Source organism: Anopheles coluzzii, chromosome 2, assembly GCF_943734685.1.
Source record: "Anopheles coluzzii chromosome 2, AcolN3, whole genome shotgun sequence".
NCBI classification, from domain to species: domain Eukaryota; kingdom Metazoa; phylum Arthropoda; class Insecta; order Diptera; family Culicidae; genus Anopheles; species Anopheles coluzzii.
The window spans coordinates 85101035-85245213 of NC_064670.1; the positions used below are offsets into that span (position 1 = coordinate 85101035).

At 41.7% G+C, this 144179-nt stretch overlaps 5 protein-coding genes and 1 long non-coding RNA gene across 6 annotated transcripts; 3 read left to right on the forward strand and 3 right to left on the reverse strand.

Moving 5' to 3' along the window:
* The first annotated feature begins 1268 nt into the window (after positions 1–1268).
* LOC125908407 (uncharacterized protein K02A2.6-like) lies at positions 1269–7339 on the forward strand. Its single transcript, XM_049611140.1, has 4 exons — positions 1269–3812; positions 3957–4093; positions 4139–5451; positions 7299–7339. Exons 1-4 carry the CDS (start codon positions 1269–1271, stop codon positions 7337–7339), a joined length of 4035 nt encoding a protein of 1344 aa, XP_049467097.1.
* Positions 7340–31301: 23962 nt separating this feature from the next.
* LOC125906596 (uncharacterized) lies at positions 31302–43230 on the forward strand. The gene is made up of 2 exons (XR_007451956.1): positions 31302–35533; positions 36002–43230. It is a non-coding gene; the product is annotated as an uncharacterized LOC125906596 (long non-coding RNA).
* LOC120948239 (putative phosphatidate phosphatase) lies at positions 42622–67891 on the reverse strand. Its single transcript, XM_040364368.2, has 6 exons — positions 66589–67891; positions 54574–54680; positions 54400–54444; positions 46585–46788; positions 43696–43875; positions 42622–43598 (listed from the first exon to the last, which is right to left on the reverse strand). Exons 1-6 carry the CDS (start codon positions 66929–66931, stop codon positions 43305–43307), a joined length of 1173 nt encoding a protein of 390 aa, XP_040220302.1. The 5' UTR covers positions 66932–67891; the 3' UTR covers positions 42622–43304.
* Positions 67892–68653: 762 nt separating this feature from the next.
* LOC120952490 (tRNA (adenine(37)-N6)-methyltransferase) lies at positions 68654–71076 on the reverse strand. The gene is made up of 5 exons (XM_040371846.2): positions 70932–71076; positions 70743–70869; positions 70295–70684; positions 69967–70230; positions 68654–69526 (listed from the first exon to the last, which is right to left on the reverse strand). The coding sequence occupies exons 1-5, from the start codon at positions 71000–71002 to the stop codon at positions 69320–69322; spliced, it is 1059 nt and encodes a 352-aa protein (XP_040227780.2). The 5' UTR covers positions 71003–71076; the 3' UTR covers positions 68654–69319.
* Positions 71077–74106: 3030 nt separating this feature from the next.
* LOC120950884 (uncharacterized) lies at positions 74107–81021 on the reverse strand. The gene is made up of 4 exons (XM_040369270.2): positions 80619–81021; positions 75223–75573; positions 74993–75112; positions 74107–74847 (listed from the first exon to the last, which is right to left on the reverse strand). The coding sequence occupies exons 1-4, from the start codon at positions 80637–80639 to the stop codon at positions 74773–74775; spliced, it is 567 nt and encodes a 188-aa protein (XP_040225204.1). The 5' UTR covers positions 80640–81021; the 3' UTR covers positions 74107–74772.
* An 18026-nt stretch (positions 81022–99047) lies between these two features.
* LOC120952752 (uncharacterized) lies at positions 99048–105890 on the forward strand. Its single transcript, XM_040372235.2, has 2 exons — positions 99048–102074; positions 104027–105890. Exons 1-2 carry the CDS (start codon positions 102054–102056, stop codon positions 105593–105595), a joined length of 1590 nt encoding a protein of 529 aa, XP_040228169.2. The 5' UTR covers positions 99048–102053; the 3' UTR covers positions 105596–105890.
* Positions 105891–144179: the final 38289 nt, after the last annotated feature.

Sequence of the window (144179 nt, forward strand, 5' to 3'; positions counted from 1 at the left end):
CAAACCCGAAGCCGAAGCAAAACCCGAACGGGGTTCGGCACGAACCTTCGTTTAATTAGCCCCCTCCCCCTTTTTTGCCAGGATTTCTTTCCAAAATGATACAGTGCGAACCATTATATCAACATGATTCGATTTATTGAATATTTTATATAACATAAATACACAAAAAAACACAACACATGCACAATTACCACTGCACTTAATTCTAAATTAACGCACATAATAAAAAAAACACTTTTTACACTCGCACAAAGAAAAATTAAAATCAGCACAGCACTTTCTGCTCCACATCGCTGTCGCGCCTAGTTCTTCTCGCTGCACTGTACGGGCCACCATCTCCAACACCACGACACTGCCACAGGTTTTGTTGTCTCCGTTCGCCGTGAAACACACATGAAATGGAAGAAAAATGATATTAATTAGAAGGGTGGATGTTGGTTGATAATTTTAATCACTTTTACTTACCTCAAATTAAACAAAACTCCATTTTTTACGGGGTTTATCCGCCAAGCGCTGAAACACCACACGAGCACCAACCTCACTGGACTGAAAGTAAAGCCTACTGCGTGATTGTGTGTATGCGCTTCTGCCAAGCCAACCGCGCTGTACTGCGTGTGTAGCCAAGTACGTGTGTGTGTGTATATTTGCACCACTGGACACAGAACACAAACCTCACCGCACAGCAGAGCGTGTGTCGCCAAGTGTATGCATGTGTGTATTTGCACCACTGAATTCTGAACGTCCGCCGCACCGCACCACACAGCGTGTATCGCCAAGTGCGTGGCTGTGTGTAGGATCACCGTGGTGTGGCCAAATGTGTGCATGTGTGTACTTGCTCCACTGAAAGCCGGTATCGCACCAGATTTCGGGTGTCGCCTTGTGCGTGCGTGTGTGTGTTATTGTCACAGCACACTCGTTCGTCATTTTTTTTACGTTTTTTTGCTTGAGCCACTCGATTTCGTTCTTCGCTGATTTTGGCAGCGCACGAAGGGGTTTCGGTTTCAACTTCCAACAACAACAACCACACGAGGAGGCTCGGGGACACTCATCAGGGGAAAATCGCTCAAATTAGAGCGAGAGACAGATAGAAAAAGTGAAAGGTCAATATAAAATCTTCGGCTTTTGACTGTTGGGTAAGCCCCGAAGAGACGCCGATCACCGAGGAGCAGAGACGGCTGTCGCAGAATGGTGTCCTGAACGCAGCATTCATACAGCATCCACCACCATCGCAGAATGCGCCATCGTTGCAAACAACATCGGACATCACAATGATACAGCAAATGCTGCACCTGTTACAGCAGCAAATGGCCCAACAGCAGCAGCAAATGACACAGCAGCAGCAACTATTTTCTCAGCTTATGCAGCAACGGGAACAGCAGCAACCTACACCAGCGACCCATTATAGTGAGCTTCAACCTTCCGGGAAACCCAGCAATCCGGAGCTCATCCTCGAGGCTCTTGCTGGCAACATTACCGAGTTTCATCATGATGCGGAAGCCAACATCACATTTGAGTCATGGTACGCGCGATACGATGATCTTTTCTCGCAAGATGCATCCCGTTTGGACGACGCAGCAAAAGTTCGACTCCTTGGACGAAAGTTAGGAGCAGGCGAGTATGCTCGTTTCACCAATTTCATTTTACCGCGTGCCCCCCGTGACCTTTCATTTTCAGAAATGGTGGAAAAGCTCACGGTGCTTTTTGGCAAAATGGAGTCGACCCTAAGCAAGCGGTATAAATGTTTGAGCATCACCAAATCGCGCTCCGAGGATCTTTTGTCATTCACCGGCCGAGTAAACCGCGCATGCGTCGATTTTGAATTTGCATCTATGACAGAAGAGCAATTCAAATGTCTCGTCCTGGTATGCGGATTGAAGGATGAATGTGATCGTGATATTCGTGTCAGGCTGCTTGCTAGCATGGAAGAGCGCACAGATGCAACCCTAGCGCAGCTAGCAGAAGATTGCCACCGGCTAGCACGAGTTAAAGCGGATAGTGCTATGATCGCGACCGATACGAGCGAACGTGTGCACGCGGTCCATGCGGGTGGAGATAAGCAGCGGTACCAGAGGAACGATGAGCGAAACTCCAAACCGTTTGACAGAAGCACTGGTTCCAAACCCCGTAATCCGTGTTGGCTTTGTGGTGCATTGCATTGGTCCAGGGAATGCACGTACAAGGCGCACAAGTGTCGTGATTGCGGTCGCATCGGTCATCGAGAGGGACATTGCGCTTCCTCACACCGCCGCACGAGGCATAAGAAATTTCACCAGCGACCATCCGTATCAACCAGAGTGGTACGAGTCAACGTCTGCAGTGTCCAGCAGCACAGAAAATTTGTAACCATCCAGATCGAGAATAAATCAGCAAGGTTACAATTGGATACCGGCTCGGATATCTCGGTTATCAGCCAGCGCATGTGGAAGCAGTTGGGTAAACCATATCTGACACCAGTAACGGTAAGAGCCAAAGCAGCATCCGGTGACGTCCTCAGACTGGAAGGTGAGTTCATAGCGAACGTGTCCATTGCAAACCGTACAAAGCGAGCTACCATAAGAGTGTCCAAAATGGAGTTGGCGTTGTTGGGAGCGGACATGGTTAATCTTTTCGCCCTAGGAACGATCCCGATGGATAATTTTTGCAACAACATTAAAGAAGCAGATCCACGGTCCTGGGAGGACAAATTTCCGTCGGTATTCCATGGCACGGGGATTTGTACCAAAGCCAGCGTTCATCTGCAGCTACGAAAAGATGTCCGTCCAGTGTTTCGTCCCAAGCGCCCCGTTGCGTATGCAATGGAAGAGATTGTCAACAAGGAGCTCGATCGGTTGGAAGGCTTGGGCATTATATCACCTGTCGATTACTCGGATTGGGCAGCACCAGTGGTAGTGGTCAGGAAGGCTAACGGACAGATACGACTATGCGGCGATTATTCGACCGGCCTGAATGCAGCTTTACACCCGCATGAGTATCCACTTCCGTTACCACAGGATATTTTTTCTAAACTGGCTAGATGCAAAATATTTACACAACTCGATCTTTCAGATGCGTTTCTCCAGGTGGAAATAGAGACAGGATGTCGGCCATTGCTCACGATTAACACACACCGAGGCCTTTACCACTACAATAGACTCCCCCCAGGCATCAAAGTAGCACCGGGAGCATTCCAGCAGATCATGGACAAGATGCTCGCCGGCATAAACGGAGTATCAGCCTATATGGATGACGTGATTATCGGTGGTAAAACGCAAGAAGAGCACGACATCGCCCTGGAGGAAACAATTAAACGCATACAAGACTATGGCTTTACAATACGATCAGAAAAGTGTGCGTTCAATAAGCCACAAATCCGCTATTTAGGGCATATTATAGACAGCCAAGGCCTCAGACCTGACCCGTTGAAGATCGAAGCCATTAAAAAACTGCCTCCACCGAAAGATATCTCAGGAGTACGATCATTCATCGGTGCGGTGAACTACTATGCAAAGTTCATCCCAAGTATTAGAGATCTGCGTTACCCAATGGACAAATTGCTGCAAAATAGTAACACATTTGAATGGACACCGGAATGCCAAAAAGTGTTCGAGCGTTTCAAAACCGTTCTTTCTTCAGACCTCCTGCTCACACATTATGACCCGAAGCTTGACATTGTGGTTTCGGCCGATGCTTCATCTATTGGACTTGGGGCAACGCTTAGTCACAAATTTCCTGATGGATCTCTTAAGGTGGTGCAACACGCATCTAGAGCGCTGAGTAAGGCTGAAGAGGGTTACAGCCAAATCGATCGAGAAGGTCTCGCCATCATATTTGCTGTAACGAAATTCCATCGGATGCTATACGGTCGACATTTTACGTTGCAAACCGACCACCGGCCATTAGTGCGAATTTTTGGAAGCAAAAAGGGGATTCCAACGTATACAGCTAATCGATTGCAGAGATTCGCATTAACACTTCAGCTTTACGACATGACCATCGAATACATCCCCACTGGTTCTTTTGGCAACGCCGACGTTCTTTCTCGCCTCATACAAAACCATGCGAAACCAGAGTCGGAATACATCGTAGCAAGCATCGAATTAGAGCAGGATCTCAGGTCAGTTGCCGTAAATGCCTTACTAACATTCCCTATTCGTTTCAGAGACATTGAGCTCTACACTCAGCAAGATCCGTCGCTCCAGAAGGTTTACAAGTACGTGCGAGATGGTTGGCCTCGCGATGTAGCTTACGGAACAGATCTTGCACGGCTCTACGATAGAAGGGAATCGCTGACCAACGTGGATGGCTGCATTCTTTTTGGAGAGAGAGTAGTCATCCCGGAGAAGCTGCGCAATCGCTGTTTAAATCAACTACACCGAGGACATCCGGGAATGCAGAGGATGAAAGCGGTTGCACGTAGCTACGTATATTGGCCTAAGTTGGATGACGACATAGCACGTTATGTGGCCTCCTGCGAGGCATGTGCAGCAGCGGCAAAATCACCACCAAGGGCAACATCAATGGCGTGGCCAAAACCTTCGGCAGTTTGGAACCGAGTTCACATCGATTACGCGGGTCCTTGGGAGGGCGTTTATTTCCTGGTTGTAGTCGACGCGTATTTCAAATGGCCGGAGATCGTCAAAACTACGAGCACCACCACAACAGCCACGATTACCATTCTAAGGAACTTGTTTGCTCGTTTCGGTATGCCTGCAACCTTAGTCAGCGACAATGGCACACAGTTCGTTAGCGGTCCGTTCAAGGAGTTTTGTCAGCACAACGGGATTGAGCATATTACTACGGCTCCCTTTCACCCACAGTCGAACGGACAGGCGGAGCGATTCGTCGATACTCTTAAACGTTCTTTGAGGAAGATCAGAACGGAGGAGAGTAAGCTAGATGAGGACTTGGAGCTTTTCCTGATGACGTATCGTTCTACACCAAATGCTCAACTCGAACAGCAGAGAAGTCCAGCGGAGGAAATGTTCGGTCGCCCGATAAGAACTGCATTGGAGCTATTGCGACCTCCTTCATCGCGTGAAGAATCTTCCCCATCATCATCAATTTCATCAGTTCGCAGATTTCATCGCAGCGACACAGTTTGGGCAAAGTATTTTAGCAACAACTCGTGGAAGTGGATCCCAGGGGAGATTGTCCGCAGCTGCGGGCGTGTAATGTTCGAGATCGTTGCCGAAGATGGACGATTGTTAAGGCGTCACGTGAATCAGCTGAGACGACGAGTTGGTAACGGTTCATCACCAGCAGCTCAGCTACCCCTTGACGTGCTGTTGGCGGAATGGAAGGCATCCAGTCAGCCCGAGAGTGGACATCATGTACCGGCAACCCATTCTACTGATCAGTCTGCATTTGAGACATCCCAACACACTGCGGCCTCCACACCACCACAACCGCAGCAGGCCCTGGAGACCGAACATCCTACAGAAGGTACGAACCCGCAGCAAATAGGCGTGCCACGTAGGTCTTCTCGCGTTAGAAGACTCCCCCGTCGGCTTCGAGCCTATCAGCTCAATTAACAGGGAGAGATGTTGTGCAAGCGCGGTCTTACGCTGGGCGCAGTACGCAGCCACAGGTACTCGGTGTTGTCTGGTAACCGACAGCATCCGACGTAGCCGAAGGGTTCGTCGGTACTTCGCGCGGCGGCAAAGCGAGAGAGATCGGCTCTCTTCCATTTCGGGTGCCGTCGTAGCAGGACGTGTTTTCTACCGCGTATCGTCTTTTTATACGTGTACAATTTTTAATGTGTTAGTTTACTAAAGTTATTTTGTTAAATAAAAGCACACAGTACCAAAACACAAAAATTACAGACATCATTGATGAACAAAGAAAACAGAAGTGGACTTAGCACACAACCCTGAGGGACACCTGACGTACAAAAAAACTCCTCAGATAAGTACGACCCGGTTTTAACCCTGCAAGATCGATTACTTAAGTATGAGGACAGCCAGCTAATAATGCTATCACCAAAACCAAGTTTAGATAGTTTAGCTAATAGTAAAGAGTGGGGCAAACTATCAAATGCAGCATGAAAGTCAGTGTATATTGCATCAAGTTGGGTACCTGCCTCAAAAGATCTGAAAATATTGGTAACAAAAGACATGAGATTAGTAGAAGTAGACCTACCAGGCATAAACCCATGCTGTTTAGGGCTAATAGCGGAACTACAACTATGAAGTATGGTTGGAAAGATACATAGCTCAAAAGTTTTGGCTGTGGCACATGTTTGAGTTATCCCCCGATAATTAGAGACCATGCTACGGCATCCCTTTTTGTGTACCGGAAAAAGCCAACAGGATTTCCAAAGAGCAGGAAAGACCCCGAGAGAAAGTGAAAGGTTGAAAATTTTAGCAAGGTGTGGAGCAAGAACGTCCTTACAGTTTATTAAAACTGAGGCAGGAATGCCATCTGGACCAGGAGTAAAAGAACGTTTCAACCCAAATAACACCTGTACAACTGTTTCAGAGCTAACCGAAATATCGGAGAGATTAATTAAGTTCTCTGGCGTGTAGAGTAGCCCACCCTCAATAAGGTAAGGGTTACTAACCGGTGGCTCAAACATTTGGGAAAAATGTGCAGTGAATAGCTCACAGATCTCAACAGGCGTAGAGGCAGTTCGAGAATCAAGTACCATTTCATTAGGTAACGTATTGCACCCTCTTCGAATCCTAACAAATTGCCAGAAGGATGCTGGATCAGAACGGAAACGCGATTGCAGTCTACTCGAATAGGCCTCAAAACGAGCCCTGTTGTATAGTCGATGCGCAGAGGCAGCGTACTTAAATAAACGAAAGTTGAAAGCAGATCGGTTCAGACGATACCTCCTAAGATATTTCATTCTATCCTTTTTCAGGTTGCGAAGAGTACGATTGGACCAGGGAGGATTAGGAGGGGAACGAAAAATAGGTGTACATGAAAGGAGTGCAGAGGTTAACAAAGCATTAAACGATTGGACAGCCTCGTTGACCGATGTACATTGATAAAAAAAAGACCAGTCGGCACGAGATAGAATAGAATTAAGTTTACGATAGTCTGTAAGACGAAAATTATAACGAACACTCAATGAATTAGGAGCAGAAGGCAATTCATTCCTAACCCTACTAGCCCTAAATAAAGAAGACGGTAACGCAATTTCCAGAGCAGGATGATGGCCATCCTGGGGCAGGAGCAGTGACGAAGCAGGATACACAGAAGAACAAGCAGCAGCAGCAGAGTTAGAGAGCACCAGGTCCAGATAATGATTTGAATGGTTATGCACCCCGTTCAGCTGATAGAGTTCATGCAAATTTAACACATCCAAAAAGCAGGAATGCGGCTGCAGGCGACCACCCTAACGCCGGTTGATTGAAGTCGCCAAGAAGGATAAGATGATCATTCGGTTTCATATGCTTGTATGCATCGCTGATGAAAGCAGAAAGGGATTCGAAATAGTTGCGGTCGCTGCTCAAATACGGTGGCACATAAACAATCCCCACATAAAGACGAAACTTAGGAAAAGAAACACGAATACATAAAGCTTCAAGCGTAGGTTGATTCATGTTAAGTGCCACAGACGGATAACGACTGGAACATGCAAGCAGCACACCACCCCCACGCGATCGTTCATTGTTTAACCTGCTGCGATCGCAACGGTATATATTGTAAGAATCACTATCCAGGACCATATTGGATGGAATCGATTCATTTAACCAGGTTTCAGTAAGGGCAAGCATTTCAAACCTTGATTCATTCGCAGAAAGGCGCAATTCATTATATTTGGTGCGAAGGCCTCGAACATTTTGGTAATAGATCACGAAGGGGTCTATTAATTGTGAGCTATCCGTTTGGCAAACGGGCTGATCTCTGGTGAGCGATTCGTGTTGCTGAGATTGTTCTGTGATTGAAGCCACACCCCCGGTGATAACTGAGGGGGTGTGGGAGGAAACTCCGGTTGGATAGCCTCTAGGATCTCGGTCATCTGGGATAGTGATTGATTCCCGCGCTGTGGGGATGGCGATCGATGATCCAAAAAATGATCCGGATGAGCGGTGCTTTTTGGCGCAGCTGAAGAGCAATTTGCACTGCTTGAACGATGCGAAGTAAGCGCAGAAGGGTCAAATCGGGCCCTTTCATGTATACGTTGCTTTGGTAGGCCACGATCAACAAACTCACGAACAGTAAGTGAAACTGACCAAATAGTAGATTGAAGCGCCAGATCCTTAAGTGATTTAGGAATACTCACATTAAACGATATAAAGGACATCAAATCAAGGTTTGCACCCTTTTTCGTGAGACGGTAAACATCTATGTTGTCGGTTGGCAGCACAGCTTTAAGCCACACACGCATATCATCAGCGGAGACATGCGATTTGATGTTCGTGAAGTATAACCATACTTTTTCTGTTATGCCAGTGTTCGTGGTATCATGGTTCAAAACAGGATCAGAAGATGATTTTGTATTTGTTCGGCAGTGCCCAGCACTAATATCACTAGTCACCTTAGTACGATGAGTGTAGTGGTTGCAGCTATCAGAAGCTTCCACAGTGTTGGTATCGTTCGCTGCTTGTTGGATATCTGCAGTGAGCTCCATTGAGTTGGTAAATGTACGGCGAGTGGATGCTGTTTTTGTTTATGTTGCGTTCATGTGATGGAAATGTATATTTACACTTGTTTTTGTGCAGTAATAGCAAAATTGGTCCTAAAAAGTGTTTGATTGTGTGGAAATGTTAGTAAACATTTTTTCATCTAATTGTCAAAAACCTCATATGAAAATGGTTGACCAAAATCGAGTTATGCATCGACCTCTGTATTACGCTCTGTTTTCGAGCCCAAATAAACTGTGTTAAGTTGTTTTTGAAAATTGTTCAACTATAAGTAAACATTTAACGTCTGACTGGAATACTGATGCCTTTCTGAATATTGTTGAATCGTAACTAAATAAGTGATACCCATAACAATATCCCTTTTCGGTATGGAGTTCAGACTTTTGTTAGTGACTTCATTTTCAAAAAACTGTGCCAGTGTTCGGTAGTGTACTTGTTTTCGGTAGTGTACTTGTTTTCGGCAGGATAACTAAAATCGTGCAATCACACAAAAACGCGTTGAAAATTGTCTCAACACATATTTTTCAAATAGAGATATGCTCATTTGTTATTCATATAGGAAGTTTCACATAATTTTCTTGCATATTTTTAAAATATCAAATAAAATGTGCAGAGTTCAACATGTTTCGACAGATTTGCTATCGCCAATAGTTCGGCAGGTTTCATTACTAAGAGAACCAGAGCACTAAAACAATGAAAGTGTGGTTTTTATGAAAGATTCTTTGGTTGCAAAATTTATTCTAGTCCGCCAGAAATTTTAAAATTACAAAAAACAAATAATTATTCACTTTAAATGCGGCGGAAAATAGGTACGCGGTGAATGTTGATTTTTGACAGATCAATGCTGTGGGCTCCTGTCGAAATATGAAACAATCAGCCGTACCGGCGAACTCGTTCGTTCCTGGGAACGTTCGCCGCGACGCTCATTTTCACTCATTTTATAGCCCTCTAGATCAAAAATTAGAAAACCGTATAGATTTTGTACTGGACAACCTAGCGGTACAACCCTGTCCACTCATGAGCGACGAATGTTTTTCGTCGAACGAGTTCGCCGGTATGGCTGAATAATACACTTTTTATTTTACTGAATATTGATTTATAATTCGATCAGAACACTACAATGCGTATGACGACACATAAAACGACATTACTTGTTTCAAATATCACCAATTTAACTGTAAATAATCAAATAACTTGAGAGAAAAATAATAATTTGTGAGCCAGTCGGAGCCGTACTCTGTAGACGTAATGGCTGGTATTCAGTCGTACCGGCGAACTCGTTCGTTCCTGGGAACGTTCGCCGCGACGCTCATTTTCACTCATTTCATAGCCCTCTAGATCAAAAATTAGAAAACCGTATAGATTTTTTACTGGTCAACCTGCCAGTACAACCCTGTCCACTCATGAGCGACGAATGTTTCTCGTGGACAGGGTTGTACCACTAGGTTGGCCAGTATAAAATCTATACGGTTTTCTAATTTTTCATCCACAGGGCTATGAAATGAGTGAAAATGAGCGTCGCGGCGAACGTTCCCAGGAACGAACGAGTTCGCCGGTACGGCTGAATGTCTCTTTTCTTCAATGCCTACTTTGTTTGTAACTCACGTCAAAAAGACAGTAAAAAATGCCAGCAAAATGACCAAAATGGGTAACATAAATTTACTAATTTAAGTGCTTTTCAACATCAATCTTTGGAATGCGAGAGTTTAAAACTGTTTTAAATATTTTTGTCTACCTATTGGCATTGATTAAAACATTTATCGACCCGTATTTGCGTTACCGAAAATAGGAGCACAGCCGGCCGAAAATAGGAACAAAAACAGTGTTTGCTTTTTCATGATAATCGTTAGAAAATGCATTTTTTTTGTTTTAATAACGTCACTTAAATAACGTAAATAACGTCACTTTCATGAAAAGTAATAAGAATTGTAAGTGTACAAGCAGTTTTTGTGAAACTAATGCACTAACCTGCCCAATACTGGTACATTTACCCTTGTAATAAAGTGTGAATCTAGAATCAGAAGAAATTTGTAGCATTGTTTATCTTTGATTTACAGTGAACAGTTTTGTGTATTGATAATAATCTGAAAGAAATTATTATGTGAGTATTTTTTTATAACTAAGGATGACAATTTATTTATTTTGTTTGTTATGTTCATAGAGTTCAATACAAAATGCCTCGCAGTAATTCGGAAATTTGGAATCATTTCACGGCCATTGATAAAAATGTCAAATCTAAAATTGCCATAAAATGATAAATAACTCTGTTCTATCAAACATGTGGCGGCATGATAAACATTCACATTTTGAAAACATCCCCCCAAAACACACGAACATTCCTCCTACCATCGAACAAGCTACATTAGATAATCCAGATCAATCTAGTTCAAATTTTAGTGCATCAACTCAGAGCCGAATCAATCAGTTTTCTTCAGTAAACAAACCTATTTCTGCCAGCGAAAAACAGAGTTTAGACCGATTTCTACTGATAACGATTTGCAAGGATTATTTTCCATTTTCGGTCGTTGAGGGAAAATCATTTCATTTGTTTTTGAAAAACTTAAACCCAAATTACACTTTACCAAGTAGAAAAACTCTTTCAAACAGTCTTCTTCCAAGCATATGTAACGAGACATTTTCTATGATTAAAAGTAAACTAGCATCTGTAAAGTATATCGCTGTAACTTCTGACGGATGGAATAATTTAGACAAAAAATCTTTTTACGCCTTAACTGCTCATTTCATCGACGAAGATTTTGAAATGAATTCATATATGCTGCAATGTGAAGAATTTAAGCAGACACATACAAGACAGCATATAGCAGAGTGGCTTAAAACAAAATCAAAGCAATTACAACTGATAATGCCTCAAACATGGTACTCCCTCAGTTGAAGTAATACTACCGACAAACCGACGTGAACAAAATTAGCTTCAAAAGTTGTCTCCTTATTTCAAATGAAAATACGTTAAACACTAGCGCCATCTCTATAATGATTCGCTTACTACACTGACACAGGGGAGAAACTGCTAAAACGCCTTTTTGTTTTTCTCCCCAACGCAGAACGAAGAATATTTTCTCCGCATCTCACATCATTTCTACTGATTTGGAAACCCATCAAATGATTTTTCTGGGTATTTTGTCCAATTATTTTCATAAAATCTTGCCTAACACTTCCTCCGCCATTTGTACTTGGAAAAGTTGTTTTCATCTAAGCAGCCGCGAACAGAGCTCATTTTGACAAAAGTAATCGCCTTCATTGCAAATGACAGTACTTTCTTGTGGGACAGTTTTGTAACGCAAGTGTCACATCGGTTTGTCGGTGGTAATACCCTCGTGGGTGAGCTTTGCACCGGATTAATTTGCACACACTGTAAGTTTTATTGCCGGCTACGGTGGTAATGAAGGCTTCTCCCTCGGTAAAAAAAACATGATACTTGCGACAAATTTGCTTAACATTTCACAATTTGGCTGCTTTGCTTATTCATTATATCTAGTAGTTCGAGACGCAATAGAAATAAGTATCGAATCTATAGTTGATTATATAAAACGCATAGTTATGCATTCCAAAAAAAGACCTCAAGCGACTGTAAATTTAGCCCAAGTCCAACAAAATTTGAAAATGAGTACATTTAAACTAAAGCAAGACATGCCAATGAACGTTGGAATTCAACATTCGATATGCTTCATCGGTTTTTTTTTTAAATAAGGCAGCTTTAGGAGTATGTATAAGAAATAGTTTGTAAAACTCCCACTGGAAAACCACAGAAGAAACAATAGAAATCCTTAAACCTTTTCACGAAGCAACTGTAACAATATCATCAGTAAAATCGGTTACACTCTCAAAAACTGGACTTTTAATTAAATTATTGAAAGATAAAATGACATCCCTTGATATTGAAGATTTAACAAACGAAGCGAAATTGGTAATGAGTGTGATTCAGCATAGTCTCGATAAAAAAATTAAACTCGCTACAATGACACAATTCAGGAAGCAATGTTGATAGATCCTCGAATAAAAAAACATACCATTGAAAAATGATGAAACAGATTACAGGATATTAAAAGAATCAATTACTAATGAAGTTGCAAAACTATATCGTGAAGAGAACATAAATGACGTAACAGATGTAGTACCCGTACAGGAACAGCCCAAAAATTCAATTTTTGCTGAATTTATACAAGAAGATAACGAATCTAGCACCACAATTAGTCCACAAAATTAAATTTGACCATTATATGAAATCTGCTCCATTGCAGTTTGATAAGAACCCACTGGAATGGTGGAAAAAAGAACAACAGAGGTTTCTCAAAATAGCAGAAATAGATAAGAAAAGATTAACAATTCCCGCAACTTCCGTTCCATGTGAACGTGTCTTTTCAAAGGCGGGACAAATATACAGAGAGGAGAAACAGACTAGAACCAAAGAAGCTAAACAAAATGTTATTTGTGAAGTATAATTTGAAATCGTCATAGTAACCGTCATAAACCGTTCGGCTAGGCAAAAACAACACATTTTTTTCCAAAATTGATCAAAATCACTGTGCCAAAATAAAGTGCCCACTTTATTCATTATATAGAAAATATTTTTCTGAACAGATATACAGTGCAGCACCGTTTATCCGGGCTTCTCGGGACTTGATCTCGACCGGATAAGCGAATAACACGGATAATGAGTCAAATAATATATTTTATCACCAATTTCTGATTATTTTTTTTTTAAATCCTATATGTTCATAAAAATAACCCAGTTTTTATTAACTTCATGTTTTTCCCATGAGAATATTTGAAATTTGCCATGAATCATAGTGTTTTTTGTTATGATAATGTGCTCTTTTAACCGCTACTTTAAATTTCCTCCTCATAACGCAATGTCACCTTTGTATTGAACTGTCATTTCTCAACAGCACGGATAAACGGAAAGCCGGATAAAAGGTACCCGGATAAACGGTGCTCCACTGTAACTTTAAACTCGTAATGTATGTGTGTTCGTCTTACATTCTTTACATGTTCGAGGATCTTTGACATAATTTATTTTGTTTTATTTTGCACATATTTGGGATTGGTTCTTCCTATGAGAGGTTCTTCCTATTCTTGGGACACAAGGAACCAGGTTCGTCTTTGCGTCCTAGTAAGGCTGCGTCATCCAAACATGGGCGGTCATCTGTGTCGTCCAAGCGCTCAGCCTTAGAACGCCTAGTGACAGAACAAGCCCTACAGGTGAAGTTGCTGATGGCTGAGAAGGAAAAAATGATGGCAGAGAAAGAAAAAACGATGGCGGAAGCGGTGTTGAAGTGCAAGTTTGCTGCCTTGGAACTGCAGCACGAGACGCAAAGGAATAACCTCGAAGAGGTCGATGGTGTTTCCGAATACTCTGCGAGCATTATTCAGGGGTTAGTGTTGAGTGGTCAAGACGAAAACGAACAAGAGTCCATCTTGAGATCAAAAACGGCGGAGTGGGTACAGGCCCAAACGAAGATTTTTTTTACCGCAAGCGTGTTCCAGCGTTGAACCTGTGCAACAAGAAGTTACACGCGATAAGGAAGTAGCTGCTTTGGATTGGAAACCCTCCGACCACATCGCAGGTATGGCCGAAAAAACTCCCTACCTTTTCAGGTAAGCCACGAGAGTGGCCAAAGTTCTACAACTGCTACGTCGAATCGACAAAAGCTTGCGGACTTTCTCCAACGGAAAACATGGCTGGAAGAATGCCTTACTGGACCCGCACGTGATGCCGTCGAAGGATGGCTCGATAGTCCGACGTCAGTAGAGATGGTCATGAAGACACTTCAGAGACTGTACAGACGGCCTTCGCTTGTGGTGAAGGATTTGCTCGAGAAAGTATGGCGAACCCCAGCACCAAGGCCGGAACACCTAGATGAGCTAATCACGTTTGGCCTAACAGTGTTACATCTGTGCAACCATCTAGCCAACGCGGATCTGGAACACTAACTTTCAAATCCTGAGCTACTTGAGGAGATGGTAGAGAAGCTGCCCGTAACAAGGAAGTTAGAGTGGGTACGATTTAGTGAAAGTTACCATCTGAACTCTGAAGGAACTGGTAACTCTGAAGGAATTTGGAGTCTTCATGGACAAACTGGTAGAGGAAGCCTGTGTTGTAACCAGATACACTCCACCCAAACCTCACACACATCGAACGGTACACCGCTCAAATGTACATAGCCTATCTCACGAGCCACCAACACCTGTCGTTGAGTCAAACACAACACCTTGCCGGATGTGTAAAAACACTAGCCACAAGTTGAGGCAATGTGAAGCATTTAGGCACATGTCCCCACCGGATCGCTTGGTAGCGGTTAATCAGATGAAGCTTTGTCGAAACTGCCTTGCTAACCACGGGACGAAACCCTGCAAATCGAGGTACTCCTGCGGCGTTCCGGGATGCGGTCAACGACACCATAGTTTACTGCACCAGCCGAGGGAAGGTGCAACCGCCCAGCCAGCACAGTAGCAGACACACCACCACGTGGCGAAAACAACACTGTTCCGTGTAGTACCTGTTACCATCCACAATGTAGATAAGCAAATCGATACCCACGCTTTCTTAGACGAGGGGTCATCGTTGACACCCCGCTGCGCAAAGCGATTGAAAACTTGTCAAAATCAAACTCCCAACCCGCAAAATCCGCCGTTGCTATAAAATCTACGACGTCGAGTAGACGTCGAGTGAACGTCGACAAGACGTCGAGTCTACGTCGAGTTAAATAGTTTACTCGACCAAGCGAATTTTTGAAATCCCGCTGTGCAAAGCAACGGAAGAAATCAAGGCGTTCTGAGAATTTTATCATGCCCTCTTTTTCTCTCCAACGGCAAATTTGTCGAGCAGCTCGTCGAGCTGCCCGTCCCTGGCTCCGCCTCATTCCACTCGCCTGAGCGCGCTGCCGAAGGTTTGGATGTGTTGGTGCGTCAGACGGCCAATCGCTGTCAGCCATCGTCCGTGCTCTTTCCCTCCCTAGCGCTATCTCATTCTCGCGTGTGGTCAATGCTCTCGAGCTGTTGTGGCGCCTAAAAATGCCCCCGCTGCGCAAATTCGAGCAGTTTCCAGCGCAGAAAATGCACCAAAATCTGCGCTGGCCAGCGCAGATTTGGCCTGGTCTCCCGCGCTGTTCTTCAGCGATTTCTGCGCTGGGTCGCGCAGTTCGGGCAGTTCGGACAGTTCGGACAGTTCGGACAGTTCGGGCGGCGGAGCAAAAAAAAACGGTCAAAAAAATTTAAAAAAATTGGCGCCCATTTTTTCGTCCGCTTCTTCTCCCTCCCTCGCCCTGCCTTGCCTTACTTGCGCTTCAGCCCGTGCCTTCCGCCGCCAGCTGATTGGGTGTTTGTGGTGTATGCGTTGATTCATATATGTGCATTGCGGTTGTGTATTGTTATTGGTGGGTGTTAGCATTTATTAATTAGTGTGTGACCTTGAGACGCTGTGGGAGAAGTTGGATTGGGATTCAGAGTGTTATCGGTGTATTGATGGTTTATTTTATTTCGTGCCGCTGCTGATGAGACCATTCGATGCCCCTGCCAGTTGAGGGTGAAGAAGCCTATTTAAAACAAGCGTAGGAGAACGTCTAACACTAATCTAATATTTTTTAATTTGAACTTTTTTGATTCTTCAACGACCTTCTAAACATCATGTAGCACAGTGTTTAGTGACAATATATTTTTTTTTTTAATGTGCCGAAATTTGTCACGAGTTTTTGGGTCTCGACACACACACGCACACAGCGCGGGGAAAGTGACCGTTCATTCTATCATGTCGTGATTCCCCACCCCGCCCGGCGCTAGGGATGAGGATTCTACAAGAAAGCTGAACCAACCGTTCTACCGATAAGGTAGCCGTAATCGATCATGCGTGGAGGGGGGGGTGGTCTAGTGGGGGGGGGGGGGGGAATGCGTGCTTGCGCGACTTCGGGGGTGCGTGCTCGCGAGCGCGCTTTCGTGGGTGCGTGCTGGCGTGCGCGCTTTCATGCTCGCGGGCGCGCGTACGTGCGTGTGTGTGCGTGCGTGCTGGCGTGCGCGTGTTTGTGTGTGTGCGTGCGTTTGGAAACCCCAAAACTATTTGATTCTGATGGGTACATTTTCATCCGCTGCGGCTACAAAATACCACGCATTTTCGATCTCGCTACCTGTGAGACAACACAACCATTGGCATTGGCATCTTTGCGATCGTCTCTGCTGTTGGGAGTATCAAAAAGACACACGATCGAAGCAAACGTGCGTGTGATATATTGCACATTTATTTCTAATTCAGCTAGCGGACGCAAGTGGAAACAACATTTTGAATTGAATCCATACAAAAGAGGATTCTGGATTTGTTTATTACGGTGCGCGTATGGTGCTGCACCTGTCCGTCCAGAATCTGGTGGCTTGTTGACTTGTCGGTATCGTGACGCCGATTGACCGGCAATGCCTTGGAATGGGTTCGGATCGGTAGATTCATGTTTCGGTCGAGTGCATTCCGTGCATTTGTCGCGCCACAGCAGTAGACCCGGCAGCACCAAAGTCAAAACAAAAACCTTCCCCGAGTGTGGACTGCTATGCTAAGTTCTTATTATTATTATTCTTATTATTATTGGCGTAATGGCCTACGCGATCATGCCGGCCTTTTCAGGACTTGAGTACCACGTAGCCAGATAGTCAGTTCTTGCTACGGCGAACGGTTCTTACGCGGTTAGAACCCACGACGGGCATGCAGATGTGCGGAATGATGGCGGTGCCGCGGGACCGCTCCTATCCAGCGTGCAACTTGCATACTGCCACACTGTCTCCTGCTCGATGCATACGCTGCAGGCAGGGGGAAGGATGCACATCCACAGTAAAAAAAAGACCCCGTCATGAACCAGCGGTGGATCTAACGGTAGGCGGACTAGGCGGTCACCGAAGATCTCTAGTCTGTAGTATGCCGTGTGTCTACAAGTGGACAGAGTGTTAGCGACAAGGGCCCCCGGAAAGATGGTCTTTAGGGCTCCGTGGCTGGAGAACCATTTGCACCTCCCCCCCCCCATGGCGACAACAATTTTAGGGCCTGTGACCGATGATCGTAGGGGTCCTATGGTCACACCTCCCCCCCTCCCCCGCCGGCAATATAAGTATACTGTTCTATTTCCCAACAGCTGTGTGCCAGTACCCCCTCCTCCCTGTCATCAGTTACCATTTAGAGGCGCCTCAACACGTCATTCCGCCTAGGGACCCCGATTCCCCTAATCCGCCACTATCATGCACACCTTCCTTTCTTTGACCGATGGATCATAACATTCCGGAAGAAATTACATTTGGCGACAGTTTTGCATACACACGCACACTCACAACCATGCGCAGGATGCTTAGCATATCTATGTAATCCACAACAAACGAAATCAACAGCTTAGTGTTATGCTTAATGCTTAGCACGTTCAGTTCGATGGCAGGCCCCAGGGACTGCCAGTGGACTTTCCAGTATGCCGGTTTCACAATCAGCTTCCGTTCTTGATGCTGGTGGAACGGAAAGTGCGAAAATCAGCGCCGGGCTGAACGTGTAAATGCGAATTAAGGTTCTGCGCGTTACACAGCAAACCCTCCAGCTTGAGCTAGCGTTTCCTTGGTCATTTTTACATTGCAGCAATTGAACTTATTGCGCTTTTTTGGTTTGATTTGTGAAAATGCAACTTCATCGCCGCGATGTTTGTTAACGGCATTTTTAGGCGCCACAACAGCTCGAGAGCATTGACCACACGCGAGAATGAGATAGCGCTAGGGAGGGAAAGAGCACGGACGATGGCTGACAGCGATTGGCCGTCTGACGCACCAACACATCCAAACCTTCGGCAGCGCGCTCAGGCGAGGGGAATGAGGCGGAGCCAGGGACGGGCAGCTCGACGAGCTGCTCGACAAATTTGCCGTTGGAGAGAAAAAGAGGGCATGATAAAATTCTCAGAACGCCTTGATTTCTTCCGTTGCTTTGCACAGCGGGTATTTATTAATTAGTGTGTGACCTTGAGACGCTGTGGGAGAAGTTGGATTGGGATTCAGAGTGTTATCGGTGTATTGATGGTTTATTTTATTTCGTGCCGCTGCTGATGAGACCATTCGATGCCCCTGCCAGTTGAGGGTGAAGAAGCCTATTTAAAACAAGCGTAGGAGAACGTCTAACACTAATCTAATATTTTTTAATTTGAACATGTTTGACGCTTCAACGACCTTCTAAGCATCATGAAGCACAGTGTATAGTTGCTATATATTTTTTTTTAATGTGCCGAAATCTGTCTCGAGTTTTTAGGTCGTCACACACACGCACACACACAGCACGGGGAAATTGACCGTCCTCTCTACCATGCCGCGATCCCCCTCCCCGCCCGGCGCTAAGGATGAGGATGCTACAAGAAAGCTGAACCAACCGTTCTACCGATAAGGTAGCCGTAATCGATCATGCGTGGAGGGGGGGGGGATGGTCTAGTGGGGGGGGGGGGGTAGTGCGTGCTTGCGCGACTTCGGGGGTGCGTGCTCGCGAGCGCGCTTTCGTGGGTGCGTGCTGGCGTGCGCGCTTTCATGCTCGCGGGGGCGCGTACGTGCGTACGTGCGTGTGTGTGTGCGTGCTGGCGTGCGCGCGTTCATGCATGTGTGCGCGCGCGCGCGCGTGTGTGTGTGTGTGTGAGTGTGTGTGTGTGTGTGTGTGTGTGCGAGATTGCGCGCGCGTATTTGTATGTGAGTTTGCGCGCGCGTATTTGTGTGTGAGTTTGCGCGCGCGTGTTTGTGTGTGAGTTTGCGCGCGTGTGTTTATGGGTGAGTTTGCGCGCGCGTGTTTGTGTGTTTGTGTGTTGAGCGTGCGTTTGGAAACCCCAAAACTATTTTATTCTGATGCGTACATTTTCATCCGCTGCGGCTACAAAGTCCATGCATTTTCGATCTCGCTACCTGAGAGACAACACAACCATTGGTATTGACATCTTTGCGATCGACTCTGCTGTTGGGGGTATTAAAAAGACACAAGATCTAAGCAAACGTGCGTGTGATATATTGTACATTTATTTCTAATTCAGCTAGCGGACGCAAGTGGAAACAACATTTTGAATTGAATCCCTACAAAAGAGGATTCTGGATTTGTTTATTACGGTGCGCGTATGGTGCTGCACCTGTCCGTACAGAATCTGGTGGCTTGTTGGTTTGGAGTAGTTATCATGACGCCGATTGACCGGCAATGCCTTGGAATGGGCTCGGATGGGTAGGTTCATGTTTTGGTCGAGTGCATTCCGTGCATTTGTCGCGCCACATCGGTAGACCCGGCAGCAACAAAGTCAAGACAAACTCTTACCCGTGTGTGGACTGCTATTCTAAGTTCTTCTTCTTATTATTATTCTTATTATTGGCGTAATAGCCTACGCGATCATGCCGGTCTTTTCAGGACTTGAGTACCACGTAGCCGGATAGTCAGCCCTTCCTACGGCGGACGATTCATACGCGATTAGAACCCACGACGGGCATACAGATGTCTGGAATGATGGGCCCGCTCCTATCCAGCGTGCAACTTGCATTCTGCCACACTGTCTCCTGCTCGATGCATACGCTGCAGGCAGGGGGAAGGATGCACCTCCACGATAAAAAAACACCGTCATGAACCAGCGGTGGACCTAACGGTAGGCGGACTAGGCGGTCGCCGAAGATTTCTAGTCTGTAGTATGCCGTATGTCTACAAGTGGACAGATTATTAGCGACAAGGGCCCCCGGAAAGATGGTCGTTAGGGCTCCATGGCTGGAGAACCATTTGCACCTCCCCTCCCCCCATGGCGACAACAATTTTAGGGCCTGTTACCGATGATCGTTGGGGTCCCATGGCCACCCCCCCCCATCCGCCGGCAATTTAAGTATACCGTTCAATCTTCCAACAGCTGTGTGTCAGTAGCCCCTCCTCAGGGGCCTCAATTCGTCTTTCCGCCTGTCATGAACACCTTGCTTTCTTTGACCGATGGATCATAACATTCCGGAAGAAATTACATTTGGCGACAGTTTTGCATACACACGCACACTCACAACCATGCGCAGGATGCTTAGCATATCTATTTAAACCACACATTTAATCGTGCGCTAGCGATTCCGTAGTCATTTTTACATTGCATCGATTAAACTCATTGCGCTTTTTTGGTTTGATTTGTAAAAATGCAACTTCATCGCCGCAATGTGTATAAAAGGTTTTTTAAGCGCCACAGCAACTCATAAGCATTGTCCACACGCGAGAAAGAGATAGCGCTATGGAGGGAAAAAGCACGGACGACGGCTGACAGCGATTGGCCGTCTGACGCACCAACACATCCAAACCTTCGACAGCGCGCTCAGGCGAGGGGTACGAGGCCGAGCCAGGGACGGGTAGCTCGACGAGCTGCTTGACAAATTTGCCGTTGGAGAGAAAAGGAAGGCATGATAAAATTCTCAGAACGCCATAACGCCTTCCGTCGCTTTGCGCAGCGGGACATAACGAATGGGACAAAATTGTCCCATATGTCAGTTTTCGTAAGGTTGAAAAGTCCGGCAGTTCTAGTGTTAAGAGGCTGGATCTGGGCTTTGCTGAGGTGTTGTGGTCTGTCGAAGTACCAGCAAGTACGTGAGTTTTATCGAAAAGCTGCCAGAGGGTGTCAGCACGCGGATATTCCCTCAGTGGAATATCCTGTGTCGGTTCGACCCTTCCGGTTAGAATGACAAAGAATGACCCCTGGACTCACCATGATAGTTGGGCTACCATCGGTCGATGTTCAGGGGTTGTTAGTGTCCCGGTGGAAGGTATGCGACGGCAGATTGGTGTCAAACCAGTTAGCTGGCTGGATGGCCTACTGTGAGAAAACCTCACGAATGTTCGTCTACGTGGTACAACTCGTTTTCTTTCCCGGTAATTAGAAAATTTGTGCTGGTTCAGGAAATAAATGCGACTCGTTCAAATGTGCGTTTGCTACTGTATATTCAATTGTCAAGAGTTCCCGAAAGACCGGAAATACGGTGATCGCCGTCTTCACCGCTACGTTCGGGATTCCATCTAACTCTGGCGCCTTGCAGTTTGCCATCTGGCTTGCAATGAGACATGACGACACGATATCCTGCCTCGAACGCATTCTATTCTGCAATGTCGATCGGCACCTGGAACATGTTTCGCTTGTCACCTGCTGCTGCTTGTTCCTGAGGCAAGGCAGGAGGGGAGACCACCAGAAGGTGTTGCGGGTCTTGATGCAAGTAGGTGACCCATTGCATCGTCTCGTCGCAGGCTTTGAGCATAGTCGCGATCATACCCGTCTGACTCGTAACGCTTTGAACGAAGTTCACGGCGAACAAGCGTCTCCAGGAATGCACGGCGCAGAAAACTGCTGCTGGTGTTGTCTCCCGAACGTCGCTGCTGCTACTCCCACGGTGTATATGAATTAACTATGTAGCGCATTAATCTCGTGCAGTCCTAGCGGCTTCACCATTCCGTGTATCTCGTTCCCACGGTCGCAAGGCCAGTAACTTCCCCACTTACCAAACCAAACCACTCACATCGCTGCGCCACACACGCTGAAACGGCAACTCACCGGTAGCTACTACCGCTACCGTTTAGCAGCTGCTCCTTCACCGACGGGGACGGTCACCCCAGCTCTATAGTACCAACAGGGGCGCCGACTAGCACCATCACGGAGTAACGCTGATATCGGGCAAGACGGGTCGGAGCAATAATGCAATACTCCAGCAGCCGAGTATCCACCACCAAATCCATTGACCAGAAGCAGCAGCAGCAGCGTCAACGAACCGTGACCAGCAAAACATGACGGATGATCGGCAATCACCGAGCGCGGGTAGATAAGGGTAGCGATCACGCCTTCTCGCCAAAGGAAGTACAGGGCTTACGTGGATCGGATCTTCTTTGACCATCAGCTTCTTCGACCGGAGAGTGTCACCACACCGATATATTCCCCCCAGTGGAATATCCCGAGTCGTTTCGACCTCTCCGGAAATATAAAGGAACCAGGGACCCCTGAACTGTCCATAGTTGGGTTACCATCGGTTGGGTATTTGCAGCCCGAGTGGGGCACTTCGTTTGTTGTTGGTGCCACGGTACACTTGTGCTCATAGCCTATGTCCGTGGTGCGTGCGTTGTTATGTTGCATTTGCAGGGAGATAAAAGCTGGAAGGTGCCAAGCTGATGCTTTGTGAATTACCCTTTCCCCTCTTCCTAGTTCTCGTTTTCAGTCCTCCGACTATCCTATCCCGATTTTTCCTACCACCCCTCTGAGAATTCCCACCTACCCGCGAAGAAATTTTCCCATCCCGTCTGCCTCTCTTTCAAACACCCCCCCCCCTCCCAACCAGTTTTTCCGTTGCTTCTTCTGAGCTATTCAACAAGACCTTAGCGCTAGCCACCTCAAGTGCTTCAATAGACGCACCCCTGTAGTACGATTTCTTTCTCGTTTTTAATTTAAAAAGATTATTTCGTCTTCAACAATTTAGGGTGAGTCGAATTCTTTAACGTTTATCGCGTCATTTATAACCTCAACCACTTAACGCTGTATTAATAGTGCAGCTCCTTCATCTCTGCTGTGGTAGCCGGTCGAGATTTCCATTCCATGTACCGTGGGACGGTCGAGGTCGCTACACCGTTTTGGACGAGCTGACCTCCACCACCGAGCTTTGCCCTCCGATAATTCCGCCTACCATGTCCTCCTATCCCCCCTTCCAACCATCCCTCAGTAATTCCTGCCACGATTCCTCCCTGTGGGAATTTTCTCCATTTCATTCTACTACCTCTCCGAGAAATTTCCCCGCCTGCTCCTACCAATCCTCTGAGAACTCCTTCCTATCCCCGAGGAATTTTCCCTACCCCGTCTGACTCCCCTCTCCAGAAAGATTTCCCTATCTCCTCAGACCCCCTCCCCCTTCACTCGTATATTTTCCATCTAGTTTTTCCGTTGCTTCTTATGAGATATTCAACGAGTCCTTAGCGCTAGCCACTTCAAGCGCTTCAATAGACGCGTCCCTTTAGTATGATTTATTTCTCGTTTTCAGTTAAAACTTTTTATTTCGTCTCCAACAGCTCCTCAATCTCTCTCTATCTCTCCGCTTTAGTAGCCGGTAGAAATTTCCGTTGCATGTACTGTGGGAAGGTCGAGGTCGCTACACTGTTTTATATCGCACGAGCTGAGCAGTTCAGCGTGAGCCGTCGATACGAGCTCCATCCGGCTGCGTTCGTTCGCGTCTAGACTGTAAGGTGAACGTTTTCGCGTAACCGTGAACGAGGCTCGGGAATTAGTGGAAAAGCGGATTCATGTGGGTTTGGTGGACGTTTTTATCACGTAGGTAGTGCAGCCTTCATCAGACCAGGTGCGGTGCTACCGCTGAATAGAGAGAGGCCACACATCGGGAAACTGATGGGGAATAGAACACTCTCACATGGGGAGTAGAACACATCTTAATTAGGCCATACGGCCCGTTGAAGATTAAATAAATAATAATAATAATAATACTCTCGATGCTGTTTCCAGTGCGGTGGCCAAGGGTCGCTACGCTTCGTGGAGACAGGCAGTGATAACGCCGTCTTAAGAGACTGGATCTGGGCTTTGCTGAGGTGTTGTGGTCTGCCGAAGTACCAACAAGTACGCGAGTTTTATCGAAAAGCTGCCAGAGGGTGTCAGCACGCGGATATTCTCTCAGTGGAATATCCCGTGTCGGTTCGACCCCTCCGGTTAAACAAAGAATGACCCCTGGACTCACCATGATAGTTGGGCTACCATCGGTCGATGTTCAGGGGTTGTTAGTGTCCGGGTGGAAGGTATGCGACGGCAGATTGGTGTCAAACCAGTTAGCTAGCTGGGTGGCCTACTTATCGAGGAAGCTACCCGCGGGCACAAGCGAATCCGCTCGCCGAATCGTACGTGTTGTGAACAGACGTGCCGAGTAGTGATAGGTAAAGTTGGCAAAAATCCGGAGTCGACTCCGATCCGACTCCGATAAATTCGGAATCGACTCCGGAAGGTAGGTCCGCGCTGCAATATCCGGAGTCGTTCGGAATCGCCCGGAGCCCTCTGGGAATTTTCTCCATCTCATTCTATTACCTCTCCGAGAAATTTCCCCGCCTCCTCCTACCAATCCTCTGAGAACTCCTTCCTTTCCCCGAGGAATTTTCCCTACCCCGTCTGACTCCCCTCTCCAGAAAGATTTCCTTATCTCCTCAGACCCCCTACACCTTCACTCATATATTTTCCATTTAGTTTTTTTTCGTTGTTTCTTCTGAGCTATGCAACAAGTCCTTAGTGCTAGCGGAGTCTCCGGACTCCGGACGACTCCGGTCGACTCCGGACGACTCCGAACGACTCCGACTCCGGGCGGATCTAGTGGTTCCATTTTGCCGGAGTCGGAATCGAAATAACAATAGTCGGAGTCGGATCAGAGTCGTGGGTGCGCTCCATACAGCACATCACTACATTGGCAGGATTCCCCTTCCGTCCGCATAGGCCCCCGCAAGCTTGGTGCAACTAGCTGGAAGGCGGCTGTGAGGCACGAATCTCTGTCGGTAAAGACGCTGCGGGAGGGAGGCACTTGGTGCAAGACCGTGGTCGGCGGGTCCGCTTCGTCCATCCGCTTCGACAGCACGGGAAGGCAGCGGGCATATATTTGCCGCACGGAAGCCGACGGCATCACCAGGACCAGTCACCTTCGCGGCTGGTCGGTGCACGACGGAGGCCGGGTGACAACTACAGTATATTGGGAGAACCGCCGAATAGGAACTCGAGGAAAAAAAGGAAAATAAGAGGGGAGTGAATCAACCTCAACTTTGACGAATCGTCCAGGACTGAAGAGGTATTTATGGTGATTGAGAGTGATACTAAGGGTAAAAGCCTGGCAAAAGATATTCCTTTTCTGTTTGCAAAAGCAACCGAGATGGTGTTGGGAGGGAAGCCATTGCAAACAGCAATGCTACGGGATGGTAAAATACTTATGCGCCTAAAAAATCAAACCGAGGCAAATAAATTAAAATAGCTTAATCTCAACCACGGTACTGATACTATCAAAGTGAACATATATGAACACAAAACCCTAAACAGCATTAAAAGCATCATCAGATGTGACGCCTGCAAGTTTTTTATCGGAAGAATAACTTTTAGAAGGTCTTCGACCTCAAAAATTCACCGATGTTTACATCATGAAGCGAAAGGGACAAAATGGGGAAACATATAACACACGTACCGCCATCATCACTTTTAAAACTACAGTGCTGCCCAGAAATATAGAGATAGGATATTTCACGCAAAGGGTAGAACTTGTTGTACCTCATCCGATGAGATGTATGACATGTATGCGTTAATTGCTCTAGGGAGAAAATATGCGCAAAATGTGGAGAAAATTATCACGCAATTTTGCAACAACCCACTTAAATGTAGTGAATGCGGAGAAAACCATTCGGCTTTTAACAAAGAATGCCCTATATGGAAGGATAAAGTGGATATGTAAAGATAAAGTGCCTCAAGTGGCGGCTGTGAGGCACGAATCTCTGTCGGTAAAGACGCTGCGGGAGGGAGGCACTTGGTGCAAGACCGTGGTCGGCGGGTCCGCTTCGTCCATCCGCTTCGACAGCACGGGAAGGCAGCGGGCATATATTTGCCGCACGGAAGCCGACGGCATCACCAGGACCAGTCACCTTCGCGGCTGGTCGGTGCACGACGGAGGCCGGGTGACAACTACAGTATATTGGGAGAACCGCCGAATAGGAACTCGAGGAAAAAAAGGAAAATAAGAGGGGAGTGAATCAACCTCAACTATGACGAATCGTCCAGGACTGAAGAGGTATTTATGGTGATTGAGAGTGATACTAAGGGTAAAAGCCTGGCAAAAGATATTCCTTTTCTGTTTGCAAAAGCAACCGAGATGGTGTTGGGAGGGAAGCCATTGCAAACAGCAATGCTACGGGATGGTAAAATACTTATGCGCCTAAAAAATCAAACCGAGGCAAATAAATTAAAATAGCTTAATCTCAACCACGGTACTGATACTATCAAAGTGAACATATATGAACACAAAACCCTAAACAGCATTAAAAGCATCATCAGATGTGACGCCTGCAAGTTTTTTATCGGAAGAATAACTTTTAGAAGGTCTTCGACCTCAAAAATTCACCGATGTTTACATCATGAAGCGAAAGGGACAAAATGGGGAAACATATAACACACGTACCGCCATCATCACTTTTAAAACTACAGTGCTGCCCAGAAATATAGAGATAGGATATTTCACGCAAAGGGTAGAACTTGTTGTACCTCATCCGATGAGATGTATGACATGTATGCGTTAATTGCTCTAGGGAGAAAATATGCGCAAAATGTGGAGAAAATTATCACGCAATTTTGCAACAACCCACTTAAATGTAGTGAATGCGGAGAAAACCATTCGGCTTTTAACAAAGAATGCCCTATATGGAAGGATAAAGTGGATATGTAAAGATAAAGTGCCTCAAGTGGCGGCTGTGAGGCACGAATCTCTGTCGGTAAAGACGCTGCGGGAGGGAGGCACTTGGTGCAAGACCGTGGTCGGCGGGTCCGCTTCGTCCATCCGCTTCGACAGCACGGGAAGGCAGCGGGCATATATTTGCCGCACGGAAGCCGACGGCATCACCAGGACCAGTCACCTTCGCGGCTGGTCGGTGCACGACGGAGGCCGGGTGACAACTACAGTATATTGGGAGAACCGCCGAATAGGAACTCGAGGAAAAAAAGGAAAATAAGAGGGGAGTGAATCAACCTCAACTATGACGAATCGTCCAGGACTGAAGAGGTATTTATGGTGATTGAGAGTGATACTAAGGGTAAAAGCCTGGCAAAAGATATTCCTTTTCTGTTTGCAAAAGCAACCGAGATGGTGTTGGGAGGGAAGCCATTGCAAACAGCAATGCTACGGGATGGTAAAATACTTATGCGCCTAAAAAATCAAACCGAGGCAAATAAATTAAAATAGCTTAATCTCAACCACGGTACTGATACTATCAAAGTGAACATATATGAACACAAAACCCTAAACAGCATTAAAAGCATCATCAGATGTGACGCCTGCAAGTTTTTTATCGGAAGAATAACTTTTAGAAGGTCTTCGACCTCAAAAATTCACCGATGTTTACATCATGAAGCGAAAGGGACAAAATGGGGAAACATATAACACACGTACCGCCATCATCACTTTTAAAACTACAGTGCTGCCCAGAAATATAGAGATAGGATATTTCACGCAAAGGGTAGAACTTGTTGTACCTCATCCGATGAGATGTATGACATGTATGCGTTAATTGCTCTAGGGAGAAAATATGCGCAAAATGTGGAGAAAATTATCACGCAATTTTGCAACAACCCACTTAAATGTAGTGAATGCGGAGAAAACCATTCGGCTTTTAACAAAGAATGCCCTATATGGAAGGATAAAGTGGAAATTTTAAAAAAATCCAAACAGAGAAACGTATTACCATGAGGGAAGCAAGACAAATTAGACGCGAAATAGTCCCATTAGTACCACGCAAATATTCAAACGAAAAATATTCAACAATAGTAACAGGAAACACAAACGTAACACAAAAAAGAATTTTAGAAATGACAAGCGAAGAAGATGAGAGTAATAAAAACTCCAACGGAGATATTCAGGAAACAAACATTAATAACGAAATTGAACAAAAAGAAACAGAACAATCCCAAACAATCGAAAATCAAAACAAACGCGCGGAAACGCGCGTGGTTTGTTTGCGGCCTGACGTCTAAAAAACAAAAATAGGAAGAAAACTTGGTTTGACAGTTAGATCCATAACAAACCGGGTGATTTGATGATTGTTTTATGTTCTTTTTTCTAAGTCTATCCTAAATGTTCACAATTTTACACGATCTTTGTGAACAATCGGAGGTCTGTTGAATGAAACAAATGAATATATGTGCAGGCACTCTGACAAGTTCCTCACTTTAAGTATGGATAGCGTATTTGGTTCGGTTGGTACACTGCTCCTAACTTGCTGGCTGAACGGATTATATAATTGTTTCCTATATATCAGATTATGTCAAGGATCTGTGTTGTTGTTATCCAGTAATCTTCAGCTCATCATTTCAATCCAAGAACTGGCCGTCACGTAAATTATTTTACGTTCTTTCGTCGTACTACGCCTGAGTAAAACCACATACCATTTCTGCGAGATACCGTCTAAACTTCAATTCATACCCAAGTGACATTTGCTCAAAATTGTTTTCCAAAATCTGCTCGATTAGAACTCGATACGCTTGAAATTGTGAATTTGTGTGTGATCAAGTGTGTTGAAAGCGTCAAGATTTGGTGTGTTCGTAAATTGGACGTTCCTCTATCGATGGATAATGCTGTCGAGCTCATTTTTCATTCACAGCTATTTTTTCTGATGAAAAACAAAAGATAATTTTGTGTGACGTTATTTTATAAAAAATGGATATTCTTCTACTTTGTCACAACAACCGCTGTCGGTCAAGGCCTGCCTGTACCCACTAGTGAAGTGAGTTTGGCTTTCAGTGATTTATTGTTACCATAGCAGGGTAGTCAGTCCTACGTATGGGGGCACGGTATATTCGGGGCTTGAACCCATGACGGGCATGTTGTTAAGTCGTACGAGTTGACGACTGTACCACCAGATCGGCCCCAAAAATGGATATTATTTAAGAATAAAATGGGAACATAGCCAACTATAACGATAGGAAACATCATTTCCGGGGGAGTCTAGAAGAAAGTAACGAAAAAGAAGCATCACAGTTGATTTTCAAGGACTTTTTTCTGAATTCCCTTAAACTGGTGCAGTTTAAGAGAAGTTTAAGGCTCCAGTTTAAGGGAATTTGCTCGAATTTCCGATTATTCGTGCTCGAAAATGTCAATTGGGTATTAGTTTTTGTTATGGAACAAACTGTCAAATTGTGTGTCGATGTATTGGTGAATTGAATTGAAAATTGAATTGAAAACCCTCCAATCATTCAATTAGTGCCCACATTCCATCTATGTTTGGAAGTAATCACAAAAGAATGTACTTATTGAACATATTCAATAACGCAAAAACCCACAGCAAAAGAAATTCATAAGTCAATGTTAAACTTTCTGCCGCTCCCTCCAAATCAAATAAAAAACAACATCAGTTGAATGGAGCAAAGTATGGCAAAATTTGAACTTGTGTAAATCATTTTATTCATAAGCATTGATGTTCAGTTCTTTTTATCTGTCGTTGTTTCTATTAAGGTAAAATTTCTAATTTTCATTTCTCGGTGTATATTCCGTTTAAAGCTTCATAGATGTAGCAGTAAAGTGTCGCTACATATACCGAATGCAAACATAAACATTTCCTTGGTTCGACGCCATCCCAAACTTAACAATGTTCTGGAATAGTATCATCATTACCTTTACCGAACTATGAAAAGCTCTTTTTTTAATGATGGACTAAAATCACGCTATGCAACGACTTCTGTATTACATGTAAACAGAGGCGGATTTTCCTATAAGCGGACTGAGCGGCCGCGGGGGGCCCCGGCCTAAAGGGGGCCCCAAACTAAACCTCCACAAGTTAGTTCACTTTTAAAAGCGATTGATTTTTTAAATTTAATGCACATATGAGCGGAAAACTAAATATTTCTCAAAGTAGGATATTCTTTCAAGTAAGAGTGTGGAATGTGTGCTAACGTTTATAGCGTATGGGGATGTTCTAGCTACGTTTTACTATGTTCGGGTGCACGTATTGAATTTTGCTTGTAACTTGCTTGGTGGTCACTCGTAGAAGAAGTTTTATTTCTAACGTAAAATATAATGCTAATCCTATATCCTATGGTATTAGTGCAGTCGTTGCTATTGGTGGTGTTAGTGAGTGAAAGAGTGTTGCACGTAACGCACGATGCGTTCTGTATGTGTTCTATGCGTAACGCGTCTTAAGGAGCGGTTACACGTTGTGTCACCACAAGCGATTAGAAGTTGTTACGAATTTCGGAGATAATTTTTAAAGGCCAAGACAAACTTTACATACTTTCGCACTCATCCATATTAAAAACAATAACTCATAGAGAAGCTCCTGGGACGATTAATTTATATTTTTAAGAACTTCCTAAACGGTATCGATTGCAAGGACGAAAAGACTACAAATACGCAAGTACAGGATAATCATTTTCGGACGCTTGGATTTCAGGCACATTATATGTATCTATGCAACTTTTTTGTAGTGACTTTCACTGCTCTTGTACATGATTGGGCAGACAAATGTAACAAATGCAAACTCTGCTCTAAAAATAGAAAAGTATAAATGAGTAAAATTCAGATTTTTTGTTAGGTTTTCCAGATATGCCTTTAAGATGTACTAGATCAATTGTCAGGCTACAGTTGCTTGGTTAAGGTCAGTGCAATTGAATCAATGTAGACCAACTACATACATCTGTACTGAAAATTGGAAAGTCTAGAGTTTTAATAACTACACTTTATCATTTCATTGTTTAATTCAATTCAAAATAAAAAACTCTTAGCTTAGTAAAACGACCTAATGAAATGTTTCTTTACACCAACCACTAGTAACACACTAGTATGGATAATAGTTGAACATAGTTTTGATTTTTGCACTACCGGAAACAACGATAATGCACAACCTAAAAATATGTAAAATATGTTAGCTTGATTACATGAAGACTATAGATGATATTAAAATAATTAACTAACTGCCATAAATAACGACAGAAGAAAATTAATCCTTAACGAAATCAGGATGATGTATTTGGTATTCTTAAAAGGATATTTATTAAAATGCGATATAATTTTCAGGACTTTTAAGAAAACTAGGGGCCCCAATTCTATCCCCCGCTTAGGGCCCCGAGATAGATAAATCCGCCTCTGCATGTAAACATTGTAGAAACCCTAAAATCATTGCGAGAGTTGCGAGTAGTATCATCTACTCGAAATCTTAAGGTATTTTTAATAATCTTTATCTTTTATTCATACTTGTTTTTGTTGAGCGAAAAAACTGCCTAGGCTCGCAAGCTATGAAATGCGGCGCTGGGGCTCTTAACTTGTATGGCGTGCGAGCCTTCGTGCGCCCTCGCAGATCACTGTGAATTGCATGGCGGGGTTTTTTAATTGTGAGGTTAGATTTATGGTTCCAGTGTGATTGTTATAAAATATATAGTTAATGTGACATCTATACGTATCGACGGACTGGACTAGACTGACCTACTTTATTACAAATATAATTTACACTTGAAACTCACATCTACTTCTACATATTACTCTTAAACTAAAACCTCACGCATACACTACAGATAAAAATTATGTTACACATATCACTAAAGTTCACTTTTGTTCAACGAGTTCATGAAAAACTATCGCCTATCATCGATCGAGTAAGAGAACAGGACCTATTGTGTTAATCATGTTAACTCTGTGCAGACCTGCTTATGTTTGGGATGTATTTATTATTCAGAAAGAACGGCTTCGGTCGTATTGCTTACTATGTTTGCGATAGACAAATAGTGAACAATTGAACCATTTATACATTTTTTCCTATAGGTTCCTATACGTTCTCGATTCACCTACTTTTCTATAGGCGTGTCTCAAATGTTTTTGTATGAATGGTCTGTCCTGAACTCTTCTGACTGCGTTGTTATGGTGTAGATTAGTTTGCTGAGTGTGTAACGGTAAATGTGTTGTTAACTCTGATAGTGTGTTTTAAAATAAATTCTGTATAGCATATATGATACTTCAGCAACATTCGGTCATGTAGCGGCGTGGCAATAAATACAATGGACGCTAGTGTTGGGGACAAATCATGGGGACATAGGAAGATGCGAATAAATGTACCATAGTGTTGCGGAAAATAGAAGCTTCATGTGTTACGGTAGGTACGTGGTGGTATGTAAGATGTTTCGCTAGTAACCCTTACCAGCTAATTACCGAAACGGACGTAGAATTCTCAAAATTTGATATAAACTAGTTAAAATGGCCCGGTTACAGGGCTACGCAACGTTTATTGGGACGTATACGTCTTATCAACGATATAAGAATTGCACTTCAATCAATAATTTTGTTGTAGAATCCTTTGTAAAAGAAATTTTTTGTGTGCTAATATTATTTCAAACAAACATTGCAGTGTATATGATTATGATTTCATAATTTTCTTTTATTCAATGTACTACAAATTGAATTGTGGATGGTGTACCGGCTGGAATAAATATTTTTTATCAAAATTTACACTGTTTGCGATAAATTTACTTTACCTTTCGGGTCATATGTTCCAGGTAACATCAAGTCCCGTGGTATCTTGGCATACGCCTTATCGAATCCCGGGAATGTCGTATGCCGTACGTCGTATGACTCACGTTGATGCAGAGCAGAAATTTTGCGAACTCTTTCCGCTCTTCAGCATCTTGAACAGTTTAGGCTGTCGGCACACGTATGTTTTCCCGCAACACAATACCTTACATTTGCCCCTCAGCATGCTCCACCGGATGCACTACTGCAGGACCTGGACGTTGGTACCACGCGGAACGATTGACAGTATCTGTCGAAAGTCGCCACATACCAGCACCACCTTATCACCGAACTTTCGGCGGTTTCCCATAACGTCCTGCAGGGCGCGATCGAGGGCGCGAGCTTCTAGAGCAGGGGTCTCCAAACTACGACCCGCAGGTCGCATGCGGCCCTCAAGAGCCTATTATGAGACCCGTGGCAGCTTTGTGAAGGTTAAAATAAATAGTTAATTATTGTTACTATTTTTAAAGAAATTCCATATGATCAGTGATGCCTGTTACATCAATTCGGCCTGTGCTGACATAGATGTTACAGGAACTGTTAGCGTCCATGTTTAGCGATAGCTTGAATATAGAGTGTAGCGTACGTCCCCCGGTCAGTAGCAGAGCAGCAATTCCACTCGGATTCACTGCTATTGCAATTTCCGATTAGAATCGCGTGTACGCAAGTATAGTTTCGAACAGAAACGGCTTCCCGGTGTCCATCAATGAAAAAGATCTGTCCATGTGCCTAATCTCGGCTGGATTGTTCTGTCAAACCGTAGCTATCCACGGCTGCGGTAATTACATCGTAATTCGTCATTCGTTGTTTAATCGGTTCACGTATACTAATATGTAATCCAGCACATCGATAGCATAAAAGTGCTCATCGTCCACCAAGGAAAATATTTCGGCAACGGATAAGGCGCATTGTAGCAGGTCTGGTCCTATCTGCATAAAGTCGGATAACTGCGGCATACAGGAAACATCGTCATCATCTTCTGCGGTGCGATTTAGCGCAGGTGCTGATCAATGAGTCGCTGCACTTCGAGGTGCTTGACAGTTCGCAGCAGCCGATTCTGCTCCGAGTGTGTACAGTGCACCGGCTCTGATTTTGTCCTTCAGAAAATCGTTTCACTTTTGCGTCCTACAACAAAAGAGGATTCTGGGACATTACCTCCGACAATATAAGGGCAAATAAGTGACGCAGATGTTGAGAATTTCAAATGAAACTGCTTTCTGTAGGTTCCTGGATATGTTGGTGTCGTCCTGCCGCAATCCAGACATCAAAAGTACACCATGCGGCCAATGACGATATCAGTCTGGCAGCGGTGCGTGATCCACTGGCTGCCCGTACTAACATACCATGGAAGCTGCTGCAATAAATTTTAAGCTTACTTGTACGTATTTAATCTTTAAACTATTTATATCACTTCATAAACATTACACAACATATTATTATTCGTATGTTCGTTTGACGAAAACATCCTTGTCGTCTTTCGTCCAACGCCTACATCGATGAATCGCTATGTCGGTACAAAGTGTGTAAGAAAACCAACACGCTACAGAAATCATCCAAGCTATCCGCCCCTAACATCAACTCACTAACCAACATCGTCTCACTATGGAGTGAAAAAGTAACGCTCTATAGTGAGAGATTGAAAATGAGAACCTTTTTGTAAAATTTGTTATAGGATTGAACTGGCTGGTAGTCTGACTGTATCAGTTCCGTTTGGAGTCTTGTTTGGTACAGGCGCAAAGAAGCATGATAAAGTTTTTCCTAATTTTGACACTGGCGCTGGCACTAGCTAGTGCCGAAACGACCGAGGACAAGGAAGATATGGCGCCAGAAGAGATCATCGAGGAGATCAAGGCGAGCGACGACACTCCTGGAATTTATAAGGGACGTCTGCTTGGATTTTCTTACTACGATACAGTTCACGGACCACATCGAGATAACTCGCACGGTGATAACCGTCCACCTAACTTCGCTCCATAAAATATCGGTTACGAAGGTGGTGGCTCTTAGGGCGCTTATGATGAAGGTTATGGTTATGTAGGCTAGTAGGCAGGTGACACACTAACTTCTACTGCCAGTCCAAACCTCACGAAGTCTCACAAATTTTAAGAAAAACCAGGGCCATGGGCGTGTCAACTCCACGTCCAGACAACTTTCTGCGAGTGAGTCTTGTTTATCGCTTGTTTTGCTTTATCCGTTGTTTTGCTGTAGCGTGAGATAATTTTTAACTTTCCAACACCAAGGGGATAAAAAAGTTGAAAAAAAGGTGAAAAAAGTTTAAGACCTTCCCGCGAAGCAATGCAAGGGTTTTTTGAGAATCTATCGCTCTAATTCAGTAGTTGTCTCGCTTCCGCGTAGAACAGTAATAGCTAGCCAAGCTTTCAACCTCCCTTCCCCGCCATGCAATTGACAGCGATTTGCGAGAGCGTGCGAGGGCTCGCACGCCATACACGTTCACCGCCCCAGAGCCCTCGCATTAAAGAGCTTGCAAGCCTTGCTAGTTTTTTCACCCCTAGTTTTACTGATTTACGACAGTGAGGTCGCCGTACATCTCGTATAGCTCGTCATTATAGCGGCTCCTCCATTGTCCTTTCACACATACGGGGCCAAGAATCCTTCTGAGCATCTTCCTCTCGAACGCGGCTAAGAGGGTTTCGTCAGATTTGGACAGTGTCCATGTCTCACAGGCGAATGTGAGTACCGGTACAATATAGGTACAGTGGCGGATCAAGGGTATCAGGGGCCCTAGGCGGAACGACGAGTTGAGGCCCTCTGTAAATGGTAAATGTTGTTGGGGGGGGGGGGGGGGGGGGGGGTGTAGCGGCACTAAAGTTCCTGTTGGGAGATTGAACAGTAAATTTGAAATGCCGTCGGGGCCCCCTTCGATCATCAGTCGCAAACTCTTCAATTTTTGCTGACGGGGGGGGGGGGGGGGGTGTAGCGGCACTAAAGTTCCTGTTGGGAGATTGAACAGTAAATTTGAAATGCCGTCGGGGCCCCCTTCGATCATCAGTCGCAAACTCTAAAATTTTTGCTGACGGGGGGCCATCCTTCCGGGGGCCCTTGTCGCTTGTACTCTGTCCATACGGCATACTATAGAATGGCGATCTACGGGGCCCCTAAATCGGCGGGGCCCCAGGCGACCGCCTAGTCCGCCTACCGTTAGATCCGCCGCTGTATAGGTACCATATAGTCCCAGCTTTGTCCGTCGCGACAGGTTCTTTGAGGTGAACTGATTTTTCAGACTGTAGAATGACCCGTTGGCAGCCAGCATCCTTGCGCGCAACTCAACTTCCATACTGTTGTCGTTGCTGACCTTTGACCCAAGATAGGTGAATTCTGGGACGACTTCAAAAGTGTGTTAACCTATCTGCACGTCACGCCTACGTAGATTCGGATTATTTATTGGTAGGTACGCTGATGTTGCCACCATCAGTTTGGGCTTTGCCTCGTTTATCTGCAATCCGAGGCTCTCTGCCGCCTGCTCGATCCCTTGGTAGGCTTCTGCTACATAGGAGAGCCGCAGACCAATGATGTCTATATCATCAGCGTATGCCCAGCGGCGGATCAAACGGTAGACGGACTAGGCGGTCGCCTTTCTATAGTATGCCGTATGGACAGAGTACTAGCGACAAGGGCCCCGGAAGGATGGCCGATGGGGCCCCGAGGCTGGCGAGGGTTCTGGGGCTGTGAACTAGGCGAGCCCTCGCACGCCCTCGCAAATCGCTGTCAATTGCATTGCCGGAAGTGTTTTCAGTGCAAGCGAGCAAGTTCCCTGCACAATTCTTATCGAACGTTTTAATTCATGGAAACGTGGTCGGTGCTAACAAACGTATTGTGAACAATACAATTCGCGCGCGTTAATCAAACGGAGTGAGCGTGTGCGCGAGTGAACAATTCTCTCTTTTCGGGTAAGGCAAAAATTCCGCGTTTGTTAATCCGAGTGTGAGCATGTGTGAGTGTATGCGAAGAATACTATCCGCGAGTAGTAATCCTAATGTGTGCGTGAGTGTGTGAACAATAAAACCGCGTGGTTTGAACTCATTCTAAGGGTAGTGTACGGGACAAATTGTACAATTTACGAATATTCAGTGCTGTGAAAAGTGTGTTTTGTGTTTGGCGGCGTTTGAGGAACAAGACGCGTCACATCGTGCATCACAAGTGCAAGCTGCATCAGACAGCGATCATGTCCTAGCCAACCCAATACTGATGGCAGCCGTGGCAAGGGAAGCTTCGGAGAGTGATTTTGAACGTTTTGAATCGGTAAATTCGAATCATACTTTCCCAACAGCAGAAATGCTGGCTGAGAAAAGGAAGCGAATGCGTCAGCATTTCGCTCAAAGGTTGGACCGCATTGATCAAGCACTACCGCATGCAACAAAAGCGGATGCCGCTTTTTTGAAAGGATGTGCGTCACGCTTGTCGATGCTATCCACGGAATATGAAACATGGCACACCAACAATTTGGTTTCTTCTTCCACTGCACAGTTCGAACAAGAAGAAGAAGAGTACGCGTCGTTCGAGAACCGCCATTTTGAGCTTTCGTTAGCAATTGAAAGAAACTTGTCATCAAGTGTAGTTTCCTCACCAACACGCGATACCATGCCACACACAAAATTCCCTGAAATGCGCTTGCCAACTTTTGATGGAAAAATGGAAGATTGGTTATCGTTTGGAATTGCCTTTCTCAGTCTTATAGATCGCAATTCGAATTTAGCCGACGTAGACAAGCTACGATACTTAAAAGGCTCTCTTCAAAAAGATGCTCTTAACGTCGTAGGAGACATCGAAATCACCGACGCAAATTACTCTGTTGCATGGGAAGTATTGAAATCGCGATTCGAAAACAAAAAGCTAATGGTGAAACAATATATTGACGGATTATTTGCGATACCACACATGAAAAAGGAATCATACGAATCACTGCTTTTTTTTAATTGACAGTTTTAAGCGTGGTGTTAAAATGACGACTATAATGGGAGTAGCCACGGAAAGATGCAGCGTGCTCTTAGCCCACATGGTCTGCTCTAAATTAGACGTGGCCACACTTATTCAATGGAAAATACATCATAGTTCAACGGATATTCTCACATATGACGGACGGATATTCGAGGTCATGAAATTCCTTCGCAGCCAAGCAACTGTTTTGTAAGCTATGGCTCCAGACAGGAATCGAACCAGAGAAGCAACAACAGCTGGAGGCAGACTGAAAGCCCGTAACGAAGTGTACAGCGTAGTTAAGCCGGCCACAAAGGTTTGTTCATTCTGCAAAAGGGCTTCACATGTGGCGGACCTGTGCGAAGTGTTTCGAAATGCATCTGTGGAAATGTTATGTCTACGTTCTCAACTTGACGGTAAACAAACCATATACAGTCTCAGGTGATAAAACTTATATCTATTACATTAAAACTTATAATCTACAAAAGCTTAGACGGAGACCAACAATCCTGTTACCAACGGCAATGATACAAGTAGTGAATGTTGACGGAACACGTATCTGGGCTCGAGCTTTGCTGAATGAAGGTTCACAGATCAACATTGTTACGGAACGGTTGGTACATCTATTGAGAGTCCAGAAGAGGAACGAGCATCATCTGCTTGGTGATTTAGTGTGCCTGGTTGCAAGGAAGCAGAAATCATCACCAAACGCATTGCGTTATCAGACGCAGCGAAGTTGTTCGATCCTCTCGGACTGTTGGGACCAGCCATTGTAGTAGCAAAGTGTTTCATGCAGGAGCTCTGGAAGAACGAAAAGACCTGGGATGAACCTTTGGAATCTGAGCGGCAACAATTCTGGTTACGCTTCAGAGAACAACTCGCTGCTCTGACTAGCTTGACAATTCCACGGCCAGCAATTGGTGGAACAGTGCGAATTGAAGCCCACGGATTTAGTGATGCTTCACTACGGGCTTATGGCGCCTGAATCTACATACGAGCAGAATCATCAGATGGCAAGGTCTCCGTACGGTTGTTATGTGCCAAGTCAAAGGTGACACCGATTCCTAATACCAAACGGAAGAAAAACGTGTCCCTTCCAAGGCTCGAGTTGTCGGGAGCACTGTTACTATCACACTTATGGCAGAAGGTAAAGCAAGGTGTGAAATTGGAGCTTAAAATCAACTTCTGGATTGATTCGACTATAGTTCTTCATTGGATTTCAAGCAGCCCTTCCCGTTGGAAGCAGTTCATCGCGAACTGAGTTGAAACCCACAAGAGGAGTTACGTGGAGTTACGTGGCCAGCGAGCACAATCCAGCTGACATTATTTCCAGGGGAATGATGCCTTCGCAGCTCATAGATTCCCAACTTTGGTGGCAAGTCAAGCTTGGCCTACGAACAAACCCAATACTGAAATTTCCTTGGAAGACTTGGAAGAGCGATCGATAGTAGCCACATCTCGACAGGTACCGCCAAATTTTCTGTTCGAGCTTTCTTCATCTTATGAAACATTTGTGCGACTTACGGCATATTTGCAGCGATTCATTTACAATTGTCAACCGACACACCGCGGGCATTTACGAAAGGGGTTTCTAAAAATAGATGAATTAGTGTCAGCGTCTCTAACGCTCGTTCGTCTGGCCCAACAAGAAACCTTTGCTGAGGAGCTTCGGGACGTTCGACAAGCTGGAGCGATTAAGCCGAACTCCAAACTGAAAACGCTAACACCTATTCTGAAAGAGGATATCCTACGTGTGGGTGGTCGTTTGCGAAACGCGCCTGTTTCGTATGAACGCAAACACATCCGATAATTTTAGCGTTTTCTCATCCATTGACCCTACTGATTGCGCGTTCTTATTGTTGTGACCCGACCTGCCCATCTTGCGATCGACGTTACTACAGTCAATCACCACTGACAGTCCTGCCAGCGTGTCGATGTGTTAGTGAGAGCGGTTCGGCAGGACAGGGCAATGATCGCTCGCCAGGCCAACGAAAGGGAGCGATGGTGCCGAACAATATCTGCATGCGGGACAACAAGAGCTTATATCTAGCCTGCGCGAGAGATTCTGGCCCCTTCGCATACGCAACCTGGCACGAAAGGTTGTATATGAATGTGTAAGTTGTTTCCGATCTAAGCCAACAACAACAGAGCAAATCATGGGAGATTTGCCCAGCGAACGCGTAAACCCAGTTCTCCCATTCTACAACACCGCTGTGGATCTGTGTGGTCCATTATTCTATAGACAGACCAACAAGAAGGCTGCTCCAATCAAATGGTATGTTGCTGTTTTCGTCTGCCTTGTGACCAAAGCAGTACATGTGGAGCTTATTGCCGATTTGTCTACTCTAGCCTTCATTTCTACATTGATTTCTACATTCATTCTACATTTCTACATACACCTTCAATTCAATTCATCCCTCCGCTGTCACCCCATTTCGGTGGCATCTGGGAGGCCACAGTGACGTCGCAGAAACGGTAGCTAAAAGCGACGATAGGATCCAGTATCTTACGGCGGGACGACCTGGAAACTATCTTAGTTCAAGTGGAGGCTTGCTTGAACTCGCGACCGTTAACTGCATTGTCCAACGAACCAAAGGACCTGGAAATGTTGACGCCGGGTCATTTTTTGATTCAACGGGCGCTAACATCGATCCCTGAGCCATCTTATGCTGAGATTTCAGGCAACCACCTGGACCGCTATCAACAATTGCAGGTGTTCAGCGAATTTATCTGTGCATCTTATCTTATTTATGCAATAAATCTTATCTGTGCCGATCGAACATACATTATATTACTGCAAGAATAAGAAATTAAAAAAAATCAATCGCACACAAACTTCGTGTCGCTAAAAAGCCTCCGCTCTCGTTCAGTTTTGTCCAAATGTTCAACAACATAATTCTGAGGATCCGTAATTGCGTCGCTTGTCATCAGTATTTCAGTTCCTCCCTTTAATTGAATCTCGTTTGCATTGATAGAAATTCATCTAGATTCGTTTGGATGTCTTATACGGGAGTCATTTGAACTCATCCAGACCTAATCGGAGTCGTCTGGACTCGTACAAGCCCGTCTGAAGTCATTCGGATTCTTCTGGATATATTCAGAACTCGTTCGAAATAGCGAAGTCAAATCCAGCTTTGATTCAGCATAGAATTCAGTTTTTCAAGAGTCGGAGTCTGGGTAGGTCTACGACTCTACTACACATTACTGTCCGTCTGGTCCTGTTGTTAGCTGGGAGACACTGCTGTTTCACTCACTACTCGGACGCGCCATTTTGAGAGATCTCACTCAGCAATCATATTTCCATAAAATACTAGTTAAATATCAATATCTAAGGCCTTAACGTTATCAATATTTACTGCGATGATTGTTTCAATTATGATTTCTGTGGTTTTTTTTCAGTTTGAAGCAACTTCTGTGATGAGCACAGAGGTTTGCATAACAGACAGGCTCCCGATCGGATAAACTCCAGTGACGCGCGTGGTGAGCTTGGCTTTTTGAATCTGTTTGCCGAAAAGGGATTACTCATCACAAACCTCATTCATAACATGTTGTTCTCTTGCGGGTTTAGCTGTGCTCAAGGTTTGCAATGGATTGGTTGGTAACTTCTCAAGAATTTCCAGATGGGTTAAGATTTTTGTATTTTTGAATTACAGTAGAACGTCGATTATCCGAGGGCGGATTAACCGGCGGGCGGCTTAACCGTGCTTATAAAATGTGACAGCTGTTCAAACGTACGGCGAACATTTGCAGCGATAGTCAAGAGGAAACCCAGTTTTTTGTGCATCTCTGTAGAGTCTATTGGTATTTTCGAAATTAATTTTTGTTCATGAACAGCTGTTAAACCTATAGTTATTGATTAAAATAACATTCTCCTAACGATTAATCCATTGGTTCAAGGCGAATTTATCATAAAACTAGTGAATTTTATAAATTTTACATGGATTTGACATTTCTTGGGCGATTATCCGTGCAAATCGATTAACCGGCAACAGTCCAGTCCAGAGCTGCCCGGATAATCGACGTTCTACTGTATTTCTGAAATAGCCGATTTAAAAAAAATTAATTTAAAAACTGCTTGAACGATGCCAATAAATCGTGGAAAATATGTGGGAACCGAAAAAATACAATGAGAAACTCTGTATTGCGTACAGCCTGTAGAGCCCTTAGCTTATGTTGTGATTATAAATACGTAACTTTTTTTTTGAAGGTTAATTTAAGAATATTTAAACCTCGTTTTAAACAGAATCTGCACCGACCATATTGCCCACATTTTTGAAAACTGTGTATCATTGGTTTATCCGATTGCTTTAACAATACTGCTAAATCATAACATGCCCGCATACAGCATTATCTATAAATAGACTTGAGATGATTCACATGGTACGCTATCCAAATTTCGGTTGGATAGGTTAATTCATGCTAGCACTGTACACGCAAATATGTCTGCTTCTAGGTCAAGCATCGCTATAAATTGAGCACTATAAGACTCGGAAATGCTTTATAGCAGGTTTATCATTAGGAACGTCTGATAAACCGACCATGGGGTTCATTTTGTCGGACTACATCCGCGCACTAACCCACAATCAATATTAGGTTTCACTATGTCCATAACCTAATATAAAGTATGTCAGCGTATACAACATAATTTTAGACGTTCTTTGAATTTTTGTAGTAGTAAAAATTGTAATTGTAAATTGTGTTGTTTTTCTAAATCAAAAATTGATGTTTGATAAATAGTTTTCGGTTGACGGAGTAAACAATAAACATTAATCATTCTCATTAATAATATAATCTTAATGAAAACAATAACTTTAAATGATAGACGTACAAAACGCACCATTTTGTACCGCTTTGAATGGTAATGTAAATCTTCTAGTTTCGTTCGTTTATTTCAAAGATAGTTGCAGATAAAAGTGATTGCATCTAGTTAATTTGATAAATATACAACCATTGTGTGTTACTCTAATAGAAAACTCTACTGCGATCGTTGTATCTTACTGAGAGCAGCCTTAGTAGAGGAAAGTGGGCTGAGTAGTGACAAATCGGAAACCAAACTCAGCGACACCAACCCGAGTAGTAGCAACGATGAAGTATTATGTCTTTCCTATGTTGGCTTTTAGTCTTATCAGTCAGTATGACTGAGCTACTGCTATTCTCTATCATGTATATATATTAACATAATTTCCTCCTACACGATATACGTTTAGAAAGCTTAACGAATAAACGTAATAAATTACTTCTCACTACAGTTGCTACGTTTTGTCGGTTACGTCTAGCAATGCTGCTATTACCGTGGGTTTTTGGGTAGCAGCAGTAATTGATGCGACTATTAAACGACGCATTTGGCACTCCCATATGCGTAGGTGCCTCTAGGTGTAGCGAGAGTGCATTGTATGCTCACTTTCCTCCACCCTTCACAATTTGGCAAGGAACTTGACGATCGAGTTCGACACGATACGCTCTACACACACCCTACACATACAAACACACTCGCACTCTCTCTACGATGGTCCAGTGGATTGGAGGTGCAACACGTTTCCCCTCCGTTTAGTTGCCATTCCCGTGCGTATGGTTTGGGCTAAGCTCGTAGCGCGTCTGTGGTAAAGACGCTGCCATCATCGTGCGTTTGCGTGCGACACTGAACAGGTCGGTGCAGCAGTTGGAGACGACGATCGCTACCGTTGCGCCCAGTACGCCCCCAGCCAGCACGTCCGACCAGTGGTGCTTGTAGTCGGAAATGCGGCTCAGACAGGTGTACCAGGCCAGCAGGATCAGCAGAAACTGGAAAAAGTGCTTCAGCAGCTTCGAGCCGCGCCAGTTCATGCGGGCATGCAGAAAGATCTGTAACGGGAGCACAAAACATCATGAAAAACGATCGCACCGAGGAAAAGCAAGTCTTACAAAGGGGGAGGAGGAGGGGGGTCACAACAGCACTTACAGCACAGAAAATAAGTGTGTACATCGAGAAACTGGAATGTCCACTCGGGAATGACAGGCGCATTTCCTTCAGCATGCGGGCAGACGATTTCTCGCTGGTGCACACAAAGTCCGTTACGTATCGTCCTTGATTGATAGCGTCGGCACAAGTGGTACCGTCGGGCATCCGGGGTTTGCAGACCTGCGGCGAGAGCCAATAAAGACGCATTCATAAAGTGGTAATAACTACTTACACTGTTCGGTATTCGTGCAACATCTCAATCAGCTAATTGATATGTTTCGCGATGCTGACGATCATAATGTTTAATGTTTCTCATGCTCATTAGAAAAGAAAGGAGGGGATGGGGACACACAACGAGCAAACGACCCTAGCTAACCATCAATCATGTTTAATTTCACCAGCGACAACAGTTACAATCACTTATAGCTCAGTTGTGATACTACAACTCTGTTCATAATAGCAGATCTAGATCTAGGTTTAATGATGTTAATTGTTCAATTCCAATTTACGCCTATAATAACTTTTTTTTTATAAAATACAAAACTTTACTTTTCAAGAGTTCAATTATAGCAAGTGCATAGCAAGTGCAAAATGGTGTCCACGGAGAATATCTTCAAGGATGATTTCAATGAACTTCCCTTAAAACCATGCCTAGTTTCAAATTGAAGCTAAACAAAGAAAATATTAAGAACTATTAATTACATCCATAGTTATCAAACTCCTTACGCCTCAAGACGTTATTCTGCTCTCTGATCCGCGATCCCAACATGAATACTGTTCGGTGATTTGGTCGCCATCGACTAGGATCCATATCGACCGTATAAGACAGAGTGCAGAGGTCTCTCACAAGGTTCGCAGCTAGCAAAATACTAAGTGAAAATGAAGGAAGTCTAGTACTATATACCTGCGGCTGACAAACTTTGCGACGGAAAGAGCCATATTCTCAAAACAAACGTATAGTGTTTCACGTGAAGAGCCAAATTGTAAAACCAATAGATGAAAAATGTATGAAAACCCTCTGAAATATATGAACGATTAAAAGCCGCCATGTCGCCGCGAGATGTCAAAGAGCTCGCGAGCCGTACTTTGCCGATCGCTGCTATATACACAAAAAAGGGGGGATAACTCAGGGGTACAGATTGAAAATTGTACCGAAAATAATGTAAGAAACTAACTCACAAAATGGAAATAGAGAAATTAATATCACCATAACCAAAGCAATACAATCTTGCATCACGGTAAGAGGCGAAACAACTCATATACACCATAATGCGGTCAGAAAAGAACAAATACTGTGGGGTTGAACATACATTTTGGGATGACATGCTCACAGTATAACCAGTATATCCATAGCCCGTGGTAACAATTCGTATGCTGGCAAATGATGCTACTACATGAACCTGTTCAACATCAAATGCAGGTATAAAAACGGTGGACAATAGAAAAGAAGAACATTTAAAACAAATAAAATGCCAAACCCATGCACCAACACAGTGAATGCAAATAAGTGTACGGGTTCAGTGGACATTTCATGGACATTTTGTAAAAACACTAGTCTCCGCATGTGAATTTAATACTTAAAAATCGGGACGCATCCATTGATGTTTCCTCATCGAATAGACAACTTCCAGAAATAGTTATGTACTTAAAGACTCGAATTTACATTTCGGTTTTCACAACTGGACAATCATTGCTTAACTATTGGCATTGAAGGTTCAGTAGACATTTCATGGACATTTTGTAAAAACACTAGTCTCCGCATGTGAATTTAATACCTAAAAATCGGGACGCATCCATTGATGTTTCCTTATTGAAAAGACAACTTCCAGAATTAGTTATGTACTTAAAGACTCGAACTTACATTTCGGTTTTCACAACTGAACAATCATTGCTTAACTATGTTGAGTTAATAAAACAGAAAAAAAGCACATAGTACGATGCCTTATCGATAGAAGAATTTATCCGCTCGATCCTCACAGCGAATGATCTACTTCCTGTCTCAAACAATGCATTAACAGCTTTCAAAAATTAACTACATTAACAAAGCCCGTTTTAGGTTATTGCTTTTTAACACGGTTTTACGATGTGAGCTGCTGCATCCCCATTCTACATTCTTTCTTTCTCAAAGTGGCAATCAAGTGGGCAAGGGGCCACTCATTCATTAGCGCCATTTCCTCCCCCATCAAATCCCGTACAACGGGGGCATGCAGCAATGAACAATTGATAGCAGCAAAGATGCCCACTTCTTGTGCACTTCTTGTAGTTCACTTTCTAGAGGCATTGAAGATCGTTAGTAACAATTGAATTGTGCCTTGTCGGCAATAGTTCGATACACAATCCATGTTACGTGTGGGTGGTGGACCGGGGGTTCACCACACTCGAGTTGATAAGAACAGACCCGCTGCTGAACGCCAATCGACCGTCGTTGTTGTTTCGTTCCGGCCAGCCCTCTACATGAAATGACACGGCGGCACGGGTCTACCACACCGGAAAAAGTGTTGGCTGACCGTATTGACAGAGCAGAAAGAGGATGTTTGCGATGCACTTCCTTTAACGATCGATCGCGTCTAATTGTGCTCTATGTGAATGGCGGAAGACGTTTGTTTGTCTTTGCCTTTTACTACGCTGCTAATGGATGCGCTTGAAAACAAAACAAAAAAATACACTCGCTGCTGCTGAACGGTCGTGTTCTGATTGGATTGGACACGTTTCAGTTTTTCATCGCCCGTTCACTTCTTTGTACCAAAATTTCGATCGTTTGCTCGCTTACATCATATACACTCCCCCCCCCCCCCTTTCTTCCTATATCTGCTCATTTCCAATTAAACGAAATGGGTCAATAAAAATGGTTTACCGAACCGTGCATGCTCCCACCGCGCGGCTACTTACGTCAAAGAAATGCGGCCGAAGGCGTCCTATCGTGTATTTACCGACGTCCGTCAACAGCTGACTGACGGCGGCTCCGAATCCAAACATGCCGATCGATTTGTAGGCCTGCACGACCCAGAACGGAATGTCCGTGTTCCACACCTTGAGCGGATGCGTTTCTGACGAGTTCTTCACACGCGCCCTGCATAGTTCCGTGATTATAATCTGTTGAGAAAGGAGGGAAAGAGAGAACAAACAAAATTTGAGATAATAAAATCGCACGGATGATGGTGTAGCCTTTTGATGGACTGCAGCATTACAACATTACAACGGTTGGAAATACCCATAAACGTGCAAAGCACACGGCGAAAGAGTTCTAACTGATGTGGTGGGGGGACATGGAATTGGGGTCAATCAACTGTTGCGACTAAATGGTTTCTCTCTACTCCCTCGTTTGCTAGATCCATGATTTTACGTGATTCAATTCCCTGTGGATTTTTTTGTTTTGTTTCGTTTGGTTTAGTTCGTCCACAACTCAAGCCAACATGCCCGATGCACTGGGTGGACAGTTGGGGTGGGAGTGATCCGAAAGCAGGATCGTTTAACCGCATGTTCCGTAAATTAGATTAATGTTTCTATCAACCCCTTTTCCATCGCGGGCGCAATGACAACGAGTGGTGATTCGTTTACTGGGCAACTGGTACAGCTTGGTCGTACACATCATCGTATAGAATCGCTCTATCCTTAAAGAGAAGCCGGACCATGTGGCCCGAGTAGGAGTGGTCGGTTGTTGGCAAACGGCAAACGTAAGCATACCAACTCAAACTCAACGCGAAATGTGCTGCATTATGATTTGCATTTTTAGACCTTTATTCGAGAGTACTGCACCACTTTTTTAGCAAAGTAAACGGAGTGCCGGAGCGAGTCGCGCCAAGCAAAACATAACGAGCAACAAAACACCGTACACACCGTGGGGCACCGGGTCAATCCCTCCGGGCCCGTACGGCGCACGCGTTTATCTATGAATTACAATCCGCAGCACAAAACGTAGCGCGCGTCGAGCAAATGGAGCAAAATTTGTGCGGGTCATAAATTTTTCACGTTCCACAGGCGCTAAAGGACAGAGACGCGACTCACGCGTGCCTTCGCGGATGATCTTTGCCCGAGCGATAGACGTGCTGAGAAAGCGAGAAGCTTGTATAGCTGTGCTTTATGATGATCGAGAAAGAGGCAAACACGAGGCTCGTAGATTTTAAAATGCTCTGGAGCCAACGGTTGGGTTTGTAGGTTGCACAGAGAGTTTGTGCTTTCCTCCGATGGTATCGTGCGACACGCGGAAATGAACTGAAAAGCATCGGCGAGCTTAAATCAATGATAAATGGTGCCGTGTGCTCCGGGATAGATTATCGATTTGCTATGGTGGTGACGGTCGAGGGGTCGGCAACAATGGTGGTGGGAAATATTTTATTACCATTGAGCGGGGACACTTTCAACGAGCAGTGCTTTTTCATACTTATGTCACAATATGATCACGGTTGGGGAATGTTTGTCAATGTAAAGAAGATTAATTAGAGAAGCATTTATTCGCCTATAAAGTCTGAGCACTTATCTGTAAAGTTATGGCGGGGCATTAGTTTTACACAAATAAATTCATCTTGCTTTGCAAACACTAAAGGCACCTTCAATCATACTTAATTATACCGACTGTTAATTGAAAGTCTCGTTTTAGTTATCTTGGGTTGGTTTTTGCAACTGCTGTCGGTCTTTCGCTGTCTGCTCTTTCTGCTGCCCGCGGCTAGGGTTGTATTGATAAGCTCATTCAAGTTTTCAATCCCGGCGCAGGGGGGCCGCTTGGTTAAGCCGCTTGTTTACGACTTTATTATAGGATCAGTCTAACGAAATGCTACTTGTCGGGAATTTTAACGAACAAATTTGCATTTAAAGTTCGAAGGAATTTCGGTATTTTGAGAGAGATAGACAAATGTTTACTTTAAAGTGTTGGTAGCCAACATCAATTTCATTAGCGTGCAAATGTTGCCGCCAGTTCGTGTCAGTTGAGAGTGCAAATCGATGAAATGCACAATTTATTGAAATACTGTTTTATACGCAACCAGAGGCTTCTTTATTTTTCCTTTGCAAAGACTCTAAAATGGCGAGGCGAGGTTTGAAAACTCTTTCGAAAAAACTCTATGTGTGGTGTAATTGATAGTTTCTTCCCGAGTTGTTTGCACAACGCAACCGGATAAGTCAACCCTTGCTATAGAGCAACATAGTGGAATGAGAATGGAAGCACGTCCGACATGGTTGGAGCCGGCGCGTAGCCATCCGGTAGACGACACGAACACATTTTTTTTTTTTTTTTGAGAAAGTATTACATAACCTTGATTGATTATACAATTTATTTTAGTTTTAGAATACTTTTGAGTTCCTTCCTCGGAGGTTAAAGTAAGGATCAGTTTTGTCTCCACGCGACCGACCAGCGTAGACTATTTAAATAAGAACAATATTATAAACTGCGATGAAAATATAAGCTTATTGTTTCACGATAAATCGATATCAACGAAACTAAAGTCTTACATTTTAAGTATCGAAAATTCGTTTTTGTGTTCATCATTACACTGTGATTCACACGAGAAATAGCCATTAAAATGTCTAAAAACTCCCTGCAAACTTAAAATTTGAGTAACATTTTCAATAACTATTGTTAATAAATATTAACGATAGATTCGATCATGCAGCTCGGCCAACAGTGTTTATCAGCAGAGAGCGCCACAGACAAGGATGCGTTCGTAACAATTCGACTGAATTACCAATAACCCGCCGCTTTGACGCTTTGTCACTCATACGCTAAATCCGGAGACAAGCGAGTGCTTTTTCAGCTGGCTGCTTAAAAATCGTTTGGTTTTGATTAAATAATAATTAACTACGAGTGAAAGAAAGAGCTTGTTGAAATTTTTCAACAACTAGAAAATATAACATATTTTAGATATACTTTATACAGGATTTCCCACGTTTTATTGGTGGGTTCCCATCATTTTTTGGTTCAATTGTATTAATATCCAATCAGACGATATCAATATATTATGGGAACAAACCTAAAATCTATGGGATTCAATGAATAAATCGTGAGACGAGCCCAAAAAATTATTGGGACCGACCAATATGGGTTATGAATTATCTATTGATCAAATCATCTTTAATATCGTTTCATGAACTTATTTTATTATTATTCAAAAGTTTTACTTTGGCATACAAATTATTAATATTAAGACATAATTATCCACCAATTTGCTCATCCACATGACCCATTAAAACAAGCATTCAACAAAAATGCTGCTTGGGTTTGAGATAAATAGGCGTTACGCGTAACGCTAACGTAATGTAGAGGGCTGATCCTTCGATTCGACGTTTGACCACCGAGGTGAAACAACGTGTTTGGTTTTCAAAGTGACGGTTTCAGAGTGTGTTTGTGAGATACAGCGTTCCAGTGATACAAGTCCGCATAAGAAAGACAGAGGGAGGGAGAGAAACGTGAAACATGGGAGTTCATGACCCAAGAGGGGGCATTCTCCTCGGAAACTATTATGGGATTCTCGAGAATGAACCGAAGAGAAAAATCGGGAAGAGAAACAAAATAGTATCATTAGATAATGAATGCACGGAAGAAGAAATATTCCTGCTAATGGAAGCAACAACGTCTAACAAAGACCTAAGCCGAGTTAATCCATTTCTAATAGCAAAAATACTGGACAACGCGATTAACGGAAAACCGACTCAGGTAAATCGCCTGAAAGATGGTAAACTGTTAATACGTGTACGTAATCAGAAACAGGCAAAAAAAATAATGACAATCAAAACAATTCCAGACTATAGAGGGGAAATAGGAGTAAAGACAAAAGAACACCCCACACTAAACACATGTAAAGGCCTAATAAGATGCCCTGACATTGAGTTTCTGACCGAAGAAGAAATCATGGCAGGACTCAAAGAACAAAGAGTAGAAGAGGTCAGCATCATGAAAAGAAAAGTGTACGACAAACTAGTTAATACTAGAACGACAATAATAACATTTAAAGCAGGAAAAGTCCCTCGCATGCTTGACTTCGGATTGTACCCACTGAAAGTGGAATTGTACATCCCAAGGCCCATGCGGTGCAAAACATGCATGAAGCTCGGTCGCATAAAAAAATGGTGTAAAGAGGAAAGAATATGTGTTAACTGTAGCGAGCCAATACATCCGAACACATGTACAAAAATAAAATGTGTGTCGTGTGGAGAACCACACAACACGCTCGACAAAAACTGCCCTATCTTCCAGGACGAAATATAAGAAGGAATATATAGAAGGAGATAAGAAAAAATAAAAAAAGAAAATAGAACAACGTATGCAGAAGCAAAACGTATTAGAAGACAATGCCCTGTAATACCTAGACTCCACACAACAGAACACACATACGCACAAACAGTGAATCCACCAACGAGATCACCTTTGCCCAATACAGACAAGAACACAGAGATCACCAAAATCACCAATGCAAAAATTACAGAAAAAACAAATCAACGCTCAGAAGACAAAACCACACCACAACCAGTAAATACCCAAATAGAACATACTAATGCACAAGAAGACAAAACCAAACACACAACAGAGAAAAAAAACATTATATACGAAATGGACACTGTATCCAACGTGTCGTTCGGATCGGACGAGTCCATCTATGTACAAGAAAGTAATGAGACACCACAAATTGCCACGACAATTGTGGAAGAATATATTATTACAAATGCTGAAAATGATCAATCCGATGAAAATGAAAAATTTCAAATCTTTAAATAGATTCCACCATGAGATCAAACATATATTGAAACAAAAGAATGATAATAATGAATAGAATACAACCATACAAAACCCGAGAAAAACGAGACACAATCTGCATAGTAGTGTATTTTTGCCAGGGTGAAAATAGTCATTACTGGGCACATATTATTTTTTTGACTTTGAGCATCTCTATATCAAAATATCTGTGTTAGATATTATACATATGGAAAGCTTTATTTAAAACGGAAAGTGAGAATTTTTGGAGAATTGATAACGCGTGAAGGCAATAAGAGATAGGAGGATAAGAAGGCAATGAACTAACGATGAATTCGAATGCAGGACAAAAGATGAAGAAGAAGAAGGAAGAAGGACTGTTCCTTACTTTTACCAAAAAAATTATATTTTATAAACAAAACAATCTTTCAAAATTGCTGATTGAAAGTAAATATCTTAGCAGTATTTGAAAATAAATATATTATTCTATGCGAGTCAAACATATTAAAGATGATATGCATTTCATTTCAATGATAACTAACTGGTTGTTCATCATTTGAAATGAAAACTTATACCAATTTGAATAAAAAATGATTAGATTGAAAGCTAAAAAGATTACATAAGACCCGTCATATAATTGCCTTAGCGTATAGAATAGCAGCATAATGTAGAACGTTCCATTCCAAATGCGGCAACCTACCTTTGCCACCAGAAACCACCTGAGAACGATTATATTTCAGACACCGTGCACCGAAGGGAACTTCGGTCTTTCTTTAAACAGCGTTCAAGGTTCGAATAATAATTAGCCATTGTGTTAGAATCAATATAAATGACTGTGAAAGATTCCTGTCCCGTTTAGCTTACAGCCGAGCTTGGGAAGGTCTAGAACGACCGGGTGTAGCTCGCACTCTTACTCTGTAGGCTGGTGCAGTGTTTTTATCGGTCATAGTCCAGAGCTTCGTGGGATGACCACAGCTGTTAAATATGTTATAAAAACCGATCGTAAGCACCACATACATACACACACATAAGCACGTTTCAAGCTGAGACGATGAAAGGGCTTCATAGGTTGTTAATGACGCAAAGCCTTAAAAAAACGGGGGTAGTAAGCGGGATGCGAGGAAAACCACACAGAGAAACCATCCAACTTATCGGGAACCAGTTTTTCCTTCCACGCTAAACACGGCGGTGCTGTGAAAGCGACGTAACGAAGCAAGGGAAAACTCGGCGACCACGCTGTCCCTCTGAACAGGCCGCCTCCGTATTGCGTTGGCTTAGGGCGGTATATCTTTATGGAAATCAAAGCCGCGTGTATCGGTGCAGACGAAGAATGTTTCAATGCATTCAGCCACGTCGACGACAACGACGATATATGAACGTCATCATAAAGTTAAAACAAAGAGACGTGAAAAACGGGCCTACATGGGGTATGCTCATTCTACTCAACTTCTACATGGCACTCGAGAGGCGAGACCTTCGCCACCGGAAGACCTTGAGCCCCGTCGTATGCAGCAACGAAGATGATGATGCTGGTGGCACACACTGAATCCGGCACTATCGTCGTTTCATCCCAAAACTGCATAATCGCAAAAAGGTCCATCATACCGGAGCCGGCAGCATATATGCGCATGTAGGCCGGGGTAGGCGTAAAACCCATTTCGCAGAACTGCTGCCGTGACGAATTCCTAAATTCGCTCGATTATACTTTACGCCCAACATGACCGTGACTGAACGGATGAGTAAAAAAGAGGGCTGATTCCTGCATTTGACTTCGACGCTTGGTAATCATTCACAAAGTACACTTCTAAAAGACCATCAAACGGGGTTTGTTTTGGGAAATTTGCAGCGTGATATGATTCGATCGCATACAGAATATGCGATGGAACGATCTTTTTGTATTGTACGAAAAAAAACCCTTCTAAATAATCAATTTATTGTTGCAGCACTTCTTCTTTCACACGGGGCTGTTTACGAAGCCGACACAAAATGTAAATATTTTCAGATTCTGTCGACTTCAGCACGCCCTGCGTGAAGTCAAATGCAAACGAAACAAGTGACACTGTTCCAACAATCCGTCGTCGTTTAGGCTGCACCACAGGATGTTTGCCTAATTTCGATTTTACGGAAGTTTATAACAAGCAAACTACCTTCTTCCACCCTCGCTGAAAGAAGGGTTCTGTCCAGGAGAAACGAATGCACATTACATTACCACGAATTTTGCCCCGTGTGCGGATGTGCCACAGCGGAACACATCAAAGGGCATCTTTTTCTTGTCACGCAACCAAATTCGTCTCAAGAAAACAACCTGACACGCCAAAGTTCGTTGTAACGCCAGAAGACTTACACGCTGCTGGGAGGGATTGTTTGGAGTTCCGGCGTTTTTTTACTAATGCGTCGTTCTTTTGTGGTCCTGCTTTCACCACCCTCACGATGCACTTAACGGCAAAACAACGTGTCTGAATGCACGTTTTACAAATTTCTCTATGATGCTTTTGCCTCACCAAAACCTCCCGTTCCCCGCGACCCTTTAGATTAGAACGTTTGTTTGACTTTTCTTTTCTTCTTCTCTCCATTCGTTTTAGCTTCTTTAGCTGCAAGCATTTGTTTGCCCGATCCGGTTTGGTGTACGTTCCGGCCACAGGAGATACGTGCCCTTCGTATCTGACCCCGGTACGGCAAGAGCTGCTGGACCGTTGAACTCTATGACGAGAAAGACTTACTGCTGCTAACACGATCAGCAGCCACGAACAAATAAATATCGATATGCTCCGGGTCTGGGGCGATTGAATTTGTGTCTGCGTATGCGCTTGGGTGAGTCGTATTTTTTTTTTACGACCGGTTAAAGTAATTAACGACCGACGACCGGGACGGGTCATAAATTATGAGCCGAGGGTTCGAGAGGTTTCAAATTATCGTCGAAAAATTGTGAATGGAAAACAATGTGCTGACGTCGGTTGGGAAAACAGTAGAAAAAATACCCTGCGGGAGACGACGGTATTGTAACAGCGCCAGTTAACACTTACCACAATTACCGGGAGTGCGATTCCGATGATATACAGCATCCAGTTCTGGAAGGTGGGAAAACAGAGATGAATTAAAAAAAAACAATGCGTACTTTCTTTCCTGACGGTCGGCACTTCACACGCGATTCGTAGCGCGCGATTCCATAGGGATTATATGGGATTTTGGTAACTTACCGTCACGGTTGAATCATGGAATGGATGCATCAGTGACTCATCGTCGCAGAAAAATCCTCGCTTAAATGGATCTCCGACCAGGAAGAAGATTAGAATAGGAAACCCAACTGCAAGGAAGAAACCGGACAGAGAGAAGGAGAGAAAAAAGGGCAAAAATTAAAGCAACGTTGATATCTTTATGGAGCTATCACACACGCGTGACAGAAGCGGTAAGGGCTTTATTATCGCGCGACATCAGTTTTACAACAATGTCAACGTGTCTGTGGGTCGCTACCACGGACAACAATGGGCGTGATTCATGGCGTCAATTTTAAGATTTCAGAACAAGGTTTCTGGCTTATTGTTTATTTTATGAATGCGACCTCTTTACATATTTGATTCCCGGATTTCAGCTCCGGCATGGATTGTTGATTTTAAATCAATATAGATCGTTATTTATACGGCATGCTTATGGGTGGAAGTTTAGCTGTGCTGTTTGTGTTGTATCAAAATAGTAGCATATAAAAATAGAACAAAAATGTAAACATTTATAAAGATAAACACGTCAATAAGAAAAAAACTACTAAATTAATGTGATATTGTTTTGAAAAGATGTTACATTTTGTGCCGGTTTGCCGAACGTGTCTATTTGACGAGTATTGAAAAAAAACAATATTTAGAATTTCATTTATTTTCCTTCGTATCTTGTTATTACTGTTCGTACTGTACCCTACATCCTACAGTATTGCAATATTCAACGGTTAACAAACGTGATCAAATGTGGCGATCTTTTTCGATTTAATGTGACCACGATCATCATGGTGTAATGGTTTCAGATTGAACGCTCTGATTACACACCAAAGAGGATCGATCGAAAATAATCGATCGATCGAACGGATCGATCGACGAGCTGCTCCCAACAGTGGCGACCACACGTACGTCGTGTGTACTCAACGCCACCAAGGTTTGCCCCTTTACGGTTGACGACCGCTATGGCAGAAAATGAAAATTCAACCCGAATGAAAATTGGATGCCGATAAAAACGTGACAATCTTCGATTATGTTTTCAAGCCCTTCTCTGCTGCACAGGGCGGGGCGTGTAGTACTTGCGCCAAACGAGATGTTTTAAAACGCCTTATTTGTATTTCACCGAAGCTGCAGCAGCACTGGGACACGCCAAAGGAAAGCCAAATATTTGCATAAAATCTGCATAAATAAGCTACTCCGAACACCGTTACTGGGCGGATCGCTTTGGGGCTTTCGTGCACTCGATGCAATGGCATTCCGGATAAGATTTGTACGCCGCTCGGGGGGGTTTACTTGGGGGTCAATTGAATTAGGTTTCAATAATTTGCCCACAACGTGCGAGTGGCACTGGCACGGGGGACCGACGGGCGCATTCGCGCCCGCACGGAAGCAAGAAGGCAGCGATGCGCACGAGGCGACCGTATAATGTCGTGTGTGTAAAAAAAATCCGACATTCCCGGCGCAACGATGTTGAAATTGCATGTTCTGACCCGCTTGTTAACAACGGTGTAATACTGGATCGATTGTTGCCGAAGGTAGACAACGACAGAAGGATAAGTAATTGTGCGTTGATACGATGTGATGGTGGGTTAATTTGAATCCTTGTTGGGAAACTTGTTGCAATTTATATGTAAACGAGTCACCCTCCTGGTGGGCTTATTGCTGCGCTTCTTTGCAATCAAGCAGCAGCGATGCAATGCAATCAGGCGCTGAATGATGTTATGTTTCGTAAATTATGCCATCATTTTACATCACAGAACAATTGTTCAGTACGAGTATGTGTTTCTGATCTTACTTCTACCAGCAATGCAAATACTTCGACAACCTGATGAGTATGTTAAATTATCGAGATATTGCGGTACTGGTTTTTGAGAACAGTGTTTATGACCAAAGCAGTGTGGTTATATGCGTTAAGTCGTGCCTGAATAAAAATTGTATTTAACATTCGCTATTCGGCACTTGATAACGAGTGGATTAACGAATGACATCGAATCGAATGATAAAAAAAGTATGCGGATTACAATTGAAGAGCAATGAGAGCTGTGTACTGTGCGTCATTAAAGAGCAATTGAACATCGTAAGCTTAAAAAGAGGGATAATCGAAAGCATGGAATAAGTGCTACACAAGCTAGGTCATATCACTCACGAAGGTATTTGAGGGAGGAGATAAGAAGGTATAAATGATATTTATAGCACATGCTTTGTTTTAGTCATCGTGTAGCCAGATTGGTTATAGGATTCGTTTAGGGTAGGGTTCGATCTGTTCGATTAATGATTATCACTAATGGACTGTACTGTTGCTAGCTTATACAATTTAAAAATGGGATCAAGAAAATGTACTGCAATCTTAAGAAGAAACGTTATTTTTAGCGTGGTTATGTAACTGATTGTTTTGATGTTTTGGAAAAGAATTCAAAAATCAAAAATCATCTTTTTCTTTTGATATTCTGTATAAATGTCATATTATCATTATGTAATACGAACATTAGATAAACTTGTAACAAAACTTTTATTCTTCTAGCATCACTTTATTTAAGGTGTGAAGACGATCTGCCCATAATTCTTTGGTACAGACTAGCGGTCTAGATGGGAATTGAAATACATCTCAGCTTTAAATAAACCGCTTCGTCTATCAATTAATATCATGGGAACCCGCGACGACGTCTAAATGTGTCCAAGAAATAAATGTATATTTTCGTTTATTTGTTTTAGTTTCAACATTGCAAGACGAAGCTTCCGTCACTTTCAATATTATTAACGATAAATTAAAAAAATAATTTTGAGTTTTTACACATGAATTTCATAACCAAGCTAGATGTACCCACTTTCCTAATTGCCGAATAGTTCATGACATTCCATGACAGCCATTCTTCATTTATGAAAAAAGGAATAGAGAGTAACTAATTAAAAGAGATAAAGATTGCAGTCATATTTGTTTATTTTGAATTACGCTTCACTTCTTCCGAAAAGCTTCATATTTCGATTTGTTTATAAACAGGTAGAATAAAAATAATAAAAATTAACCATTTTGACGTTTACCTTTGAATTTTAACTTAAGTATGGCGCTAAACAATTAAAACAACTCTCAAGAGAATACTGAACCTCGCAAACGATGTAACAAACAAAAACAGTGAATTTCATGGACGATATAAAACAAATATTGTCAAAACATAGTTGGTTCAAAACATGATTGGTTGTTTTAAAACATAATTTTCATTATCAGCATTTTCACAAAACCCGGCTTAGTATTATGGAAAATAAAAACAAAGTTTTGTAATAAAAACCCTAATTTTAGTTAGTTTTTTAAGGCATAAACTAAATGAACATGTGAATAAGTCGTAGACTAAGTTGCTTGTTAGAATAATGTTGACATGAGGCCTTAGATATTCTCCTTAAAATGACAACAGACTTTTGGGATCTCGTATGCCTAAAGACGCTCTACTGTAGTTTAGTGCACTGTACGCTCGAATAGCGCGCCAGTGTGGTTGGGCACCCTACAAGCAATATCATTATAGATAGAATTGAAAGCATTCAGAAAATTGTTAATGCAAAAAATGCAAATTAGAAGATTGGGTTTCAAATATTTTACTCGTAGTTCTGCTGCTTCCATGCTGTGTCAATTACTGGCTCTTGACACATCAGAATGACGACGAAATAAAGCCCAAGCTATTTTCATTGCTGGCCTGCTTCTACGCGAAATTGATTGTCCCATCTTGTTGGCTAAGATACTTCTCTAAGCGCCTTCGCGGTCACTCCGCCCCTGAGATCCTTTTTTCATTCCCGCTCTATGTACTAGTTATGGTCAAAACAATCTTTTTTTTTTTGTCAGTATGCATCACGTATTTTCCATAATTCGTATTTTCCTCACTTCGATTTTAATATGTCTCTTTCTACCATTCGTGCTCGTCTTGCTGCATTGACTGTGACACATCCGTCTATACCAGGGGTCTCCAAACTTTTCACTTCGCGGGCTGCATAGCTTTACAAATATCGGTTTTGAGGGCCATTTTGGTGTCACCTTTAGCTAATATTCGAACATTTAACCTTCCTTTTAATGAGAAAATATCAACTGAATGTATCAATGTTGACAGCATTCTATTTTTGAAGCTTTATTTTAAACATAAAAAGTTAACATTGTAATTGTGATTAAAATAATCAAACTAATAAAATGTGTGTTTAAGTCTTTATAAAGTTATCACGGGCCGCATTATAGGATCTCGAGGGCCGTAGTTTGGAGACCCCTGTTCTATACTAAAACAATTTTACAGTTTTTGTTGTTCTCTCAATCGGTGATACGATCTATTACGTTAGTTATTAAGCTTATGTGAACGATTAGTATTATCTTAGGGGTTTTCATAGTGTTAAATTACAAAGGCAGAGACTTATACTTAAATAAAGAAATAAAAAAACAATTTGGACTATACTTTACAGGAGAAATAAAGCCACAATAACATAAGCTTTTTTCATATCGATAGTTTTCTTAGCTATTTTAGTCAACATAATTAGCCATATGAGAGTCACTGAAAAAAAAACATTTTCTCCAAACACAATTAATTGGCCATATGTGCATCACCCCGAAATGCAGCTTTCATCTGTTTGAGATTTGCCTTTATCTGTAGATTGTTAGAGTTTCTAAGCTGGTCGCGGTTGGTTCACCCTACCCATGTCGCATGTACTCCGACTACAGTCTAGAAGTAGCTGTGACATAAATAACACTCGAATCAGAGTTAAAAGTGGTTGGTACCATGTTTCGGCACGATAGTGACAGACTCGTCGTCGTGTTTTCACTTCATCAATAAACAGACCTTCAATTTGTCTCCACCACTATTAAAATGCCAGTGGACAAAATGTGAACCAAACTTGTTGAATTGATCACGCCAGATTGTTTCTAGCAACAAATGTTAAAAAAAAAACCCCTCCACCATTCAACCACTTTGCAGCTAGCAAGTGTTCGTAACCCCCAAAAACCCAATAACATCTCAACATGAATTAGGCAAGTTTGGTTAGGAAACACTTTACTCGGGAACAATTTTTCATTGCTGTTCTTTAACCACTTTCCCTTTTTTTTTCCTCCCCGTAGAGCGACAGAATGAGAAAAAAAGTGGCCACTAGGAATGCATTTTTGGAGTGCAATTGATTCGACGGAAATGATCCATTTGATTGCGCTCAGCACATTAACGCCATCGAATTGCGCGGATTCAACGTGGCGAGAGAAGCGTGTGCGTCTACTATGGCTAAGGGTGGTGAAAGTGAATCCGGCACTAGAGCGCACTGTATGGACAGGGGAGCAGAACCCCATGCTGGGGGTAGCTATTTCCATACATGTGCTGTAGTGATGCGATCCTCCATCCTCCGTCCTCTTCTGTACAGAGTCTTTTACTAGTCCATGCCCTCCTGCCGGCCAACCGGCCCAGCCGGCCGGGTCGAACTAGTCGTTCCGTTTGGTGACCATGTGTGGCAGAGTGCGTCGGTCGTTGTAGCTGCCGTTGCGTGATGATTGATTGATACTTTCCTACACCAACGGCAACAGCACCAAGCAGCGCAAGAGGAAGAGAAACGCATCCGAAAGCGTCAACCGTGGCAAGTTGTTGGTGTTGTTGTTGTGCTTCGATTAAGCCGCATGGTTTCGGCCTCGTGGAATGGAGTTGTTTGCCATTTGGTAATACAAAATAAAAAAAAATAACGCGACCGCGTTGCGGTTGAGCTCGTGGCGTTTTGATTATTTTTTCAGCTGGTCTACGGCGTCGGACTTCACTTGCGAAAGTCCAATTCGTCCAAGTACGGAGAAGCACATGCTCGAGTGATCGACGTCTTATATGACCATGTGCGGAGCAAGAACAACCAGGGCCAGTTCCGCCAGCCTGGCCTGACGTGCGCACGCTTCGTTGCTAGGGCAATATTAGGTTTCGGGAAGTAGTGCGTCACGTCAACGAGTGTTGTGTTTCCATCAATTTCTGTCCTACGTGAGGAAGATTTGCCTTATGGGGCGCTACACTTATAAGATGTAGTGACGCTGTGTACTAGCTTACGGAAAACTTCATGGGCCGGGGGTATTGGCTGTACTCTGTTTATTGTTAATAATTGCCTTTCAACCTGCTGTTATGAGATGAATTCATTATGAATTATCAGTTTTGTAGCTTTATTTTTTATTATTTTCTAGTCATTATTATGCTTGAAAACTAATTTATACCATTTGTGTATTTACAGTTCACTAACCGAGTCACCGAACAAATCGAGCAAACATAATGCAAATAGCTGTTGTTATATCACTCGATTATTCGATACACAATCTTCAGGAACATACCCAATAAAAAAAAAGATTGGACTTTTGTAAATATAAATTTGACGATTGTTGTCATTTGAATTTGCATATTTTGAAAGAAAAAAAGCCCTGTTTATGATGGTGTCTTTGACCGAGTATACCCAGGATAAAGCAAAACATACAGGAAGCAAATTCAAAAGAACAAAATCTGTTAATACATGATGTAATAAAATCACGGCCGAAGCCGACGTCCTAGTATTAATCTATATATAATAAATAAAAGAAAAACTATGCTGATGTCTGATTACTTTTTTTTAAGCCTAGCTAGCGATTCAATAAAAATTACCCAATTCTTCACCGTTAATATCCCGTCTATTCACCAGAGAAAGCTTCTAAAAGTCCAAAAATAACCAACGAAGTAATGAAAAAATGTATTAATCAGACGTTGAAAAGATAACCCCCGCTCCTTAATCCTTCCCGCCAAACTCGTCATGGCCAGAATGACCCTTTCTTGCGCGCTCTTTCTGCCTTCAACGATTCATATCTCCTATTCGACTTCAACGTCCCAGTTTCCCAATTTCGTCTTCGTGAATCCTCATCCCTTATGTTTCCCTAGATTATAAGAACACATTTGTAAAACCCTAGAGGCCAACAAATTTAAATAAATAAATAATAATAATAATAATAATAAAAGAGATTAAGGGAAGCTCCATCACTCCTTGAAGGTATAAAAGATGGAAATCGAGAAGTTAAAATATTAATTACTGATTTGACACCGTCGTTCATCGTTGTAAAAGGAGAAAAAATCCATATACAATAGAACGTACAACAAAGAACGTGCAACTATGTCATCAGTATAATGTATCTTGAGATGACATGCTTAGAATACTAAAAATCTAGTAGAACTTGAGTAAAAATTGTTTACGCTGTTGGCAATTATGCTACTAAATGGAGGCGAGAGAATATGGCTACAAGATCAATTAGAAAAAGAAGACTCTAGAATCTATCTTAAAACAAAATAATAACCCCTTTAAATAAAGAATAGGTAACGTAACAAATTAAGTGCTTGAAGCTAGAAATAGCAGATAAATTCAAAGAAACAAACGGGGTCCGTGAACATTCATATTACTACAGAGAACAGAACATGAAAATTTGATAGAGACGGAAAGCGTTACGAAAAAATCAACCGAGTCAACAAAAAAAAACGAAATAATCAATACATGGACGATAGTTGAAACCTATTATCACATTGAGTGACATAATAGATAAGCAGAGTACTCAACCATCAATATTTGTGGATTTGAATTTGGCGTTCAAGACAGAAAATAGTTGACTCAAAAAAATGAATGAAATTAAATGTACGAGATGGGTAATATCGCTTCTTACGACTCATTGCTGTTGAATAGTGGTGTACTCACTGAGCTCACACATGGGCTCTCTCTCTCCGATCCGGCTCTGGCAAAAACGGAACTACTAGTTCCTCCCGGAATCGGAGACATTCGGAGTCTGAGTCGGAGTGATCTGGAGTAATCTGGAGTTGTCCGGAGTCGGAGTTAAAAGCAAGAAGCATTATGTCAGATTCTCCCTTGTTGCTACGTGTGTAATAATCGTTTTATTTTGGTAACTTTGTCAACTTTCTTCTAACTACCGTTCGCTTATATTAGTTTTCGTTGCAAAGTTCAACAATTAGTGTTTTTTCTCTCGAATTATTTTTTCTTAAATGGCGCCTAATCTTCATCAGACCAAATTGATCCTTTGGACAGATTTGGACATATATTTGGACAGATTGTTGGCTCGCCTTTGGAGATATCGTGTTATCCTTACTTTTAAACTAACGCCATCTGAGGTTTCTTTTGTAAATTATTCGAGCTTTCCTTGTCCTATTTAGAAAATATTTATCTACATTCATCTGCACAAGGTCGGTAGCGTGGCTCTTCCGAGGGCACTTTTTTGAAGTTTATTTTTGTTTCCTGGATTTCTTTTTTTTTCATGGAGTTTGTTGCTAGCGCTGTAAATTATGCTAATTTGGCATCGGTTACCCAAAGGGTTGAGGCTTAATGCCATCTTAGAAGAAAAATCATCAAAATGGCGGTTAAAAGCGAGAATTACGCTAAAATCTCCGCCAATACCGGCTTTCGAGACTAATTCAGTACCACGCAGCTGGGGATATAGTCAGTCCTTTGCTACAGGTGAACAGTGCATAGCATATGAGGCTTGAACCCACGACGGGCAAGTTGTTAAGTAGTTCGCGCAGACAACTGTACCATAGGGCCGCCCTTCGACGGGAGATAAAACCACAAATAACATTTAAAACAACACAACAGTCTCTCACTATGTTAATGGTACACTCAACTTTTGCGCGTTGTTTGTAAATATTGTGGCCAGTTCTCAAGATAGGCTCAACATTTTGATGTCATTCGATAGATTATCTTTCTGAGCATGGATTAAGTGAATGAATTGGATGAATATTATAGTCTGCCCGAGCTATTATGGACAAGATGTTCAAAAACATCATGATTAGAAGCCAAATAATTGTTGGTATATAAATGAATTAGGTGGAAAATAGTACCACTCTCGAGGTCATAATTTAGCTTTCATGAGCAATAAGTGCCACTTTCATGGCCAGGCTGAATGTAAATAACGAATAAAGTATGTTTTGGCCAGTATGAGTTCCGTAAACTCAAAAGAACATCAATCAAAAGGAATGATTGGTGAATTATCCATAGTTTCAATAATTTAAATCAAAACAGCAAGTTGTGCGATTTGGACATATTTTGATGTGCGATCAATTTGATGATATTACTAGCTTGTGGACAGGATGGATAATGAAATCAATTTTCTAACGCTATTCCAATCTACCATATTAAGCATATCATTGTACATTAGCATGGTTCATTGTATCGATTTCAGTAACAAATGGTCAAATTTACACATCAACATCCATCTTTAACATAATCGAGTGAGGTTTGAGAGTAGTGAACAAAAGTAAGGAAATCCTAATGATCTCACAAAAAAACAAGATTATTATAACAAATAAGGCTATGTTTACATTCAGTCAGTAAAGCTATATTTATTCAAATAATCCTATCTTTCTCAGACAATTAGGATTTCATTGCTTTTGTTCATTTATCTCTAAAGCCTCACTCAATTATCTTAAAGATAGATGTTGAAATGTAAATTTGACCATTTGTAAGGATATATCAAATATAATAAGCCTTGCTAATTAAGAATGATATGCTTGAAATGCTAGATTCAATTAGCTTTAAGGAAATTTATTTCAATATCCATCTTGTCAACAAGCTAGTAATATCATCAAATTGATCGCACATCAAAATATGTCCAGATTGCATAACTTGCTGTTTTGATTTAAATTGTTGAAACTATGAATAATTCACCAATCATTCCTTTTGATTGATATTCTTTTGAGTTAACGGAACTCATACTGGCCAAAACATACTTTATTCGTTATTTACATTCTGCCTGACAATGAAAGTGGCACTTATTGCTCATGAAAACTAAATTATGACCTCGAGAGTGGTACTATTTTCCACCTAATTCATTTATATACCAACAATTATTTGGCTTCTAATCATGATGTTTTTGAACATCTTGTCCATAATAGCTCGGGCAGACTATAATATTCTTCCAATTCAATCACTTAATCCATGTTCAGAAAGATTATCTATTGAATGTCATCAAAATGTTGAGCCTATCTTGAGAACTGGCCACAATATTTGCAAAAAAAAAACGCGCAAAAGTTGAATGTACCATCAATTTAGTAGCTCACTGTATCACAACAAAAGGTGATCGGACACATAAAAGGAGCAGTACATCTTTCAATACGTCTTTATTAAGCAAAGGCTCTATAATGCATCCTTTTTCGAGAATTACATTCTACTCCGCAAAAGAAGAAGCGTATTTGTATATACTAAAGCGTAAAACCGGGGTTTTCTGTGAGAAAATTCACCTATGCTGTAACACATAATAGATCGTAGATTCAAATCTAATTTCAACCTTTAGATTTATATTGCTCAAGGCAACTTGTTGATATATTTGTTATATTTTATAAAAGCATGGTTTTTAATTTACACGTAGAAATTATTCAATAGGCATGGCGTGTGCTTAACGTTAAGAGGCGTTTCAAAACACTTAACGTTCCGATTCTATTCGCCTAATTGTTTACATGAGTTCAATACCCTTAAATTGAAAATTGAGTCATATATTATAATAACAACATCGAAAGCACTTAGTGCATTTCAATTAAGAGTGTAATAACACCATGCTAATTATTCAGCCGGTTCGAAATGTGATTGAAAATCGATAATCAATCAACAAAGTTCAACCATAACTACAATGTGTACGCCTGAACTAATATTGTGCACTTCTATTGATTGAAATTGGTACTATTGATTACTATATGCGAAACATACGTAATTAATTGAAATATTAATGCTTTTTAATATTTCGTTCTGGATACGAAAATTCACCAAACAAATCCGTGTAACAAACAATTCGGCCTCCAACAATAATAATAATATGTTTATAAAACATATTATACCGTGTCAAGGCAACTATTTTCCTCGATTCTTCCCGCCACATGGCGCTACTGCAGAACGGTACTTTACGATTCAGAACTACCGAACCGGCTACAAACAGCGTGGTATTTCGTAACCGATTGCGGCGTTTGCACAGGTTGTTTAAATATTTCATTTTAAACGTGTCCCAGAGCCAAACCGGTCCCACCTATACCGGGGCGAGCGGACACACTTGAGAACCGATTTTCGAGCCGCTGTGACTCATTTCGAAGGGTTAGATAAGCGAGCCGGAGGAGCCCACGGTCAAGGAAGGTTTTTGATAAAAATAAAATGGAAACAATCTACTGCTAGCACCAAGTCCTGTATCTCTAGAGACGGTTATCTGTGTGAGCGTGTTTGTGTGATGAGGTGTGATAGTTAATTGCTACAGCAAATTGGTTGGTTGGACATTTGGTAGCGTTTGAATTTTCTATTTTTAATTTCTAATGTATTTACACATTCTTGGGGCACATTCTTCGCAAAGTACGATCAACACACAACTAATCACGGTGCGTGCCGTGTCATTTATCAAAACGTAACCGATAAGAATGTGTAAGGGTGTTTACCCTTGGAATGATAGTAGTAGAAACGTCGGCGAAGACAAATTAGTCATCATTAAAGCTGTGAAAATACAAACGAACGGCACAACAATCGTGCTTGTATGACATCAGCGAACACCTTCGAACGAATGCTACCACAAACACACACACACGAAACGCTGAATTAATTTGGCATCCATTTCCGACACACGTGATGCGGGACAAATTGTTGTTTGCCTCCGGTAGACAATCATTCCCCCGCGGACTGGATTGATGTCATTGGAAATTGCATACAGATCGACATCGTCATGCCTGACCTGCAACCACATGTGCTTGTAGTAACGGTGTGGATGCTGCCTCGCGTGTCGAACGAAGGTTATCCACATTCCCAAACGGGCAATGATCGAAGGAGACTTGAAATGTTTTTTTTTTCTTTTTCAATAAAGTCACGACACGAGTCACACCTTGAACTTGCATCAATCGTAGTACACGGCGCCTCGCACGCACGCAGAGTATTTCGCTCTGTGTGACAAAACTCCACTGCCACACTACTTTATCAGTGCCATTTTCGAGTGATAAGCTACCCGTGGGAGGCGGGGACTGATAGCAATTAGATAGAAAAATCGATGCTTACCGCAGCAAAGGATGAGAAAGTCGAGCCCAACTTTCAGTAGCACCTTCTTCGTGTCGTCCATGGTGGTGAGGGAGCGGCTTGTGCTGCTGCAGTTGGTCCCCCGGTCAGCTACTACGATGGGCTGCTGTTCGCTACCGAACTCGGTCGTGCAGTTGCTGCAGTTGCTGTCGTTGGAGCTGGAATTATCACTCGAACCACCCGCGGAATGTACTATCACTGAAGGGTCAAGATGTCGGTAGGATGTTTTGCGCTTCTGCTGCTGCTGCTGTCGCGGAAGGTGTCTTTCGTCGTGGTTCAGCGGCGTTTCTTCACTGATAGCAGCTCCGTCCGTAATGTGGTACATTTATTGCTGAAAACGACCTCGTAAGTACCTCTCTTGCTCTCTCTCTCTCTCCCCCGAACACACACTCACACTCCAACCCGTAGATAAAACAATAAGTCACACAAAGGCCTCCACTATACGCACACTCTCGCCACTCTGTGGTGGATCGATGTAACGGTAGATGCCGAGGTGGTTATACACCTGTACCTGTTCTGTTGTTTACGTTTTCGCAGATAAACAATCTCAATGCACACCGACGAGGCAAAGCGCTGTTCGTCGTCGCGTTGTCGTGGGAAAACTTCAGCAATACATTAGTGCGACCATTGTTTATCGCGCACAAGGCTGGTGGAGAAGCAGGTGGTGTACCACAGCGAGGGATTACAGTGATATATGGCGCGTGCTTGAATATTTTGTAATCCACTTCACTTCCCTTCTTTCGCCTTACTGCAGCATAGCACTCGTGCGCATCCGCCCGGGCGCGAGATGTCCTTGAAAATGTTACCTTCGCCTTGATTCCGCGTATCGATTGGGGGTCCCAACGGGAACCCGTTTTTTCTTCACGAGCGTTCAAAAACTCGCAAGGTCATAGAACGGGTAGCATTCCGCCCTCCGGAAGGAATGTATCGCGTACCACGGCACAGGTAGCTTGCGCACAGAGCTATGCAGATGATTGCTCCGGGAATTCGCGCGAGATAACACACAGGCACGAGGCGAATGTGAAACCGGTTGTGCAAAATCACTGTAATTTCTTCTTACAGCTGATGAGATGGACGAGTCGGGCACATTATCACTTACTTTGCGTGATGAGTCGTAAGAATTCTTATTAATCGTTTCACACCCGCAACCGCATTATCTCGCACGGAGCATTATCACTGCAGTGGAACGCAAGAAGAAAAAAACGGTACCGTTTTCTCGCGAACTGATGGCGCTTGCACTGCTGTAGTCGTCTCTTTCGTCGTCCGCCTTCTACTGTTTTGTTTGAAGGCAGGCACACACAACAACACACAGTTTTGTCAGCGAGTGGGTATGAAACGTCACGACCACGTTCCCAACGAACCATTCCCAGCGAACATTCGAGCAGTTGTGTGAGCTAAAGTCAAATAATGGATTTCAACTCGAACTTGGATTGCAAAGTTGCTCGAATGGTTCAGTTGGATGTTTTTAAGAGATTATTCGGATCTTGTTTCGGAGGGCAATGTAGAATGTTCTGCTCTTTTAGTGTAATTACAAAATGTAACTGCAGTTGAGTGTAGCTAATCCTTGTTGTTTAGATACTACAATTCTATAATTTACGCAAACGAAAAATATCCTATTCAACGTAATTTAGTTCAAAGCCTAAAAAAAATCTTTTATAGATTTGCTTTCTGTTAATGCGCATGCCTGATCGGCGTTCACTCTTACCATGCAATTATGGTATAATTGAGGATATCACTGTTTCTATCATTGAATTGATTAACATATCGTATTCTTTTTCAATGCTGATCCCGTTCCACAATCATAAATACCCAAGCGTCACAGATTAAACTGGTGATGCTTATATTTGTTAAATATGTATACTTTGCCCAATCGAGCTTTTAAGTTTAGAAAACCGCATATCCCGAACGTACGGATAACAGGTATAGCGTATCTCGGGGAATACATAAAATGGTTATCCTAAGTGCCACAAATCCACTAAACGACCACTAAACGGCTTCTAAACGACTCAAGCTTTCTACCTAAATGGAATATAGAAAGACTTCGTTTAGCAGACGGCAAACGACTCATGCATTCTAAAAATAGCAAAAAAAGCTGGTGGCGCTCTGTTGGTGGGATACCCCAACCAGTTGAGCTTCATCGCTTGGAGGAGAGCTTTCTCATTTCCTCTGTACTGTTGTATGGTTTCGCATTGAAGTTATGCATCGCTAGAACTAGAACGGCGATACGATGATTTAAATATTGAACTCCCATGGAAACCACCAGCGCTGAAGTAAGTGAGATTTGAATAATGATCGTCGGTGTTGATACCCATGTATCTGACTGACCACACGATCAATTTCACTATTTTTTGCTCGGAAAGTTAGAAGGCTTATATAGGTCACACATATAGGAAAACGACAGCAATACAATGATGAGTTGTAATACGCCATCTATTGAGCAAACCAATGAAGCTAGGGAGATTTCGTTTTTTCTATGGATATTCGATTTTCCAGTCGTTTAAGCTTAATCTGTGGCATTTGGGTTTTAATATTTGTGAGGAGAGGAAAAAAATATGAAAAATTATTTTTTATTTATTAGTTTTCACCGCATAAATTGTCTCGCCTTCGCTATCTAGCATAAATCAATTTCGGAAATTGCATGACCTAGTTACGTCTACTTATGAAGCATACGTTACACCACTAGACAATGTATTTGTCTTAGTTATTTCACTTTTTATTCATTAGATGAAGAGCATTCCCCATCCATTTCCTGGAAGTTTACAACATCTCTTACTTGTAGGACGGTTACGGTGGTGTTTTGATCGTCAAATTTGCACGTGACGGTATGATCTCCCAATTGAAACGTGTATATTTGCGATCCATACTTCGTGCGTAAATAAACAGAACGTGGATCGGCCTTTAGTACATCTACAATGGAATTCTGCAATGAAATGAAATAATAAACAATTAATTCAAGTATAGCATGGTACAGGCGTCCCCCGAGTTACGAAGATTTGCAGATATGACGATTTTGATTTTTGACTGTTAAAAACTATCATTTAGAAGTTTTTTTTTTAATTTCGTATTGATAACCCTTATATACACATATAAAAATATTTTTCATTTGCCGAATCTTGAATATTTATATCGCGCAAACAACCTTTCGAGTACAATACATTATTGAACATCGTTTTAAATAAAAAAAAAATACGTTATCCTAGATTTTGACTCTTTGACATCAGTTATGAACTTTATGTTAACAGATATTCGACTTACAACTTTTTCGACTCACGCTTTGTTTTGTGACATTTTTTCGGTCTCAAATACAGTCGTATCTCGGGGGACGCCTGTATAGATCAATTGTTTCACCGCTGTACTTACCTTTTCTATTTGAAGCTCTTGGAGTTGCGATTCTGCATTTGCATTGAACATAACGTTTAAGCTCGAACTGTTCAGAACCCAATTAGGTACGGATACGTTAGGCAACGGTTGCCCATTTGAGGTGGCCGAATTCCTGTCTAACAGGGTTGTTTCCTCACCATCCGGTGCTTCGCGTGAGTTTAAAAACTCTGCCTCTTTGAGGTTCACCGGAACATCATACTGTGGGATGTACGGTTTGATGTCTAGAACGGGAGTACCATCAACCTGCGTAGCAGATGGAATACCATTAGTATGGATTCTAAAAGGAGATCTAGAATGTCTATCTTACCATGTCTGTACCGAGAAAGTACACTTTGGAATCTTCAACCCGATCCAGTTGCACCAGCGATAATCCAATCGGACATGGACGATGGGGCGATCTCGTACTAAACACTCCAACACGTTCGCCACCTAGTCGTGGGGGAGCTACTTTCGCTTTCGCATGGTTAGGATTGCGGTGAAAGTAGTAAATGATCCACAGGTGCGAAAAGTTTTCCAGCCCATCAAGCGAGTGGCCGGGATTGTTAAATGTTTTGGGTGATATATCTATCCTGCTCAGCAAAGCCGTTGCCAGACTGGCCTGCCGCGGTACAGCCCGCTTTTCATTGAACACCGTTTTAATTACACCTATTGGCTTGAATGTGCACACATCAGCATCGTCCTCATTAGTTGAGCCTTCCTGAAGAAAGAAAACAATCGTTAGAAGGATGCCTTTTATTCCATCGCGACATAGGTACCATATCTTGGCGCTGTCCATTTTGTTGCTGTTTTTCCCGGCACCCATCGCACCGATAATCATTCAAAATTTTCATAACATTCTGAATCTCTTTCGTGTGCATGTGCTGCAGGTTGGAAAGTTGCTGCCTGAAGCGTGACAAAAATTATTATCTGTTTGTTCTATTTTGTTTTTACCAGTGGGTCTGTACCTTAAGTTTTTGATTTCACTTCTAGCAGTTGCCAGCTGTGCTTTTAGAAATTCTATTTCTGAATCACACATTTTCGATGCAAAACTTATCACAAAATAGCTACGAGAAGAGAAGTAAACAAATCAACAATTCGGTTTGACAGCCCACAAGAAAGATTCCCAGTGCAAAAAGTCATGCTCGCTTACTCATGCCCGATGAAAAATATATGAGTTTGGATTTGCAGGAGCGGTTAGGCTGGATACTAGTTCAAACGCGCCGTTAAATATAATGCGATATTTGAAATAGTTTCGGCCGGTATTGTAGACTCTGAAGAAATTTAGCAGGATATATTTTTCACATGTGATATTTGAGCATATAAACTACATGTGGTAGATAATTTCTAGTCGCAATACCAACCCTTATTATAAAATATATTTTCCCTAGAGTGAACAGTTATGATGTTGACCTCACGCATGATTTTAAATCGTTCACAGAAAAACTGCAGCAGTGGCCTAAAAATTGATGATGAAAAGATTCATCCTAATCATAATTGTCCAGATGAATAAAGTCCTTATCACATTGAGGAAAACAAACACATGGAACAGATTTGGAAGTGTTGTCGTAGAACAGCTTCTTCGATATAAAATTATAAAGTAATAATTAAAATAACTTATTTAGTAACAATTAAAATAACTTGTTATTATTAACTTAGATAATAATAACAGAAAAATATGTTTTATATAAAATTCCGTTCCATTATTCCAAGCATGTTATTACATGCTGTCAAATTAAGGTTAACTACAAATAGATTTCAAAATTATTCCTGTTTTGTAATATGCCCTACAGTGGAATTCATTCATTCAAACCATGACCATTACTTGATAAATTGGCACACAATTGTATGCCACAACAACAACAAAAATCATTTCGCACTTATTTTTAAGTCTGTGTATCTACATAATGGAAAAAAATCATTCAAAATGAAACACCAGGTAACACGATACATGCTATTTGAAAGTGTCCCAATTCTAAACCATCAATGCTAAAGGTACTAGTAAATTTCAATGCCACCAGGGTGCGATATCAGATCGTATTTCTTCGGCGTGATTTCACAGTGATACCGGAGACATCTGACAAGACTAACACCTCATCACCTCAATATTCCAAACCATCAACATCACTCTCATACTCAATGACAATTCTCACATATTTCTTATTCAGAAAACATTTTTAATACTTCAAACTACGGTTTCATTTACCGGTGTAGGGGAAAGTAGATAAAGACGAACACTGCGGGTAAGATGAACACTTCTCATGAATGAATGAAAAAGGTAATTTTCGAAAAAAAATCAACAATGCAGCATCCGAACTTAAAGTAAAACAACACATTTGAGAACATTTTTGGCATAAAATATGCTAAATTGGTTAAATCCACGAACAAAACAAATTTTCAATCGTGCACGCCCTGGTGGATCTAATTTGACTACTACGGATCTTAAGCTCTGTAACTTGTATTGTTTATGTTTTCGGAAGTTTTATTACTTGAGTGAATTATCGTGATTATAAAGAAAAAAAAACTGGCGAAAGAAAAAGCAATGAAAGCAATAAAAATTCTTTTTTTTTGTGGTTTAAACATCCTGACATAAAATCGGGAAAAACGAACAATCTGTCGTAGGGAAAGATGGACACCGAATTTGTTGATTTATTTTAATTCTTATATCAATTGGTGATGAATAGATTTTTTCAAATGCCTTATATAAGGGTATTTGGAAGATATGAAACATCCAGCAACTAGAGAAACCATTAAAATATGCGAGAAACGGCACACCAGTCAAAATAGCAACCATTCGTTATGCTATTACTCGCTCGACGCTGGCGAGGCACTTCACGAAATCCAATATCTTGTCACGACTTGGACAACTTTAAGCAGTAAAAATATTAGGCATTGATACGACATCGTCGAAAAATAGATGAAAAATTTAATGGGATTACAAATATCAAATGTTGAATGTTGATATAGTGGAAAACATGGCTATACCTATTAACAAGACCCTCCAAAATGCTGGGGCCGTGAACTTTCCGAGGTGTAATTTTCTAAAGGGAAGGCATAGACTGTTGTTCTGTAAGCTGGAGCAACGTCAACTGTTTGTGCCCGATGTTTAACAATGCCTTAGATTCTTCATTCCACGATATGTTACCAGTGACGCTTACAATTCCTAAATTCATGGTTAAACGAACCGGCGCTGCAATTCGCCTAGAATTGGTTTATGTATGTACCAGAATGTGGAAAGGAATGGGATATGTCTAAATACTATAAACCTCTTCAATTTCCATCGTTTTCTATAGGTGTTTTACTTACTATCTTACCCTTTATGGTGTCAATCTTTCCCATATCAGGTGTACGTCTTACCCGAACATTTTAAAACAGAACAAAAAAAAAAAGGTTTTATTCATAAAAAAAACCGCAAAACGTGATATAAACACAAAAGTTTCAAAACATTTTCTGATAAAACATGAGTGTAAGATAATGTATGCACATTTTCGTGGCCGTTGCATATGTACATCCCTAGATTTTTACCATTTTCCTTAACGTGTCCATCTTTACCTGCCTTCCCCTACGTGTACAAACAATCAATTCGACACTACGTTGTAAGTTAAGTTCTTTCAATTATATTACCTGAAATTGGAGCTTTAGTTCAAGGTTGTGAAAATGAAGCATACTGATAAATTTCTCATTTAATCGTTGGTTTTTTACGTTTTTTTTTAATTTATAGTCGATTTGAAAAATATCATTTTTCCCCGTGATAATTATTGCCAATTTTCATATGCTACATTTTCGCACAATCCGTATACTACCAACCGAAATATACCATAAATGATACCACGAAAGAGGGATGTAAATCGAACCGGCTCTAATTGATGTACGGTGTTGTGGTGCGCTAGGTTGAATTGAATTACCCGCTGTATTAACAACGTTGCTGCAAATGGCGAACGCACACAACCGCACACGCATACATACAGGGCCGGAGTCATATGCAGCGATTCGATAAAGCTGGGATAAAATATGCAATACTCTCGCATGCAGGATAAACTGAACTGCTGCAGTCGATTATGTGCGATTACGGCATCAGGCTGTCTGATGGGCAGGAGGGTATGGAATGCACCACTCGCTCGACCGTGGGTAATACACGAGTAATAAGGCTGTTTTTAGCACGGCACTGTGCCATTGGGAGTAAAAACCGCAGCACATTGCCATACTGATGTGTTTATTTAGATTCTTGTGTTGTGCTGCTGCTTCTTACAATAAATAGGTACGATAATACAGTGTTGTTGATAATACGTCACACAGCAGTTACGGCGGCTCTAGCCGAAGTAAGCAGAACTCAATCGCGTGTACTATAGCTGTATCCGCATTAGCATAAGGTTGCGTTCGAAGCAAATGGTACCGAAAACATGCGTGCGTGGTGAAACATCGAAACATGTATCTCACGTGCACATCTCACCTCGATCCGATTGGGCTTGCAATATTGGGCGGGGGGACAACGGGGTGACAATATTGTCCTGTGCGGGGCAGCAGAGGACGTAGCGCCTTGTAATACGCATATTGTGGGTATGTACAGTACAAATAGTCGTCGCACGGGCGATAAACACGTAAAAGGGCTCATTTTACACATTAATCAGTGCTCGATCGGGCGGGCGGGGGAGGGGAGGAGTTCGGGTTGCTCTGCTGCTCCTCCGGGAGTCGTTGGTCGGTCGGGCGGGCGGTCGGGGGTCAGGCCGGCGGCCGGGGACCGGATCCACCAGTGCGGGGCCGTTGCAGAATTGTTCTCGTCGCTCGCCAGAACAGTCCGGTGCCGTGCTGTTATTTGCCCAGGCGGTAGGAATGCTTGTCACCGATCTGCTCCTTTGGCCACATACACTCACACCCAGCATCGATCTTGAAGCGAGACAGAGAGAAGGGAAGGCAAAGGCAAAGTCAGTGGGATATGGGATTAGAAGTGAGATAAGCTAATTAAACCGCCTCCTACGGTGACCGTTTTTGCTGTCCGTTGGTGTGTCGGTCCACTCCCAAGCACGCTTACCTCCTTGAGGGCGACATGCTCCCAGCAGTTGACGGCTTTGGTGTCCGGCCCTGTCACCTTGCGGCGTGTGATGTAGATCTTTTGACGTATCTGGGTGCAGGAAAGGCCGGTCTCGGTGCACTGCAAGCATGGGAATGTTCGAAATCAATCATACACGCACATGCAGGGGCGAGCAGTTCGGGCGGGTGGGCCTGAAATCCCAATTTCGGGCAGCATCGCCAGCTAATTACCTTATTCTGGTAGGTGTTGTACGAGCTAAGGCATGACTCGGTGACATAGTGATTAGGGCGATACTCGTACCCATCGGTACCGTTGCCGACGTACACGATGTTCAGCAGCACCTCGCAGACGGGCTGGCGCGAGTGGGACCGTTTGACCACGATCGGTTGTCCGGCTTCCGCATCCACGTCCTGCTGGTCGCCGTACTCGCCATACTCCGGGCCTCCGTCGTTCGGCGGCGCCCGGTTCCACTTCATCAGCGGGGCCCACACGTTCGGACCGCCGAAGAGATTGCGCAGCGGGTCGTCGTCCTTGTTGCCCATCACCAGGGCCATTGTGACAGCGACCGAAAATAGAAAAATCTAGACACAGGTCGATACAGGTCCAATGCGTCATCGGGGATGCATCAGGTTCGATGGGGATAGAGAGGGTAGAGAGGAGAGAGAGAAAAAAAGAGAACAGAACCGGAAAGAATGTGAATTAGAATCGGAAGTCCTATCAGGCATCATCTGAAGAGTGTGGAAGCAATGATTCATTCGGCGCCGTTTCAATGGAAGTCGTGCTTATCGGATTTGTCGGTATGTTAGTTTTTGCTCTTTACAAACCCCCAGCTAGGGTTGACGTAGCTGATGATGCCTCAGCTTTGATGACCGGAACCACCAGATGTTTCCCTTCGATGACCCGATTGCAGCAGGGTACACACACACACGCACACAGGTCTACTAACCCTACTGCTGGTATGACGTAGTACATACCGATTCGCACGGCTAACCGGTGCCTCGATAAGATAGACAACGCTCAAGTACGTTTGGTAGCATTACGGCAGCCGTAGCACTACACCGGCGGATGAGTAGTTGTGCAATAATTGTTACGATTTAGTGTGCAACACCATTCCTGCGTGGCGTTTGCGCGGCCGTGCAAACTATGACCAGCTGGTGCGCTGTTCCTGTTCCGTCAACATGCAGCCACGTCATCGCAAAGGACACGGCGTGCCAATTCCAGGAAGCATGTGTTCTCATGGAGCATACCGCTACATACCGCGTGTTGCGCTTCCCGGTTCTCCTCAATCACATCTGTTCCACCTGCACCCTCCTACGCTGCCCATTTCCCCCCTCCCTTTGGACCAGTCCGAACCATTCCCATTTCTGGTTTTGCGGTCGTTATCGCTGGGCGCTGAGTGTGTGTTACCTTTTAATTATGTTGACCTAACGCGCTTCGATCCGGCGCTTCCACCCATTAAGGCATACGGGCACGCTAGCGGGGTGCGGTGGTGGACGATAGCAGTGAACCTGGTGAAATGGCACTTTATTTGGTCTGTCAATAGAATGACAGATAGAGGAAGCGGAAAGCGAAACCGCTTACAATTTTCTCGCATCCAGCAGCGAGGTGTCGTCTGTGGATCGCAACTACCGTGCGCGTCGTAATTGGTGCACCAACCAATTTTGACCCCAAACCTCCCCAATCCCCGTTGCCAGGGGGGAGGGGAGTATTTTATGTATTTCCACTATCACCGTTTGAACAGATCGTTTTTTTTTTCGGGGAGGGAAACATTCTTTGCAGTTCATTAAGAGAGCAATTTGGAACGCTCGTTGCTCGGACCCATTTCCATTTGACCGGAGCGATAAGATCGCTGCCGACTTGCCGTGGCACGGGCGCGCAGAGCATTAATGGTGCTGTAATGAGGCTGATAGATAATTTGCACTCTGCCGATATCGGCCGTATTGCTGATCGTTAAATTTGGTGCCGAAAAACCAAATTTGCCAATCGAACACCACTCCTGGTGCCTATCGCAAGATCTATACCGACAAATGGGCACAAAATTGCATTCCAATTTCTATACCGCCTCCCCAAAGCGGATATGATTATTGCGATTGAGCGTGAAAAAGCGTTCGGCTCGACGTAGTGCTACTGCTACACTGTCACAAAATTATTTGCAAACAAACCGTTCACCAACCGTTGTGCGGCGGATGATTGTACGCACGTTTTCACTGAATGATTTATCCATTCTATGATGATGATGGCTTTGGTAGGGGCAGAAAGCTTTCGTGGCAAGTAGCGGTGATGCGGTGTATTATTCAACGCAAATAGACGACTACTACAAAGTGCAACCCGAATGGGGTGGATGGCTAATACATCGACTTATTGGTAATGCATCGGAATGATGAGGACAATCATCTGCCAACACGAGCTTGTGATGATTCAGCAATCAGTTTGTTAATATATCAATTGGAAAAGGAGCGAGCGGAAAGCTCATCTCCGTTCGGTTATCAGGGGGCACCATCTCGGGCTTGGTGTTGCATCCGAGCTCGTGAAGCCACTTTCAATTTACTTAGCCTCAGCTGGAGTGAATAAAAGTGGTATAATAAATCCATTACTTGCAATACATATTTATAAGGCTCTGTTGCAAACGTACTCACACATACACGAATGTCACATGCACATGCTCAAATCGAAGGGATTTGTGCCGGAGGACATTCGAATGTACGGGCGAATTTTAATCTTTACCAATGCTAAAGCCCTCTCCAGCATCGAACAAGAGTGTTGGTGGTGGTGGTGGTGGTGCATTCTCTGCGGTTGCATTCAACTTCACATCAGCTGGTACCATGAGCATAACGCTATTTATGCATGTACGCTTGGCTTGAAATTAAAATGTCAGGTCGCATATTTTGTGCACCTTCAAAGAATAATGGTGTTTGATGTCTGTTTGTGCATGTGTGTGTGGATAGTGAGAGTGCGTAATAAAACTTTTAATCAATACTTGATACGATCTATTTAAAGTATCTGCCCTAATCCTTACAGTTGCATATGAATGAGGCTTTTTTCTACAGACGATCGTGTGAGACCTGGGAATGCGGGAAAACTTTTACCCAATAGATTGTGCAAGTGTTACATCCTTCTAATAATGTCCGTAAAGTGCTTTCACCCAAACACTTCCCTTACACAATTTGTAGAATATAATAATTTGTTTTTAATTGAAAGATCCTGCATACGTTCTACGCTTTTGATTTATGATTTATTAAACTTGAGATGCAATTGAGGCCAACATGGCAATTTGGAATTATTCTATAATAAATAATCCTTGGAATATAATTTAGTCATCTGACTACAGGTATTAACAATTCTAGCAAATATGTTTAATATGATAGAGATGCTGACAGTTCCTTTTCGTGGAAAGGTTTTGAAACTGAGCAACTGCGGAATATTTTGCAGACAAAAAGTATGACATTTAAGTACAGTAAACAAACTCATCAGACACACTCATATCTTTTTAATATTTCTCCCCACAATGAGCACAAATGAATTGATTACAAATACCCTTTTAAACAAGTAAATTGTTACAAAACGAGCAAGACCATTTGCGTTTACAGTATTATATTTATGCTTCCTTATGTCATTGTTGAAATGTACCAAGAACATGCTTGGTAAAAATTGAACATTGCTTTACCCGTGCACTCGCTCATGAAGTTTAATTTCGATACAAAAATCGAATAAAACATTTACGTAGTGGTTGATTGTTTTGGAATTTTTGGGTACATAGGCTAAATAATGTATTTTAGATTGGAAACATGGAACATTGGATAAAGCCAATATAACAAAAACGATGCAAGAAATTGAAACAAAAACAAACAACATAAAAAACGAGACATGAAAACTATAATGAACTGTCAGTAAAACATCAATGCCTCAATTGTTTATGGATAGACTATGCCCGTTGAACAATATTTTTCCATTTTTTAGTTCAACATTTTTTTTTCGATTTACTTGTACTTTAATTTTGATGCAAAATTTATTAAAAATAAAACCTTCCTTTGTAACGAGTAAACCACTGGAACAAGTTTAGCTCAGTATACAGTTTTGGTGACACTTTACTAGCATCAGCGTCAAGTGACAAAACGCATCAAATAAAATTAAGAACTGCCTGATTGTGTAAACCAATTACGAGAATACGATAGCAATAATCGGAAATAATCAGAATTTGCTAGATGCAAATTAAGAAGTGAAATATCATACATCAAAAATGGGAAACTCAACTGTCTTTTACGGATATTTTAATATTCAATTTCCAGGAGGTCGAATAGAACAAAATTGATTACTAGTTTCGGTCGTTTGTGTTTAAGAGGTTGAAATATTCAAAATTAAGTGAATCCTTACAAACCATTTTTACTTATGAACTTATGACACATACATATATCAATCAAATTGAAACATATTAAACCCTAACAAAACCATTGTACAATACGCCTATTCTGACAATTGCCACTGCTCCTGATTGCCATTAGTCATGCATCGCGGGTACCGCAGCTCGCAAATCAAAACATACCGTGCCCTGATTGTGCCACGGTTACACAAGTGACAATCGATTAAATGTGTTTCTTTGGCGCGTTTAAAAATCAATCACAAACTGCAACCAATGCCACACCGTTCCAGTTGTCGAGTAACGTGACCTGTTTCATATCACCATCGGTTTTGCATAAACGTTCTCCCCCCTGCCAGCCCTGCTTTCGCCCGTGATTGGGCTCGCAATTTCAAGCGGCATTTGAATTAGTTTCCAACATATTGAACAATATGTGCAGCGGTGAAAGCAAAACAACTACAGACAACAGCTACAGCAACAAAACAAACTGCATCCAGAACGGTTTCACACCGGTGTCGATAACGAAATGGAGTGCGCGGGATAGAAACGTTTGAATAAATTGATCAATAAACGACGCTTTGCTAATTGTTATTTGTTTTCCACTGCACTTCCGCGGCTCTGGCTCATCCCGTCCAGACAGGCCACGGACTGACTGACGCAACGGGCACTTGTGCTGCGCGAAGGTGAGCTCCACGAACAATTATACTGAGTGTAGGCAATGTGTATAATTTCATAAGGCTCGGCAAACCCATAAGGCTCATGCAGAAGCAGTACAATGTAGAACCGTTATTGCAATTTGCTTGCCACAGTTTGCACCGTGCACTTAACATGCTCCAAGCCTGATGGCTGTTTCTAGCGGTATGTTATGTTACTTTTACGCAGCAAAAGCAGCCTCACTGTAGCACTGTATGATTGCAAATTGAAAGCTTTCTCCCGTGACACATCGTTACTGTGCCCACCTTTCCCAGCGCTTTGATGAACATTGGCGTCGGTGGGAAGCGATGTTGTGCTAAAATGAAATTAAAATTTCATCATTCTCCGAAGTTTGCCCCATCGGCAGTCACAATTGCTTGTGACCAAAGAGCGACTAAAGGGCTTGTTTGTTTGTGTGTGTATGTTATTTTTCTTCCTTCCTGTTGGTTATTTCGTTTCATTGAAACTGATTTTCGCTTTCCCACCGATCAGCCGGATGATGGATTGTTTTACAGATTCCAACAGACGGTTGGTAAAAACGCGAAAAACAACAGAAAATGAAACTTTTACCACACTTACTAGCATTGCTATTTTATCCATTTTGAAGCTAGAGATGTCGGGACAGGATCAAGCTGTGGTGTAACGTCACACCAAAGTACACACACGCGCACTCACGCACAGCAAAAGCGAACGATAAAATGAAAAAAAAATCGCACAGGCACAAACACGCGGATCCACTGTTTGATGCTGTACGATGCAGTTAAACGGCTTCGGAAGTTATTTGATAAATAATGAAACAAAACGACACATCGATCGTGTTGCACACCGTCGCATGCACTAATCTAACACACTGAGGCACTAAAGCGTGCACTTCAAACGTCTTCGCTGACTGGAGCTGGCTGCCAGCCCGTTTAGACGATACCAAGCGACCGCTGGGTGGATGTTGAGCCACCACAAAACGAACTAAATCACTGGCCCGGTCGTTGCCGATGGTGCTAGCTTTTATAGTGCTTAGGAGTGTGTCTACTAGAAATACATAAAAATTACCGCGAAAAGCATGCTTATCAGTGCGGGGTTCGGTTGATATCTTTTTTCCCCCTTCTTTCTTTTGTTTGTAGCAACAGATAAGCGAAGGTAAAAGCAACCCAACGCCTCCCTTCGATCACAGCTGATGATGGCTAACGCCGCGGGCTAGGGCGCAAGCGCACAGGATTCCGCGCGGCGAAAGGCTGATCTTAAGCTCCCATTAAGAAATTGTTCTTCCCATTGCAAAAGCAATGACGCAAGGAGGGATTAACGGGGAAAGGAGTGAGACACTGCTGCACTTAGCGCCTAGCGAGGGCGAACAGGAACCTGGTGGTCGCAGGCGGCCAGTGCTGGCGACGGTTGAGGTTGTGCTAATGAGTAGGATGAAATAAATCACTTTCGTTGCGAGAAAGCTGTTTTCGCTTGTCCATTCATAAAGAGCAGGGGCGCGCTTACTTTTACAGCAGCACAATTACTTCGAAAGTCGGCCGCAATCTCTTGCACAAGGGGGTGGCAAGGGGTATAAATCTCTTTGCCCACTGCTGCAGGAAGGATCGCAGGATTGAACGCCAAGCTCGCTTGGTATGTGGGTTTAACTTTGCTGTTTAGAGATGATAATCTCCCAAGGTTTATCGATATGGTCGATGAATATTGACCTAGTCAACCGTCCACCATCGCATCCCCCCCTCGGGAGTAAATAAACAAACTGCCCATCGGGCATCCACTGTGACACGGACACGGTAATGGGACGTTATTCGTGCTGGTGGATTAGTGTTCAATTCGCTGGAAAGCTCCCGAGGGCTGTACTGCACGAACGTGGGCGCTGGCTGGGCCACTTTGGAGGTTGGTTGTCGTGGTGGAGCGGTGTTCTAAAATCAACTGCAATTAATTATGGCTACTTTGAGTGCGAAGTTAGCGCTTGGGAAAATTCCTCAGGAATCACGTCTTCAGCACGGTGAAGGACGAATTATCCCTTTTGGGAGGGAGTTTTCTCCCATATTCAGCGAATAATGGTATCGATTACGATAATCATGCAGTGGAGAAGGGTGATACGGGTAAGACTAGTAAGTGGCCGCGTTGGGATAAGGGTGTGTATCGGTTCCGTAACATCGAGCACCCTAATGTATCGAACAATTAACCTCTTTAACTAATTTAACACATGACCGGTGCTGAATCAACACGCTGGCTCAAGTGGCTTCGCTTCAAGTCGAAGAGGCGCTTGAAATACAAAAAAAAACAGTTTGTATTGTAGTGTAGGCTGCAACAACAAACGGATACAATCGATTCGCGAGCTGTTCTTTCGATTTGTTTCACTGCAAAGGTTTATGTGTTTCATCGATTGTTAGTGCGGTTGTGTGTGCGTTTCCTGCCTGTGTATAAACTTGTCAATGCGAGACCAGAGTGTGGTGTGAAACCACCTCGGGGCCCGGGTGGAGCAAAGTGGATGCTCAGTTATGTATGCAAATGTTTATTATCGTTCATTATGATTGTCAGGCTTGTCGTAAATTATTAACAACTCCTTCACTCTTCCCGACTGCTGACTGCTGGTGGGTGCGGCACAAACTAGTTGTTCCTTTCAGCACACATACCGGGCGCCGTGCGAGAGGATACAAAGTGCGCCCCAAACCGTACCATGCTTCCTGCCCTTGCTCCACCAACACCAAAATGCTGAAATGACAAGACGCTATGTGTGATCGCTTCGGCAAAAGGAATTAATTTTAAGGAGGCTGTGGTGTGGGGCTTTTGAAAATTTCCTAAAATTGACAATGAAATTAAGACACTATGCCTGTGTGCGTGAAAGCCCCAAACGTTAAGCATCGAGAAGCTGTTGTTGTGGTTCATTAAACGGTAACAGAAAGTGGATTGAGTAGCGACGCATTGGATGGGTCGGGTGTGTGGTCCGTTACACGTCGTTAGTTTGTATGCCTGAGCAGTTCTTATTTCAAATCGGTAAGGGATTTACATTCGGCGGATTCGTTTTTCACTCAAAAGCGTTTGATGTAACGAGCTGAACGTTCCCGGAAGATGATGGTGGGCGTTGGCGTGGAATCTTACTTCAAAAACTCATACAAACAAATCGCGATAACGGTAAACGATGGTAATGGTAACAAGCATTCCTAGTTTCATATGATCAAAACAAATGGATCGTTAATAAAAAAAAGAATCTCAGATACGGTGGCTAAAAGTCAATAGCGAATGAATCATCAGCTAATCAGTTCGCTTCAGGTTTTGATCGTTATCATCTGGATTAGTGTGGTTATTTTTAAACTTATCGCTTTCTTGAAGGCCCTAAAAGTCATGCTGAAGCTTAAAGCCGGTTTAATCCATCGTACAATAGAACTAATGAATAGCAAGGTTTTCGATTTGATTGATAGCGCAAAGCCTTATTACGGTGAATCATTGTCGACTATAGAACAATCAAGCTGATTGCTTGTGCTTTTGGATTAAAATGCTAGGTTTGTATGTTTTAATTCTCTATTTTCAACGGAAACTTTTTTCAATTGGTGGTCCGTGGTGGTAACAGACGTGGTCCGCCAAGGAATTTAATTTGGTATGGAATAGCTTATTACAGTAAATCGAGTTTAATCGTGATTTTGAGAACGACTCTCGATGCAAGAATTGATACAACGGACGTATCAAATAAATTAAAATTTTTAAAATGCCTGGATAATGCCTCAGAAGAACTAGATGAAAAAACTGGATGCAGAACTAGATGAACCTAAAAAAATATGCAAAAATCCTCTATCAAGTTTGGAACGTCTGAGAGATGAAAATGAATTGTTGCATTGGTGATTGTGAAAAAAAATCTCTAATGCAAGTGGACATTTCATTTTGTTAGAGTGATTTTGTCCAATTTTGGATATATTTTTTCCATACAGGGTTTCCCACGATTTATTGGTTGGTTCCCATCAATTTTTGGTGGGTTCCCATATTTTTTTGGTGCGTTTCCACGATTTTTTGGTCGTTTCCCAGAATTTCTTGGTCCAAATGTATTGACATCCAATCGGAAAATACCAATAAATTATGGGAACGAACCAAAAATCTATGGGATACGAACAAAAAATCGTGGGAATGCACCAAAAAATCATGGGAACTGACCAATAAATCGCGGGAAACCCTGTAAAGCAATATTCTGATTTTATTATGTTTTTGGTTCTGCTCATTCATAACCCTAAAACAAAAAATGTTTAAAAAAAGCAGTAAAGCAAGTAAAGTTTCTCACGAACAAAAAAATGGATCTTTGTCTACCTGGAATGAATCTTTCAACCAACTTCAAAAATACCAGTGTTCTGACCGATAGAGCCCCTGGCGCACTCTCATTTTACTTCCATCACAGGTGGAATGTCATAATCAAGATGTGTCGATGATGTAGATTCAGTAATTCTAAAAAGAATTTTAATTAACTGCAAACTTTATGTTCATCATAAAGATATATTGCACAACGCGCACAAGTTTTATCTTCTAAGTCAGGCATGAGCAACATGGGGCCTGTGGGCCAGCATTTTCCAGAAATATGCCATAATAATAATTGAAAGCTGTAGTCAAATTTTTGTACAAGATCATCGTTTTCTCTTCGTATTTGGTGCAACAATCATACTCGGCGTAGGCCTGCCTTAACAGCTAATCTTCGAAGTACTAAATATGTGGAGAAAACCGAAGCCTCCCTTTCGTATGAAATTTTGATTGGAGAAACTACAAAATCTATCAAAATGAAATTGATTTTATTGAACTTTTCGAATGATTCATGAACGCATGCATAGCGAAACACGCTTAATCAGAGAAGCACGTGTAGTAATGAGCTAAACAGATTGAGATAAACAGATGAGAAACTGAACGAAGAAAAATGAGTCAACAAATATATACTTTATTAATATATATTTGTTCATTAACAGTTCATTAACAGTTTAAACCCAAATCATTTAGGAAAAGGATTGAACATTAGTTTACATTTGAAAATAATCAAATGACATAATTATTCGCCGTTGAAATATATGGTACACTGCTATCACAAAACTAAATAGAAGTCTAATTTCGGGTTACACTACTTTTTATGTGTATTTAAGTTTTTGCTCTTCAGCTGTAACTGTGGTCTGAAGCAAGTGCAAAATAACTGTTAAATGAAAATGTTAAGTGCATAGAATATTAACAATTTAAATTCAGGTTTAGGGAATATCGTGGTAGGTAAATTGAGGTATTTCATGCTATAATTTAATTTGAGAAAGAAATGCAAAAGATCCATTTTATAGACCATTACCGAGGGGTAACTGCCGAGGTTTCCCGTCAATAGAGGGAGAGAGTAAAAATGATCGCAAAAACCACAGCTTGTATAAAAAACTAAAGAACAAATTACTATAATACTTTTAAAGTGAAATTTGAAACAGTTTTTGATTTTAATACACAAAAGTTTAATATTGAAAGGGGTTTGAGATATACGGCCTATCTGGACCGTTCGTTCTGTATACAAAAAAAAATGCAAGGTATGTATGATGTTACTCAGAAACTTTGCTCTTAATGTAGTATTACGCTGTTCATTTCTTGTCCTCATGGTTCACTGCATCAGCAAACAGCGATCTATGATAATAACTAATTGAATGTCACTTCAAAATGGCACATGAAATTGTGATAAGTTTCCCCCCATGGACAATGGATAGATTTACGACGTCTCCATTTGCTTGCCTTTGAAATCGCTACAGTAGAAATCCCAAATCCCTGCGGAGGGAGCAATAGCCTACAATGGATGGCGTTGAGACCGAAGCTGGATGGGAAACGGTTTATGTGATTTCTGCTAAGCAGTTAATACGTTTTCCATATGATAGCCGCGTGTGTCTCCCTTGCCTCTTCTTGCATGGGAAAACAGACGATATCCGAGTCGCACGATATCCTTTGCTACTTTTCCCACTCTATCATTTGATGGAGATTGATCCGTACCATTGTTTGCGTATGTTGTGTTGAACACTTGTACACTTGTACCGATTCGTCGTCTCCGGCAATCCCTACAGGGCTCCGGCAAGGCACAGCAGTAACATATGTACGGCATATTCGTTTGTCAATTTATTCCATCAGACTGATGTTTGAAATTACAATCACGTTGATGTGAGAGCAGGTTGCCTTCAAAAATAACAAGCAAATTCAGCAAGGGTTTTGTGATACCGGGACCGGGTGCGTAGGAAACTTAGCTGTAAAGGAAATATTGACTGTTGGCCAAAGAAAGCTGCTAGACGAGCAGAGTGGACTCCAGTGAAATGGACAAGAATGGAGGCATGGAGAGGGTGTTCCATCGATCTTCATTGCCGCAAACCCTTTCCGTTTCCATATGGCGTGTTGGGAGCACGCCCGATCCGTCGTGGCAGCAGATGAGCTATCCTACTTGTTTGTTGTTGCAATATTGGAAAATATTTCCCCAACCTCTATACCGACACTACACTTTTCGGGGTAATTCTGTACAGAGTCCGCTTGATACAATGGATATAGTCCAGATGTTGCTATTCCTGCAGTGCCAGGAAGTATGCGGTGTCATTGATGCGGATGTCTTACTTTGCATGCAACTCAATTAAGGCCAGCCAGCCTGAATGGTGCTGGGCATGCGGCAAGATATTGCGGATGTTAAAGCAATTTCATTCATGCTAGATTTACGCAAGCCTTAACACGCCCTACAAAAAGTACGGTGCTATCATAAAGCTTAACCTCATATTGTCGTATAGAAATGGAAAAATTAATACAAGTTTTGTCAGATCAATCAGCCCGCTAGAGTAAGCTTTAAATGGGGTCTCTTTGGAAGGTTGATTGCACAAGCTTGACAAATGCGGTGCTGGATCGATCATCACACTGCTCAGCGAAACTGAAAGGGCTTTTCAAATTCAGTCTGTCCAATCATAATAGGTGCGTGGGTTTCCATGGCCCACTCTAGCTGGTGGAGTGCCGTAGCGCAGACTGGCACAGGCCTGCGAATGTGACGTGGTTCGTGCGGGCAAATGGGTACCAATTGGCATTGGCAATCATATGAAGCGTCGATAAAGTGCGAGAATGATAAAGAATTTTATTTATTGAGCACTATTATGCGCCCAACCGTCACTGTACACTCCGGTCGACCGCATGCCATGCCGTCCCGTGGCACTGCGGATGCGAATGACAGTTGGCGTACCGCGACGCAAATGACTCAACGGGATGGGAATCCCTGGCACGGGGTTGCGAGAGTCGATTCTACTGGGTCAACAATCATTGCTGCCTACTTGCTGCTCTAACCACATCACCACTCCCCTCCCCTACCCCGCCCTCTTTTATTGGTCTGCTCAATCGGAAAGTGCAAACAGTGTCGCTTACCGAACGAATTACCGATCCAATATGGTGCCATTTCCGGAGCTTTCCTCCAATTTGTACGTGCGATGTTTGCGTGCGCGCCGTGGCGCTGTGGCGTTCATTTGCGATCGAATTACCGGGATGTAAATTAACTGCTACCCACCCTAGACAAACATAACATTCCCCTACCCTGAATGGTGTAGAGTGCTTCTCACCTCCACCGACGAGCCACACAGTTGCGGGGGAAGAATTTTGTTTAATCATCCACTTCAGTTTCTTGTCATCAGACACGTGGTCTGTGGTGGAGAGTGGCCATTCCGGTTGGTGGACATTACGCTGCCACTCTACACCACTGTCACCGTTTCCGCAAAGAATGTGGTTACATTCTGAGGGGTAAGGGAGGAGGCAGAAGCCACCCTTGGTAAGAGACCACTCATCGTGTCTGGTCACAAGTTGATGGTGATGAAGGCAGAGTTGTACCGACAGAGGTTGCTGTTGTGCAGTTGGTTGGAATACAACTGGTTCTTACCATTTTCAGGCCAGTTTAGCCAATCAGTCAGTGGAAGTGAAAGTTACGTCCAGCTGTCGTCTAACCATGCGCCCATGCGACAGGAAACCATACGGAGCGGGGCATGAGGCAGTGAATAATTCATTTCCTAAATGTAGGCAACGATTTTGACATCCGGACGAAACGGGCAATTCCGGGTGCTGTTCCGTTCCGACTGCGGACGGTATTCTCCCCGGGGAGAAGTAAGCTGCTGTTGTGGAGTTGTCGGTGTTGTTGGTTAGTTTACGCTCGGCAATAGTTCCTGGTTTTGTGGGTTTGGGTTCGGTTTTGGTGCCCTTTCGCCACACCGACGCCTCCCGCCGTGTACGGGAGCGAGCCATGAAAATCACATCGGTTTGGTGCCACGGCCCGAAATGCGCCGGGAAATGCGCTGCGAAATGGAAATAAAGCGATTATATTATGCCTAAAATTTCCCCCTTAATTGAATCGAACCGACTCGACCAACTTAATTATTAACTTTCGCCATCGCTCATCCCGCCCGGCGGCGGTGGTGGGTATATCTTGGAGCCGGCGTTGTTGCCGGCGACAGTTCGAGTGATTGAGAGCACTTAAAATCAAATTAAGCAGCTCGTCTCCGGAAGGGGCAATGTTCGCCACCGCCAAACGTGACCGGTCGTGTTTGGCAAGTGCAGTCGGGTTTTCGGGTTGTACTCTTTTGGATTCGCTAATTATCAGGCTGATTATTTCTTCTCCATCCTCTACCGCCTGCCCTTCCTGCATGATACCAAAAACGGTCTTCACGCGTGCATGTGAGAGCCGGTTCGTTTCGTTTGATTAATACTGCAAGTTAATTGGCCTTTTGAGAGTCGCTCGTTGGAGATGTGACATGTGTGTGTTGAGGAGGAGGGAAAAAAATGTACAATAAGGATGGCAACAACGGTGAATAAAACAAGCGTCACTTTGTAGAGATTGTCATCGGATGTGCTAATTTGGATGATTGCTTTTAATCGAGATTGCATCGAACTGCATTACACAGACCGGGAGCATGGAGCAAAATGGACACGGTATAATCTTGGCGCAATAATCTGTTCGGCTATATTTGTATTGTATGGACGGCAAAATATTAGTTTTAGCAAGTTTAAATATTAGTTGAATACAGATTAAGCTTCACATTTCTTATATATGAATATTGAACACTTGAGATGTGGTGGGGCATCCCTTTTTACTCAAACTTGATACGTTTTCGAGAATCTTTTTTTTTTTCACGACAATCAAAACGTTATGTTAAGCAATTATTTTATTTTTTGATTTGTTCATTAATTTTAGGCTAACGCTCACAAAACATTGCATTTAACACAATCCAAGCATTGCCAATTGGTTGAACATTTAATAATGCTAATATTGCAGATAACCATTTTACTTCTTTGCCCCATACACACCTATAGGCGCACGCTGACTATGAAAATAATTACAATCGACTTATTGATGAATATTGTTTGACTTTTTTTTCCTTTTTGATGTGATAATTGGTCAGAATCGGTCATTCAAAGCTAAATTTAATCAATTTCCGATAACATTGTACTCCGTAGAAAGGGATTTTTTTCCTATATGAGTAACATGCTCTTTTGCAGTCATTCACGCTAAATTAACGATAGCCCTGCTCATCAATATAAAAACTATATAAAAACTTTACGAACTTTAATGTGGGAGGTGTCAAACTCGACTAGTTGTTGGGTCAACTGTTAATTCAATGTTTCAAAGGCTTGAAAATTACGTTTTTGTGTCGTGTTATCAGTTTTGCATCTTCTGATAAAAATATTTATCGCAATTTCACGCTTTATCTATTTTTATTTAACTATTTATCTATTTTCTTTAACACCAGTCTGACAATTTAAGGGTATGATTATCGCAAAGGTATGTGTAGATGAAATGTGATAGGAGCAAGAAAAATGATGCCTTTTAGCGATTCAAGAATAACACCAGAAACAACGAGCCATAACTTGATGTACATATTAATAAACCGTTTAAAACCACCTGTGAAATATAATGGAACCCCGCATAACAAATTTAATTCTTTCCAGTGACTCACTCGTTATGCAAAAAATGGGTTATGTGGGAATGAAATGCGTAATAATTAGTGCTAGAACCAAAAATGTGCTACTAGAAAGGACACAGCTAAAACACTGAAAAATATCTCCATGTACTAGCAATTGGTAGATCATTCGTTCATCAAATCTTTGTTTTTACGCAAATAATACTCGTCAAATTAACACAGATTTGTGGACAATTATTCAGCACTTCTTATTTAGCAGAGATATGGGAAAGAACGATGCATCCTCCGGAGCATCTTTGGCGGTGTGTTCGAGCATGGAGCGTGGAGGAGAAGGATGAACCACGAGCTTGCTGAGCTGCACCAGCTTACAGAACAATAGTCTAGAACTTCCCTTTAGGAAATTACACCGCGGAAAGTCCACGGCACCAGCATTTTGGATGGACTTTTTAATAGTTATAGCCATTTTTCCACCATGTCAAAATTCAACTTTTTGATATTTGTAATCGCATAGAATCTCTCATGTATTCCTGAAGGATGTCGTATCAATGGCTCTCCTTTTTATTACTCTAAGTTGTCCAAGTCGTGACAAGATATTGGATTCGTGAAACGCCTCACCCGCGTCGAGCGAGTAATAGCATAACGAATGGCTACTATTTTGGCCGGTGTTTCATTTCTCGCTTATTTCAATACTCGTTCGTTATGCGAGGTTTTGTTCGTTAAATGAAGTATTCGGGGAGTACGTGGTACTCGTTATGAAGGATTTCACTGTATTACCAAGCTAGATAGATACAACATTCAAACTTTGGACAAAATATGGAACATTTTAAAATCGTCGTTTTGAATGGATTAACTAGCCATGTTGTTACGATAATTAATCTAAGAATACTCAGTACGAGCAGTTCCGTGGTACAGTCGTCAACTCGCGGGACTTAATAATATGCCCGTCGTGTGCTCAAGCCTCGTTTGAACCATCGTAGCAATGAACTTACTATCCTACTACGGGTAATCAAAAAGCCATAGCCCATTAGTGGTAAAGGTAGATCTCTAGACCGGCAACTTTAGGATATTAGGATGCAATTCAACGAAGGGGAGTACTTATTCTTCTTCTTCGATAGCGTACGCATTCGATCTAAACACGAAGCCATGGCGACCCTTTCCTACACTTACACTTACTTAGGATACTACACTTAATTGGGCCGGAAGGACATTTCCAGACCCAGGAGTGTGATCCGCATGAGAATATAACCACGGTAAATAACCACGGTAATATAACCACGGTAGACCATAGTTGAATCACTTAGACACTCGGCCTCAGCATCATTTTTTGATCTAAAAAAAATCGATAGGCGCTCACGTTCAACTAACAGTACAACCATTTCATTCATATCTCTACACGAAGTCGATTCCCATTGAGATCAGTATTAAGTGTTGGCAAACGATCGAATTTTTCAGTAGTAGATAGTTCAGTTTGCTCGTGAGCGTCATGATATACTAGTTTTCAAAACAAAACAAAAAATCCTGTAAAATGAACACCTTAGCGGCGAATGAGTGTCAAATGACACCAACATGACAGCCAAATCGTTAAAAAAAATTGTGCCAAGGCCGACTATTAGACTAAATTTGATTTGGCGTTCAGGTAAACTGTAAATAAATTTAAATATCTTAATAAAGTACAAAATTATTTTCAATTAATTTGCTCTCGTGTCCAAAGCACAAGCCCAGCAAGTTCAACGAAATTCCGATTATTCGGTTTCGTAAAATCAGTAAACCATCTCGACCTACGATTAAAAAATAACTTGGATATGATTCATGACTAAAAGTGATCGCGTACCCGCGTGTAGTTTTGGTGCAATGATTTAAAACAAATTGATTTAAAAATCCATCTCCAAAGCAACGGCGCACATCAAACGTAAACATTTCGCGTGATTAACGTTTTCGTCGGAAAACAAAACTTCACACGAACATCAATCGGCGCAATTTGCTTGCGTTATTAATTGCGAAGCAAAAGGAAAAAAAAAACAAAGTAAGGAAAAAAAGGAGAAAAAAAAACACAATTTAATGATGCATCTTCTACTCCACCAGTGCTACCACCCGGTAAAAATAATAGCACTCTCTAGTGTCAACTCTGCCTTTGAACTTTATTCCCACACAGCACAGCATCACGAGAAGCAGAGTCAAAGGGCAAGGGAGGAAAGAACCTTTAAAGAAAATTGTCAACAGTCCCGCTGGGGGGGATGCGGTTCATACGGAGCTGCACGGTGAAACAAAAACAAACGGTGTAACGGTGACATTTCAGGTGAAGGAAGTAAAAAAACAGCCCGCGTTAAAAACGAGGACACCCGACACATCAACAGAACGCGACCCAGCGACATCCTTGCGGCCTTTAAATGGTGCAGATACCGTAGAAAGCTTTCTTACGTGATTGCCGAGAACGAAAAGTAATGACTCTTGAATCGCACATCCTCAAGCCTTTCGCACCTTTGACGTGCGCGCCACCGTTCTATACACTAGCGTTGGGGGGGGGGAGCTAGGGTGTGAGTGTTCCTGGAAGAAAGCAGGTCGACCGAAGCGAATCGCTAAGGAGCGCGTACTACTACTGCCCCGGATCTTGGAGGAGCTTTCAGTTTATGGGTAGAATGAAGATTCACGAGCACGAGTGTGATTCATGCTTTGTTGCTTTTCTCACCCTGGTAAGTGTGCTTCTTCATTGCAACCCATTCCGGTAATGGTGGTTACGGAGGGGGGAGAGGTGGGTGAAAGAGAGCGGGAGGCTGTACCATTTTCATTACCTCACATCTCGCACACCGAAGCTCCCTCGCTGTGCGCGGCTTTGCATTTGCGCTCGTGAAATCGTGGGAATTCGTCCTCTCTTTAAGTTTTCCTAGAACTATCCTGTTTTGCTGGTACGGTTCGGTTTTTTGTAATTTATTTGCACGTTTTACACTTTGTGAATCGTCATCTCCTTTTCTCATTGTGTGCATCGTCTTTGGTTCCTGACTGTTTTTGCTTCTACATTGTGCAGGCTCCGGCTTTTTTTATATGGTGCTACTGCTGCTGCTGCTGCTGCCCGTTGTGATGGTGTGAAGTAGAGATCCTGTGGGACGGCTTCTGGTACTTGATTCATTCATCCAACGGTTGTGACCGGTTCCGGAACCAAAAATAAAAGAATGAAACGAAGAAAAAGGTAGACTTTATATCTTTTCGTCTTACCGAAGCGACGAGCCATCTTGGAGTCACGGGAATCGAATGTGACGTTTTGGGTTTCTTTTCCTTTTTTTCCTTTCGTTATCATCATTTCCTTGCAACACCTTCAGCACCTTTCGTCATTAGGGTGAAGCCTTCCTCCCACTGGGGGTATGTTTTGCTTGGCTCTGCTTTACCTATCGTAACCTTAAGGATCTCCGGATTCCCTGGCCTTTTGGTGTCAGAAAGTGTGCGTGTGTGTGTCTCGCCATCACAACCGAGTAGCTCCATAGAATGACGTGGAAAAGGATAAACCAACTAACTAGACCCAAATCTCATTTAGGGCACACAGTTCAGGCACATGTGAAGAGAACACAGTTCGTATGGGCGTGTAGGAATGTCTGTGAGAGTGTGTGTCAGCCGGTGGGAACAGGAAAAAATGAAATGCTTTTGATTTAGTTGCGGCTCTATGATTGATTGAATACGGTATGACTGACGACATGGATGGGCCGGAAAACCGGAACTGTGTGAAGTACGTACCAGGCAAGACGGAAATCCTTAGTGTCCTTCTATTGTGAGTGTGTGTTTCGCTACCGCATAGCAACCGAACTGGCGCTATATGCTTTCGAGCGTCTAACCACGAGCGCAGTGGGCGATAGAAGCGAACATAATTTGAACGATGTTCTTATTAAAACTGTGGCCAATTTTTGCGGCCTTCACTTTTTTACTTATTTTTTCCCTTTTTTCGGTGCACAGCAACTTGCAGTTGCTCATGATAAGTAGAGTTGAGGTTTTCCGTAGATCGTAGCCGTTGCAAAACATGGCAGGAAATATAAATTGGTATGTGAACTCGCACCGTGAACCGGGAGGTAGAAGGGTAGCCGGAATTATGATTACGTGGTGTATTTTAGGGTGTGCATTTTAATTGTGCTTTTCGTTGAACTTGACCTGATTGTGTGCTCGTAGTCGGTGCATATTGTTCCAACCAGCACACCAGAGTTCTACACTGCTGGCTTCACTGTTGCATCATTATTCAAGTTTATCTGCAGATTGTTGCCAAACTTTGGGTGGAATAGTTTGTGCCATCATCTCGAGTTTGGAGCGCACAATCTGCTAGTCTTATCGATGAAAACATACCTTGTACGTGTTTCACATTATTTTCAAACTTACAAAAATTTATTTGTTGGTGCACTTGAATGCACTTATTTGTATATTGTTATTTACATTGCAATGGAGTAATTCATGCAGAAATTGTTTCTCACAACATAAGTTCGTTGAATCTATTTCACGCACGAGATGTTTATCGCAGAGTTCTAAGCAGATTTCATCATGGACAACCAGATTTTTGCAACATACTTGATAAAAATCTTATATTTGAATTTTGTTGCATTTAGGGATATTTTGTTTTGTTAAGAAATAATCAACTAATGCTTCACATATGACATGATATTTCTCTTCCTTTCATGGAATAAAACCATTTTCTTAATCTTTTTCAAGCAATCTGTAATCGAATTGAATACATAGTCAGATTCGTTCGGACTGCCAAGATAGGACGTAACGCTTCCTAAAACTTCGCCATCCAACTTATTTAAGAGTTTAATTATGTGCCCCTACCCAAGGTAAGCCTTCTAAACTGCAACGTTTCCAGTAAGGGAGCCCCCTTCCGGGTTTCCATGATCGCCTGGACGATAAACTGCCGGGTTCAATCAGTCCGCTAAGAACGCTAAGAATCGTTCCACCTCGGCTCATGTCAGTTGAAACTGACCTACCGCGATGGTATTCAACGTCCAGTTGTGACGTATGTACGACCATCACATTACATGGCGACAGTATCCAAAAACGAACATACTCCAAGACCATCTATGATAAAAATTACTATACTAGACACTAGTTCCCAGAGAATGCATTCTAATGTTATTTAAACTTGTTCTCAAAATTTAAATTTCTGATGCTGATCAATTAAACTTAATTCAGCAAATTTCTTAAACCCAAAAATTTATTAGCATTTCATTGAACACATGTAATAGTTTATTTTATAAAACACAATTAATTTGTTTAACATCATACCAAGGTAAAGCCTGGTAATACAATGTACTGGAGGGAGGCGTAGGGAAAAACACAAATAATTCAAGACTAGGTGTAACTGTTAAAGTATTTCACAAGTTGGCCTTAGCCTAAAAATGCATACTTGTTACGAATAAACTAAAAATTGATAGGTTTAGTGCACAGTTTCATGTATTGTAAAATAACATCTGTTTGACAGTTAAAATTCTTATCTACTTACTTACTTACTTATCTGGCGCTACAACCGCTTTGCGGTCTTGGCCTGCCTCAGGAGTGTCCGAAACCGCTCACGGTCTCGCGCCTTCGTCTGCCAGTCCGTTATCCCGGCCTTAATGGCGGACGCCTCCACGCCATCTTGTCACCTCAATTTGGGCCTACCACGCCTCCTCTGTCCTTGTAAACGGCCAATCTTATCTACTTAAACAATACGATGAATTCGTGAACCTTGTGAATTTGATGGTTTTTTGTTTATTAATATAAATTTGGTTTAGCGTTGAACTATTTTACATTTAAATACATGATAACAGTCCAATGGATATTGAAGTTAATGTAAATTAATTGCATCATCGTTGTTACCAACGATGGTACTGGATCTCTGGATCTGGAATCAATGCTGGATCATATCATGAACAATGGAAACGTGTGGGTTTTTGTGCTATGAAATAAATAATCTTACAGTAAGCTGTATACTGGAGGGCCTGACTGGTGGTACAGGTCAACTCGTACGACGTAACAACATGTCCGTTATGGGTTCAAGTCCCGAATAGACCGTGCCCCCATACGTGTAGGACTGACTATCCTGCTATGGTAACAATAAGTCTCTGAAAGCCAAGCTCACTTCACTAAGTGGGTACAGGCAGGCCTTAACCGACAGCGGTTGTTGTGCCAAAGAAGAAGAAGCAGTATACTCACCGAAGCAACCGTTGTATCTAGGCAAATGCAACTATCGTTACTCTTCGATCGAGTTTGAAGAAAGTGGCTGAATGATCTTCACTCAGTACTTATTCATCCTATAGCCAGTTACTGATGTTTTTTGATTGTGATCGTTCTAGTTTTTTTACTTCCTCTTTTACTTTTCTGTCATGTGCATAAGCGGTCATCCCCTAACCGGCATCTCGCGACGTTAGATACGGTTAGAGGAAGCCTGTTTGGAAACGTTCACTGCACAGTTGTTGACTCCGTTCGCTCCAGGAGAATTTTATATTTCTGGGGATAATCATATTCGACACGCATACATTTGATACGCATTAATTCCAACAATTTGTCAAACATTCAAGTATGATTATTTCACTCAACCAGAGTACATTCCGTACCGATTGTAACTCATTATAAATCCATTACCTATCAAAATTTCCACTTTATACAACAGGTACATCCGCTGTGCTCATTAAATTTGCCTCATAATTTGACGCATAACAACAAAATCAAACGTTAAACATGAAGTAATTGCAGTACGTTGTCCGTTGTCTGTCAGTCTTGTGATACTATTCACAGCATCAGCGAGGCATATCGGTTGGTGTCCAAAGTTTGCTGTTCCTTATAACTTGTGCCAAAATTGTCTGATGATGGCATTTGCAAATATCAATCGTCATATCCTCCCAGTACGGTTAACCGTGACAACTTCGGCCGTACTGGACTTTTGGAAATTCGGCTACAGTTGCATGTTGGTTTTGCTGCTAGCCAAATGCAGTGATGATTCAAAAATAACCAATTAACAAACCAATGGCATACGTTGCGCAGCGTTGTACGCTGTGAAGTGCAGAGTGGTTTTTCTTAATAATTCATTTTCAAGAACGCAACCAATATCAACATAAACGGTGCCTCGTCGGGTGCGATGGTGCGTACGAGGCGATGGGTTGCAACCTCGCTCGCGTATCGCCCAAGTGTACGCAAACCGAAAAGCGAACAAAGGATTATTTAATTAATTTAACATGCATCTGGAAATATGTTAGCCAACCTGCCAGAGCTATGCTGAACGGTGAATAAATAACCGATCCAGGGCATTGCATTCGCCTATCATCGCCTGTTCTTCGTTCATGGAGGAGAGTTTTCCTGTTCGAAGCCCTGAACGGCGAACGAAATGCACGTAAAATCTACCTGCTAGTATTTCATTTGTGGCGCATCGGTACGGAAGAAAGGTGTGACGGCTTCGAGGGTCATAGTTTGCACTCATTATTTATGAGTACGTGACGCGGAATCGGCCGGCAGATGTAATGATAATACATGTTGGTGAATTTCAAGGAAGAAACATCATACCTGCAATTGGATGTAATGCAGGATTCCGATGAAGTGTAATAAATCGGTAAGATATATAACAATAGCATATTGATTGCGATTTTTTTATTGGTACTGGATCTCTGGATCTGGAATCAATGCTGGATCATGTCATGAACAATGGAATCGTGTGGGTTTTGTTCCATAAAATTAAATAATCTTACTGTAAGATGTGTAGTCAACGAATAATATTGTAAATACCACGCAGCAAAAGATTCAGTCTTTCCAATAGGAGATAATGTATTACAAATATCCATCAAAATAAGTGTACTAGGTTTATGATAGTTTGCAATTCTAAAATAAAGTAATTACTCCTTCAGTACCCGTAACATACACTTTCACGCAAGTTAATACGAACTTTTATGCAGCATTTTGCATTATTGCAGCAATCATAGATCTTGTTTTTTTCTTCCTCCTGTTCTTAGTTGTTTCGTTTCTTATCTAATGAACGCTTTTCGATCGCCGGTCCTGCCAATCGACCATTATCTGCATTGTTTTCAATGGACAGATTATTTCTATCTTCTTTTTAATATCCACTCGACTGTTACGAAGTTTCGTATCTTGGAGTTCGTTGTATACCAAGTCGATTCGATCATACACCTGGTATTCTATTAAAGTCAACAGAGGAGAGCGGAGGAGAGAGCGGTTAACATTGATCGTGCCGAGAATTGTCCAACTGTCCCGATCGCAACGAAGGGAATGACAATATACCACTCTTTCTCCTAAGCCCGAGACAGGCTACGGGTTTTTTTAGCTTCGCTGCAATCAACAACGACGCTTAAAAAGGCTTGTTTTATTGTTGAATAATTTATTTCGGGGAAGGAAATAGTCATGCTGATAACGTCTCAACAACTAACTTTTAGCTTGTTCTTCAGACTAAAATAACTGATATTTCATTCAAATATGAGGATGCTTACGAGGGTTTGTACATCAAGAATTTTTGATTTATTAATCAATTGTGTAATAGTTTTTGATGTCTAAAATAGATAAGTTTTCATCATCAACTTAAAATTGTCCGAAAGGGTTCAGATGTCGTATTGAGATTCGATATTGCGTCTTGCGAAACGATATTCAGCTAAATTAGTTTGACATATCTTAACTTAGAGATAGCGATATGAGTGAAAGATGTGTTTTTGGCACTTATAAAACCATTAATATTTTTATTCTTAACACACAAAAATTGGTTTTTGTTGGTTCTTTCATTATTAGAGAAAAGTGAAAAAAAACCTGCAAAAATGAATAGTTTTGCAAATTTTTTAACTATTTTCATGCTCAGTCTCAGTTTGTTACATCAAAGCTTGAAAAGCAAAACGACGATTCTTCATAATAAGTGTACGTTTACAACTCACATGAAAATACCACAAGCTCTATTCTATACATCACGCTGGTGGGCCCTTTTTGAATACTGGGCACAGGGCGCCATGCTTTTTTGTTTTTTAATACCCTTCTCGTGCACTGCTTTATTTAAACGGTTTTGGTTAGTAATGAACTGAATGTTGAATGTGCGGCACTCATCACGCTGAAAGCATTTCCGGTACAAATTTAATTCAAACCCCTACGAAGCCATTCAGTTGGCTCGTTTGAGGGTCTTAGTTGAGCTTTTTTCCCCCCAAACTCTCTTCTCGTTTTCCTTTTCTCATCGACAACGAATGTTTTGTTTTGAATGAAGTAGTGCTTCACAGACCGAGCAAGTACTATTTAAACTCTGCACGGAACCCTTGAACATGGAAGGCTAGAGTGGAAGGCAAAATGAATGAATGAGTGCAAAAAAAGCTAGTAAACATTTTCCTCGCTTTGTGGAAAGTGAGTGGGCAGGAGAGAGAGACAGAGTGCAAAAAAGAAATTGCAGCAAAAGCTAAAGATCCCAGCAATCAAACCACCCTTCTTTCACCCAGCCCAGTCACTCGACGCTTTTCTTCGTCTGAACGTTATCAGGTCAATTCGATCTGTCCGACGGCTGCTGTTGCAGACCATGTATTGGTCTGTTTTTCTTATTTGCAGATTTTATCAGAAGGAAATGAAGTGGAAAAAGTAAGCGGCAAAAGCAAGAAAAGCTAAACATCCTGTGGCGCACTCGTTTCGCTCGGTACACTGGCGATCCGAACGGTTCGGGTAAGCCATGGGTCCAAGCTTTTTTTTCTGTGTGTGTGCGAGGCAGGAAAAGAGGTGAGTGAATAGAATATAGAAGGGGGAAAAACTGGCAGAAGAATCTCTCCAGTCCGGCGGTAATGGCGGTGAGAATGAGATAGCTCGGCTACCAGATGGACGCCGTTGGAAGGAAATTGCAAAAACCAGCGGTACTCTACGGAACCGTATGGGATCGTCGAGTCTGGGGCCATTGGGTTTTATCCTTTCGCAAGGATGGTGGTTGCCTTTTTGACGCACGTACGGGACGAGTGGCTGGTTGGTAAACGCGAACGAAAAGGTGTTTTGTTTATTTTTGCTGTTGATTTTCGCAACCAATGGCTTTGGTAAAGCTTTTTTCCGGGAAGCTGTAGCGCACTAACTGAGCGCTTGAACAGAGGTAGAGGTACTGATGTACATCAGTTTGGCAATCGCTCGAGATCACCTCTGCTTGGTAAACGTTCTGTTGTACATTGAGGATGGATGCAAGGGCCGAAAGAAAGGCTCAAAAGTAATTGGAAGCAATGTTGGACAACATATTGAAACAGCAACGTTCTGTTAAGCTGTTTTATAAATCTATTCCGGCAGCTTCATTTGGTGGTACTTTTCATACAGAAAAAATATTCGCAATTATCATTTGATTATGTGCATAGCAGGTTGGATAGCAGCACGTAGTTTGGAGAGGGGGCAAAACTAAAACCGCTAAAATGCATCGAATGCGAAACTACCGTCCTTCTGTCTTCGCAATTCGCCTGTCTACCGCCTAATGAAAGAAACCATAAAGCGTCTAATTTTGAAAACGCCTTTAAACGTACAAATGGCCGTAATTAAGGGTTACTCGAAGTCGATACCGCAGCACCACCATCGCAGGACGTTTGGCGACCGACTTCCTGAGCGACCGCTTTCATTGCTGCAAATTCCTTTCATGGGACTTGGTCAGCATTTGCCCCGTTGCCCGTACGCTTCCGCTCATTCTCTGCCACTCCGCGGTCCGCTTGCTTTCTTTTAATTCCACTTTAAACGACAAATTAAGCTGTACAGAAAGAATGCTACAGATCGGGCGAATGATAGGGCGAAGAGAGAGAGAGAGAGAGTGAGTGAGGGTCATAGAACGGAAGAGGGGAAAGAGCATTTCTTGTACCGGAATTTCCACTGTGTCAGCAGTGGGAAGTAATAACGTTGCAGGTATTACAGGGAAACCTGAAATTATGTGCACAGCGCACAGTCGAACCAATTCATGCTATTTTTTATTCCTTTCCTATCCATTCAGACATACACTTGCACATACATACGCATAAAGACTGAATGGCTGATAGGTAAGCGCTCGGTATGCACCTTAATGTGTCTGTGTGTGTCCATGTGCCCGGGAACCCGAGAAGTAAGGGATTTAAATTAAATTCAAATATTTCCCGGCAATTAAGCACACAGCTCTCTCTCTCTCTCTATCTCCGTGTCCGGACCCGAAATTATCAGCATTTGTCTACGCTTTCTTTCTTTCCCCTTCTTGTGCCCCTACCGTGCGGCGTGCACTTTGCCGTTCCGTTCGAAATGTGCACTCGCAGCTCGGTGTTGTGACCCTGCCTGCATAATGCGATTTCCTTTCCTTTTTTTCACGCCTTGCACAAGAAGCGGAGGAGCGGAAAGAAAGGAAGCACCCTTGCAGGTTGTGTGAATGTGTATGTGTGTGTTGTGACGTTCTTACCTGGCCTTGCCTTTGCGAGAGAAATTTATAGCACCCATCAACTGTGGGTACGGTATTTGGCTTTCTGTCCGGCTCTTACCGCACTATTGTTAGGGGGAGGAAAACAAGGACGCAACAAGCAGTGCAGTAATGCGAAACAACCTGTGCAGCAGAAGCAGCAGCAGCAGGTTGCCATGACACCAACACACAAAGAGACGATTGCAATATGGTTGGCAGCACTTAAGCAAACGAGCTCTGTTTGAAGCCGTGTCCTACAGTGTCCGCCTGCTGGCAAGTGTTTCCGGGTGACCAGTTGGCCCTTGGCTCAGACATTCGGGGTTATTAGTTCGTCCAGAGTCACCGTGGCAGGAGGTTGGCAGTCAGTCGAGAGCAGCTGCAAAATTTATTGACATTGGCCAGTTGGAGCAAAGTTTTTCTATTACAAGTGCACACGGATCGAAGAACAACCCAAAAACAAAACAAAAAACCCTGTACTTCGAACATCGAAAACCATCACCACCACCACCAATAGCCGAACACGATTCATTTGATTAGGTTCAGTTCGGTTAGTTTGGCTTAATCTTGCCGGGCTGTGGATGTGCATAATGTACGTGCCAGACGGTGTTGGCAGTGCGAATTAATCTGTGACTGTTCGCCGTGTGAAGTTGTCTGCCTGCGGTTAAGTACACACTCTGCTCAAGTAGTGTGTCCGGAGTGGAAGGAAGGAAGACACACAGTGAAAATCACTCTCAAGGGAGTTCGTCGGGACGCTGGACGCGAGGAAAAAACAAGGACCCCCAAACAATGAGAAAAACAATGGTAAAAGTGAGTGCTTTTTTTCTTTCTTTATTAGAACTTATTTTCTCCCATTATACGTACAACTGTGTCTGAGTCTGAGGTTACCCTGTGTGTTCGTGTGTTAGTGTGTGGTGGGATAGCTTCATCTCGCCGTCGGTCGGGTATGGCTTTAGCTTTTCTTCACCCTTTCAAGTGTTTTCATCAAGCAAAGTTTATCAGGCTTCTCAGAGCATGAATTAATCAATTGCCCTTCCCACTGCGCTGTTCGCTACGTGTTTGGATCTGTGTGTGTGTCGACACGTGTGTATCTGTGGCCGTATGTGTGCGCGCTTCATCTAGCCTGTAGGTGTGCTTTTAGAGCGCTTTTTTTTCTTGCACACCGCTAAAGATGCCTTTCTCTCGCTGCATTCATTTCTGTTTGCAAGAATCCGCAGCCGGCCCCCTTTCTCCCACTTGGTTATTCATTTGTTTGTGATGAGTTCAAACCGAACGAATGTGGGCGCGCCGCCCAGGAGTGAAAAATAAACTTTTGCAAAAGTTTCGTACCCGAGCAAATCGTCGGGATCGTCTTGCAAATGGACGAATGGAGGGCGCATATCCGTGGGTAATCTGCTTTTTTGTCTCGGTCTCTCCGTCTTCTCCCGGAGGAAAAGACCGGTCTGAGCTTTGCAAACCATAAAACATGGGAACGGCAACAGGCTGCCGGTGGTCGAGGCCATCGGGTGGAGGGATCAGAAAAATATTTTTGCCAGTTTGAGCCACCACCGAGTGACAGGAGTGCATCCGGGACCGGGCACCAGCAAGGAGTGGTAGCGCGGGATAAACACTTCTACGGTGCTGCAGATCGGTGCAGCACGTGCGAAAAGCTGCTTCATCAGGAGACCGAAGGAATGCGACCTATTTTCCAGCGCCACCTTGGATGCCACGGACAATGAATGCACGTGAAGCAATGGCCGACCGCGGAAAGAGCACCCTCTCAGCAGCTCGAACGGGGCGCGATCGGGGCAATCTTTTTGAAGCTTCCGAGTGTTGAGAGTTGGCAGCGAGCTGGGATTTCCTTTTTGTGCACTTTCTAGTAGGGCTAACGCGGGTAGGTGCACGCAGGGGGAGAACTTTTCCAAACCCAACCCCATCGGTGAACGATTTCGACGCAGCTTGCTAGGATGTTGTAGAGCGAATGTTTTGGCGAATTGCATTGCTACAACTTGAATTCCGACGGGACTTTAACGTAACGGATACGGGGTTATTCCACTCGGGAACTGAATTGCATTACATTCACCCGATAAAGGTTGAAAATGCATTTTGCTATACAAAACAACAGAATATTGGACCAGATTTATTATTTAATGGTTTTCGTTCCATTAAAGACACAACGGTGTGTTTTATTGTTGAGTTATTCGAACAAAAACTAGGAATTTAATTTCATTCAACATCTGTGTTGATCACAAAATTCAAAATCTCCTTTAGGAGACTCTATAACGCATTTTACGCATTTTACTCAAACATTTTATCAGAGAATAGATTTTAGTATTTATAGAGCTACAAAAAGCCAAATTGTTAGTAATTGGTTGAGCCATTTCCTCCAATTATGACTTTTATGTTTCTTTCACACCTTTCAACCTTTCAACAAACAATATGGTTATGCCAACACACCACGAATGCCAATTAACGATGCCATAACACAATAACGATAAACATGTCAGACAAACATTAACAATAACGCGTCGATTTCCATTAGCTCAATGTCACTAAGCAGTTACCAATAATGTTACCTAGCCAGGCAAAAGAGCAAATTAGGTTGACATTCGTTACGGGGAAAGCAGGTTTTCCATGTCACAAAAATCCGTGCCCTGCGCGGTGTAATTATGAGCAAAATTATGCCTCCCAAACAGCAGGCACACTCAGCTGGATAGGGCTCGGCATTGTTATCGATGTGAAGATATGAATTGTTCTAATATGTTACCGTCTCATTATTGCAGCTATTCAGTCTCCTTCTCGCTGGCGGTGTCCTGCTGGGCGTCACGCTGGCAAACGAAACTAATAAGCTTCAGTCCCAGCGTGCCGTTCAATCGGAGCAATTGCTGAGAAACAAGCGTGGTCTGCTATCCGCACTCTTTGGCGCTGGAACGGAGCAGACCACGGTACAGCCAGCGGAAGTGCTGCCGATCTATGGCGATCCAGCAAAGCCTCCGCTCCATATGCTGTACGGACATTCAACGGGGCTGCATGGTGGACCTGCTTACCCACCTTATCCGGTGATGTTCCTGCCAGGGCCTCCAGCGGCCGTCGGTGAGCATAACCCGTACCTTCCTATGCTGGCCTACGGTGGTGTTGCTTCTGCCCCACTGCAACCTGTAACCGGAGACACTAATCATCTTGCAACGCTCGTTGGTTGGCCCGAACCGACAGCATTTCCACCACTGGCACCTTCCACGGAAGCTCCGATTATCGCTGCCCCAGTAACAGAGGATCCAAAGCAGCAGCAAACCACACCAGTCGATCAAAGTTTGGCCAAGTCTGCCTATCTCATGAAATTGAACCTATCACCGGCGGACGAGCGCGAATTGAAGCGATTAGCCAAGTTGCTCGGAGTGACCGATTTCGAGCATCTGCCACCGTTCGAAGATGTCAAAGCGCTCCTTGGCACATCCACGTCAGCCGAAACCATCAAAGCAATCAAAGAGTACGCCTCCACGCCGGACGGGCTGGAACTTATCAAGGACTATGTGATGAGCTACCAGCCAGCCAAACGCATCAGCCTCGGCAAGGAACCGTACGAGGGAAACGAGGTCTCACCGGAAGCATCGGATTCTGCCAAGCCAACTGACGGCGCGGGCTCGTCGCTGGGAAGCGGGTTTTTAGCTCAACTGCGCCGACTGAAATCGTTGCTTACATTTGGCTACTTTGATAGTAACAATGAAACGCCAGCAGAGGCGCCGGTAGAAGACGTTACGCCTGAAGTTCTCAGCGAGGCACCCTTTACACCGAACGAGTATCCTGGCTTCGAGGTACGCGATGTGCGTGGATCCGCTGCACCTGTTCCCGTTGCGCATTACTTGATACCGGTGCGTACATTGCCCCGGCACTCTTCTCCCACCGAGTTGAAATATGCATCGGCACTGCCGTTCCCTTACGCCGTCCATTACCCATCAGTTGTGCCACAACTTCAGGACTCGAACCCATTCGCCATGCGTACAGAGGTGGAAAGCTTTCAGTACGTTCCCGAAGCGACCAATCCTCAGCTGTTGGTAAGCCAGCCCAGTGCAGCGAGCGTTACCGTGCCGACCGATGCTCCGCTTCCCAAACGTGTCGCTCCGCCAACACTGGCCACCGGAGAGGTGCATTCCTTTGAACGGGCGGATATTGAACAACCGGTCCGTACCACCACACCAGCCGAAGGGCAACAGCAGCCTGGGCAAACTTTGAACACTGTAACTAACACCGTTGTAGAGGCAAATGTAACACCGACCCTGAACAATGTCGATGAGCTGGCGCAAGATACAACTGATTTCATCCTAAACGTCCTGGATACCGAGCATTCCACGTAACACGATTTCGGGGGTTGAGAGTGTCAACGATTGATGCGTATTTGCAGTTGGGAGATTTATAGCATAGTTGTCACACTATTTAAAAGTCTGAAAAGGTACCGTAGCTACATTATTGCATCTGTATAAACGAACTCATGAACATGGACTCTCTGTTAGGAGGTGTGTCAATTCTTCAATCGAATTATTGATTCCGTCCCACCATTAATTAATCGTGCACTGTATGATTTTATATTAATAATAATTCTTTGGCGACAAATCTGTACGGAATGGATTGTATACTTATTAAAACAATTATTTAACTAAATCTATGAAATAAAAATATATACTTTAAAAAAATACCCTCGATATTGGTTTTAATTTACAAATGGTCTAAGTTTTGAAATTTATATATTTTTTTGTTTGTTTTGTACTATTTTTTAATTTGGACTATCGTCAATTTATGGCCTATTTATGGTTGAGACAGAACTCAATTGACAAGGATTGAGATATATAAGTGTACAGTGAATTGAATAATCGTACAACGAGTTTAATTCTTTATAGTGATTCATTCGTTGAATTGAAAAAAAACTCCAAACTTTTCAGTTCGCGGGCCGCATTGTTTCACAATTAACGTTGTAAAGGGCAATTTTTACGCTACCATCACCATAGGTAAAATATGAAACATCGTTTTAACTATAAAATATAAATTGAATTTATCTAATTCCTACATCTTTCTTTTATTAAATTTTTATTCCCGTCTTTCAAAAGTAACAAATTAAATTTTGATCAATGAGTAAAAAAATAAGCTCTTTATTTTAACCTTTACAAAGTCATCGCGGGCCGCATGAGGGGCCGCGGGCCGTAGTTTAGAGAGTCCTATTCTAGGAGAACTCCTGCATTCAGTGTGAGAGTGAATGTGAAGATTATATACGAAATTTTAATACTTTCCGGAATACGAATCAAATCGACGGTAATTTGAAACATGAACTCAAAACAATCGTTGCGAAATATTTTTGCAATGTTTATAATAAAATTATTGAAAATAATTATTTTTTTCCTTTAATGTAGAAATTTTGCTTTAGTAAAGTGAATTTGACAGACTCACTTAAATAAATGCGGTTAGACATACAGCGGTTTGACCGATTAAAGTTGAATTAGTATAAAAATATGAAATGCCAAAAATGCCTTAAGAATCCCCAATTTGAAGCTATACTGTATGTAAAAAGATTTTTGTACAAATAGCGCCTACCGTAAATGTACGTAAACAGTCGTTTTTCGCGATTTTCGGAAAACACGGGAGAAATATTTAAAAACAGTTGACATATAATTTGTTGTTGTTGTTGTTTTATTTTTTTACGAGGCTTTTTAGCATTCGCCTCTCGTAATTTACAATTCAGAAACTACTAATACTATTTGAGATTAAAAAAAGATTAAAAGTTCAAGAAGAAAAAAATTACAAGAGTTCTTTTGGTAATGATGAAAGGTAAAAATGTGAATTCTAACGCTTTTTTCATTTAAATTATGTTTTTATAAATACTTTTATCTTTATCTTTATATTTCTTCCTACACTTGTTTGTAGAGATTAGTGTCCTTTAGAAAATTCAAAAGTTTTTCAATTTCATTGTAATTGTTGGAAAGTACAATATCCAAGTGCTCTCCAAGTCTGTGTCTCTTCCTTTCTGCGGAATATCCAAAACAATTAATTAAAATGTGTTCCACAGTTGTATCACATCCACAAAATGGGCAGATTGACGGTGATTCCTTTTTAAGTTTGTACGTATGCGCAAGTCGGGTGTGTCCAATTCTCAATCTTGTTAACACTCTTTGATCGCTGTGATCTAGTGGATCGTTCCAAGGTGCCGTAGTTTGTTTTATTTTTTTTTTAAGTTGGTAATGGGCGATTTGTTCCAAATGTTTTGCCAGCTTTGATTTAACAAAACTTTCCACCACAAGGATGCATCACTTCTAGAGATAGTTCCATCTACATGATCTTTGATCATCCTACTTTCATTCGCAAGACGGTCAGCTACTTCGTTTCCTGCGATTCCTTTATGCCCTGGTATCCAACAGAATTCGATTAACCTTTAATAATGATTCAATAGTTTCTGTGTAAGGGTTTCGTATGGGCCCTTTCTCTAGTGCTCTACACTAGCGCTATCTGTGAAAATAACGTTAGGTCTGTCATTTACGGTCGCTTCTTCAGTTGCTATCATAATAGCAATAGCCTCTGCTGAGAATATTGATGTGTTCTCCGAAAGCTTAATACTACAGCGAGCATTTGGCGATGTTATGCCACAGCCAGCAGAACTATTGTAGACCGAGCCATCGCTATAAATTTTATTATATATTTATATTTGTTGACGATGCGCATTTGATAGTTTTGTACTATTTGTTGTTTGTGTTTGCTTAGTTTTTGCAATGTCCAGTCGATTGTGGGGATTTTGTCGTACCAAGGTCTAGTCGAATAGCTTGTGAGTTTAGCTATGTTGGGCATGCAGTGACCTGTTAGTTGTCTTAACACCTTGTTGGCTCTATCTACAAAATAATTTGCTTCGATTCCTTTTTCAATGAGTCTGCCAGCTAGGTTTTCTAATTTAAGGACTACAACATGATCGAGAGGTAATTGTCCACTTTCACAAAGTATTGCGGTGTTTGGGCTAGTGATAAAAGCTCCTGTAATTTTTTTTCAGAGCAGAGTGGTACATTGGGGCTAGCTTGCAGCCAAAGTTGGCATGGCCCTTGGTAATGTAAACTGTTAAAAATAGTGAGAAGTGTGTGTCTTGCCGATCTCTTATTTCCACAACCTAACTTCTTCTTCTTCTTTGGCTCAACAACCGATGTCGGTCAAGGCCTGCCTGTACCCACTTGTGGGCTTGGCTTTCAGTGACTAATTGATTCCCCCCCATAGCAGGATAGTCAGTCCTACGTATGGCGGCGCGGTCTATTTGGGGATTGAACCCATGACGGGCATGTTGTTAAGTCGTACGAGTTGACGACTGTACTACGAGACTGGCTCCACAACCTAACATATGAAGAATATTTAATCTGCTTTTAATCATTTTTTTAACGTAGAGAAAGTGTTGTCGAAATTTTAACCTTGAGTCAATGATAACTCCTAAAATGTTGACTGCTCTTGCGTTTGGAATTATATCTGATTTAATTTTTATAGGTTTAAGTGTCATTTTGTGTGAGTTATTGCATACATGTAGAATTTTACTTTTTGTTGTTGATAGATGACCTGTCAAGCAACATCAATGGTGAAGTTTATTGAGTGCTTTTTGTAGTTTGGTTCTATTTTTTGTTTCTGATTTGTCTGAAGCAATTAGTATTGTGTTGAGCATAAATGAATGTGTCTATATTAGTAGGTATCGTTCGTAATAAAGACTCTATGCTTATTAGAAAAAGCGTATGTGATAATATAGCACCTTGAGGGACACCGTTCTCCAAAATCTTGATGTTAGAGGTATATGATCCAATCAGTACTTTACAGGTCCGGTCTGTTAGGAATCTTTTTACAAAGCGCGTTAGACTTCCTCCAAATCCCGATTTCTTCAATTGTTCAAGGATTGTCGGACGCCAGGTACGATCGAAGGCCATTTATAGGTCAACTACTGCACTATCAGTGTGATAATTTTTATTTTTGGCCTCAGTGAGAACGTTTTCTAAACAAGCAAAATAAGTCTCTGTACCACGGCCGATTCTGTAAGCGCGCTGTTTGTCACTCAACAGATTTCTGATCTCTAGCTCCTGAAGATATATAATTTGTGTGAAATGCTATTTCACACCTTTATATTTTTTAAATAACTACAAAGACACTACGATTTTTTTAGATTTGATAACAAATTTAAAATCGTATAAAATTTGTAATAACTTGTGGCTTGAACAGAGATAATTGTTAATGATATGGTGCAATGCAGTTTTCTGGTGCAATTGCAGATTTTCTTCGATTATTTCATCATCCAAGCAAGGTTCAAATTTCTATTATTCAATAATTAACAATAATTAAAGTTAATTGTAGAGATTCTTCAGTTAAGGATCGGCAATATAGTGCGCAAAAGTGCAAAAAGGCAAAACAACAAAGCAATACCAATATCGATTCTTGATGAACCTCTCATGCTGCAAATGCTTTACTGGGAATATTCTGAAGATGATACAAAAGCCTTAACAACGGAAACATTATTGAAACAAACGTACATTCAGTAACTACTATAATGCCATATTGATAACTGATTCCTTATTTTAGAAAAGCTCCTTGGCAATACTACTCTTCAAAAGCAACAGTGTGTAATCACCGTACTCGTTAAAACAACAATCAGGGGATTTTTTTAATTTTATTTCCTGTTTTGAAATGGTGATAGGCATTGACATGTAGAATCAATATTAGTGTTACAATGTTAGTCATTTCATGTTACTATAATCCGATTTGGAAATGCTCGACGTTATGAAATAACATCTTCAAAGATGCGAGTTTCTATACGAAGGCAAATCTTTTCGCGAGACGAATTTAATGTTGCGTCGGGCCAAGTTTGACCCGCGGGCCGGACTTTGCCGACCGCTAGGGTTGACTATAATAATTCAGCTGTACAGTTTTGCAACCTCCTCCGCAATTCCAGTACACTGGAAATATTTTCCTTCTATGATTTTTTATTCCGTTCTCCAACCGTATTAACATTCGTGTTCGCTTTCAATTGGTTTGGCTGAAATGTTCACGTTAGGTTAGATTTAGCTAGTTAAATGTAAGAAGTACTTTTGTTACATCTGATTGAATGAAAAATTTTAAATACATTTACATAAACATATTGTAGGAGGGTTGTTCAGAAATACATTTCGAAACGATTTTTAACCCAACGTAAGTTTTTATAATTATTTTCGACCTGTTATAAATATTTGTTTTCATTAAAAAAAAGTTATGGTTGTACTGAAATTATCAACCTTAATAAGTTAAAACGATTTATAAAAAATGCTTAAATAACCCATTAAGTGAATAACAGTTCAAAACTGATTCGCACAGACAAAACCGAAACAAAAATCTCAACAACGATGTTTTAACAGAACCAAAATAAGTGTTACAGACATAGTTATGGCATGTAACTATAACCTGACTGTCCATATAGTTACGGTAAGCGTTTTATGTAAATATTGTAGATTGTATGAAAAGTGTAATAATTGGTTCAAATATCCCAAAAGTTTTAAAGTTCACTGTTTCGTTGGCATGATTATTGAACACTTTCTTGCAAAATGGTATAATGTTCTATCGTTTTAGGTTTTTGTGTTAAAGTCTATAATTTGTTGAAAATGATAAATTCCATTATTTCGTACAAGTCACTTTCTCAATTAGCCACAGCTTCAACCTAATGGCATCTTCTGCCAAATACATGTCCTGCCAAATGTTAGGAAAAGAATCATTTCATTTTCCAGTAGATCCAAACAAACTTTCAAGAAACACTCATTTACCACACACTTGTGTAACTTGCAATTATACGACACATCTCCTCCTGCTATCGAACGATTCGTGGTATCGAAATTTTCATCTACTTGAACGATACTCAAAACAAGTGTTTCTAGAACGCAATTGAAATTGTTCGTTTTGCGGACTTTTACTCGTCAAGAAAGGTATTGGTTGAGCATTTTGATCAGTTCGTTATGCGAAAAACTCGGAATAAGGGGTTTCACTGTAAAACAAATTGCATCTAATAGATGCTGAAAGATGTGGTTATCGCACAGCTAAGAATATCTTGACGTATAAAAGCTATTTAGACACTTTTCCATTAATCGTAAAGCTTCAAACCGCAACTTGTTCGCATTTGTTTGCTCTTTACATACATTGTATACACACTCAATATGTTTTGTATGGATATTTAGCTTTACTTTAGGGCCGGTCTGGTGGTACAGCCGTCAACTCGTACGACGTAATAACATACCCGTCATGGATTCAAGTCCCGAATAGACCGTGCCCCCATACGTAGGACTTGACTATCCTGCTATGGTAACAATAAGTCACTGAAAGCAATGCTCATTTCACTAAGTGGGTTCAAGGCTGGCATTGACTAACAGCGGTTGTTGTACCAAAGAAGAAGAAGAAGATTTAGCTTTACTTAATATCAATCTATTAAATCATTCTACTGCTACTGCAACTATACACTTTACTTAAATCAATAAAATTTGGCAGAACACCTACATCAAGCTTGAAGTGGCTAGGTAGTCAAATTTCATGCCAAATTGCACATAAAATAAATACACCTCAATACATCAATTTAAGCGTGACAAACATGAGTCGTCTATACATGCGCTGAGAGTATCTTAACTCGGACTTTATAAATCACTTTATGACGACTTCATTCTATCTAGGTATAAGTTCATTTTCATTAAAAATAACTTCCAAGCAGGGCATAATTTTAATGATATGTACAACAATTCTTTACGAAAAAATAATTGTAGAAACTTCACTCCAATTTTGTTCTAAAACAGTTGCAAAATTATAATAAATCTTGATTTATCAAACTTCAGGCTTTGGGCAAATGGTTTGGAGTGACTCAGCGTCTTTTTGTCCCATGTTAAACCTTTTTAATTCTTGGAATTTTGACAAATAAGAGTCATTAGAAGCTACTTAGCTATATGTAAACTTCTTCACATGATATTCAATTAAAGTTTCCCCGATGCTACTTCAAAATTACACGTCCTGTAGAAATATGTAATGAAACAGCGAGTGTACAATGAATTAGTGCCACCGAGCTGCTTATTTTCGTGGAATCAATTAGTGTGAAGTTATTACTGGTAATGCACGCTCTCTTAGGTGTTGCTTTACCATGAGCGAAATCTAAGTAAAAAGAGCAACAACAACAAAAAAGGCAGACTGCAAAATGATCTATTATCCCATCTCCACGGTACCCACGTGCACGGGCATCGGGCTGTTTTTGCTGATTTGCAAATGAGCTTGTTCATGGTTGAGCGATTGATGTATCGCTTAGCAGCGAGTGGAAGTGTGCCATAAAAATATGCTACATTAAAAATGAGTCCGGAAGCAAAAGTTTTGCCTCCGCTTTTTCTATTCATCCCGACGGTGATGGCTCCCGGCATCTCGTGTTGTTTGTAACATCAAACTATTCTTTTTTTTCTCTCTCTTTGTGCTTGATGAAGAGCTGCCATCAATGAGCCTTGTGTTATTTTTCGTACGTCAGAAGCTATTGTAGGTTTTATTAAAGCTCAGAATGGTTAAATTAAAGCCCAAAGCAATGAAAACAAAGCCCCAGACGCAAACGCTTGTTTACGGGGGTGAATGTCTTGGGCCGATGGGCCAAACTTTTCACTTCGTTCCACTCTAAAATAATACCTGACACGGTACGGAGACGGTGGAAAGGGCACTAGCATCCTGGCAGATGGTTAGAGTTTTGTGGCAAATCGGGAACAGATTGTACGTGTTGGTCTTACGATTTTGGCTTCGGGTTGTTTGTTTCGTTCGTGGCGGAAGTCTTACTAGAGACGACAGGCATATAAGGCACGGGGAACGGAAAGGAAGGGTACAAATGTTCAAATCATATCTTTTACTTTTGCAGCGTCTTCTCTCGGTCGCCGTTTGCCCGTCGTCGTCACCGTTGGCAGTTTGTTGTGCTTTCCTAATTGTTGTTGAGATTAAATAATTTACCGAAACGTAACATCAACAGGCGAAAAGCCAACTTCAACCAACAATTAACGTTGGCATGGTGCATTGTGAATAGGGGCAGAATTTTAATTTCATAAACATTGTTTTAGGGAAGGAGTTTTAATTTATGGAGATGGGCCATTTAGAAAGAAAGCAAAAACGCCCAACCTCAGACTAGCTGGAGGTTAATTTGTAAAGTTGTATTGATCAAGCATCTGCGAGGGGGTGCGTAATCTGTTTGCGAGCTTGAAGCCTTGCAAATACTTTCTACACCTTACAGCTCTTTAATGTTTTGAGCTCTAAATTTCCAGGATCAAAGTATGAAGTAAGCATTAAAACACCATTTACACGCAGTACCCCGGATGTGTGTAGAATTTCAAAGCGTAACTAAAGGTAATTTCAAACTTTAAATAACACATTTGCAGGTTTGTTAAATTTGACGAAGAATAAACACAGCACTTCAAGTTAAAATGAACAGTACATAAAGGGGAATGTTTCTTCGGCATCTAGAAGAATAAAAGACCCTGTGTCACATGACCCAAGTACCGGGTATCCTTCGTCTCGAATGTTTCCCTCGAGGATGTTTGTTTATATCTTGTCATCGTTCGATGCAGTTTGCCAGTTGAATGTAAACACTACAAAAAAGCATTCCCATCTCAAGAACGCTGTACAGCAGGTCCAGGACAGACGGAGCGGAGTGTCTGTCCATCGATTCTTCCGAGCGGTTCGGGAGGATTCGATGGTCAAAGCTGACTCAGACAGAGTGAAAAGAAACTGAGCATGACACAGAGATTCCACGATACCATAGCTATCGCCACAGTGCTGGTGGCGGAAATGAGTAGCAAGAATGAACTTGCGCCACGTGTGCTGTTCAGCATGTATGTGAAGCGAACAAGTCGCCCGAGGAAAGTGTGACCCAGAAAATGTGAAAAGGCGGTTTTGAATGTGTGGATGTGCAAAAAAGAGAATACCCACTCGAATGCCTTGAGTTATGTAAAATGAAATAAAATATATGGCCCTCTAGCACTCATTGATAGACGAACGAACGAATGGAATGAACGGTAGAGAAATCGGTCGGCCGGAAGGCAAGGATGGAAAATAAACTTGACGCGAGTCATGTGGCAGCGATATTTGGAGCTGAAGTTGACACCCTGCACTCGGCGGTAAGAGCAATGAAGAGCAGCAGTGATGTGAAAAAGAAGAAAAAAGTGAGAAAAAGAATATTTCGATATAAATTCCATCCCCCCGTCCCTTCAACAAGAACTCTTTCTATACAACCACCGACGAAGCGCCAAATGGATGGGAGAGGGTATCTAAATAGACCGAAAATGTGTGACAACAGAGAGATGGTAAGTACGCGTTTCTGTGACGCCTGCACCGAGGACAGTGTTGTGTCGGGACAGTTTGAAGTGTATTAGGGTAAAAAGACAAGAAAGAGCGGAATCGATCAAGATGGTGTACCACGGCACATGGAGAATGTGTGAAAAAGTACGTGCGGGCAGGCAGGTCATTGGGTTGGAAAATTTAATATCTGCCCATGCCACGGCTATGGTTGTGTGCAGTGCATGCGATAAAAGGCGTGTATTGAGAGCGTACTTTGTGGGTATTACTGTCACTACGCTAAATTAATTAGATTGTTCACTTGATTGAGCGTTATTTGTAATGTTATTTATGTGCACGTGGTTTACGGGGCATACTAATGAAATAATTTAATTGATAGGACGCTTGTTTTGATTGAAGTTACAAACGTTATTGACTTTGATTTGATTTTATCTGATTCTAGTAAACAAGGTCTACGCATCAGGTTGAACACTGAATATATAAATTATCATAGACAAAAGCTACATAATAATGAAACAAACATGCACCATGATAGCAGACATATGTAAATTATTGCAATAGCTTGTGGTATAATACAACATAGATTTTAGTTAATTATTTAGATATAAGTAGAATGTAGGAATAGATTTGCCAGTTTAGGTATTAGGTAGCAAAATGTTAGATCTTGTATAACACGTTGACATTTTAACTTTTAATAACAAGTTATTATTAAGTTAAAAGGTCAACGTGTTATACAAGATCTAACATTTTGCTACCTAATACCTAAACTGGCAAATCTATTCCTACATTCTACTTATATCTAAATAATTAACTAAAATCTATGTTGTATTGATAGAAATTGGAGGTGGACCTTTACGTTCTACAAGGTGACGGGTAATGAAACAAAGAACATGAACGTGATTTTTAGGCCTATCATATTGCGTTCGGCATTTAAGAAAATTCACTCGAACGTTCATTTTGCTCATTTTGATATGATTTGCTTTCCCGTCGGCTGTTTTGAGTCGATGAAGCTTAAATTGGAATCGTATATCTCGATCGAGTATATTCTGCCGATAGCTCAAGCTGTCAGAGCGTTTCTACATACACCGAGAAAGCAGCTAAGACAATAACTGACAGCATGCTTTGACAGCGACTGACAGCATTTTCGGTGAGAGAAATCTCCTCGGCATGCAAAGGACGATGGAGGTGAGAAAAATTTGAATTTGCAGTTTATGGTGAACCATTAATTGGAGTTAGTCTTTTTGCAGTCTAATAAGCACAGAAGTATTCATAAAAAGCAAAAGAATTTTTTGACTTCATATTAGCGATTAAAATCGATTTTTTTCAACATCGTTCCAAAAGTCTCATCTCGGTGCTTGTCGGAGCTTCTACACACACCGGCGTGAGAAACCAGTTGTCAAATCTCTCATAACCATCTCTAACCTGTAGTCTCGGTGTATGTAGAAACGCTCTCAGAAACATGCAAATTCGACCATTGTGATCGCTATCTACATTTGTAGGGGAAAGCGAGGCCAAATGGGCATGTTAAGCAGTTTACTGAATATTCCTTTGAATATGCCACAAAACACAAATTATTATTACACTATTACATACCTACACCATTTATCTATGGATTCAAATTGCCACATAGAATGAAAACAAATTAAAAACATGAAAAAAAGTAAAATAAAAGTTGATGTATTATGAGACGCTATTTTGCCACGCAGGGCAAAATGGACATAGCCCTGGGGCAAAACGGGTATATGTAAACAAAACGTGACATGTCAAAACACTGGGGCAATATGGGCCACAACAACTGCGCTTAGGTAATAGTCTATGATTTTGCGCATGTTTTATGTAATGTATTCTCGTCCTTTATTTTGTTTTGCTGTTCAGCAAAGCCCTTAAAATTCTTGAAAATATATTTTAAAATTACATGAAAATGATACTTAATTTTATTTTGCATTTTTATTGGTAATTTGTTATTAAAGGGTTATAAAACTTACATAGCGTTCCAAGAACACTCCAATGAATATATTTTGGGGATTGGAATGTATCTTTGTAGTAAAATAATGCTTAAATAGAAGGTGCCCATTTTGGCCCACATGCCGATTTTGCCCCGCTTTCCCCTAATTATGCTCAACACAAGTCTAATAACACATCACTCACACTTAATCCATTTGTAACAAAAATATGGATATTATTGATTTTAAAGATGTGCTGGTTCAATTTGTTTACACTTACGCCGTCCACCGGTTGTTTCGGCCAATCGTCAAGCACGCTCGAAAAAGAACAAAAAAGTCGACGAATCCTTCATCGACTAGAATGGCGAATATGATACCAAACATTCTTCTGTTCGATTCTGGGGCTTACAACAGAGTCGAGAGTCGTTCGACGTATATGATTGGCACCTGTTCGGTTATTTCGTATTTTTACAAAGAGCACCTGTAGCGTATTTGCGTCGGTACAATTTTCGAAAATCGGTAGAGCTACAGATTGACCAGGTCTCCTAAACAGCTAGCCAATATTGACAATCTATCATTAGACAGTAGAACGCATTGTGCAATTTAAAACCGACCGTTTCTTGTTTTGCTGTTACATTCTTGTTCCGGTGGTTTTTTTTTTCAAAATGATCATGAATGGGTGTCCGGTCTCGTAGTACAGTCGTCAACTCATACGACTTAACAACATGCCCGTCATGGGTTCAATCCCCAAATAGACCGCGCCGCCATACGTAGGACTGACTATCCTGCTATGGGGGGGAATCAATTAGTCACTGAAAGCCAAAGCCCACAAGTGGGTACAGGCAGGCCTTGACCGACATCGGTTGTTGAGCCAAAGAAGAAGAAGAAGAGATCATGAACGCATGCATTCAATTTGATGATATTCTTTTTTAATATCAATGTATCTAAATAACCAAAGCGTTTTATTCTTGTGAACTGGTTTATTGAGGCTGGTTCATTTGGCACATCTCTAATAGAAAAAAAGATGAATAGAACATCATAAAGCTAATAACAAACAATGAGGAGAGCCTAAAATTACGGACCCATTATCGATTGTAATGGGAAAGAGAAATTAAGATAGATGTAATTCTTCTACTACTATTTCTACTACTACTTATCTAGTAAATAAGTTTTTTTCATACTTCAATTAATTTGGTAGCTTTCATTTTTATTTATTAGTATCGTATAATCGAAACAATACAAATTTCTTAGTAGCTTGTGCACTTCGTGTTGTAAAAATAAAAAGGATATGTCTTTTTCAAATTGAATATATTGATTTCAAGTATAATTTTTAAGTAATTATCATTAAATTGAAAAACAACGAATATTTAAAACATGTTGTAAAATTTAAAATAAAAGCATATCATTAATAAATTCCTAAAATAATCATCAATATGTACAGGTAGTTTCAAAATTACCCTTAATTCCTAGAAGAGAATAGGAAGTCGAGGAAGCCCTTTTAAAAGCTTCACATATTTAAAAGCAATAAACACCGTGCGAGAGAAAATTCCATAGAAATAAGATGATAATAGTCGTTAGCAGAGTAAAGGATTAAAACCCAGCCGCGGAGGCGAACGAGGCGAAATAGTGTGAGAACCATAATAATGAGAATAAAAGACATTAACTCATCGTCGTATCAACAGATTTGCTTGCTTCCGTGAAGCGTTCCTACTTTTCTTCGGTAGCGAAACGGGGATTTTAAGCGACCGGCATAATGCACAGTATATCCCAAAGCAAAGTGATGATTTCCAAACAATCTGTTCAGTTTTTGTGTGTGCAACCGTTAGTGGCAGGTTTGTTTTAAAAATGGGAATAATCCTTTTAAAATATTTAAACTACTGCTCTAAGAGTGTCTAATCATTGTGCTCATAATGGATCATAAATTTGCAATGAGCAGCTTGTGCCGTGCCGAGCAGATTCGGTGTATCATGGCCACGACAACCGACGAGGAGTGAAGAAAAAACGCAAACACACACTTGCGCAAAACATCCAGATTTATCACAACATGATTTATTGTGAATTAACAATGGTGCCAAAAGTATTATCTAGTAAAATGTGTTTTCTTATGCGACCGCCAGTGCGACGGGGGCCGACCATGGAAGCGGGGCGATAAAATGGATGAATAATAAACAATGTACGCTGAAAATGAACGCGTGAGCGATTCATAAAGACATTCCTCTTCAGGCCCGGAGATGACGCGGGGGCATATTTAAACGAAGAAAAATTGTCCCCTGTCAGCTGGATTGAGTGAAATGATTTAGAATGGCTTCGTTTAATTAACAAGAAAGAAACAGAATACACTGTACAAATGGTAGACTCCAAAGAGACAGAGAAAGAGAGAGAGAGAGAGAGAGAGAGAGAGAGAGAGAGAAAGCGAAAGAAATTGAAGAACAGCAAACCAAGCGGATGCATAATAAAATATGCGCTCCGGGCAGGTGGTAATATCTTGTCATTTTTATTAAAAGTGAAACATGTTGTGCGATGTTGAAATTAAATGACACCGACGATGTGCAAGCGATGGCCAAATATAGCATACGGCTCATGAGGCTTTCGGTCCGTACTGGCAAGATGCGGTTAAACGGTTGAAGGAATCCATTTTGAAAATTGAATAGACATCGATGTTTGATTATATTTAAAAGGAGAATTTTGGGAAAGCTTGTCATTAATGGGGAAATTTCTTTGATGTGTACGGCGAACTTGTTACTTTTGGCGAATTTCGCAAGATTTTTAAAATAAATCAAATTTTCGATTTCGATAAACTGTTACATCCATTCATGGTAAAACGAATTCGGGTTTACAATTCGAAGATGAAAGACGACTAAATTAAAAAAAAACAACAACAACATTATTTTCATATTTTCTCCATGTTTCTCCTCATCCAGCATGTTCGCTTGTAACTAAGTTGAATACTTTTTCATTAATCCAATCAACATTTCGCTACTCCAGGTTACAAAACAATATAAAAAGCTAAAAATATGTGATAAAAGCTCACATTTTAACAAATGTATCAGATGGAATACTTGTTGCGTAGTAATTTCCATAGTACACTGTTTGAAACAGTAACCAATTTGGTTAGTGTTTTCAATATATGTTTCGCAAATATAAAATACCAAATAGAACAATCAATGCATATTTTATGCCCCTGTTTTTGAGATCATTGCGACCTGTAAGCAATTCCATTTAAATCACAATAGATAATAGAATAGAAATATACAATAGAAATGGAATTATAATAATTATTACCTTTGATGATTTCTCTGTAAAAAACTAGACGAAAAAAAATCTAGCAATTGCCACGTGCAGTTTCAGCGTAATTTCGGACACAATTGGTACTTTTGGCATGCGTCGCCACATCTGGAATTTCCATTGCGGTAAACGGTCCAGGCAAAGACCGATCGGATGAAATTGTTATTATTCTGCCAACCGTTCCACATTGTGTGTGATAGCACCGGCACGCCGAAAACATTTTGAAACGTTTTGAAACATTTGTGCTACGCTTGAAGGGCATACCGGGCAGATTTGGACCTGATTTAATGGCACGGAATGAATGATTGTAGTGTGGAGCTATTTTTATGATCTTTCCCGCCTGCTCACAGTTCAGCAGTGATAGTTTGAGCTTGTCGAGCAGCAAAAAGCACATGCTTAAACGATAGCAACAAATATAGCAACAACAGCAAAACAACAACAAAAAAAGCAGACAACAAACGCACTGGATGAAAAATTCGTCACCATTGCATATGTTTGCAGCGTAGCGGAGCATGATTTATGCTGCACCGTTTATGCTACCGCCGAGCCGCCTTCGGTGTACAGTGTTGCGCTATCGTACGTGCACGGCTACACGTACGCCGGTGTGCTGCGTGCGGATAAACGGTATGAAGTATTGATGTGGAAAATTTATGATGTGTTAGAGTTTTCTGCTTTTTGAGTTTGGAATAGAGCAAAATACGAAAAAAAGGTTCAGTCGTACCAGCGTTCAAAGAACACTATCCCAGTTGAAACACACAGAAGGAAGCACTTCTCCTCTCTATCACCAAAAAAGGCGGGTGAAAACAATTTCACTAAACAAACGCTACGCGTTCCATGGTGGCAAAAGGGGCAAGCATTTAATCCTTTGCACTTTTGGTGTGAAGTTTAGGGGAGCATCAATTATTTTTCATTCCGTTTATTCACATCACGCTGCAGCAAATGTTCAGTCTTTGATTTGCACGGCTCTCTCAAATTGTGTATGGTATGGTAATAAATTGGGCGTGAGACAGTACAAAAAGAATGTTGTGAATGCAACAGCGATACATTATTTTTATACAAAGCATCTGCAGTACTCAGCAGTAGTATGATATACAAAGTGCAAATAATTTAAAAAAATGCTGCTTTCAACCAGCGCTCACATTTCAGATATTATTGATGCTGGCACCCATTCAGCGGCTAGCTTAGGTTTGAGATGTAGATGTAGACTAGTTGGGATAGAATTTTTGAACTCAGCCTATGCAAAGTATTATACACACATACTTTTAACCTTGAAGGTTGAAAGGAAATCAAGCTATCAGAATTGGGATCGGTAATGTGTATCTTCTTTTTAAATCAGTCTAATGTTGGCTTAAATATCACCTGTTATTTACTTTATAAAAATAATAAATAATGATGGAAAGAAGTTTTCCACGAATTGCGATATTAATCATGTATGATAATATGAATGGTAGTATGCTCTCTCGGGGAAAATAAGATTATCCTCCTAAGGCCAAGAGTCTCCAAACTTTTCAGTTCGAGGGCAGCATTGCTTCACAAATTACGATGTTTTGGGTCATTTTGGTTTTGAAAGAGTGAAAGATTAATTCTGTTTTTGATTAAAAACTTCTAACTAGATTTTCAAATTTCTACAGCTTTTATTAAATTTTATTCATTCTTGACTTTCGTCTTTCAACAGTCAAACATTAATTTAGATAAATTATTCAAAATAATAAGGCGTCGTCCATCAATTACATAACGCAAAATTTCAAATTATCTAGCGTCACAAACTGTAACGTTGGAAGAGACCCCACCTCAAAAACTATGTAACAATATGAACTCTCCCCCCCCCACCAGCTTTTCATTAAAAACACAATTTTCTTTTTTTATCTTTATTGTGGTACATTCATAATTTTTGAAATGAAACAACATCCACTTATATTATATTTAATATAAGGAAAAGTTATGCCATACAGCTATCAAATGCAAAAAGATTCTTATAATCATATTCTCAGCGCCGTTTGCAATGTTCTTGTATCACCATAATCATCAGCGTATTATATCCAGCCGTTTTCCTCGTCCTTTATAAATATGTCCAACTTTCCGGAAATATTTCATTGGCGTTAGATATTCAATCATCAACAAATTGATTTTTCTATTTCACATAACATGCGATACTTTATATGTTACGTATTTCTTACCAAACGTACGTACGTATTTCTTACCAAACAAAATTGGTATTGTTGGCAGGAGTTTCGGCTGCATTTTCGATATATCGCAATGCAACGTTACTACGACGATCCATTGGTAAGTTTGTCTGTCCGTCCATGCGTGGTAACCAAATTCCATCGCGGGTTCAACCTTCGTATAAACCGGCCCCTACCAATGAAAGACTTTTCGGCTGCGTGGTACATAAGAAGTAGCGAGATCTTTTTTTATCCGGCACAACCGTGAAGATTGTTAAGTTAAGAAGAAGAATCATCGTTTATTACTCATTCGAAAAAGTAATAAAATATTTTATTTCCCGCTACGTAACAAAAGTAAAACACCCCCTCTCTCTTATGTAACACACCCCACATAAATTTATATTAAGCACAACACAATTTATATTAAAACCAAATATATTAAAACCTAAAATTTGCATAATCATGAACAGCAAAACGGAAATTCAAACGGTTTGCATCGAATTCAAGATACAAATTCATATTAAAAGGCGAGTGTTGATAACAAGTTCCTAATCAATAAAGCATTATATGTTGCTGACACCAATAAGCACAACTGAAGCTTATGAGCGTTTTTTTCTGTGAATCTATCTGAATACAGGTGTGCTGTATCACCCTTTTCATCACAAAAATCCCATCATTGCATCATTAACACTAGGTCTACGGGCGTCTAGTTTTCTTTATGGAGTTTCATTTTTTAGAAAACATATTGCAACTAAACGAAACAAATAAATTATAATCAACCCACTCGTTGATTCGACGGGTTACGTAGAGATAGGTATACCACATATGTATCTGAAAAGCAATGCAACTTAAGAGAATAATACTTATGCTACAAACTCATAATGATGATTTTACGAAAATTAAACATCGAGATTAAACAAAAGGTTTTTTTTCGTATTTTACTTCAAGTTAAAATTTCGTCAAATTGACGGGTTCCGTAAACCTAATGTTAAAATCCCACAGCGATTCTTTTGAAAACTGAAGATTTTACATATTGAGTTCGTATTTTCTTTTGAAAAGAATTTTTAAAAAATCATAATAAATTTAATCGTTCATGTTTGGTAACATTCAACCCTCAACAACGTTATTAATAATAATAATTATGCAATTCGAAATATTTGGAGACCTTTGATCTAAACCAAGGACAGTATGAGAACAGTAGCAGGCACTATTGATCAGTATTATTTCCGCAATATTTATTGACCTGCTAAAACAATACCTTCTTTAAAGGTTATATTTTCCACCACCAGGATTTGCTAGAATTTAATGCAATGAAACAATGAGCAGTTCTGGAAAATTTGCCATTCTCATTAATTAACGACATTAAAAATCTGTCATTGTTTACGGTTTGCGCTGCAATCATAGAAACTGGGAAAGATCAGTCACTGCGGTATGCTTTCCTTACCTTTTTTTAGCTCCCAAAGTAGCTCTGCGGTTTTGTGAATCTAAATTGCACTTGGGCTGTTAGCGTCTAGACGCAGAGGGGGCAGACGTGAGCACGGGGCAGGTTTTCTCCCGGGAGCTACGCTGACGCAAAAAAAGCGAATATTGCGTTTGCATTCGCTTGTGCAAATTGTTTATTTCCTCAACCGCGAAAAGACCGACAGAGAAGCTATACGAGAAAAAGAAAACAGCGCTAGCGTAATAATATCATGCTGCAGGGAAGGTGAAGCATGTAACGAATTGTGCAGCGGAGGCAGCAACTGGACGGAAACGGGCGACGCTGATGACGGTTTAGAATAATTAAAACCAAGTACAACTTGGTGACTGTGGTCCGGTGCCCTGATTTGCCCCGAAGCGTTACTTTTGCTGTGAAATTAATTCCTTCCGTTTGCGTTTTTTTGCCTAAACTTTTGCCCACCCGTTTGTGTGGCGCCTTTCCTTTTTTTCCTCCATTGTTGATGTGTTAAATTATTTGCAGCGACTGGAGTGTGCTTAAGAAATAGCCAAGATGTTTTCCACAGTGACAAAGGTTAGAGTTTCTGAAACAAGGGGCTGCGCTTTTTCAAATGTTAATTAAATTGAATGTATTCTAGATGCAACCAAGCGTTGCGTTGCTGGGCGTTGCAGTGCCATAGAAATGCATTTTTCGTATTTATTGTTTCTGTGGAAATGAGAAAAAGTTTTAGTTTCCAAACAACAGCTCATGAAAGACGGTAAAACTGTCTGTGCACCATCGTGGAAAGCTATTTTCTAAAATGAAACCTTTTTTCGAACACTACTTAACTTCCAAAACAACTCTAGACTGCTAAAGGAGAAGGAAGAAGAGGCCAGTCATATAGTGTCTTTTGACTCAATATAAATTCAAATTCGTTTTTCTTATATTTGATTTTCTATTTCAATAATCTACGTATATTTGATGATTAGATGATATCTGTATTGATTCTGATTACCGAGGAGAATTTTGGATATAAGATAGTGTTTAGAAGATGTTAATTATATTGATAGGTCAATAAAACCTACGCTCAATAAATACGACAACGGCTACCAGTGCCACTATCATTGTGGAAGGCTAAAACAAAATCCAGATCCAAACGTGCCGTTTTTTATTAACTTTTAAATGCAAAGTAATGTTCGATCAGACCCCAACTGCAAAGATTATTATCAATGTACCGTTTGATCCGGTAGAGGGGGTGTTAAATTGAATAAGCGTCGATGTGTTACACGGGTCGTGCAAAGAAGTTATGTTTATTGAGTCGATAGAATATCGTTAACACCGATACCGATAATTCCAATCGGATTTCCAAGCTAGCAGATGCGTATTTAAAATTTAAAACTCTCAAATATTCGCCACAACCAAGACGCTCGCCTGCACAGACAACCCTTCAGACACGCGCCAGCCGTTACATTTCCTTTTTAATGCTACTTAGATAAAAATATATGTTTATGTTCGCAGCTCCTTTGCTACGGGGCGGGGACCACAAGGCGAGCGACTGCCATCTGGTGGCTGCGTGGTACATCACTGCACCGACAGTGGTACGGGGCATTGGGCATTCGGTTGGGTTGGGAAAAGGGTTCACAAAACGAGATTTTGTAACGCACCCACCATTTTTACTCTAACACACCCAAAAAAACACCGAAAAGACCACGTGTGAACGACTTTTGCTGTGCCAATGTGCTGGAAATCGAAATCACGCAGCCCGGCTTACAGTGCCCGGGGACGGTTGGCAGATACAATTTCTTAATGGAGTGTCGCTGTCCTAGCCGCGACTAACAACAGTGTACCCATTTATGAAATCTAATTAAATCTGGTTAGTGATGATAATTTAATTATGTTACGTACAAAAAAGGGAACCACTGCAGGCACAATAAAGCATGCGTATGCTTAAACGTAGTTAGCAGACTCAATGACCTCGGATATTAGAATACCTTAACAAATCCTATTTTGGTATGTATCTACAATGCAAGAGTAGTCTAAATAATCAAGGAATGTTTGTACGCTACCTCTATATTATTTTTAATAATTCCCTTTTGTTAATCGGTTATGATTAAATAAGTGATTGCGCGCGAACCATTACTAACCGTGTAGTGTGAGATGAAATAGGATGTAGGCCACCATGCTCCATCCGCAGTCGACAGCTCGTGCTTAAGATGCCCGTAGAATGCGGGCAGCAGTTTATGATTTGAATAACAAATAGAGATTATCTATGCATGTTTCTGTTTGTCGTATCATTATCAGATAACGTCTAAAATAGACACCGGGCCGAGCGTAAGCCGCAGTACGGTCGGCTGCCAAAGGATGGATGGATGGTTGGTTGGTTGGTTGGTTGGTAGGTTGGTACGGACGGACGTTGCGCCATTTGTGTGATTTTGTTACGTCGGGGGTGCAAAAATCTCGTCAGGAAGTTTCACAACACCGTACCAACGCTGTAAAGTGTCCGTAACGGCATAGTTGAAGGGTAGCCTAGCCAGCTATCAAACCCGGATGGCGAAGAAAAATGGGAGGAAATCTGTTCCATCCTACAGGCGGTGCGTTTTCCTGCTTCCGATGTGTGGAGTTCGAGCATCCTCGCCCGATCCGTCTCTGCTGGTGTTATCATCCTAGCGAAACTTCCTGCAACCCCTCCCCCCCACAAACGCATGTGACGCGGATTTGCGTTCTACAACTTCGCATCACGGCCATCGTGATTTCCATAACATCAACAACAAAGTTTCCCGTTCGTTACCATAGCCGTACGTCGGTGGTGGAACACGTTTCGTGATGCAGCGTACGTGCTTCAATACACACAAACAACACAAACTCCTCTCATCATGTTGTGCCAATGTGGTGGGCCCGGTGGCGCAAAATGGAGCATGGGAGCAGCGGTTCGTGAATCGGGGGCACTTTTTGTTTTGAGGTGGGATGGCTTTTTAAAATTCCACCAATTTCAAAACCAGAGTGTAACGGTCGGCGCTTTCTCCGTCCCACTTTGCACCTTCCGCAGCGAGCGATGCGAAGCCCCGGTTCTTATCCTTTTTTTACGCTACACGGCTTGTTCTCGCGCATCCTTCCGAGCAGGAAGAGCACGTGCCCACGACATGCACATACTCTGTGCTTATCAAGGAGGTTGTGCTGTACCCGGGAGGAGCTGTGGGTGGGTGGAATTCAAAAATTATTCCACGTGTTACCATTTGAGTGATCGTTAATTTCCTCCTGGTAAGGTGCTCTGGTGTGGTGGCCTCTCGGTGGGAAAATGATTTGGTTTTGTCTGGGTCTTATCCTGCGTTGCCGAGATTGATAATGAAAGGATGCATGCCGTGGTGTGTAAGGAGGTCGCAAAAGCGAGCGGCGGTCGTTTAAAGTAATGGAAAACAGACCGCAGCTAAAGAGCAGCATCGGCGGTAGGCACGACGAGGAAGGACTAAACGCACTGAGGAACGCTCAGCGCGTGTAAGTTGAACAAATTAAAATATTAAATACATGAGCGTAGAAGAGTGCGAGTTTGCGTGTCCATGTGGGTGGGCAGGATATGCTGGATGGATGTTTGACTAGAAAGAAAGAGAGGCATATAAAGAAAGATGATATTTGGTGCTGGCATAAAGTAGCATAAATTAAGTACCTTTTTCGGAGGAAGGCTGTCAAAACATGTGATGGAAGCAACAATTTAAAAAAAACACAAATTTTTTCGAACCTTTTCATGCTGACAACTTGAAAGAAAACTGTCGAAACGAGTTAAGTCAATGTAAACCAAACGGTTAAGATTGTATGCGAAGAAAATAAACCCTTAAGTAGAAGGATATATTTATCTTCGCGAGAACCAAACTTTTCCAGTTACATTGAACTCAGGATAAGCTATTTTTATTTTGTTTTAAGTTGGTGGGATTCTGTTGAGCGTAATTCATAGAAATATATACTCAAATATAAAAGAGTTACTGGATTTGAATAGTTTCGGATGCCTCTCCTAATCGGCACAAAGAATGTAAAGACTAATTAAAAACAATGTACATGCTTTATTTAACAGCCTAATTCGATTTTTTTTTTTTGTATTAAAACAATACAATTCCGTATATTTGCTTACAAACTATTCCCTAACTTATCATGACCTTCAACGTGTTTTTATTCGTTATTTGTTTTATTTTATAATTTTCTATCAATTATATGTAGTTTATGAAAAGACTCATGATTTTTTTGCCAATTTGCTCATTTATGCCTTTTAGTTCTGGTTTGGATAATTCGTTGAATGCAAGAATTTTTATGTAGTACGATTTAATAATTTCTTTTAACATTTTCCAATAATCTTTCATTTCTCTGCAGTTTATAAATTTGTGTTTTAGTGTTTCAGTAATTCCCCAAAAAGAGCAATTCGGACTGATTACCGATTGGTAATTATGTTTCAATTTTTAATCCTGGGTATACATTTTTTCATTTACTAGTATATAGTATAAGTTTCTTTGTTTTGAGCAGAGTTCATTTGAATTAATATTTCTCCATATTTTGTAATTGTAGACCTCCTTTAGCTTTGGATTGGCCAAGTTGGTTCATACTGACTCTCAGTCCACCTTTAGGCCACATGAACTCACCAAGTAAAGATGTGAGCGTTGCTGTATGTTTTTTATTCGCTGATATTATTGATCCTATGTACCAAAGTTTAGCTGTTAGGAATGTGTTTGCTAATATGGCTCTCTGGTGCTAGTTAATATCTCTATGTTTGTGGTGCCTTATTAGTTGTGCAATTTTTTGTGTAGTTCTATCCCAATTTAACTTGATTGTTAATCTTAGAGAGTTGGTAAAAATTCCCCTAGATTTCCGAGCCAAACACCCCCTTCCGTCTGCATAGGCTTCCCAACCTTGGATCAGAAGCAACTAGCGGGAAGGACTGGTTAGTAGGCGAAGTATCAAATACTCTGTCCACTCTGCTGCTGTTTGTTTCTCCTCCGTTACCACCCTGCAACTCTTGCTGAGGGCCAAACGGGGCCAATTGACACGTTCTTTTAGAACAGCAAAGTAATAAAAACCCGTTTGAAGCATAACTGATAAAAGCAGCAAATGTTGAGATAGAATCAAACTGTAACATTTCGTATGAAATAATTATGTTGCCCTAATTAAACAAACATTTTTTGATTTTTTGAAGGGCAATAAAACATCTCCGCGTAGATCCATGAGACGATCAAATATAGAACAAACTGCAAGATGCAACATGAAAATGCATAAAAAATTGCATGTGTGTTTAGGAACGTTCCAGAAACGCGAAGGATTAAAAAATAAACATAGAAAGGCAAATCATAAGAATACATAAAAATCCATTACTTCAAATTGGTAAGTCATACGAACAACACGTCTTTCAAAAGTAGGGTTAACGAGCAAACGAAACAAAATACAGTGATACTCTCTTATTTGACACCTCTCCAATTTGAAAAACCTCTCTTATTTGAACATTTTGCACAGTCCCTTGATCTCCAGTACATTTTTGTTCCTCTAATTTGGAAAACCTCTGAAATCTGTGTCCCTCTTATTTGTGTATGGTGTTGCCATGGTTATTGAATGATGTATGTTCAAATTGGCAATCCTGTTCGCAGTTTCCTATAGCAACAGTTAAGGCTGCATACTAAATGTTCCTGTCTCTTTCTTGTTCGGATGGACCTTTCATTCACTTTCCACCTCTGTAATTTGAAAACCCCTCTTATTCGACAGTCCCATCGCCTCTCAAATAAGAGAGGGTTCACTGTAGTGACAACGAAGAATACCTTCAAGCTTGTTTTTATTCAACTACCGCAAAAACCAAGCCCGGAATTTGTGATAAAATATGTAATGGAAAAACTGAAATTAACAAAAGAGTATTTAGTGAAGGTTCAATTCACGATAACTACAGCAGTAGTATCGGTAAAACAAAATGAGACAATAGACGCATTCAAGTTAGCAAATGTTGAAAAAACACGTGATGACAATTGTTGGGTGATTTTAGTGAAAAAGAATTCTTTTATTCAGGAATGTGTTGTTGTGTTGTCTGCCCTACGTTGTGTTCTGTTCCATGCGGTTTTCAATCTGACACTTCCCAAGCAGCCGTCTTCCTACCTTTGACATTTCGTTCGTTAAATGTCATTAAGTTCGTTAATATTTTGAATTCGCTTACTTTGACGGTTGATCGTTACATATTCCCAACATACCGGCCGCCTTGAAGTAATGTTTCAATAAAAACATTTTCAACAATCTAATCTTCACTATCTGGTAACAGACACACCCTTGATACAGGTCTCTTGTAAGTTCCCTTAGACGTCTTAATCGTCACTACTCTTACTACCTGATCACTACCTGGATGCACTCCTATTACTCTGCCTAAACACCATTCGTTTGGTGGTAAATCCTCCTTCACAATTACCATCTGACCTATCTCGATCTTCTTGCTTCGTAATCCCTTTTGACTGACATTATGCAACTCACAAATGTACTCCTTCGACCATTGCTGCCAATGCCGTTGCACGAGCTGCTGCAGCTGCTCAAAGTGCTTCAAACGATTCTCGGGTGTTGTCACGTGATTAGCATCTGGTAACGTCAATAGAGCTTCTCCAATGAGAAAATGGCCAGGTGTCAATACGTTGAGCTCCTCTGGATCCTCCGATAAGGGTGTGAGTGGGCGCGAGTTAAGCTGAGCCTCGATCTGTGTCAACACGGTAGACATGTCAGCAAATGACAATCGCTGGGATCCAAACAGTTTGGTAAGCGTCTTCTTAGTCGACTTCACGGCCGCCTCCCATAGCCCTCCAAAGTTGGGGGCTCTCGGAGGTATGAAGTGCCAGGTGATTCCACACTTCATCGTTTCTTCCCTTGTAGTTGCCTGGAAAGAGTCGTCGCTTAACAAACGAAAAAGATCATTAAGTTCACGCTGCGCTCCACGAAAATTCAAACCGTTATCCGTATAGACATCACTGGGATAACCACGACGCGAAATGAACCGTCTAAATGCCGCCAAAAATGCTGATGTTGTCATATCCTCAACCAGTTCGAGATGCACTGCTTTAGTACAAAAACATACAAAAACTGCTATGTATGCCTTCTGAGATGTTGCTCGACGGTGAACTGGTTTTAAATACACAGGGCCGCAGAAATCGATACCAGTCGTCAGAAATGGCCTGGCTGGTGTCACTCTCTTAACTGGTAGCTGGCCAATTGGCTGCGCAACTGATGTTGAATTAGCCTTGAAACATGTTAAACAGTTTCGGTGTATGTAGTTTGCCAATATTCTGCCATTTAAAGGCCAAAAATCTTGCCTCATTGTTGCCAGGGTGATGCGAGGACCTCCATGCAGCGCCATCTCATGGTATGCCTTTGCAACAATTCGCGTAAAGTTGCCCTTTGCCGGAAGAATCATGGGATGTTTTGTGTTGTATCTGATGTTTGTTTGCCTAAGACGTCCTCCAACACGTAGGACACCTTCATCATCCAGAAACGGTCGCAACTTCCTTAGTTTTGATGTGCTAAGCAATTCTCCCTTTTCCTCTAATTCCCGCATCTCAACATGGAATTCAATTCGTTGTAAATCGACGACTAAACGTCGGATCGCTCTAATAAATTCGTTATATGTAATCGGACCACTGACTAATGGCTCATTCCTGCATCTTTGAGCAAACCGGATACAATAAGCTGCCACTCTACCACATTTCCAGTAGGAGGAATAGCGATCCAGGAAAGGATGTTCTGCAACGCCCATCGTCATTACAGCCACTTGTCGCTTTCGCTCGAGTTGCGATTCATCGATGTCAGATTTCTCCTCAGGAAATGACCATGTGCACTCATTATTCGAGAGCCAGTGTGGCCCCTGGAACCATTCCTTAGTGAGTTGATTAGGTAAAGCACCTCTGGACAGGATGTCTGCTGGATTTTCACTTCCTTTCACATGTTGCCAATGATTTCCTTGGGTTAAGTCCTGTATCGTGGCGACTCTATTTGCCACGAAAGTCGCCCACGTATACGATGGAGCTCTTAACCAGTTCAGCACAATGGTAGAGTCACTCCAGAAATAACTTTCTGTTATTTGTTGCTTCAAGGCGATGCATGCAGTTTTCCAAAGTTTTGCTCCCAGCACAGCAGCACAGAGTTCCAACCGTGGTAAGCTCAACTTCTTAAGTGGCGCTACTTTAGATTTTGCTGCAAGGAGACCTATTTTTACTGTGCCTTCGCGATTTGTTACTCGGAGGTAAACGCATGCTCCATAGGCTACTTCGGAAGCATCTGCAAAAGAATGGATTTGCACATTGGTTTGATCAAGAAGCATCACATACCTTGGAATCCGTATCTCCTTTACCAGGTACAATTGTTTCTTAAACAATTCCCATTGGTCAGCCAAATCCACAGGGATTGGATCATCCCATTCCTTTGTGGCTATCCACAAACGCTGCATCATGATTTTCGCCCAGGCGATAATTGGAGCAATTATGCCAAGCGGGTCGAATAATTTGGCTATGAACGAAAACACGTTCCGCCTGGTAGGAGGTTCATTTGACACATCGTCGAAATCTGCCGCTACTCCTAACGAATCAGTAGTTGGATCCCAATATACGCCAAGCGTTTTTACTTGATCCTCCGGTCCAATACTCACAAGCTTGCATTTATCTTTCTCCTCTGGAGACAGGTTTCGCAAAACCATTTTGTTATTTGAGTTCCACTTCCGTAAATGGAAACCTCCTTTCTCCAATAGTTGCCGCAACTCACTTACTAGCTGGACAGCTTCAGCGTCACTATTTGCTCCACCGATGTAGTCATCCACGTAGAATGATTCTTGTAAAGCCCTTTTACCTAATGGAAATCGCTCTCCTTCATCCGCCGCAAGTTGAAAGAGCACTCGAGTTGCCAAAAAGGATGATGACGTCAGGCCAAATGTGACTCTCTGAAGTTCGAAATGCTTTATCTCCTCTTGTTGAGAAGATCGCCATAAGATGCGTTGCAATGGTGTGTGTTCCTCATGAACCTTTACCTGCAAGTACATCTTCTCGATGTCCGCAATGAGCGCGATGGCATACGATCTAAATCGCACAATTAGATCAAAGAGTGTGTCTTGCAACACAGGTCCATTTAAGAGGCAATCATTTAGTGCAAAACCAGTTGAGGTTTTAGCGGAACCATCGAAAACCGGGCGCACTTTGGTGCTAGCACTGGATAATTTCACAACTGGGTGATGTGGTAAATAGCATGGCTTCACGTTGTCACCTTGTGACATGTCAGGAGATACCTCTACTAAATATCCCAGCTCTTGATACTGCTTTATCGTTGAGCAGTAATTTTCGTATAGTGCCACATCCCTCGACAATCGGTTTTCCAGTTGTAGAAATCTTTTCCTTGCCGTTCCTAAGGACTCTCCAATCCTTTCCCAACCTTTGAGCTTTATGGGAAGTTTTACTATGTATCGACCCGTTTCGTCACGAGAATGTGTTGTAACGAAACTTTGCTCACAATCTTTCTCTTCTTGGGTCAAGCTGTTCTCTGGACACACCTCTTCGATCGACCAAAATCGCTCAATTTGCTCCGCAATACTCACATGAGAACAAATCGCTGATGTTTTCTGCTGCGTTTGCTTTGGCCCAGTTAATACCCAGCCGAACACAGTATTAACAAAATATGGATGAGAATCGTTCATTCTATAGACTCCAGGCCGGCCGCCGTCTAGCGCTAGAAATTCAAAGAAATGCTCCGACCCCAACAACATATCGATCTCTCCACCCTGATGCCATCCAGGGTCTGCTATTTTACCTTCATTCGGAATGCATGCGTTAGGAAGATGTACTGGCTGAAGATTGTGAGTGATGCCGTCCATCACTAAGAATTCCATTCTTCTCGCATAATTGTTGGTCTGCGACGCAACTTCCGCCGTTACAGCTATGTCACTACTGACCTCATGCTTTCCTATACCTGTTAATTTGATTCCGCTAGCTCGCCGTTGTAAACCAAGCTTTCTACAAAGTTTCTCAGTCAAGACGTTGAGCTGTGAGCCACTATCTAATAGTGCTCGCGTTTGAATGAACATACCGTTCTTTGCTTTCACATTTACTAGAGCTGTAGAAAGCACGCCACAAGAAACACCTGATCTTGTAACAGCCATAGTGAGCGTAGCATTTCCATGATTTGCACCTTGTGCTTCAGTGACGAATGTTTCATCAACATTGTTGTTGCTTTGAGCTGATGTGCTAGGCATAGTGTTTTCTTTCGGTAACCACATATGTAAAAGAGAATGATGAGCACCCTTACATGCACGACAACGTACCTTTGATGCGCATTGGTTTCGAAAATGGCCTTTTCCTAAACAGTTTAGACAAAGCTCTTTTGCTCGCGCAATCTTGATTCGTTCTTTCACCGCCATTGAAATGAACTCGTCACATTTTGCTGTTGAATGCTCTGCACCGCAAACATTGCATTTAAGCTTTTTCTCACCTGCTGTCACGTGAATCGCCAATTTCGGAGCTTTTGATGTTGGCAACGGTTGGTTTCGCTGTTCTATTTTATCTTCGCCCAAAGCTTCCAAAATTCGTACTTGTCCTCGCAAGAATTTTATTAGATCGTTGTAATTAGCATCATCTTGTGCCTCAACTGTTCGCTCCCACTCACGCTGAGTTCCTTCATCGAGCTTTGATGTTAAAAGCTGCGTGAGCATGATACCCCATGTTGACGGCGTTTCTCCTAACTGTTGCAATAACTTTGTGTGCCTTTCAAAACCATCGATTACAGCGTTGATGTTTGCGGCTGTTGGTTTTTTCATTCTCGGCCAGTTTAGCAACTCATTTGTATGTCTTTTCTTTTGTATGTATGGGTTAGCAAAACGACTTACCACAGCGTCCCATGCAGCATCATAGCTTGCTGCGCATATCGGAAAAGCCTCGATCACTTTTAATGCTTCACCCTTTAGCGAACTCTTCAAATAATATAACTTTTCTACTTTAGAAAGAGTTATGTTGTTGTGCACCATTTGCTCATACATGTCCCTAAACTGTAGCCACTCATCGAATTTACCTTGAAATTCTGGTAGCGCCATTTTGGGGAGCTTCACACCGCCTGTGGATGTGTTAGTAACGTTGCTCATATTCTCTTCCTTCTTTGGCACGTTGCTGCTACGCTGCATTCTCTTAAGTTTGCCTGTTAGCACACACACACGCTCATCGAAGTCGGCAAATATAGCAAAATTTTCTTTCTTGTTGTGCTGGTCGTCAAACTGCCTTATTTCCTTTGAAATCTTTACAAAATGCTCCCAGCACCTCTCAAGACGTTTTAATCGAGCTTCGACTTGTTCCAACTCAACTATTCCTGAATTTTCCACAAATTTTTCTAGTCTTACTAGACATTCAATCAAGCCATCTCGTTCCTCCTTTGCGAGAGCAAGAGCCATTGCACTGTTGTCTATAATCGTGCTATTTTCCGTTTCTGAGTCCGAGAAACCACGGAAACTTTCTTCGCTTGAGGCTTTGGCTTGCGTCATTTTCACTTTTACCAGTAATCCAGGTCCTTAGGCACCATATGTTGGGTGATTTTAGTGAAAAAGAATTCTTTTATTCAGGAATGTGTTGTTGTGTTGTCTGCCCTACGTTGTGTTCTGTTCCATGCGGTTTTCAATCTGACACTTCCCAAGCAGCCGTCTTCCTACCTTTGACATTTCGTTCGTTAAATGTCATTAAGTTCGTTAATATTTTGAATTCGCTTACTCTGACGGTTGATCGTTACATATTCCCAACAACAATAATTGGGAATGAATACTACATTGTTCAAAGATAGTGTGTGGAGAGCTCCATCCATTGTTCAAAGATAGTGTGTGGGGAGGATAAAAGAAGGAAATAGAGAAATCAACATGATTATCATCAAACCGATACAATCTTTTATTAACATCAAAGCAGAAACAACCCATATCCAGTACAATCGACAGCAAATAACATGCAAATATTGCCAACTGAACATGCTTTTTGCGATTACATACTTGCAATATAAAACAACTAAAATTTTCTTCTTCTTCTTTTGTTCTATTCTTCTTCTTTTTCTTTTTCTTATGATTTTTCTACTTCTTCTTCTTCTTTTTTCTTCTTCGCGCAACGACATATGAAACGTCATTCCGGACTATATGGCCTTTGTACACTTATTATGAACACACAGAAGGTTTGCCAGTGCTTGCTACCGTCTGGTTGAGAATCGATTCTATCCGATCTTGTAGAAGCCATAGCATCTATCGAAACCATTAAAATATTGGTCAGTTAACGAATACTCAAAGTGCCGTTTGTTTTATTTACAATGGTATATTTATATCTACATTACATACTACATACATCTATATCTATTATGATTGTTTACTTTATATTAATTTACTCAACTTAATACTTATATCAATAGTTCAAAATTACATTGTATATATTAAACATTTGAAATGAATGTTAAGCACGACTATATTCGATACACTAAATTTCCTTAACTAAATGTTAAAACTCACATTGCACATATAACTACCTGGTATTAAAAACAAGTTGCTAGTTTGCGAAACAAAAATTAATTTTTCCTGTTAAACTGCTTTTATTAGAAAAAAATATTTCCAAAAAAAAGCTATATCTGTTCAAATGGTTCTGTTACATTTGAATGAACTATATTCTACGTATCATAAGCTCATTTTACCAGTCGAGCAATTCTGTTTGCTTCGTTATGAACGATCGAGTGAATTTTTGAAACTAATTGATCCTGATAAAAAAGGGCCACGGAAACAAGCTTAATGCAGGTCCAGCATTTACTGTAAGTGAAAAAAACCATCGCTCCAGTTGGAACCCGTCCAGGCAAGCCGGGAAACCATTACCGAAGCAAACGATCCGATGGCAAACATTCAACGGAACCGGTTACTTTACCCTAATTAAAATGCCAATTGCTGTATTAAGAGGCAAATACCTGGTTTTCATAATCCATCGGCCGAAAAGGGGCGATGAGGTGCGAAGGAAAGGCTGGATTGGTGGGAGAGGTTTGTGAAAGCAAACGCCCGGCTTTCCGCAATCGCGTTTTCGCGAGCGGATAAAAGCCGGCGAAAAGCCATCGAAACCCATTAAAGTCCTGTCCAGCCCGTTTCCCGTTTCACGAACGATGCTGACAAGCGGCCCCGAGCACCGTTCGAGGGGATTAAAGGCCTTTAAAACGCAACATGATACGGCATTGGTGGGCTTTCGGGACAACATTCTGTACCGCCGAAGGCACTGAGTGGCACCGGCAAAGGAGGAAGAATGTTAAAAATGAATATCAACGCAATTAAAATCAAAAGTTACCGCGTGGCAAGTTACGCTCGAAAAGTGATCGTCGTTGTATGAGATGGATTACCTTCACACCTACGCAACGAACAAATGGAAATGTGGTTTCTAGCAAGATAAATAATCTTCCACAGGTTCACCATGTAAACAGAGAGTGGGTTTTGGCGAAACTTCCCCTGATTAGGTTTTGTACGGTGAGTCGGTTGGGACTCTTTGGTTCTTGCAGTGAATTTGCAGTGAAAACCGCTAACTTTTCCACGTTGTTTTCCAACCGTGCACGCTTTGTTTACGATGACGGCCACGCATTTTGGCGAATCGTTGATACTGTTTTTACTTGACAGAGTTAAAAACACCATTTACATGGATTGGACTAGTTTTTTTTATCATTTGATTTATTTTACCACACTAATCTGCAATCGGCATTGAATGGGTCCATTCCATAGGCAGCAGCAAATGGAAGCCTAGAGATATTAAATACTCGTTAGGGAAATTGAAATCGAATGTAACGGTAGAAAAAGGGTGACAAAATCGCACGTCGATGCCAATAAGCGAAACAACACAACCCCACCGGCAATTCTTTTCCCACAGTATGGTGGAATGCAGGCAAAATTGCGAATAAATCGAACTCGATCGAAGCGCACCAAGTTCGGCCGCGTCCGGAACGAAAACCGATTCGAGAATAAATGAGTTGACAAACTCCTTCTCTGCCATTGAATAAAACATCGCGGATCGCGCTTTCGGAAAGCTGCGGCGGCAGCGCTTCCTTCGTTACGTTCTCTTATAGCCTAGGAAACGAGTAGTTCGCTTTTGCGGTATTTTCCACCAAACTCCATCAGCGTTTCCGGTAGTTGAGTTTAGTAGGTTTGAGAAAGCGCGAACGATTCCGAAGGAAATCGGTTTGTCGTTTAGTATTTTTTCTTCCCCGAACCACTTTCGCAGTTTGTGACAGTTCCGTCAGTGCATTTGCAATAATGAAATCAGACTGGAGGTGTGAGACGAAACAGCTTTGGTGAAGCTTTGGCTGGGCCAACCAAGCCAAGAAGAGAATGGCTAGAGAACGAACGAAATCATCAAGATCTAGAGATAGTTTCATCCTTAGTTGGCATCGATTTCTTAATGCTGTCGTACAGACTGTGTGGGTGTACGTGTATGTGTGTGAGTGTGCAGGAATCTAATTGTGCAGGATTGTAATGATTTTGTGATTGAAATTGAAAAATAGTTTCCATCCTATGGATAAGGCCGACAATGAAACAAATTACTATTTTGTGCTCGTTTTCGCAATGTGCACGCCGAGTAATTTATCTTCTTGTAACAGAAAATAAGAATAAGAATTAAATAAAAATATAATCTATAACCTGCTTCATGTAGTAAGCATCGATTGCGTTGCGATAGTAAACTGAATATGGTCACATGTACCAAGAATAATTAAATACACATAATTGTTAACCCAATGTCTAAACTCCATTCGCGTAGCTTCGCGTGAACGGCAAGACAATTTACTCTTTTAAATAAATTATGTCCTGCTCGAATTTTTCAACAATATTTTTCATCCATCCGAAAATTAAGCTCATTTATAGCATGTTATTAAGGTAGTGGGAATTGCTCTTGCGTCATGCGTTGCAATTTTTGAAAATAGATGGATTTTTACATCACGTACCGTCTGTCAGTTAAAAAATGCATCGCACGCAACGCAAGACGCACGACCCGTCACCGCTAGCTATGTCGTACATTTCTGGAACATAGAGCACACATTATGTGATTTTCCATACCATCATTAGGTCGATGGTAAATGGTATTACCGATATCGAAATGGCAGATACCACTACATAAAATGTAAAAAAAACATATCCCCATATATTTAAAAAAAACACATCATTCGTGAAATGCATTGGCTATTACGGGTGCTTACACATTGGCATTTTTGTTGTTTCTCCATATATCTATATCAATTTAAAAACAAAATCCCGTTTCTTTCGGAACGGTCCCGAGGATCTGGAAAACTTCCTGGATGACGCCCCTGTTCAAAAAAGGCGATCCGAACCTTGCAGAGAGCTACAGAGGAATTACGTCAATGTGTTCATGTGCTAAAGTGTGTGAAATAATTTTTCATGAGATCCTGCTGAATGCGTCTCGGCATTATATCTGCAACGAACAACATGGATTCAACATCCACAAATTTGGTAAAATTTGTCTCGGATTGTTTGAGTGGCATGGATATTGGCCTACAAACAGACTGTGTGTACACAGATCTGAAAGCAGCTTTCGACAGCATATCACACGATATGCTGCTCGCAAAACTAAAAAAAACTAGGACTAACCGAGAGTACTCTCACTTGGCTTCAATCTTATTTAATAGACCGACTGTATTGTGTAAAATTTGGACAAGTTGTATCAAATCCATTTTACTGTACGTCAGGTGTGCCGTAGGGCAGTAATCTTGGACCGCTACTTTTTCTGTTATATATTAATGATGTGAGTTTTGTCCTGCGTGATGTGAAATTTTTATTGTATGCCGACGACATTAAGTTATACTCGTTTTCCAAAGACACTAATACCCTCCAAATGGCTCTGGACTTATTCGATAAGTGGTGTAAGCGTAATATGTTATGTCTGTGTATTGAAAAATGTGTCGTTGTGTCCTTTACTCGTGCACGTCTACCAGTCTCACATAGCTATAGGATAAACGGACAGCTTCTTCAGAAGCAAAGTGAAATACGCGACCTAGGTGTTCTACTTGACACAAAACTGACTTTTAAAACGCATTATGAAGATATTATCAAGAGAGCAAACAGAACTCTAGGTTTATTGTTTAAAATGACGAGGGAATTCAACGATCCAGTGTGCGTGAAAACTTTGTACTGTGCATTAGCTAGGCCTATATTGGAGTACTGCTCAATTGTCTGGTGTCCATCTGCAGAAGTTTGGAAAGAGAGAATGGAAAGAATCCAACGCAAATTCACACGTTTTGCGATACGGCGACTTCAGTGGAGTGATAGTAACACTTTGCCACCATACCAATCGCGTCGTTTACTGCTAGGATTAGAGACTCTCGCTGATAGAAGAAGAAATACGCAAGCCTTGTTCATTGCTGACCTACTTTGAGGAAATATTGACTGTCCGGAAATATTGGAACAAATTAATTTAAATGCAAACAGGCCAACCACCAGAAATCGACGATTATTAAGAACTAATTTTAGAAATACGCAGTACGGATCTAATGAACCCATTACGGTAATGATGCGCAAATTTAATGCACTTGCAGGCCATTTTGATTTTAATGAAACGACACGACAATTTAGAGAGCGAATCCGATTTGTATAACATTTAGTCGTTACCTATTATTATTATTATTATTACTACTATTATTATTACTAAAGCTTGAGTAACCATTATATGGCGGACTCGCAACTAAGAAATACAATACAATACAATACAATACAATACAAAATATAAAAGTTAAATGTAAAGCTAACTGTTCTGCTGAATAAATAAACAATGAAATATTACAACCAATGAAACTTATTGATAATAAGTAAACAATGGGGCCCTTTCCGTTTTAAGTTCGTAGGCTGAAATTTCAGCCTGTCAGCTGTTTGCATTTTATAGCAGTTTTCGAGCAGCTATATTAGTGGGTATGATATACAGGTGGGCTTATCCCAAGGTGTATGAATTCAGAAGGCTGATTTTTATCGCTTTTGTTTCTGAATGAAGATTTTAACTAAAAAAAAAACAAAAAGCTGACTAGAATTGTGTATGCCGAAATATTAGAAAATAAATTTTGAATTAAACCTGTTTAGCTACCAAGCTGCCACTAATTCTACTAAGTACTGACTAGTTACGACTAGAAATACGACCAATACATTGGCAAGAAGGGAGAAATAATCAGAGTGAGAGCATGCTCCGAACTAGCAACTGGAAGAAGGGTACTATTTTGGCTAGTTGTGGTTTAAGAAATTCCTCCAAAGTTTACCAAAACCAGACTTTACGGTCGGCGTCTCGTTTCGCACCTTGCTGCGAGTGATGCAAAACCCTGGTTGAAAATGAAAAGGAAAAATAGTTATGTTACGTGGTTGCGTTAAGCTGCTGGTTGGTTTTATTAAAGCAGCTGTGTCAAACTCATTACGCGTACACAATCCCTTACTTTTTACGGGGCTATTCTTTCTGTTCCTTTGATTGTGTTCTGGTGCAAACAAAGTTCAATGTAATTCCAAAGTAACTCATAATTTCTGTTATCCTCATTTTTAAAATAGGATATTTTTCAATAGGCTTGCGTACACAGTCCATTTGTTATTAGGCGAAATTTTCCCCTTCCATCAGAAATAGGTGTTAAAAAAGATTTGTCGATATGTTTGCGTTTACACACCACGAATCTTTGTCGGATGCAATCATCGCAATTTAAAAAAAAAATAATTCATAAAATACGGTTTCTTATTGTAAGAAATGCTCGATAAAAAAAGCACAATAATAAGCGAACAGCAACTGATAAAATATGTTAAAACACGAATAGACTCGGTTATTGCTCCCGGCCTATCAAAATCGTGCAAGCAAATATTCGTGTCAGAAAGCAATGAGTAATGAGTCATACATAACGTTTGAATTAAATAAAATCAACAACAATGGTCGATTTTGCATGAGTTTATCTTCTTCCGTATTAACGAAATATTAACACCGACAAACCAACGTGACACTTCGAACAAAATGAGCTTCAAAAGTTGTCTCCTTATTTCAAATGAACATACGTTAAACACTAGCGCCATCTTTATAATGATTCGCTTACTACACTGACAGAGAAGAAACTGCTAAATCCCCTTTTTGTTTTTCTTCGCAAATTCCAATGCGAATTGTTTTATGTACTTCTCACATCTTTTGCATTGATTTGGAAACTTATAAAATGATTTTCCTGTGTGTTTTGTCCAAGAATTCTCACAAAATCTTGCCTCACACTTCCTTCGCAATTTGTATTTAGAAAAGTTGTTTACATCGAAGCAGCAGTGAACAGAGATGATTTTAATGTTAGTAACCGATAAATCAGCAGACAAAATTTTACACTTCGATCAGTCGAATTCTCGTCGTGATGGCGAAAGATGTGAAGCAACTTTCGATTAGAAGCGTGCTTGATCAAAGAACAGCACCCTGTAGTGTCTAAAATGGACTCCGTGTGGAAGTTTGTGGACGTCCTAGAATCTCGTTTCGGTATCTACAACATCTTGGCACTCTAAGACAACGATCAAAACATCGAAAGAAAGTCCAGTTCCCAATGACCGACGAACCTGAGCGACCAATATGTTAAGAAAATGAAGATCGAGCGAAAAGTCGCTACATCACCGCGTTCGCTTCGCCAGGAGGTCGATTCAACCAGCTAAACAGTGAGTACATAGCACCTAGGAACCATAAAAAAATCAGGAAACAGAAAATGCGTTCGCAGCGGCATCCAACGAAGCTGAAACTCATTGCGATCATTTAAAGCGAATTTCGGCTGAATTTCGATATGAAGTCCGCGAAGTCGAGTCGAAGTCGAGTCCCTAGTCCGCAAACCGGGCCAATTTCGCCAAACTGTGTCCTATCTAAATTCTCTGGACCAACATGATACAACAGTTCTACTCCAACAATCTTGTCGCAAAAACTGAGGATGAATTGATAAAAATTGAAGGTGGATTTTGAAACCGCCATGGCAAAAATTCCGGACAGTTGACGAAAGGCAGCTAGCAAGATCGTATAATTGTTTGTGCATATAAGATTGAATAATTACCTTTAAAATGATGTTCATGATTTTTGTTTTCCCGTGAAAAGACTCTATATAAGGCGATGAAAATGAATACGGTGGAATAGACAATTATTTCGTGCCAAATGAAGTAGCACGTCAGAATAGAAATACATCTCAAGTGGGATGAATTGTGCAGATCACATCGCAAAGTGACTTGGTAAACCCTGTAATGCACTCAGAAAAATTGTAAAAATAGATTTTTTGAGTTATCAATGCTTTAAGCAAACATTCTGAAAATATGGCATGCCTCATCCAAAATCAACGCGGGCAGCCAGTTTGACATACCTGTATTAAATAATCTAGTAAATGGATTAACTTTTTTCTTGTCGAAACTCTTCATTGAAATGATTGTACAGTAGATTTATCTACTCAAGTTGTTACTATCTATACTTTAAAAAGATTTATCTGCAAACCTGTCGTTTTCATAGTAAGATTGTTCTGAAAATTCTTCTGAAAGATGCATTTAGGGTAAATAACAAAACTCAGTTAGTGTTATGCATGATGTTGGAAACCCCTGTAATGATGAGCAAATTCGGAAGTGAATTGGAAACCCCTGTATGGTTCGAATCTAGTGCCCTTCAACTAGACCAACAGTGTTGTGACGAGTAGTGAGGAGAAGAAGAAAACTTTTTTATATCTGACGCATCAACCCTTTGGTCTAGGTCTGTTCAGCGATCAAATAGGCTTGGCTATTGATGGATTGATTGGACATGATCGGATTGGTAATCCTTACAGTGCTCGAACCCATAACAGGCACGTTGATAGGTCGTACAAGGTAACGATTGTATTACTAGAGCAGCAAGAATAATAATATCGTTTAAACGTATTAATATGAAGGCAATTGTAATGGGTTTCATTTATGGTCATAATTTTATGTTTTACCAGTTACCATGAATGGATACGCTTTAATGATTCTTCGATCGTCCACCTAGTATGCCGTTATCATATAACCACTTCTGGAAATCATCGAATTGGGACGGCCCTACAGCACATTTTGATAACCGTTCGCACTGATTTAAAGACAAAATTTATCCTAGCATTCATGGTCGAAGCAGAACGAGGTCGAATTAGCTTATTTCCGCTCTCTTTCTCTGTAGCCCTGTTTCTCTCTGGCCCAAATCACGTCGTTCAATCCAGTTAAACTACAGTGCAACGTTTGTGGACCACGCCAGTTTGGGGATGGTGGAATACAGCAGGGTAACAGATTCCGCGTCAGAGAAATTGTTAAGCGTAGCCGCTACGAGCCATACAGCACTGGGCGTGGGCCAACGCTGCTTGTCTAGTAGCGAAATCGTTCGGTAGGTCGGCAGCACTTTCGGGTTTTGCGGTTACCCATTAACATATTGAACCATAAATTTGCATCGGCCGTCTAGCGATTCGAAATAAATTTATTTTATTGCTCAACCAGCCTCGCGCGGTACGCTCGAAAGCCGGCGAGGTGTATGGCACCCCCACGACGGTTTGGGTTTGTGTTTGCTAAACAAACTGAAAGCATCCGCCTCTCTTTCGTCCATCCATCCCTTTCGTCTTTTTTGCTGTTTTGTTTCGTAGCACATGATCAGTTTCTGTTATGTTTTTACCAGAAAAGCTCTGGCGAATTTGAAGCGCATTTGGCTTGGTACGGGACGCGTTTTTGGCCGACACAATCTTTGTACCACGCCGATCAAACCCGATGAGCAGCTGGAAAACTTGCCAAGCGTAAATGTACTGTGTTGTTGTCGTTGTTGTAGTTGTTTTCCCTGACCTTCCTTTAGTGCATTTCCAC

Bases quoted from the DNA above. Each gene is read 5' to 3' on its own strand.
- LOC125908407 (XM_049611140.1), top strand. From the start codon at position 1,269: ATGATACAGCAAATGCTGCACCTGTTACAGCAGCAAATGGCCCAACAG. The intron at 4,094-4,138 runs GTCAGTTGCCGT...TATTCGTTTCAG, and splicing joins GAATTAGAGCAGGATCTCAG to AGACATTGAGCTCTACACTC. The intron at 5,452-7,298 runs GTAGGTCTTCTC...TCCAAAAAGCAG, and splicing joins GCAGCAAATAGGCGTGCCAC to GAATGCGGCTGCAGGCGACC.
- LOC120948239 (XM_040364368.2), bottom strand. From the start codon at position 66,931: ATGTACCACATTACGGACGGAGCTGCTATCAGTGAAGAAACGCCGCTG. The intron at 54,445-54,573 runs GTAAGTTACCAA...CCCACCTTCCAG, and splicing joins TCCATGATTCAACCGTGACG to AACTGGATGCTGTATATCAT. The intron at 46,789-54,399 runs GTAAGTGTTAAC...CTTTCTCAACAG, and splicing joins TCGCACTCCCGGTAATTGTG to ATTATAATCACGGAACTATG.
- LOC120952490 (XM_040371846.2), bottom strand. From the start codon at position 71,002: ATGTGTGATTCAGAAATAGAATTTCTAAAAGCACAGCTGGCAACTGCT. The intron at 70,231-70,294 runs GTAAGATAGACA...TCTGCTACGCAG, and splicing joins ACTTTCTCGGTACAGACATG to GTTGATGGTACTCCCGTTCT. The intron at 69,527-69,966 runs GTAAGTACAGCG...ATTTCATTGCAG, and splicing joins AAGAGCTTCAAATAGAAAAG to AATTCCATTGTAGATGTACT.
- LOC120950884 (XM_040369270.2), bottom strand. From the start codon at position 80,639: ATGGATAAAATAGCAATGCTA. The intron at 75,113-75,222 runs GTAATTAGCTGG...CCATGCTTGCAG, and splicing joins ACAACACCTACCAGAATAAG to TGCACCGAGACCGGCCTTTC. The intron at 74,848-74,992 runs GTAAGCGTGCTT...TCTCGCTTCAAG, and splicing joins AGCATGTCGCCCTCAAGGAG to ATCGATGCTGGGTGTGAGTG.
- LOC120952752 (XM_040372235.2), top strand. From the start codon at position 102,054: ATGAGAAAAACAATGGTAAAA. The intron at 102,075-104,026 runs GTGAGTGCTTTT...TCATTATTGCAG, and splicing joins TGAGAAAAACAATGGTAAAA to CTATTCAGTCTCCTTCTCGC.